Source organism: Echeneis naucrates, chromosome 9 (assembly GCF_900963305.1).
Source record: "Echeneis naucrates chromosome 9, fEcheNa1.1, whole genome shotgun sequence".
Classification (NCBI taxonomy): Eukaryota; Metazoa; Chordata; class Actinopteri; order Carangiformes; family Echeneidae; genus Echeneis; species Echeneis naucrates.
The window spans coordinates 21,306,666-21,450,844 of NC_042519.1; the positions used below are offsets into that span (position 1 = coordinate 21,306,666).

The following is a 144,179-nucleotide window of genomic DNA, read 5'->3' on the forward strand; positions in this document are numbered from 1 at the left end:
GTTTAATTGGGATGCAGTTTCATCTTGGGGACTATCAACACCAAGGGGCCTGGCCTGCTTGGGAGCCGATGTGCGCCTTGTTCTGCAGAGGTAATTTCATTGGGATCGTCTACAATTGGCTGTCCTGCCCGTTTCCATTACCCTCAGACGAGGTGGAAAAATAAACAAGGTGAGATGAATGAGAATGTGAAGTGTAAAACGAAAAAAAGCCGAAAGGTGTGCTACAAGGAGAGTTCATGCTGTCCGGCTTGTACGAGAGCTGCTGTTTTTTTTTTTTTTAAGGATGCAATGTTAGCGCTCTCTCAGATGACCTCTAAATAACCTTGAGAAAAGATTGAGAATGCATTTATTAAAATCATGTTACAGTAAAGAAAACATCCTCTAGTGAGTCTTCCCTCAATGCCATCGATCAAACGCGGTTATTCCCATCGGGGAGATTTACATAAGTTCTCTCTCTCTCTTTCTCTCTCTCTCTCTCCGCTGCCTCCAACCGAACGTGCAGCCTCACGCTTTCGAAGATCCCTCACTTCAAAGACTTTCCAGGGGAGGACTCCTCCGGGCCTGTGGTGTCCTTTTGCGTCTCGCTGTCAAAACAACTGTTGGACGTGGCAGGCCACATGTCGACCTTCAAAAGCGAGTGGGGGGAAAAAAGAAACAACAACAAAAAGAAGAAGAAAAAAAAAAAAAACAACGCGCTCGTGTGAAGAAGCTATTCTGCATGCAGACAAAAAGCAAAACACAGTTGATCGTATCAGAAGGGGGATTAGGACGCGCTCGGGTCCATTTCACACTGCAGCTGTTGGCTCATCTTGAGGATGCAAGGCTAATTAATTCAGCACCATCGTAATGTACTTTTCACATCAGAAACGCGGTTCTCCGTTGTTATTATTTATTGTCTTCACATTTCCAGTTGGGAGTTATTTGGTTTGGTTTCACAAGCTCGTATCTGAATCATTGCTCTGACAATATTCAGAAGAGGTAATTAGTCTCCTTGAAAAAAATTCAATTATCAGACCCTCTCTAAACTGATAAGAACATTTAAAAACACCTCTCAGCAGTTATTCCAGTAAACATTTATCTGACCAATGTTTTTCCATCATGTGAGTGGGCTCCTCGAGTCTTTTCTGCTCCTCGAGTGCAGAAACATCCAAATGAGCTCGGATCATTAAAAAAAAAAAACCCAACATGCTGAGAGCTTTTTATTATTATTTTTTTTTAAAGCATCTAAAGCTGTGTGGAAGAAGTGCAATGATGCCTTTTGAAGCCGGTGAAGTGTCGATATCGGTGAGACAGATGTGGCCTTGAGGCGGCTTTAGCGTTTCATTTACTGTTAACATGAGTCCAGCGGAGATCATTTTCATTTCTCACAGTGATGTATGTGTCCAGATAAAGAAAATCACTTGTGCTGTAATTTGGCGAAGGACTCGCTCCTCTGCGGCCGTTTGTCATGTGTTCTCCGCGAGCGGCCACAAGCATGATTAACTGTTTGTGTAATTGGTTTTATGTTGAAGGTCACCTGGCGTACAACAAGCGTCCTTGAAGGGATCATTATCTAAAAGCTTTAGCTCCTGATTACCTGCTCAATGTACCAGTGATGGATGGATCGCTAATGAGGTCCCGTGCTGATTGTATTGTTTTACCTGAGAGGAATATTTTAGCTCAAGAGCTAAAAGGGCCTCTGTTTATTTTCCTCCCTCTGGAGTGCTGATGTCGCATGAATAAAGCGCGTCATTTTGCAACACTGCCTTAGAAATTGAGTTTAGTGTGATCGTCATCGACAGTCACACAGCCGGGGACGTGCTAAACTGTGATGTAATGCTGATTCTCCAACGCCAAAAGGGCAATAAACAGGAAATAAACTCCACAGCCAGAAAAGTAGCTGCGCTGGAGCATATGAACGCGGTCTGACACATAAACACGACAACGTTCTTACTCTTCTGCAGCACTCAACATCCGTAGAAAAGTCAACAATCCTCTGCTTGTATGGCTGCTGTTTGAGCGAGATACTCAGCCACCGTTGAACTGCTTCCTTCTCCATGAAATCCATGTAGCGTGGAGGAAATAAAGAAGGGAGGTTTTTATTTGGGTCCAGCGGGATATGATTGGCTCATACGAGACCTCTTTTTCAGCCAAGTCGTGGTCCCCTGCTCTCAGTCTGCAGCTGTACATGTCAGCAATACAGCCACTGCTGAGAAGAATAACTTTGATATGCAGTTAGGACTTTTGTCCCCATCTTCCCACCCAACCTTCGCCAAAGCGCTTTTGTTCCCTTTGAACATTCATGTTTATAATGCAAAGTCACCCGTTACAACCAAAATAAATGAGTTCTCATTTAAAATTCGCATCAAATCAGAAAACATGAGTTATTTTGAGAAAGACTATGAAAATCCACCAATTTTATAGTTAAATTTGGAGTAATAAACAAACAACTGGTACCATCCTCTACCTAAAGTCACATCATTATAACACCCCATTAGCTGCTCCTGTTTATTTATCCAAACTACTAGAGCTTATTTATACCCAAAAGTGGAAATATTCAGACATTGGACCCCCGACTTCGGCACCTCAGCACACAGTGACAAAATTATCCTAAACGATTACCCACCAGCTCCAATTACGGGCCCCCTGGAGTGCTCCATCTTCCCTTTTTTAATGCTATAAATATTTCTCTTCAAGCAACTTCAGGCAGCAAGGGCAGAGGCGCCACTTGAAAAATACATATCAAAAAGGAACGCGCCCCTGAGAATGGCAAGGTGTCGTCACCGTCTGGGAGGTAAAATCCTCTGATGGAGACTCTGCTTCTCACAAAGTCTGGATAAGACGAGTGTGAGACTATCTCGACACACAGGACGCCGAGAGTTCACTTTTCTCGTGAAAAGAAACGGGAAAATATCAGACGATACTGCAGCTACATAAACATTCAACACAATAATTGACAAGTATAAAAGATCGATGATTTTGGCCAAAAAGGAGAGCCAGATATCAATAAATTTGTGCCGGTTGTTGTGCAAGCACAAGTCTGTGATGGGTATTTCTCTGTGAGATTCAGATTTGGTCTTTAAAGCTATGTAACAGCAGGATGAGAGGAGAGTGTGACTGAAAAAAAAAAAAAAAAAAAAAAGCCCATTGTCTGATATTCTATCTGTGAATACGTTGGGATAAAACAAAAACCTGAAAACCTGCAATTTCGTTTTTACAGCCTTTGCATGTTAAGTATCCATCTAATTACTCCGCTGTTTAGAAATTGATTGCTGCTGGTTTTGCAACCGGTTGTCTCTTCACTCATCAGGTTTAGAAAATACTAAGATGGACATGGCGAAATGGAAAAGTCTGGGCTTTATAGCAGCAGTCACGCCACGTTTTCTTCTCTGATGCCCGTTATAGTGCACTTTGGGATGACGCCGAAATGAGGAGCTCTGGATTGTTATAGTTCATACCAACTTTCAGTCTGTAGGATTAATTGTTAGCTCTGTCTGTCGGGGCTGATTGATCCCGTCGCTCTTGCTCGGCCCCTGCGGTCTTCGGCAGGGTTGTGCCATTTAAGAAGTGGTGCTTTCCAGCTGCGTTAGAGGAACGTCACTCGTGTCGTGCCGCACCACAAACAGCCATCAAGTCGCTGCCCTCTCGTACTGAGAAAACGAGCCGAGCCTGATCTGATGAGTGAGCTCTCTGTCGGGAGCTCACAGAGGAAAGCTGCTGCTGCTGCGTCGACCACGGGCCACTTCCAGGTAATATCATCACGCAAAGGTTGGACTGAAGCCGTTCACTGTCCAAAAGTAAAAACTTCAAGTTACGGACACTGAATAAGACAAATAATTTCTTCTCTATTCTGTCAAAGTATATTCTTACCAAATCTACTTTGTTCTGTTCAATGTCAGATTTCTTTTTTCTTGGGGGGGTGCCCTCTCTGAGTGGACTGAGCTTTTCAAAGCGAACTGTACCGCAGTAACATTGCAGCTCAGCTGACAGTCTGGAAAGAAGTATGTTGCATAGAGAGAGAGAGAGAGAGCGAGAAAGCTGGAGTGAAGCACGGCAAAGGTGCAGCAGAGCGACGAAAAGATGACTGCTGTGTGTGTGTGTGTGTGTGTGTGTGTGTGTGCGTGCAGAACTGAATATGTGCCACACACAAGGCAGCAAAGCAGAGGGTGAAGACAGAGAGAGGGCGAGAGACAGAGAGAGAGAGAGAGAGGGAGCACAGCAAGTGAAACCTGGATCAGCGCGTTGTGCTGAATCTTAAATGGACTCCACTGTCAAATATGGGGACTTTCCATCCAAATCCCCAGACACACACACACGAGGCAGTCGGGGAGGGAAAGTAGCCTGAGCAGATGAAGTATATAATGTCTTCCCCAAGCTGTGTCTTTATGTGTACAGAAAATATGAGTGGAAATTTAAAGACAACCATTTTTAAATCAGTCTATATCCCATCATCCACTGCGCTCGCTGCGCCGGCACACACAGACGAGGCCTTGATGTGCCAATCAGTGGAGAAAATGAATTCTACTTCCTGTTGTTTACATACACAAACCTGCACACGTGTCTTGAGTATTTCAGTACGGGGAATTGGAAGCTATTCATCTCTGAAGCGCTTTTCCAATATTTGCAGGAGCCAAAGTGGGGAACGGTGGGGAAATATGCCGCCGTCTCCATTCCACCTGTTCATCTCTTCATACCTTCTCTGTCAAATTTGCTGCAAAGCTACGGAGGATTTAGCTGCATAACTATATTTGGTTTCAAGACTCGACGCCCTCTTTGTGCCACGTTATTGTTTGACAATTCATTTGGTTTTGGATTTATTTATTAAAATTCACTCAGTTATTTGGTTTGACTTGTCTGCAGTCAGAATCAGTTGTTCACAGATAATCAGGAGCAAATAGTTTCTACAAAAGGATGTAATGATGTCAGGGCAGACTCCTGGTACATTAAAGATTACCAAACAGAAATCAGAACAACTCAAAGTCACTCTCCAACAGTCTGGATGGAATACATGATCCTTTCTGTATATTATAATTAATTTAGCTACATATATAAGTCAACTTGTACTCGGCCACGACAAAAGAAACAGTAGAAAGACATCTGAATTACAAAATAAAGTCCCTATTCTTTAAAGCACACTCAAGGAAATTTTCCTTGACACGGTCATCGCTTCATCATTTTATTCTGAAGAGTCCCTCGACCAGTGAGGTCATTAGTTCCATCCCATCTGAAACGGCCGATAGCAGGTGTACCCGTCCTCCTCCGTCGTCATGGTTACGATAATAGGAGGTGTGGTGGAGCGTCACCATTTTGCAGTAAAAACGACTGAAGGTAATCGTCTCCGTTTGGGTTAAAGTAAACTTACAGGATCTCTGTCATTGATTGTTATTAGCTATAATAACAATAATAATAAACTTGTAATATCTGAGACATTAAAATTTCCGCCGCACGGCTGGCATTTTTTTGCTCGCAGCGTCTCCATCATTTGCCACAATGAGCCCAGACCAGACGAACCATTTGCTGCCCACCAACCCCCCACCTCCCATTTTCTCTCTTAATATTTCCTGTCTCTATCCAATAGAGGCATAAATGACCCACAAAAAAAAAAAAAAAAAAAAAAAAAAGGCACAAACTTATATCAGAACGCCGGCTGGCATCATGTCCCTGCACTTCTATTCCGCAGCAGCACATCGTTTTCAGATGTTTCTTAATGTATGCATTTGGAAAGTTGCAAACACATGAGCAAGTTGTGAAATAAATAAATGTAACATTTCAGGCACTGAAAACAACAACAACACAATGTTTCCTGTGCACACACACCAGCCAAAAAGAGCAGCTCCAGAGAAACCCGTTCGTTGTTGCTGTTCAGATTCAGAGATGTAATCTTTCGCGGAGGCGGTGTGGCACAAATTATATAGTTCAGACAACAAAAGACAGCTTTGAATAACAAGGAAATACAAAGTGTGGGGCTGAAATGGTGTGCGAACTGTGAGAGGAAGCACACATCATTCAGAGGGTGTCTTGACATGTTTCCTAAAATGTCAAATTGAACACAGATGGATATGTTTACTATCAGAAAAGAAACATACTTTCTGGTCTTTAGCCTGGAAATCTGGATTTTACTTTTGGGGAATTCAACCTTAACGACTTTCAGAACTGTTTATGTATGATCACCTGCTATAGGACAAGCCTCTTATTTATATTGATCGTAGCAATTGGCAAAGGTTAATACAGGCGCTGTGTGTTTACGTTGAAAATGTTCATTTAAACGCCCCCCCCACAAAAAAAAAACAAAAAAAAAAACATACAAGCTTTGTGAGGGAACGTTTTGTAATCTCAGGCAAATTCTCCTCATAAAAAAATTAAACTTGACATGGTGTAGTTTGTGAAGGAGCCCTGAGCAATTGAGCTTTTTTTTTTTTTTTTTTTTTTTTTGTGCGTTTCTGGGAAACACGCGTCTCAATAGTTGCAAAACTTCCCAACTGTGCCCTCATTAAAGCTACAGCCAGAGATTTTGCTTCCTGTAAATAAGGCAGAACTGCGAGTGGAGCAACACTCTGAAGTTATTGAACGCTCGATCTGTGTGTTGATGAATTTGCTGGCATTTCCTTCTTGACTGCTGGAATTCAGCGGCCCCTGACACTGTTGCAGGGCAAACACATTCATAAGTGCACATTTGCATAATGACATATTATGTTGTTTACATCGGAAAGGGAAACGATAATTAGTGATGGGTGGCTGAGTTGGGGGGGGGGGGTACCTGTTGAGATGATATTGCTGACAAACAGACAGGATTTTCAGGTACGACCCTTTCCTCAGTGGTGTAATATAAATGAGCCAAAGCCTGTTTGCAAAGCTTTATCGAAGGAACTGCTGCTCTTGTTCACACGTCGCCTCAAGCTAAGAAGCCGCACACGATCAGACTGCACAAAAAAAACAAAACAGCAATATTTGTCTACTCTTGGGCAAAAAACACCTGCCACACACACACACAAATCTCAAGATAACTGTTCATTAACACAAAAAAAAAAAAAAAAAAAAAACTCATCATAAAACCAATCTTTCTTTTGCCCCACTCATGACCTATATTCATTTGTCCTGATGTAGTTGTTTCCATTTGAATCGTGTTCAGGAGCCAAAATTTGAACAGCCATCTATTTTTGTCGTCACTGCTTTGGTCTCAGCCTTCATAACTTCTTTGTTTTGATGTGTTCATACCAACGAAGCACCGACGAGACAGCAATTGAAAATGAGCACAAAAATGAAAAAACTGCCTCTGAGTTTGTCCTTTCTCTGAGTGGTTGACGCAGCCATTGGGTTTGTTTTGGTTGTCGTTCTTTTTTTAACGGTACCATTCCGTAATTCCTCAGTTGTCTCTCAAATTAAAATTGTAGCAACCTGGGAAGCACCGGACACAACCGCTGTTATAATACAACTCGATCAATTTGGAAGGTGAAATCAGGTGACTGATTGGCTACAAAAAGTACAGCCGTGCCCTTCCAGCCCGCAGCCTCGCTGACTCATTGCAAAGCTTTGCTGAAAATAAATGGGCTCTTGGTGACGTGCGTGTGAGCAGAACCAAAATGAGCGCGTGCAAACTTGAGCAGCACAGGAACGCTGATGATGTGGTGGAGTTTCAGGATGTCTGCCCCGACGTCCATTCCGCTCCCTCTGTCGCTGCAAATCAACACAAATGGCAGCTGGACATTGACCTCACACTCCCCATATGTGCGTGCATTGACACCCAGTCCTGCCACCTGGGCATTACCCATAAGGCTGTGTGGCGGTTGGCCCAGACAACTGAGATAGTGAACATCTGCCGGAAAGAAACTTCCTCCTCTTCTCACTTTCTCATCTTTCTCCAGACCAGTAGACTGCACACAGGACACACACTCGCACGCAAACAAATATGCCCCTAATGAGATTTACTTGTCAAGGAAGGGTAGTTGATTCATGACATGCCACAGCAATGCGATAGAATAAACATGAGGCTGCTAACTCTCAGCAGAATACAGCAGGCGCCATGTGATGTGCCTTAATTTCAGCACAGGTGGCCCCTGGGAACGCCATTCTAACCGTGATGCACTTTCCAAGCCCATAAATTGAGATCCTCATCGCTTCAAGTTTACTGTAAAGACTTTCTTCCCCGACCATCACTGCCGCTAAACATCAATAAGATCTTGAAGCACCAGCTCTGGCAGGTGCCACCATTGAAATGTTGTGCGCAGAGGCGAGAGGCCGCCGCCACCAGATCCCAGCGTCGAGCCGCCAGCGGCTGCCCGGCAAGTAATTGACGATTTTTGGAGAGCCACCCCAAAAGAACAGCTGTCCAAACGTAATGAGTTTGGAAGTGGTGTCTTTTTCGTTTGCCTGACTGAAAGTGGACATGAGCCAGCTGGCAAATACCCCTGTGGAAAGAAAGAGTTGATTTAATGTAATGAAGGGCTGTATCCAGGCTTGCTGGTTGGGGGGGGGGGGGGGGGGGGGGGGGTACACTGCAACTTGATTAAACAAAAAGTAAAAAAAAAAAAAAAAAAAAAAAAAAAAAGGAAAAAGAGGGCTTCATTTTCCAATGTTTTGAAAGCTGCAGTTTTTTTATTTTTATGGGCTGCGGATCACTCTTACGTCTCATTGACAGCTGCTGCCTTGTCCGTTCATCACAAATGATCTCATCTGATAACCTTCAAAACAACAGAAGAAGAAGAAGAAGAAGATCAGTGCGTCTTATCTCGTTTAGACCGCCTCCTCTCCCTGGTGTCTTCACGTTCATGAAAATCTCTGCAAGTCTCGCTGCCGCAGCGGCTTCAGCAGCAGTTCAGAGCTCCCCCCGCTGCGTTTAGACTTCCTCCAGTTGGAGGTACATTTAGCCGTAACAGTTTACAGCTCACATTATAGTTAGCCGAGTTACACTGCAACGGCAATACAAGGGGCGTTTTGGCTAATAATTTGGCGGTTCCATAACTTACTTTATGTATATTGTAATTAAAAACTGGTTCTAATCAGCCACTTCAGAGGCGTTTGATTAGAGAAGCCAGCGCTGCAAATGAGAGGTTGACAGTCATGCTTTTCAAAGTTGCTTCGAAAAGAAAAATGGTAACATCCTCTTCCAAATATGCAAATGCAGACAGAGACCCACGGCCCCATTTCACTGCGCTGACATCGAACATCTGCTCCCTTTTTCATTAGCCCTCAGATTTTTCTGAAACTTGCGACAAATACCTGCACTCATGCATATTTTGCATTTGTTGGTCGAAAATATGAAACCTAATGGAGGTCCCTTTTTAAACTGGGAGAACCTCGTAACATCTCTTCATTTGCATTTGTTTCAGAGCAGCGAGCGTGAGGTACAAATAGGAAAACAGTAAAGTAATGAAAAACCGGCCCGTCTCTAACCTGTAGTGAGTGACTCTACAGGAAAATAAATTAAAGCGTCTTTCTTGTAGGTAAATTCCTCAGTTTTGCTTTTTGTAGATTTTGTTTTATCCGCTCTTTACAGTGCTGTTTTTTCTTCTTTTGTTTTTTGAGACAGAAAAAACACTTTATAAACTTTTAATTGGCTCGTGAGAGGCTGATATCTCTCACTGCACCGATCCTTAACGGTTTGCGTGGGAGGACACATTTACTTGATTTCAAATGCAATACTTGAGAAGTACGAGTTATGGATTCATTGTCATAATGGAGTTCACCACATATACACCCAGCAGCTTGCACATACTGATTAGATTTCTGTCTGATGGGGCTCTATAATCCGCAGCTCAGACCGCCGACATTCACACTCCCAGCCGTAAGCAGCTCAATCATTTCTGCTGCCATTCATTCTGCCGATCAATACACAAGGTTTAAGGTGAACGAAATCAAAGGCGTGACAGCGAACGTGAGCACGATGACATTACATGTCCCATGTGTGTACTGAGGTTAACAAATTATGAATTCAAGTTACTGGCACAGTTCTGAATGATTTTCTTTGTCGATGTTCCATCTTTGCTGAAGCCGGGGACATTTCCTCCGATATATAAATACGTGTATTTTGCCTCTTCCAATGTGTCAACATCATCACTGTCGACTATAGACAGAATGATATCAACGCAAAGATTTTCCCCCTCCGCCTTGCTCACATATTAACAAAGGCTTCATTTACCCTATGATAGCAGTCAGTGATTTTTTTTTTATTGATTGGCGACACCAAAGTCAGCAAAGGCCTTGTCTTGGGCTGTGATTGACAACGTGACCTCTGGGTGCGCCGGCACCATAAGTGAAACATTGACTGTGGGCCAGAAACAAAAATCAATCAAGATCACTTAGGCATGACCAACTCGGCTGGACTTGCTGTAACCACAGCTGTCAGGTAGAGAATTGATTTGACTTGCATGATAAGGGCCAATTTTAACATTGCGAGGGGCCCAATGTGCATTTCCTGGCCAGACGACTGATGTGGCTTTATCAGCGTAACTTCAGCTCCCGCTGTTGACATTAATAGCAGCTCAGCGCCGCAGCCAGAGAGAGAATTGTCAAACGTACAAAAAGGCGGAGGGGGTTTGTTCAGTCAAACTGTGTTTTTCTATTTTCTTTGACCTCATTAAAGGCCACCTGTAAAAACAGATAAAGACCATAAAGTAAGGACAAAAGAAGGAGTCAGGGAATAGAAATGTACTGAATAATATTCTCTTAGAAACACATTCCTCGGCGTTTTGTCCTTGAATTGGATACACAACAGCATGAACACTCATTTGGAATCGGTCATTCTCTGATACGTCGCACGATATTCACCTTTCGCTGGTTTTCACCTCTACTTGGTGCTATAGGTTGGCGGGATACTGTCTGTCTGAGTGTTGCTGATCAAACAATAATAATAATAAAAAAAAAAAAAAGTTCAAGGGGACTCAACCGCACCGTATATCTGTGGAATGAGCCAAAGCAGGCTAAGAGTCAGGAAATGCTCTCATGGTTGATTGTACTTGTTTGCGCTCTGCAACATTTACAACACCACTTACACACACGGGTGAAATGATGCTGCTGTCAAGTTGTTGATTTTGGATGGAGCCACTGAAATTACTATGTGGGTGGTGGTGGGGACACCACTGACTAGTGTGCAAGTCTTTCTCTGAAACCTGAAAACCTTTTAACGCTTTTTTTTTTTCATATTGAAATTCTGCTAATGTGAAAGTCAGGAGATACGGCAGAGTTCATTGTGTTTGGAGGTAAGTCCTTTCTTCTCTCATTTACAGTTTTCTTTTTGGGGGGTGGGGGGTTAAAAGCGTTTTTAAAAGCGAATTTCAGGTTTCTGTCTTTAATATGTAATGTTGAAGCTTATCGGTTACCTGACTCCCTCAGACACAGAATCCTTAATCTCTCCCGAGGGACAGAAAGGGCAGCCCATTACAGACTGTGTGTGGGGGGGGGGGCTTTCTTTAACACTCAAATGAGGTTTGATATCCGACAGGGAGAACTACATTAGCCCCTCGCTGTCACAACCAGGCAAACACAAAGCTCTGACTAACTCCGCCGTCAGTAAATGCAAATAACAAAAAAAAATATTGCATGCAGATGAACATCAAATGCGCCGAATCCCTAAATAGCAAAAGTATCACATTACAAGTGACCCTCTCTTCGTGTAAACATACTCAACAACTTATTTGATCAGCTGTGGATAAAGGACCACTTATGATTCATTTTATGCTCACCATGCAGCGAAGCCGGCACGCAGCATATTGGTATGCAGACCAAGTAATGTTTTTGGTTCACTGGTTACAATAAAAGCTGCGGTTATTATAGCAGCAGCTCCAACAGGAGAGAGAGGGAGGGTGTGTGCGCGTGCAGGCGTGTGTATGTATCTGCCGTATAGTTATGGTATTGTGTGTTCGTGTAGTCAAGCTGGAGCTTATCTGGCGCTAATGCATCTACAAGAGCGGGTCACCTCTTCTAGCACTCTATTGTGCGTCTGACCTGCTCTCTTTCACAGTTCACAACTTTCTGCAGCAGAGACAGGACTGTATGAAATTACCCGCAGCTACCCACAGCTCCATTACACACATACAATATAGTGTAAATAAAGAAGAAAGAAAAATTATTTTATCTGTACAGTACCTCAAAGATAAAAAGGAACATTTCTCAAAAGGTAGGTTTGCTCTGATGCCCAGCTGACTGTCAGTCAGTGTTTTCCTGACCTTGCTCAAGCCGTTATCGTTCTGGCTCATCGAGGCTGCTGCTAAGCTGCTTCAGATACGGCTCTGTGGTCATGAGGACCCTTCAACCCCCCCCGCACCGTCCACACACACACACACACACACACACACACACACACACACACACACACACACACACACACCCTTATGGCCATCCTTCAAAGAGACAAGCTCCTGTACTGATGCTGTGTGTGGTTGTGCGCGCAGAATATAAACATTGGCTGCTTTTATTCTGTGACAAACTGTGAATATCCATATTTTAACATTTGTGAATGAATAGATCCCTTCAGCAGAAATTCAATCAAATAAACCTGGACTTAATAAGGAAACAAAACTCTCGCTGATCCAGCAGACGTCAGAGTCCTTAATATATGATGGCAGTTTGTCGCTATCAATGTTCCTGAACTCTCTGGTGTCAGAAGTATTTATGAAAGTCTGCGCTTCATTATAAATAGCTGACACAGCTCCCTCAAGCATTAGGGACTATACTTATTGGATAAAAATAGATAAATAAAATGCTGGAGCTCCGGTGAGCTCTGTCCTTCGTGTTCTCTCTGTATCCTCATTTCCTTCCGCAGAAAAGTTACCTCTGGGTTTCAATATGTCAAAATAAGGTTTTGCTCTGACAGAACAATGCAGCTTTCAATTTAATTAGGTGTTTCTTTGGAGAAATGAAATGCTACTTCCACTGAATAGAAACAACGCTGGAGCCAGTTTAACCTCCATCCCAATCCTTTGTTGTTGTTGTTTTTTTTTTGACATCTGAAGGAAAGGCCATGTTTTTGCTCCTTAGCCCTTTAACGCTCCGTAACAGCAGAAACATTTTCTTCCTGGTAAAAGCCCAAAGAAATCATTTTCTTTCAAGTCTTGACACTGATGCAATGAATCATTTGCAGAGTTTTTTTTTTTTTTTTTTTTTTGGTGCCCAGTGTGTCAGTTACACAACATGTTGCTAACCAACACAGATTGAGAGGACTGCGAGCGGTGGAAGAGGAAATAAAGACCCGGTCCATCTGCGTCGATTCCTGGCTACAAACGCGCAGTCATAGTGTCAGAAGGGAAATGGAGTCTTTCATGATGGGGGAGTATATCGACCACAGACTTAACGTGGGGAAATACTGTTGTGATGGGAAGTCTGGGATAAGGGGGGGGGGGGGGGCAGATTGATTGACAGGGCCCATTGAGCGGCTCCATTGAAGTGGATTCTTCAATTTTTTTCCATCAAGGCAGCATATCTACACGTGAGACATATAAAAAGGACTCCAACGCACCACAACAACCCGTCTGTAACGTCTGCTGGTCTCCAGTTTGCCCACCAAGACCCCCCCCCCCGCCCTCCCTTATTGACGTCGGGCTGTAGGAATATAATCAGGAACATTACTCATGCCTTTCTGGATGGGAAAGATGTTAAATGAGGTATGTTTCTCATTTCCATTTTAAAGAGTCCTTTTGGAATGTATGCATGAAGTAATATCAGACTCTGCGGGACTCCAGCTACAGATTTGCCGTTTTTAAACTGCAGAGTTACGTCGCTGCATAACCTACTCAGTGGCTAACAGCAAACTAGATAAATAAAAAGGCAACGAGTGTAAGAATTCCCCCTGTTCAGTTGAATTTATGCCAACGTTTCCCTTTCCTCAGAGCTACAAAAATTCATTAATCATACAGGGAGGATGAATCTGCCATTTAAATGACAGATGTTTAAATGAAATAAGTTATTACTTCCATTATGAATCTCATTGAGGACAAAATGAGCTGAGTGTGACGTTTAATCAGGATAAAAACACATATTTGAATAAAAATGAATGATGTGATGAGGTATGAAGTTTAGTAATGAGAAATGTGGAAAGACTGGATGCAAATAGAGAGAGAACGAGAGCCTTTGGCTTCAGAGGCTGCACTTCTTTTCCGTTTCTTCTCTCATAGTCTGGCCATTCTACCTCAGAGGGCACACACACCCAAAGTAAGTGCTGTCACACAGCAGCGTGGAAATGTACACTGGTAATCAAGAGGAAAGAGAAGAAGAGGCGCTGTTGACAGCTGACCTGACACAAGTGAAAGCACACGGCTCTCGGCCCTCCGACTGCTGTGATTGGCCTCAGGCTAATGCTGTATGTGGGGGGCAAAAAGCCGAGGGGGCTTCTGATTGAAAGACCACTTCAGGAAAGAGACAAAGACGCCCACGTTGGATGAAGTGCTCTCTCAGCTTGAAGCATTTGGCATCATAGCAAAATACGTGCGACTTTATCGCCACTGAAATAAGTCAAAAGGATAATCACACTTCATCATTAACCTTCAGTCCTGAAGATGACTGTCAGCATTTACCACCTGCAGGAATTCAGCAACAGCGTTCAAAACAGCTACACCTGCTGCCAATGTGGGACTTGACATCAGCGCTTCTCTTTTATGCGTAACACAGCAGAGACGATGATGGAGATTATTAGCATGCTGTTAAGCAGCTAATGTCACTTTGGTTGCTTTAGATATTACCTGGAGTCCGCAGAGTCAAATAACAATGCACAAGCAATTTATTCTTATAGACACTGCAGTTATTAGCACGGAGCATCAGGAGGCAACCAAAGCCCTGATCGGAGTCTGCAGAGGCAAACGACAATTTGCAACCATTTTATTCAGAGTTGCCATAGATGTAAGCCTGCCGCTTCGGAGCCAACAGAGCCTCAATAGGATTTTGCAGATATATCTCACTTTAAAAAGGGAGTTATTTGTTCGCCAGCTGCCTAGAGGCTAACATAACCTTGAGTTTTGAGTCAAAAGAAATCTCACAGTCTGTCTCGTTCTGGATTTGGCGTTAGATGGTTTTCTTTTTTTTTGTGCTTTGGTTGCTGATTGTGCCAAAGTAGGGCAAACCATTACATCAGAGCATCTGCTGGAGGCTGATAAAAATTAAACTCAGAGGTATATTGCAGGTGTATTGAAATGGGTGTCGGTAGGACCAAATTGCGTAGTCACAGATTTACTTGGTAATGATCTGTATTGCTTGAAGCAGCAGAGAAAGCAACACACACGCACACACACACACACACAACAACAACAACAACAACATGAGAGAGTCTGTTCAGCGTACCAAGCGGGGACAGGAGGCCCCCACAACAGCAGACTTTCCAACACATGTGTCAAAAACACTCACTGGGAAGTGCTGAGGCGATACTCATGGCCAGCAGGTTTACCTGGGATCAGGAAGAGGCCAGGTCAGCAGCAGGCATCAGCCAAACAAAGTTGGAGAGTTGTGCATGATGCAGCGTGTTACACAATAAGTGTGGGTCACAACCACAGAGAAACAACCTGGCAACAAGTGTCTGCAGTGAGGGACTTATATACCGGGCTGAAAGACAGGTGGGTGGTGAGAGGGGGGCGTGGCTATTCTCCAGGTGGGCGGGGAAACCAGGTGAGTGGAAAACTACTGAGAGTGAGACTGCAGCCGGGGCAGGTGAGGCGGAGAACCTGGACATGGATTCACACAGAAGGATCGGGATCCAATGACCTCCGCCCTTTCTTACACACTTTTTTTTTTGACTAGACAACTCATCAACTCATCAATGTGGGCGACAAGCCAGCGAGAAGGGCCTGACAGGCAAGTTCAACGGTCTGTCTCTGAAAGTGAGGCCGCTGAATATTTAAAATCAATATGCTTGAAATAAATGTACAAGTTTAAAGGTGGCACGTTGTGTACATCAGCGTCCTCTCGCTAATAACAATGTGATTCTTTTTCAAAGGTTTCATCTTTCTTCCAGCTATTACTTGAGATGGATTGCAAGGAAAAATATAATCAGTGAAGAATCTGCAGGGAAGTTCGTTTCAGTGTGTTATTTAATGAGATTCTAATGCTCTCTGGGGCGAAAGTAAAAATAGTTTCAAAACTTTTGGTTCAGTAGTGTTGAGGGTGTATTCTACTTTATTCTGTATTCTGTAAGAAAGTTCACACTTGTGGCTGCACAACAGAGTACTGGACCAATACTGGATTATCTGAAGGTAGCCCACATTAGAGTGACAGAGAATCACCTGGCTTAGAATTAATGTCTTCAGATTAAGGTTTTAATCTGAATGTATTCATTCTAAACCATATGGGCAGGTGATGAAATACTGAGCAGGCTCTTTCATCATTTTATATTCTGGACTACAGAAAACGTTTGATTTATTATATTACACAAGTCATAAACTTCTCTACTCACAGCCACAAACTGACAGCAAAGGTGGACCCAAACCACAGCTGGGGGGAAAAAACAGAAATGGGAAATACAAAGGTAAGGCACTGATGAGCGCACGTACACCAGTTCCAGGAACAGTGCGCACCTCGCCTTTCTAAAACGTTCACCAGTCCTCAGCAGCAGGACGGCTGGTGAAGAGGCGCCACACATGTTCCCTATCTGCTGCTGCAGAGGAACCGTTTCTCAGCGGGGTTCAGTCATGGAGGGGATGACTGGATACAGTCTTATTCCTGAACGTTACCCTTATTATGCTAAAGGGTTTAGCCTGAACATACTAAAACACACACACACACACACACACACACACACACACACTTTGAATCATCTCAGAAACTGCAAGAGCCTGCACATCCTTGGAGATGACTGTGAATAATTGATTTTAACCGGAGAGACAGTTGCATTTTTCCTGCCATTTCCATATAGAGGAGGTGATTCAATAGTTGACTGATCCTTGCAACACTTTGGAAAAGTTTGAAAAGGTATAATGTGGAGGTCTCGCATGTGTCTCTGAGGACATCAGGAAATAATGTGGAGTTTTATTCAGAAATCCGAGCAAAACTCCGTCGATTTCTCTCCACGGGTCGACTCAGACGTGTAAAATTACACTACAGCTAAAACTACGCACGCAATATGCTAAGCAGATGACACACAGCAGAGTCTTTGTGAAACGTCAGTATTTTCATGTTTAAGGTCCTCCACCGGGACATTTATCGCCCTCAGGAACGTTGACAAAAAAAAAAAAGACAACAAAGAACCTTTCCACCAGTATCCCTGTTATCTAATCTGATTTCACCTCACTCTTACTGAACTTGGAGTTTGCTTAACTTTTTTCAAAAGGCTAAATTCCCCTGTGGTTTCTCTTTTTGCTGCCTTCGGTGTCGTCTTTCATTTCTGGGTCATACGGGGGAAAACAGACTCGGGTGGTTTTGATGTGTCGAAAGGGTTCCTGTAGAAAAAGGTGTGTAAACGCTCGGCAGCTCGCTCAGGAGGTAAACATGATGCGGCTCTCTTACCCCAGTTTTCTACATCTTTGATGTTTGGGAGATGGCAGTAACACTCTGGACGGTTATGTTCATCTTATATCCTTCAAAGTAGAAGCTGAATTTTGGAAAATCTACCGGGAATTTTTCTGATGCAAGTCCGGTACACTTCCCAGATTTTACCGCCGCTTTCAGACGCCCCTGGTTGTTGATAACACTGTTTGTTGGACGTGGGAGGCGTTTATGGAGGAATCCGGGGTTGGAAGGGTTCAGTTCAGTTCACACAATTTTGTTTATGTTTAAAAAGGCAATTCAGTTTCGCGGGCTGTCCGGCATCCAGCACAAACACACTCACAAACAGCGGACAACATCGTTTCAGGGTGACTGATGACGGCGTCTCCGGTGCCTCTTTAATATCACCTGGAAGTGATCTCAGTACTGTGGCTCTGTGAGAGCTAATGGGCGTCCAAATCATTTAAAATCTGATTGATGCACTCTTAATGGAACATTAAGTTTCACCAAATGGCTGGGGGATAACCCGGCACTGACCGGCAGCTCGAGGTCCCCATCGTTAATGAGTGGTGGCCTGGGTGATATATGCGCGGTATCATCATTACTTTCACCGCCTGGAAATGAAATGAAATTATTTGGCCCCCTTGAGTCACACTTTATACATTATATATAGCACCAGCGATTATTGCTTGCCCAGCATTTCTTGTTCCCAACCTTCCTTCCAACAACTTCAGTATTGGACGATTCTACGAGGCTGGATGATGTTCAGCAAAGATTTTCCCACATCCAGTGCCAGTAATTTTTAACCATGCATATCTGTGCGTGACTAATAGAATGTGTGATTATTAAGGTTAGATTTTGTTTTTTGATTTTTTTGGTTTTGGTTTGATTGTAGTCTTGGAATCACGGATATATGAACTACAGTTCTTGTAAGACCAACACTAAGACCAAAAAATTCACAAAGCTGGTTGCAGGTCTGTGTTTGAGACGTGGATGTTGGTCTCCGATTTGTCGGGTCTATCAACTTTCATCTGACACGCATTAATAATTCTCCAATGAATACTGGGCTTGTTTTGCTGCTCTATTTTGCTCTTTTCATTTTATTGTTTGTGAAATTCTTTGCGATTTTAATGATTTCCACACGCCAGATTTGCATTTTGTAATCTTTCCCGTCTGTCAGGAACAGACAGGTCTCTCACTCTTTCTGCCTCGCGTTGTCCTCCATCACAAGTGAGATCTTTCAAACGAAGAGTGCTCATAACGCTGCAGATGGAAAATAAGTGCCAATAAGTCGAACCGCATGCAAAATGGAACATACAGCGTCACAGTGAGGAAGCCTCGGTGCTTTTATTTGTAAAAATATGTGTTTTTCATTAGTAAGAGGAAAGTCATCCTTTGGGCATACATACCCATGCATGAATTACTGCAGTTCTACATTATATCCCCGACTCCAAACACAAAGACGAACTCTCAAAACTGCAAACTCCCCCTTTTTTCCCCCCTCCTCACAACAATACCTCATACGCCCTCAAAGTTCCATCTGCTACAAAGGCTTCCATGACTTTCATAAGATTGCGAGCGTGCCACTACAGGGAGGAACCAGTCTGTGTCTGAATGCCACCAGGGGTTGCTATTTTGTTTCTTCCCCAAATAAAGAGGTTTTCTTTGGTTCCAAATCCTTTTTTTTTTTCCTTTTTTCCCCCCTCCTACACCTCTTCCCAGCGGAAGCTCCCCAAATAGCAAAGCAGCACTTCTAACAGGCGCCGACATCCTCTGAAAACCCATTGATGGGGTCCAGCTTGAGGCTGCCCAGCAAGGAAAGGAGGAAGGAAATAGAGAGGGGGCGTATCATGGAGATAAACACAAGCCAAAACACCTTGGGAATACATGTTTGGGCCTGCAGTGCAGCTTATGTTGATCCTGCAGCTTCATTCACAGGCAGATTCACTGCGGGCCCACTGGCATATCCACAATTCCCTCACAGAGTGGAACGCCTCTTCACACAGCCAGAAACTTTTCAGAATGGCAGCACCAGACCAACCATTTTTGGTAGAGAAGGCGGGGGTCGCAATCAGAAAAGAGGGATGATGCCAGTTTCCCCGGCAGAGGATTCTGGATGTGTTCTGGGACTCGGGGATGTTGGAGCGATCCAAGTTAGAGCCAGCACGTCTGAATTTTGTCAGCCTCTCTGTCTCCCAAACCCCATTCCTCTCGTCGTGCTCGCATTTTGCAAATGGACCACCTAACGACATTTACTCGTTGTAATGCAGAGCTCAAATGGCCAAAGTCTGTTCAGGGGGTTTGTCAAATGACCACATCTGTCTCTGTTTCTCCCAAACGGACAGGAAACCTTTTTCCGTCTGTCTGGTTCCCTGCTTATAATCCTGGAGCAGCTCAGCGGCTTCACTGTATGAGACATTATTTACTCCACTTTTTCTGTGTGCTGGTCAATAGCCAAGGTTGTAGTCAGAATTGGTTATTTGTTCCACAAGGGCAGACAGATCTGACCACAGGTGCAGCATCACAACGAGCCTCGTCTCTAGTACGAATGATATGTTTGCATATTTATGAAGTATGGCATTGTATGATTTTTTTTTAATCCTCATCCTTATTTTAAAATGTGGTGAATCCTCAGAAGTAAGAACTTCTGGCAGCTTGCCTGACTTGAAATTGTGGTCTTTCACTCCCTTTTCCTTTAATCTGCGACATTTCAAACAGGCCGTTTGTGCAAATGCCCGAGCTCTTCTTCGCACTTTGTCCTCGTTAAAATGTCTTGACTTTGGAGGAGCCGGGAGAGGAAGAGCGGCAAGGGGCTGAGGATTACGTGCTTTTTTCTGTTTACTGCAAGATTAGCTGAGAATGATGTGTTAAGCCGTGTTGTCACTAGAAACAAAAGAGTCTTTAGTGCTAATTTAATGCAGACCATAAGATACAGCATTCGTCTTCCAGGTAATGAAATAGAACTCGAATCACTTTAGTGGTGGTACAAGCGAGATGTGCAGCAACTTTGAAATATATAAGCAGCAAGATGAAAACACTTGATAGATGCAGATTCCCAATTTTAACATAGTGATACATAGGCAGGTCAATTTTTTTAAAGAATGAAATCAATAATATCAAAATCTTTCACTTCCTGTTAGCTGTATGGAGTATTTAAGCGCCTTTCAAATAAAATCAAAGCAGATTTTAGCAGCCATGTCAGTGGAGACTGAAACAAAGCAAACAGAACGTGCACTTGGTTGTTTTCCAGCGTTAGAAGGTGATAAAATGGCAGTGAGTAAATCGTGCTACACTTTCCACGTACGGTATATTTGTGGTCTCAGTGTTTTTTTCTCTCTCAGGCTTTTTCCTGGAAGTCACAACAACAACAACGGTCGATTTTGAAGGGATTCAAAGTGAATAAAAGCAAAAAAACAAACAATGCGAGGTAAGACGGGGAGTCCAAGTGGGCTTGACGTGGGGCGTGGTTAGTTGTGACATCGTTTTAAGGCTCAGCTTTCACTGTGTTAATATGACCTAAACTGCACCAACCACACGGATATCTCGCTTAATGGGACCTGTAAGCTCATCACGTTCCTTGGATGACAGACATTTTCTCAGGAAAGACAGTTGTGATCTTTTCTTATCAGTAAATGCACTCTCTTATTGAAATCACTCACATAATGGCTCAAATGATTCATTCTGGGGCACAAGTGCCAGTCAATAATAAACGACACAGAAGAAGAAGCAGCAGAAGCAGCAGGAGCTTTTTAGTGATTATTCGGAGACTAAAAGCACTTGAATAGACAATGAGTTTTAGAGTCGTAGTCACAACTTTCAGTCTTGGAAAGAGGAACTCATGAGCAGATGAGGACAGAATCTGTTCCGCCAAGCTGCTGCAGGGTGCCGAATGGTAAATGAAGGAAATGTAGGCTTTAATGAGGGAAATATTGGGCCTTTGAATCCGCAGTGCGATCATTTGGCTCCCCAGCTCTTGGATTATTTTGATGAACTGGTAATTTGCTACTCTTTTTTTTTTTTTTTCTGTGTGAGAGCGTTATTTTTTGTTCAATTTACAAATTCACATGAAGATGATTAGAAAATGTAATTTCTGGTTTTGTTTTGTTTTTTTTTAATACAACTCAGCATTATTTATAACACACGTTTTTGTTTTTGAGAGATATCTTTAAAACCTAATTTGTCTTACACTTTCAGCAGCCCGACGGAGCGAGAACGCACTGCCACGGGCGAAGGTGTATCGCCAGAACCTGAGAGGCCTAAAAGCCAACGGGGGCGTAATCATTAAACACTTACAATGACAAAAGAGCCCTGTGATGCATTGGAGTCAAAACTGGGTGACTATTGGATTCAGAAAGTGGTCTGACCTTCAAAGTTTGCTCCTGCTGAGAGAGCTTTCGCCAGACTGTTTTCGCAGGAAATAAAAGGTGCCGCGTGTCACCTGAGGATACGAAGTTTGTGGTGCCCTTTTGCCAGCGGCTGGAGGACGCTCCTGTCAGACTGAATGATGGTCTGTTGAGCATTAGAAAATGCCAGCCGGGATGTTTCCTATATGTGAATGCGGTGACCATGTAAAGGGGGGATTTGGGAGTTTAAGGTTTTCCTTCCTCAAAACATTCAGTCATTTAAGAACTTACCGTGGCCAGCTTTTGACTTTAGTAAAGTCTTGACGTTTCATGACTTTTTATGAAAATTGCCTATGAACATGATTTTGAAGCGATGGCTTGTGTCAGAAGTATTATTTCTGTTCGGGGTCTCAGCGAGCACGGCTATAAATACAAACGGCTGTCCATGTGGACTTGATCTGTGATTGATGGTTGACAGTGTCTTTTAGGCAGCATCACCCTCCCAAGTCTCAAATAAGCCTATTTATATTTCTGTTGTTGGAGGTTTATGTCGGTTTAGTGATGTTAGACCTCTCTTGGTCTGTTGAACTGAGGTAACAGATTAACAGACTATATTTCTGACTGTGACGTTTTTGGCAATTGATAGCAATCCATGTTTTATTCCTGCACGGCCAATACAAGATGTAGAAGAGAAACACATATTTTAACTTTATAATTATAGATTCATGGTCAGATTTACTACTTGGTGCTTTAATGAAATGTGCAAACCTTGTTTGAGGCAATGAGTAGGGTTAGCACTTTATACCACATCTTCACATCATGAAGGAAAGGCAATCTTAAAAAGCTTTAAAGGTGAGTGTGGAGCCACTAAATGGACTTCATGAATATTTCCACAGCCACTTTGAGTAATAATAAATCATTTTTATTGCTCTGTTCCCCCAAAACAGCTCTGCTGATGTATCAAACAACACATTTTGCAAATATATGGGGCAAACATCACTAATTTGCACTTAACTAATTTCCATCCATTATCTGTACTGCTTATCTGTCAGGGTTGTGGAGGCGAGGGGGTCGGGGGGCTGCAGCCAATCACAGCTGACTCTGACCACAGGTGCCGCTCAGGGTTTCAAACCCTGAACCTGCTTGCTTTCAAGAGACAAGTAAGCCGCCAGCTCAGCCGTAGTTTCATTGTAGGAACCACAGCGGATGGAGGCCACAAAAGCATCTGCCCCCACCAACACCTCAGAGCGGACAGCTGTTCCCTTTGATGACTGACATGAAACAGAAGATGGAGAGAAGTGCCCGACATGGAGACAGAGAGTGATACATTTCAAGGGATCGCTAAGAAGACGGCTCATAAGAAATTCAAGTGGCTCCGTTCAACATCTCCCGACTCCATCTGGGCCTGAGCTGCCCGGCCAGCCATGCCAATTGAAAGAGTGTAGCAGTTAATTTCAAAGGGTCGCTCTGCAGCGATAGGGCAGCTAAGCATACAATTGGAAATGATGAGACAGAAAAGCTACAGAGAATTTAAACTCGATGCCCCCCCACCGCCGACACACTCCCACTTCTCTCACTCACAAACTATAAAATGCTTCCCACTGTTATCCCCCTGAGGCCTCGTTTCTCCAAAGCCAAACCGGCTATATCTTAACTTAACATGCATAATAAGTGCCCGGTCAGCAGATTTATGTGGATTATAATTTAAGCAAAAAGGCATCAGGTTGTTTTTTTTTTTTTTTTCTTTCTTTCTTTTTTCTTTTTTCTTACAGCTTTGGCAGGAGAGGAGGAAACCAACCATAGACACCTTCCACACACACTCATCCATCACACTTTGTGCTTGGAGTGTAATGTCGGCAAGAGCAACTGAACAAAAAGAAAGAGACACAGAGAGAAGGAGCGTGGTCGTGTTTGTGCGTTATGCAGGGAAGCAGGGAGGAGGGGGGTGTTTTTGCAGATGCATGTATGAGAGGGAGACAGAGTGAGGGAGGTGAGAGAAAGTGAGAGGGAGAGAGTGGGAGAGAGAGAGTGGGAGAGAAAGAGAGAGAGAGAGAGAGAGAGAGAGAGAAGGAAATGGTGGGGGGGGGTGACTATATATCTGATCCACGTAGAGGAGCTTCCTTTCACAAAAAACACTCCTCCACTGAAGATGGAACAAACTGGGATCCCCCCCCCCTCCCCTCCCAAACGTTAGCCATTGTCCCTGAGGATCCGGATACGCGCTGACCCGTCATCTTCACGTGATTTTTCCACCACAGACACACCTTTAGACGGGTTTGGCGCCCTTCCTCGGTCCCGTGGATTATGTGGAAGCCGGCTGGATGCTGAGGACGGAGTGCGTCAAGTGAGCGCACGTATCCAACAAGTGGATGCGCGAATTTTGTTCGCAGCAGAAAAGAAAACACCCGACCTGAGACTAACAGATACAAAGTGGCAGTGGATTCTCTCCTTTTTTTTTTTTTTTTCTTGTGTTGATCGGTGTAGTGGCCAGCAGCTCTCCGGATCTGCCTCACGTGTGGAGCTCGACTGGGTTCGGTGATGTACATATGTGCGCATCGTCTCGCTCTGAGGTAGTTTTTTTTTCCTCTCTCTCTCTCTCTCTCTCTCTCTCTCTCTCTCTCTCTCTCTCTCTCTCTCGAGACTTTGTCTTTTCTTGTTTTCCAAGCAAAAGTCCAAAACTGCAATGAGGTGAGGCACCCCTTCCAACATTTCTTCTTATTCTTCCTTCCCCTGATCTTCGTTCATTGACCCCCCCTCCTCCACCAACCACCACAAAAAAAAAAAAAAAAAAAAAAAAAAAAGAAAGATTTAGGCTGAGACGCTGCGGAATCCGCCGTTGGCCACTTCTCCCCCCTCCACCCATCCATGGACTGTCTTTCCCCGTTCCCTCGGTGACCGTGGTGGGGGGGCTGGGTAAGTTGGGCTCCTCTCCGTAGACGTTCCTGTGGCAGCCAAAGGTCGCAGTCATGCCGATGCATCCGGTCACCTCCACGTTGATGTACCGGGGGATCTGCACCATCCCAGACATCCTCTCCTACAGCGCCCCGGTGAACCTGCCAGAAGACGAAGTTGAAGGTGAGCTGGTTCAGTGTAGACCTGAAGGACTTTTTTTTTTGTTTGTTTTTTTTTTTTTGTTTTTTTGGGTTTTATCTCCAAAAAGAGCTTTTTGGTTTCTGAGGCTGCCGTCAGCACCTTGGACAGCGCTCACTGAGCTGTGATGTGGCAGGAAGATTTTTATGATTTTTGTTTTGAAATATTTGTCTTTGAAGCTTAAAAAGAATCTGTTTTAGTGGTTTTGGATTGATAGCCAAACCCCCACCAACTCCCCTCAATCTCCCTTTCTCGAATAGCTTGATATATGAAACATTATGTGCAAAATAATCACCTACTTTGTTGTCGTTGCTACTCAAATATTAAATATCTTGTTTCAATTTTCTTGTACTGATTGAAAATATAGATTTTCAGCTCAGCCAGGGGGAACAAATTGAGCTGTTTTGGTTAAATATAAATATGTATCACCCCAGAAGGCATCTGTCTGTGTCATAAAGTGTTGCTACTGGAGGTCAGCAATGATGCATCAGCTTTAAGTAGAAGCCAATTTTGGCTCCACGCACTTCAGAGGATGTTTGTTATTTGCTCGCCCCCCCCCCAATTTTTTGTCAATCCAGGGATGACTTACATCTTAATTTAGAAATAAAGTTATCAGAAAAACCTCTGCAACTCTGCAGTGGCACCTACCAAGTGACACCCCCCCACACACACACACACACACACACACACACACACACACACACACCACTCTGCACGAGCATGCAGAGAAACTGTTCTGAGCAATTTGCTTTTTAGTATCCTGAGAATATTCATGCCATGCCCCGGAGCACTTTGTGATGCGAACCTGCGACATCTGCACATTATCATGCAGCAGCCCCTGGGACATTGTTCCAAGTCCCAAGTGTGTATGATGACATTAAGATCCGGCATTGCTGCCATGTTTTGCAGTGCGGTGGCGCTGTAAGGTGGCAGCCGTATCGCTGCTGAACGCTTCTCCTCGCTGCACCTCTGAAATGTATATGTGCGAGGCGCAGCCAACCTCGGTCTTGATGGGTGATTTTTGTCAGCGGCTGCTGGTGCAGAATCTCCCAGGGACATATCAGGTACGAGCTGTTAATTGAGCCTGAAGTTGCACACATTTAAGATTTACGCAGCCACCGTTCAGTCCTCTCTCTCTCACACATGCACATACACATAAAGGGATTGTAACTGCACTCAAAATCGCATAAAAAAGTTGGCATTGAAATGATTTTTCATTGCTGAGGTTGACGTTAATTAGAAAAGCTGAATAGAGAAGGTCAGATATGAATTGGCTGACTCCCAAAAGGTTTAATGAACAGAAGAATACAGAAAATACAATAATGGGTATGAAGAGGGCAGAAAAAGCTGTTCCCGGATGTCAGTATACCGACAGAGTTGTTTATTTTTTTTAAAAAAGCACAAAAAACTGAAAGACTGAGTGTGTGATAAAAGGGAACTTTCAACATCGCATTGCCAAAAGTGATCCTTGCTTGATGTCATGCCCCTGATTATCAGTCATTATCTGCCCAGATAGCGCAAGAACACCTCCAGAAGAAGCTTTTGGCCGATTCCCTTTCAGCTTCTCGCTCTGATTCGCAGTCAGCTTTGGAATAACCAGACGACACTTCATTTTGACTGTAATTACTGAAATCCGGCTGCAGTCACTCTGTCGCAAGACAAAGTGAGCCGTTCTGTATTTCCCCAGCTCAAAGTTGGCAGTGTGACCGGCGAGGCGATGGGATGCTTTGTTGGGAGAATGGGAAAGCCCGAGCTAAAGCGCAGTACACAGTGTCGATGGAGCCTTTTTCAGCCTTAGCAGAGCATTAGTGATCCCATGTGAGAGATGTCTTGCAGGTTGTGAATGAGGCTGGACTTTAACAGGACGTGTCACTCAGCAGATTGAATGTAGACATCCAGAGTACAACCGACAGTCACAGCTTTTTCCTGCCAGAGAGCACGAAGTGGGAATAATATAAATGTGACATGGCTGATTGGTTTGTTGGAAGGCTCAGAGATATATTCTTGGCTATGTGGCAAGATGTGGGCATTTAAAACTCGGCTTTTATTTCCCTGAAATAGTCCTGCTTGGTCGTATTCTCAGCTGCTCAAAGATGGACAACGGTGCTCCAAAATGAGTAGCTGAGGCAATTTCCCTTTTTATTGAATTCTTTTGGATTTTTACCCTGATTTTCTTTTTTTGCGTGTTTTTATTTTCAGGTAATTTTGTCCGGTGATTCAGAAGGGAGGGAATTTCCATTTGCTATTATTTCTGTTGTGGGTCTGCGGAGCTCAGCTGGCATTGAAAATACCTTTTTATATAACACAATATCTTCTGAACCCCCCACCCCAACCATGACAAAAAACCCCAAACGTGATATGATTTCTGTTGTTGCAGTTTTATAATGGAGTTCTAACAAGAGATCAGATCTCACTGAGCTGACCAAACAGTGGTGCATTTCTTTGCACTGCAGCCATAAATCATATAACATATGAGGTACGAGCCATGTGAAGAATCACCGCTTCACATTTTTCAACAGCTCTTTATGAACACAGGCCAGTTGAAACAAAACAAAACACAACAGCTGCTGCTGGAGTACGGAGAACATAAACGTCCAGAAGCTCCAAATTATAATATGCAGTCAACAATCTGCAGGACTTGTCAGTTAGACAATGACAGCTGTGACGTTTTTTTCAGAGACCAGCAGTTCAGAGACGCTCTGCTCAAGGATGGGAGGGGGGTTGTTGGGGAGGGGTACAGTCTCAGAGTCTCATCCACTGCTCTCATCTCTAGGGACGTTGGACGACAATTGGCTGGAAGTCTGAGGTGTCACATGCATCAGCTCAATCTGTCAGGGTGATGGGCCTTTGTCACAAAAACGAAATTGCGCATTGTTGAATGTGTGTGTGTGTGTGTGTGTGAATGCATGCATGAAGACGGGCGGCTAAAAGCTCTGTTGGCATGCATAACCAAGGACTTGATTTTCAATTACTGGTTTGGACCCCCCTGGGAATGAACCAATGGCACCACACTTTGTGAACGAGAAGGCTATCAGAGCTATAATTGGCACAAAATGCTATTCTTCCAATATTCGATAAGCCCTGTGTGTGTGTGTGTGTGTGTGTGTGTGTCTGTGTGTGTGGTGTAGTAGGTGGGTGAGGGGGGGTTATGAAGTGCCTTAATGTACAATGATGTGAGCATAAATTGAATTGGACTCTTTATGCTCCATTCCCCCTCCTACACAAGCGGTAGGAAAAAAAAACTGTTGGTCATATTACAGGAGCTCAATATAGTTTAGACCTCCTCCATTACTAAAGCACACACACACACACACACACACACACACACACACACACACACACAAACACACTCAGTGTCAATATCACTGCAGGTGGAATTAAGTGGGCAGCCCATTTCCAAACTGCCTAACAACAGCCCTACAGGAAGCAGATCCAGAATAGCCCCAAGACTGAGCTTAAAGCATGCGTAACGGGCCCCAGAGTGAGACCCGTGTAAACACACACCGGTGGTTTTCTGCAGAGACACAAACATGAACACAACATTGCATCTGTGCATCGAGATGTTTGATCAGTGTGGCTGATCGATCTGTTCTCCATTTCTTCTCCTATGTTTAGACTTCAGGAAGTCAAGGCATAATGATACCTATTTTCATTTCTACCTTCAGCTCATTGCTCTTGTAAACATTATTTGAGGAAAGTAATTTTATTTGAAGACGCTTTCCTCACAATGTTGTCGCTGTGAGATTTGCAAATAAGTTTCCCACCCAAAGCCTCTCAAAGCGTCTTTGTTTGTTTGAAACCAAGTGTGAAAACAGAGTTTACTCTTAAGTGGCCAGTAATCTCTAACGTTAAGATAAGGTGACATACATGAGCAAGCTGCTGGAAACAGGCGAACACGAGGACAACTCACCTGTTGTCCACTTTTCTGCCCAACAATTGAAACGAAGAGATAAATAAATAATGCATTACTACATGTTAGTGTAACGAGCGAGTGTCTCTGTCTGCGAAGGCAGGGTGAATAAATAGAGGTAGTGAAAGGGAGACGAGAGAATCGACTTTATTTATATGGTTGTTACGTTTGATGGATATCGTATTTTAAACCCTTTTATTGCAAATGAGACCAGGAAATCAAATATTCCTCTGATTAAAACGCCACAAAAATTGAGGATAGGATATACACAGCCATAAACGTATTTGATGACGCTGCTTTTTTATCCGTCCCTTTCACTCTGCCTTTCCCGGTATGTTTGGTTTGGCCATGAAAAGCTTTATTGTCGCCGAAACATGAAAGGAGATCTGTGTACTTGTCGCGGAGAGGGACAGATCTCTCAAGGAGGATTTTAAATGCACAGACTTTCTTTGGGCAGTAATCGAAATCAATGCAGCCATCAAAGTTATCGCAACATTTCAAGGGTGAGTGGGTGGGTGGCGGAGGGGGTGGGGGTCCTTGTCTCGAGATCAAACACACAGATTGGCCCTACACAGATGAAATGGGGATTTTGCAAACAGGAAGTGATAGAAACAATGGGACCCAAAGTGAGCAATTATTCACCTCATAAATAAAAACGCCTAATCTGATCACTCCCCGTCTCTCAGGCTCTCCTTCTCTGTATGCAAACTCGATAAAAGAAAGGAAACAATCATCGGGCATCTCGCTTTCACCAAAAGGGGCGGGGTGGGGGTTGGGGGGGGGGTCCCCTCTGTGGGTCCAGATCAGAATAGCTCAAAAACCAACAGATTGCATCTTAGGCTTTCTACATCTGCCACCAGAGGACGAACTCTTCCGCTCGTTCCTGTCGGGAAGATTTGAGATTTTTTTAAGCGTCTCAACAAAGACTGAATCACAGGCCGTGAAATTAAGGCGGTTTAACCTTTTAACTCCTACGCATGGGTCTTATTTATTAACAACATAACGGATGCAGGCAGAAATTAATTAAGTCAGTCCACCGAAGGGAGCGCTGAGTGTGTTCGGTGAGGTCACTTATTGCAAGCTGCATGCAAATCTGTTTAACATATGAATTTCACAAAAATGAGTTTGCTTTGTTCCGTCAGCAGCTCGGGATTCATTAGAAATTCGGTGAGGCCAGAGATATTGTCACAGTAAAATTCATATTAAAATCCCTGATGGTGCTGCTTGCTCCAAGACAGGACTAATTGGGGAAGTTTTGCTTCCTTCTGTGTATCCTTGAGTTGTTTTTTCTGAAGATACTCAGACTTCCACTCCATATTTAGTTTTTAAGAGTATTTTGATTCCAGTGATAAAAATTTAAACAAATGTGACGGGGGATCCTTCTTCAACATTTTTAGTCGTTCCCTTGGCAGAGTTTGGAGAATTTGCAAAATCACTCTGACTGACAACTGTTACGAAAACACAAAAAAAAGAAAACACTGACACCAGCGCGTTCTTAATGGCACAAACTGCCTGTGAAGCGATCTTGATGTTTCTGCCTGACTCCTACTGTAGCTGCAGCAGAAAACATTGACTCATTTCTTATTTTTCATTTTTTTTTTAGCCCTGAGGTGGAGGGTTGACTTCCATTCCTTTGGAAATACTTACATGAATACAAATGAAGACATTTAAAGATATCGGCATCTGCTCGGCAAGACGGAAATTATGCACATAACGCACTGCTGGTGCAGAATCCGTGGGCTTCGTGTGGAGGGTGGGGGAGCGTACATCCAAAGGGGTCAGCTGAGACCATTATCAAACATATGCTGCTCGGAAGATTTGGACAAAAAAAAAACACAGAAGAAAATGACAGCAGATCTGCTGGCCCACTTTCAGGAGGACAATGTGCGGAAACAAAACGATCCAGATGTATTTACCAACGCCAAACACTCGTTCTCCTCCAATGTTTACTTCAGCTATTGACTACTATTAGCTAAGCTCTCCCCACGGGAACCAAGAATGAGTTCAATCGCTGTTCTCCAACATTACAAAAAAAAAAAAAAAAGCTTGTTTTGTTGGATCTCGCTGAAACAGTATTAAAATCAAAAAGGGAATTCAGCTCATTCATGAAGGTGACACATTTCCACTTCTACTTTGAAATGGAAATCTTTTTGACGTTGTGACAAACGTGGGAAATATCAGTTTATAAATCTGGCAGCTTTTGTTCATGATTAACAAAGAACAAAGATGTTAACAGAACAGAACTGACTGCTGCAGTTTTACAGCAAAGTAAAATGTCGATAGAAGCTGAAACATGCTCATTGTCAGAATTTTACTTTGATGTTTTGTTTTGTTTTTTTTCTTATTAATGAAAGTCTTCATCACAATATGCTGAAGTAAATTACCAAGCGATAATGATGCCTATTTTCATTTCTACCTTCAGCTCACTTGCTTCTGTAAATATAGAGACATTATTTGAGGAAAGTAATTTTTATTTTAAGACGCTTTCCTCACAATGTTGTCGCTGTGAGATTTGCAAATAAGTTTCCCACCCAAAGCCTCTCAAAGCGTCTTTGTTTGTTTGAAACCAAGTGTGAAAATGGAGTTTACTCTTAAGTGGCCAGTAATCTCTAACATTAAGATAAGGTGACATACATGAGCAAGCTGCTGGAAACAGGCGAACACGAAGACAACTCACCTGTTGTCCACTTTTCTGCCCAACAATGGAAACGAAACGGCTGCAATTCATTAGAGAAACAGCAGCAGCAAAGAATATGAATGAAATGTGAACAAAAAGAGATAAATAAATAATGCACTACCATCCCAATCTACATGTTAGTGTGTTATTCTGAAAGGAAAACGTCAAAACGAGCGAGCGTCTCTGTCCTTTCATACGCTCACAGACGTAGATATGCTTCATTTACAACCACAGTTACACACCCTAGTATAGAAAACAGACACAAACAAGACAAGAATAACTGAATTCATTCTGAGGAAGGATGGTGTTTGTGACATTACGGCTCTGTAGGACTCAAGACTGATAAAAGTATCCTTCTTCTCGTGTACAATCAGGCTGGGAATGATAAATCACACTTTATTGTGCGTCGCGTCGTTCTGCTCAGTCCTGCAGCTCTAAGTGAATGATGGAGAGTCACCTTACACAATCTGCCAGACAGACAGACGGATAGGACAGGCAGGCAGAAATGGATTTCGAAATGGCTTTCTCGGTTGTACCGTCAGCCTGGATGAGACAAGCGGCATATGAAAAAGCTCTACTTGATACAGATGGTGATAAAGCTGCGTGCAGACCTGAGCCGTTTCTCAGAGGGTGACGTGACCCAGCATCGCGGCTGGTGCTGGTGAGCCACAGGTTATATCAGGGAAAAAAGAAGCCATTCATAACCACATTCAGTATAATTTAATGGAAAACGATGGAGAATCAATCCAAAGAAAATATCAACGTCAAGTTTACTTATGTGGTACGTTTAAAATAACCAAAGTGATTTACAAATAGGGGTTCAAAAATAATCATCAAAACAGACCTAAAAATCCACAGAACATAACACGCAGGCAAAAAACGCAAATAGCTAATAGCACAGCGTGCTAAAAATAATAATAAGAAACAGTAAATAGTATAATTGAGTGTCTTCGCTCAGTTAAACTTCATCGTGTTCAAGCTAGATAAGATTATTGATACCGCCTACAGTGTTCACAGTTTAAGTGGTGAACACGTGAAATACAAATGTTTAAATCTGAGCAGGCGTTGTCATTGTAATCATGTTAGCATGCTGCCGTTAGCATTTAGCTGCAGCCCACAGAGCTGCCAGCATGATTGCTCTCCTAGCGCCTTTCTAGCACACCAACAGTTGATGATTGGATAGACGGAAAAGCGAGAAGAGGTTACGGCGAAAGAATCTCTCACACAACTGCCTGAATTCACAGCTAGGCTAGCTCTTTCCCCCTTGTGTCCAGTCTTCGTGCTAAGCTAGGCTAACTGACTTGCTGTGCTAGCTTTATATTTACAGTACAGACGTGAGAGCGGTGTGAAAGTTCACATGGGTATGTTATTCATTTTCTATTTAAGGGCATTTTTGTGTTGATAGTCACATCGAAATTTAGACAGGAAAGTGGAGAGAGAGTACGACATGAAGCCGAGGGTTCGATTCCAGTCCAGGTTCCTGCTGCGTCTCAACTACCTGCTCATTTCTCTGCACTTGTTTTTGAAGCGTGAAGTGAACATTAAGAATCCAGAGAATTACGCAGCGGGCACACGTCACTTCCATCACGTTTAAAAACCACAGCCTCGAAGAAACTCCCAGTTAATCAGCCGCTGTAATCTGGTACGGCGTCCCCTCCTTGCCAAATTGGATTCTGTTGGGAAACATGTGGCGCAGATTAGCAGGGAACGTCATGAATTTCTATGATTACGGCTGTCAGGACCAGTCATTTATTTCCATTTTGATCGATCACCATGAAGAACTGGATCCAGCAGACTTTATTACCTGTGAAATGAACTGTGATGAGTTCTGGAAGGTGAAGGGCTTTTGTTTTGTTTAGTTTTTTTTTTTCCCCCCCTCCCCCCTCCTGGGTAATATTTCCTCCCTTTGATGAACAATACTGCAAAGTCTACACCAGATAATAACAAAACCAAGCGATAGAAAAAGGCAGCGGTGGTTAACGTGGTGGAACTGATGAAAAAGCGTTGGATTATAGTCGTAATGTATAGCGGAGGTTTCTGATTGTTTGCATCCAACCTCAGTTTGAAGGAATTCTCCGGTTGCCTCCGGTGTCTGCCGTGGGGACGAAAAGTTGCAGCTTTTGAAAAAAAAAACATAAAACCGAGGTGGTGGGGGGTAAAATGGAAATGGATCAATGGTTCCCCTTCCCCGCTGGAAGGGAAAATCAAAGAAATTTTACAGCCTTTCACGGACATCCATCATTGAAGGTTAAGTGAGATTGAAGTAGTTTGCTTAAGGATTTTTTTTGTGTGTGTGTTGTGTTCCTCCATGGAGTATAAAGCACTGCGACCTTTCCAGCTCTTTCTCCCGTTTCTCCCTGTGGTCTATTCAGCGGTTAAAGCGCTTCAAATTTCTTCAAGTGAGGAGCATTTTGTATCCAAATGCAGAGATGGCGGTTTTTCCTTAAGACACAGACGACTGAGACTCTGCCATATTCCCCTTCTGAATACTCCAGAGTCTTGTTAAAAACCAGTTATGGTTATATTCAAATCTTCTGGGTGCCCACATTGGCCCATATCCAGCTAAAGATGGATTAAGGTTGCTATGGGTGTTTAAAAATAGTCGCCCATGGTTCATACACACACACACACACACAACAAACACACTGTGTTTTTCCTCGCACTGATAAGGTCTTACATAAAGAGTGGGTGTGCTGCAATTACCAATCCAAAGCAGCCCTGAGCAGACACAGGTCTGACTGAGGTGAAGATGATTCTCTGGCTCAGGAAAAACAGGTCGCTGGATTAAAATCACGGACTCGTCGGCATTAGTGCGAGCTGCTCAAAGTAAACCGCCTGTAATGAGCAAAAGTTTTTTCGCGATGCTAAATTTAACCTGAAAAGGGATAAAGCTTTGCTCCAGGCGTGGTTGGAATAAATTCCAAGTAAATATTTCCCATGTGATGCGTTTCTGTTCTGTGCAGATGAGGTGAGTTCACCTCACCCAGAATTTTTTTATTAGCTCGCTTGTATCTTTATTGTATCAGTATCCCGTGGAGTCTGGTAGAAAACATGATCCTCGCCACCTCTGTCATGCATTCAACCGCTCTCTACTTGTCTGTATGAATCAGCTCCGTTTACGACCGAGTCCCGTCTTTGTCTTGCTGCAGTAAAGATTCGGTGCGCCTCATTGATATACAGCACCGTACGGGAGCGCACTGCACCTTTCTCTTGTGGGAGTTCAGCTTTAGATGCTTAGCTCTCGCAGCTCACGATCTTAACTCGGTCTTTTCATCCTCTGTCGGATCAAGGCACAGGGGACGGCGTGGCACCACATCTTTGAAGGCCAACAAGCAACTCTCTACATCAAAGCTAATACCGCACGCTTTCAACAGAAACGCTCGCACCTCCCCGGCGGAGCTGCCGCCCCGCAGACTCAGTGGAAGATTCAGCAACAGCAACTTCTCAGCCTAAACAAACAACATATGTAAATATTGGAAGTGAAGCTGGCACTGAAGTGAGTTCGGTTGGGGTTTAAAGTATTAGCAAAATCCGCTGCGATCAAAGAGTTTTTCTTCATTTAAGTTTAGGGTCATCGTATAATTCCTTTAAGTTCAAGAGCAGCTCTGTCTCCTTGAAATGATCTTTATTGCCTTCTCTTCATGAGGAACTGAGGAAATGACCTTCATGTTTGCTGCCAAAATATCTGATCTTGCAATAAGATAAAAATTTGATGAAGATATTATTAAAGCATTTATACAACTGAACAATAGATAGCACTTGGTGTGTTAGTCGTGTGTCCACCTGCTCCAACGCCACCCACGGCCTGGTGCTCCACCGCTGTGTATAAACTACCACAATTTAATTGATGGAAGACTTTAGTTATGTAGAAAATATTTTGGAGGTTTAAAGCAAAAGTTAACGCCACCAAATGTGGACTTTCCTAATACATCTGGCAATTCATTTCCTCATTTGTTTCATTTCCAGCCTTCAGGTTTTAGATGATTTGAAACAAACAACGTATGATGACGTTTTCAGTGACAGATGACTTCCACTCTGCGCTTCCAAAGATACAAAGCTTCACAAATTGCTCTAATCAATATTTTATCTCAACGAGGGATCAGAGGACAGTGCGCAGCGAGAGGACGTTTGCTTGTAGTGACTAACCCACAGAGATTTATAACCCAGCTCTAAAGTCGTCCTAAATCTGCTCTGCCTGACACTCAGCAGAACGTCAGACACGGCTAGCAGGTAGCTGCGTTTAGTCAAAGAGAGACTAAACAGAGCCAACACGCTCCCCGCAGACTTTATAAAGGGGATAACATGTCAGTGTTGTGTTTACAGCTCGCTGCACGGCAGGTTCAATGCAGCTTTTAAGATGAAAACTGAAAACAAACAACCAAACTCAGTCAATTTAATGTGCGATAAATGAAGATCATCAATGAGTAATGCCGCAGCCTCTTGTCTCGGGACCTGTTTGTTTGTTAGTCCAGGCGGGCTTCCCTCCCTGCCTGGGCTCAGCCTTAGAGACACCGGCCCCGGACCCTGCTGACCCAGTGCTGCGTGATCTGCAGGGCTACACATGCTTTTTGCCAGCAGCCTCTTTTAGATTCGGCGGGTTAATTCAGGTCCAACATCACAGCTATTCCATTTTTGTTTCCCGTGTTACATCTCTCTGGGGGCACACATACCATTTTGGCTCATTTTAAGTTCAAAGATTAAAAAACGAAAATGGCAGAGCCTCATCATCTCTTCTGAAGACAATTAAAATGATAACCCTTCGAACAGATGGGGCTCTATCTGGATGACACGCAGTCAAAGAGAGAAATTAATTCTTTTTCAAGGATGATTTATCAGCCTCTTGTGCTGAGTTTTGGCTGTTTTACTTTACAGATTCATTTCTTCACTCCAGAAGCGCTCTGTCCTTATTTCAAGCAGAGCCCGGTAGTTTTGATAAAATATTTGCAACGGCTGTACAGATTTAAGCGTCACGGGTACACATCTCTCAGGACTCGATAAGCCAGTCATTATGTTTCTGGGCCCATGCAGAACTGAGGCATTTGTTTTCTGTAAATGGTTTGTGACAGAGGATGAAATTCTCCCACAACAAACTGTGCCGCTATTTCTTTTTACACAAAACCAACTTTTTCTTTAAAAAAAACAAAAAAAAAAAACCAAACGTATATCAAATGTGCCCTGCTCTCCTCACCAGGCGGGATATTCAGCTCACCTTGGCCTTTCATCAATAAATAAAGCTTTCAGGGGGGAGACAGAGTATTTGCCAAAACTGTTTTGGCACCTTATTTAAGGAGGTGTTTCTCTCCTGCGTGGTGGAAACATGTTTGTTTGTTTTTTCGGGTTTTACCATGAAGTGTCTACTGGAAAGCTCCTCTTTTATGAAGTAAACAGATGGAATAGAGGACCTCAGGTGGATACTGAGGTATTATTAGTCTTTAAACAAGAAGATCACACACGCAGCTGGAGACTCTCAATGATTCAAAGTATACAGCAAGACATTTTGGAGGGAAAAGCAATGGCTGGTTTTGAAAAATGGCATGCCCAGATGTAATCCATTGTAATACATGATTGCCCAAAAACCCTTGTCCCTGTGGCAGAGTTTCTGATCTGTCACTGTGCATGTAAACAACAAACCATTTCCTGAAGGCCGTGCTGCCACATTATACACACACGGACTGACACACAAAATTTCTGGCAATCATTGATATTTAATGTTTTGTTCTCTGGCTGAAATATTTGTCACAGACTGTCACGGCATGGATTTTTTGGCCTGGGGCTCAGCCGTTCGTTGCAGTTTTGACACCTGCTGTAAATCACCGGAGCAGCAATTCTCATTTACAAGACTTTGCACCTCTTTTGCAAGAGGTTTGATAAAGTTTGTTTCGGATTACACTTCGGTAACTTAACAGCAGCTAATGTGCTGTAAAACTGTGGAGGGAATGTCATTTCGATTCAGATTTAAGTTTTTATTTGGTCTTCCTAGAGGGCTGTTATTGTCAGTCAGTAATAGAGACAAGTTATTCATTATTCAGCAAGAGCAGCCGCTTCTTGTTTGATTTTCTTCATTCATTTGAAATCCAGTAAAGATATTTTTTTTATCTTTTCTCCACCACAATTTATTACTCTGTCAGTCTTCTGGAAACCTTATTTCCCTAATCCTTATTTGTATAAAAAAAAAAAGGGGGCACTTAGATTAATGTTTACTGATGTATTTTAAGGTTCCTGATTTCGTCAAGAAGAAGATTGCGAGAAGATTTAAGCTGTGCATCATCTGTATCTTAAGATTCATCTCCTGCTCCGCTGTCCTCTTATGCCCTTTAATCAGAGCAAGTGACAAGTCCAAAAAAATTCGAGGTGACCCGGTTGCGGATGTTATTGCATGTAAATGAAAAGAGTCGGTCCCTAATGAAGCGTACATGGGGAATACGCAGCGTGGCTTAATGGAGGGATCGCTTAAAGATTTCCTGGTTTGATGGTGGCTCTCACAGCAGGAGGCAGCTTTTACACTTTTAAAATAATCCTTTATATATATATTTATATTTATATAAATATATATATATATATAAAGAGAGAGAGAGAGAGTTTCTTTCTGTTTGGTAATGGCAGCTCTCTAGTTTTTTCTCTATTTGTTCCAAACTAACTAACTCCTGTTGTTGCTGCTAATTGCATCAGTCCCATTAGTCCAGTTTTTCATTATTAACTTTATATCGAAAGGGAACTATTTTCAGACTTATAATGAACGGTCACAATCTTCTTCAGTTCCAGCTCTAAGTGTGGGAGAATCAGGGTGGATGCATGGACTGAACATTGGAGAGCAAACGTAGAAAAACGTAATTAGAAAGTGGGACCTCTTTTATTTTTATTTCTGAAGTTTGGCATTTTAACCAAGGACCGCTTGTGAAATGCTAAATATCTAATGACCCAGAGTGGAGATGTTTATGGCCATTGTTTGGACACCATGCTCCTGATTCTCACTTGAATCAGTAAACGTTTTGCAGTTTGCTGACTTGAACTGTATACCCCTCAGTGTTGCTTTTTCCTAATGCAAACATTGTGGAAAACAGTGTTTGCATTAGGATGTGCCTGCCAGAGAAGCGGAGCAGATTAAAGCTGCCTCCATTCCTCCTCAGCACCACCTTCTTATTCACATTTAGAAAAATAATCCATCGACTTTACAGCCTTGAGGCTTCAAGACGTCAGCTCACAGACCTACGTACACCTGAGACTGATGGGAAACTGTATGTTTTCCCTTTAACTGGCAACGAAATACACCGAAAGTGGCTTCTAAATACGTGGAAATGCTACAGGTTGTTTCCTGGAAATGCTTTATTTTCTAGGGCAAGAGCCAAGACAGACGCCCAAACAGTTTTCCAGCAAACGAGCCAGCATGCAGCAGCCTGTTCAGCTCGTACGCGTCCAACTGATAAAGAACAACACAAGCACCCAGGAGTCTTTCTCAACACCACTAAAAGCAAGTCCAATAATCGCTGTTACTTCTGATTTGGTCCACCAAATCTTGAGACAAACATTTGTTTCGCTCCTTCTCAGTAAATATTCTTCACCGTCTCGCAACGAGGTTTTGTGCGGTGTGGGGAAACTTCGAAAAGAATCTACCAATACCTTAAAATTATGGGGAGTTTTTATCTGATTTTACGTCAGCTCTCACACGCGGGACGTTCAACAGTCCTCCTGAGCTGAGTGGGCATCTTAAACGCACATTTTTGTCATTCACACGACTTTCTTTCTAGGAACTTAAGCTCTACACACTCCACATCCTGCGTGACAGCCGAATATCTCTTTTGCTCGGTTATTTCGGGCATTTAAGCTTTCCAGAGAGAATGAGACTTCACAGATATAATCCAGGCCCATACATTAAAAAAAATTAAAAAAATAAATAAGCAAAGCAGAGAGTACTGCCCTTTTTAAATATGTTGAAAATCTCAATTCCTTTTAATTTGGCTTTTTGTTTATTTATTTATTTTGTCATTTCACCGGTAGGAATGTGTTCTCCTAAGCTGCCAGCCCACATATAACGATGACTCAAGCACTGATGCGGCAGAACAAATGTGTCTTGGTGTATGGAACATTTCCCAGTTTCATATCCTGCCCTGCCGAAGACTCAAGTTTCTGTGTGTGTGTGTGTGTGTGTGTCTTCTCTGCAGAGATCCGTGAGGCCTTCAAAGTATTCGACCGCGATGGGAATGGATTCATCTCCAAGCAGGAGTTGGGAATGGCCATGCGATCCCTGGGCTACATGCCAAACGAGGTGGAACTGGAAGTCATCATTCAGAGACTGGACATGGACGGTAGCTCTGGGTTTTTATTATCTGAAGTCCCAAAGCATGGAAGCTCTGCTCGCCCATTTGTCCACGAAACCGGCTCTGGCAAAAACAATAAACACCAAGTTTCTCCTCTTCCCCCCGCAGGCGACGGCCAGGTGGACTTCGAGGAGTTTGTCACTCTCCTGGGCCCGAAGCTGACAGCAGCTGGGATGCCTGATAAGTTCAACGGCACCGACTTCGACTCCGTTTTCTGGAAGGTGCTCGTTATTCCGTCAGTCATTTCCTTCCCATTAGCGGGAAATAGACAGTCACAACCGTCGCAAAGCCTCAAAGCGCAGAAACATTTTGGCGCTGCCACAGTACAACGTTAAAAGGAAAGTAAATTTTAATTGCCATGTCCGCCGTGTCTTGGAAAGATTTGGATTCTCCAAGGAACCGCATCCTTCATCAAGACCTTCATCTCGGCCTCTGTGGGCATTCGTGATCTTATTATCGAGAACATTTAAGTCAATTTCCATGTAAAATATATGAATTTATTTACAGGCACCTCATTAGACAATCAACAGCTCACTTTGACTTTGGGATGGAAATTAATGGGATGGCGCTCGTGTCAAAGCTGCCTTTGTGGCAGTTATGTAGTGGCAGAAGGAGCTGTCAGAAAGCGAGGCTCATAAACTTAGCATGCAACAGAGGGGATTTGTGGGAATTATTGGTGCAACGAATGCACGAAAAGAGAATCCCAACCAGAGACACCGCCTGGGAGAGCCAGGAAACCCGAGGGACTGCTGCCGCATAGCTTCACACAACATTACATAACTAAAAGCAGCAGTAAGCGTGTGCTAATGCATCGATCACACGGAGCCCGCGGCTCAGGCTGAGCCGAAAATGAGGGCGATACAGACACAGAGCCTGGATGGTGTTTATAGATTTTTATCTCAGTCCTGCTTTTATTTCATTTCACTCAAGTTTTCCATGACGGCCGGCAACTTTATGTCCATTTACCCTGAAAGACAGCTTTAGCACAGTATCATTCATGTCATCAGGACTGTTTTACACTCTAATGAATTACTCTGACGGCCGCAGTCACACGATAGAACACAGTTTTTATAAATGCTCAGGAGACGTAACTCTGGTATGTGTGCTGTTTACTGCGTGGTGTCGTTTTTACTTTTACTGAAAGCAAGTGATCTCACTCCGTCTTCCACCGCTGCAAACGGCATTAGTGTTTATAACTTATTTAGTTTCAGTCATAGGATTTTTAAAGGCCAACATTACAGTTGAAGCAGCGAACTAATGATATGACTTAAGCCATATTTTCCACCGTGCTGCAGGTTTGACCTCACTTCTGTTTGTAAGAAAAGCCACACACTCTTAAATTTACTGTTTGGTCGCCTCCTTGTTAAATGTCCTGTGTGTGTGTGTGTGTGTGTTTTTCTGTGTATAAATGTGTTTGTGGTTTTGTGCCCAGCAGCCTGTGTCCATGTTAATGTTGAGATGTTTGTGTGTGTGTGTGTGTCTCCAGTGCGACATGCAGAAGTTGACGGTGGAGGAGCTGAAGAGGCTTCTGTACGACACGTTCTGCGATCACCTTTCCATGAAAGACATCGAGAACATCATCATGACCGAGGAGAACCACATAGAGAACCCTGAGGACTGCCAGGTGGATATAGACAGTAAGGAAGAACCTCCTTATACTTAACAAACCGCTGTGGTTGTGTTGTTCTGCGTCACTCACCCACAGAAGTGTCCAACATTTTTTATTTGATTTTTAGATATAAAAAAAAAAAACTTATCTTAAACCAAATCAAACCAACATTCTCAGTTTTATATGCCATCATTTTTCCATATTTTTTATTTAAAAACAGGCCTTACATTGTGTTGCATACATCTTAACTACAGCGCTAGCAGTTATATATTTTCCTCAACAAATGCTTTTCTCTTGGCTTCAAACACCACAAAGACATGAGGTTTAATTACTTGCAGTTGTTAGGTCTCTGTAAACAAAATGTGATTTGAATTTGCTTTTCTTCTATTCAGATCGTAGAGGTGGATATCTTGAGGAAATGTTTGCATGGTTTGGTATTATCAGTGGTAAGAAAGGGGGTTATAATGGTGTTAATACAAACTATATGATAAATCATCATGTATGGAAGTGACCAACATGCCTCAGTTGAATAGAGCGTTTCGGATCAGAGTAAAAACATTTATTCATCATTTGTTCTCGCGCAAAATGATGATTAATTATAATGCTTTTCACCAATTAACAAAAACAAAATAAGGCTTCTCTCGTTTTAGTGTTTTGCCCCAGCATCCCAGCAGTCGCACAGAAATCCCACAAACGTTGCTGTTTTAGCAGCAGAAAAAAAAGGGAGGAGGTGAAATGCAGCAAATCCCAAACAGAGGGCGAAGTGGCAGATTGGGGGAAGGCAGCCACACAGCAATAACCTCTTTATTATGAAATGAGTGAAATTGGCTGGAGAAAAAAAAGGTAAATTGCTGTCTGAAAGATTGGAATTTTCCCTCCCGTGTTTCATTTGGAGTGATTTTTTTTTTTTTTTTTTTTACCCGACATGTAGATTTCCTAAAAACATTTCATGATTAAAAGCAAGCAAACGTTAACGTTTAATGTTTAAAAAAAAAAAAAAACGACCACAAGATTGAAGGTGTTTTAATCAGACAGCAGCTATGTGGCCTCTGTCGGAACATTTCTATTTGAGCGTTTCGATGATGATAATATTTAATATTTTAGTCAGGAGTCAATCCATTTGTCTCTCTGAAACTCCAATCAACAGTTCACTCTAGCTGCAGGTACTCAGCGTGCAGGTGAGGAAACAAACTTCCTTGGCTGTGTTTATCCTTTATGTATTCATGTAATTGTAAAGTTTTGTGGTGAGCTCCTTCTTTCGGAAACAGCCATCCTGCCAATTTCAACTTTCAGCTGTTTTCTTTTTTTTTCTTTTTTTTTTTGACTGTTTGTTTTCTTCTACAGGTTCCAGTCCAACGCAGCAGGTCAAGCAGACTTGCGTGCGCAAAAGCCTGATATGCGCCTTCGCCATCGCTTTCATCATCAGCGTCATGCTCATTGCGGCCAATCAGGTGCTGCGGAGCGGCATGAAATAGGAGTGATGGCATCTTCAGCCTTGAAATCGCCACCTGAAGGCTGCCTTACAGATAAATGACTGAAGCGTCGCGCTTAACGATAAAAAACAAATAAATAAATAAAGAAAAAGTTACAAAAATAAATACAGACAATCACGTGGCTGCAAAACAGACAGCAGAACAACTGGAGGCACCGAGGACACTCCATGTGTGGGAATCTGTCTCCGCTGACTGAACATCAAGGACAACATTCAGCTCACACACGGAGACGACGGTGTGTTCAAAGTGGACGGCCGACTATACATATCACTCTTCGTAGTACGCCATTTAATATTCATTAGCTATGTGCATTTGAGAGGTGTCGCATTAAGTATGGTGGCAGCTACAGAGGGAAGTGTAGTGACAGTCCAGTTTTGTGTTTGTCCAGTGTGCAATTGCGGTCTGTTGGGCACGAGAAGAGAGAAATACCTGTGAAATACTGTTGGGTTGTGGTGGAGAAAATGTATTCCTGAAGCTTGGGAGTTTTTTTGTGCAACAAAAAAAGACCATCTGAGATTAAAAATCACTTGGTAAGAAACAGATAATAGGGAGGTTAGCAAGACGTTTGCTGAAGCAGGTTGGACGGGAAACTGGCTGCAGACACTCGACTCTCTTCACCATCATCTATGCATGAAGTGCATGGATTTAAAAACAGTCGTCTTGAACTCATTTGTAAAAGTTCTTATCAGTGTATTAGTCATAATGGCTGTGTAAACGGAGCTGTTTTCAATTACTTAATGACAACTGTGAGCAATTGTTTGTGCTGCGGGGTTCCAGCAATCACAACGGAAGTTTAAAGCATCCAACTGCATGAAAAAGAAAGGGCTGCTTTAGTACATGCTTGTGAAAATCATTTTCGGGACTGATCTTTTTCGTGCTTGGCTCCTCTGCAGCAGTGGGAGATGATCATGAACCGCTCAGAGAATATGCATCAAAACCGATCTAGCTGGTAATGGGGATGCAAATGTGTAGGAATGTATTTTCTTCTTTTTAAATTGTGTTTGAGTTGTGGTTTTTTTTTTTTTTAGACTGGGTGTTGCTAGAGAGCAATAACTGTTTGTAAAATAGACACCTCACAATGCTTCAGAAACCTTAGCGCCAACGGACCTACCAACTGTTGAGGTCAGGAAACTCTCAAATCGAAGCCGACACTGGCTCTGGTGTTCGAAACGAGGATCATCCCTCCCATTCAGTGAGACACAAAGATCAGAACGATGAGCTGGACGGGGGCCAAATGACAAAACCTGTTGCAATAAAACATTCATATTTGTGAAGCACCACCGGAACTTTAGATTACGGCGCATGCATCTGGGTCGGGTCTGTCTCTATAAATGTGTGTTGTACATATGAAACCAACTTCAACCAAAGCTTTGAGGAATCCGTCAAGACACAACTGGGCCACATTAGATGAACAAGCTTAGTAGGAATTATTAAAAGCTGCGGCTCCCACAGTTACTCGTATTAGTAGGTACGTGTTCGGAAAGCGAAATTAACAAAAGCCCTTCAAAATGCCCTCGAAAACAAAAGACTGTGACACGGAGACGCAGACAATTCACATCTAACAAATTTACCCCATTTTAGGATCGCTTTTGGCGTCTCCCCAAACTTGGATCCCACACAAGAGCCAGAAGCTCCGAGGCAACAAAATTAGACTACCCTATCGCCCCGAGCCAGGCTGGATAATGATTATCTGATGTGCCCGGGCAATTTGTCAAAAGTGTCGAGTCTTTGGGGGAGAAAACATTCAGAAAGGAGACGAAGATGAAAAAAAAAAAAAAAAAAAAAAGCAAAACGTTTTTATTTCCAAACACCTTTGTTTCCATTTCGCACTTTAAGATGTGCTGCAGAGCACATCAACTGCAACTCACTGCCATGATTGTCCTGCCATCTCCAGATACGCTTTAGGCTTAAAGAATTACTTTACTGTAGATTTATTTTCTTTTTTGATGAGAATGTGATGGAACAGAATATGAACTGGCTGAAAAATTACACTGTCTCATTCATTTTCTCTTACATCACCGGGGGGGGGGGGGGGGGGGGGGGGTGTTTCACGGGGAATAAAGTTCTAGTAATCATGAGATTTTTTTGCCTTATTCTTTGAGACACCTTGGCATAAAACTACACTAACGATGGGGTTATTATTTATCACAGAGCAAAACATTTAAAGCCGATATTTATTTTCTCTATACAGACCAAAAATAAAAAACTAGATGAGTCTCCTGAATGTTCTATTTCCATTGAAGTGTACTTTGATACTTGTCTTTGGATCTTGCAAAAATGTTTGACCATGTGATATCTGTTCATTGCCTCCCCCTGATGTTCTTCTTCTCTGTCTGTGGAATGGTATTTCACATGAATAAAATCATGTACCAACCAACGCTTGTGTCTGTATCGGAATACTTTTTCCTGTTTGTCGAACGCTCAACGACAGAGCATCAACACGGGAACTATGAAACGCTATCGGAAAGACATTTCCGATTGAAATCCATACACAGAAACGGTTTTCTTAAGGTTTGACTGATCCCATGGATTGCTTTATTCCATTTGGAGACACCCCTTTGGCTTCGCAGCATCTCGGGTCCTTTCTGTCACATTTATTCCATCAAAGTCATCCACTCGTGCTCCGATTCTGGCACTCTCAAGCCCAGTGGGATCCATTACATGCAACAAACTGCTTTTTTATTAGTAAATTGGATGTAACCAGGTACCAAAGTTCCCTAAAGTCACAATCAACACTTAAATTGCGCATTAACGGTCTGATGTGTTCATTTTCTTTGGTTGAAAGCGGGCCGCTCTTAAAATACTGAGCTTTAAAGCGAGCGATGAGGATTTCTTTAACTTTATGATGTCATCATGGAGCAGTCACCAATCCCAGCTTAGCTCCAAACCCAGCCCTCTGCGGGACCCACGATCCAACCTTGCCAAGTTTTATTTCCTGTAATTCGCTTCATTTTTGTGTTGACACTCAGGAAAGGAGTGAGCCAATCAGATGAGAGAATGCAGAGTGTGTTTCATCGCATGTTGTTGCCTGGTTTTGCTTTGGACGCCTCTTCTTAGGAAGGGTTAGTGTTAATTCAGGACCTTTTCAAATATCTCCTGGTGCAGCAACTATGATGCAGGACTGAAGACTTCCCTCACACCGCACCGCTCTGTACACTGGAGTGAAAAATCTCACAGGCTTATTTGTGTTCTTGACTTGAAAAAGGAAACATCACAGCCCTTTTTGGTTGTAAATGTTTTCTGTATGTTTTGAAGCCGGTCTCTTGCTCACAGCAACATTTTCCCGTCCTTGAGCTGATGAAAACATTAGTGGGTGGTGAGAGGAGATTAGGGGTGTCTCCATTTGCCAGGAGGTAGATGGCTTTGCGTCCCAGAGCTGAGTCTGAGCCAAACAACAAGCTCTGGAAACACATTTTCTCTTTGATATAATAGTTTAATCATTGATGCATAAGAGTTTTGGGCCATTTAGTGTCTATATTACTGATGCCTCAAACGAAAATCACAAAGGGACTAGCCCTCCATCTGAACTCCTTCTGTTGAGTTATACACAGTAGAAATCTATTAAAAAAGCAGCAAATGGAATAAATATACTAGTCTGGATGTATTCACTCATATTCACTCATACAGATATATAAAAACCCTGAACAAAATATTTGCAAAAAATGGAAAGATGGGAACTCGTGTGGCAGCTTCTCGAGAGTTTTTAACATCGAAGGCACGTCACTGTCAGACTGCATCGCTCAAAATGATTGTTTTCCGTCTTTAAACACAATTTTTTCCATCGTGATATGCTCTACAAGGTTCCGAGCGGCAGTACAAGCCATTGCCAAAATGGGTCTGTCATTCCCAGAGGGAGCGGAACTGAGAAAAAATATTTCATTTCTGCATTTCTGGCATCTCGATATTAATCAGTTGCTGAACGCCTCAAGGTGAACAGTGATAATCAAAAGGAAAATAGCTGGCATGACATCTATCTTTTGTAAAACATTGGAGATACAAAGAAAAAAAAAAAGTCACAACGTTGACTGGTGGGGTGACCCGATCAGAACGGAGATACATATTGGTGGGATGTCAAAATAAAGTGTGTGGGTTTTTTTTTTTTTTGTTCAGGATAAAAGCCTGATGTATCCCAGACTCCTCTGTGGGATCGGTGACTCGCAGGAACTTTATTAATGAACTGCACACTTCAGAAAGAGCGCCGTTGCATCATTCTGAGGGCTTTCACTGAAACGTTGCATATTGCCAGAGTCTTTGTGCATCCAGGGACAATCTGCCTCTTTGGTCAAGCTTAAGGGCTTTTCATGACATAAAATAAACATTCAAAAAAACAAGCACAGGTTTAACATCGATCTTAAGCGGCGACTTTAAGCCCAGAGATGGCATGAGTCTGATCGGTGGCAGCGGGGGAGAGAACGTACTCAAGATAATGCCCAAGAGCTGTGCAAACCCTCAGAGGAACGTTTGTTGATCTCATCAGAGCTTCACAAACAAAATGGGCAATTTAGCATGTTTCCCTCTTCACTGTAGAGCTAAGTCGTTTCGGTGGAGCACTAGTGCTAATCAAATTTATTTATGGAGGGGAGCAAATAAAAAGTTAGTTCAGGGTAAGTCTGAATCTATAAAAGACATATTCAGGTGGATTAGCAAAGGCACACACGGGAGGACGACAATCTTCAGGGAGAAAAACACTAAATATGTTAAACTAACGTCAGTCAGGTGCATAATGCTTTGTCTTTCTTTTTCTTTTTTTTTGTGCAAGTGGTGAATGTGCATGCAAATGTGTGCTAAGTAGGTTTGCAGTGAAGACTCAGAATTAGAAGGCAGCACATTCTTGTTTTACTCATCCTCCAGGGCATCTGAGCAAAACCAGATCATTAACATTTCCCAAATAAGAGGCTGAATACATTTACTATGTTAATCGGCCGGCGACCATCTGAAGTGGTTGCCAGTCAGTAAATTTGGACCGTCCGGGCTGCATGAAGATTACTTGTTTGTGATCTAAACATGCTGCAAAGCTTTTGTCGAAATGGCAGTACTGTAATTTGTACCGGTGCATATTACAGAATGAGATCACATTGTTTTCAACATCGACATTAGCAGTCAGATCAGGCCAGACGATGATTTCCCACGGAGTGCGAGGGATTAAAAAGGACCAGTTCTCACAGCAGAGGCAGAAAAATAGAGACATCTATTACAGATGAGCCTGTTTAGCCTCCGTAGATGAACCCAGGGATCTCATTAATGATTTATTCCTTCAATCCCAATTTTCAGTGGGGGAGGAGGTAGAGCTGTTTAAAGTTAAAAAAAAAATGATTGAAACAAAAGGTGCCGCACATTAAAGTCATTTAGGGAAGTTCTGGTTGATCCACTGAACTGATCCAACTTATTTAAATTTAACACACTTTTTTCTCACCTTCTGTCTCAAAATATATTTATGTTTCCTAACACACAAACTGTCCAAATTCAGCCTTTAAATTCACCGCCCCGAGCGAACGTTTTCAGTGTGGAGGTTTTCCTATTTATCCTTGAAAGAATTATTTGAAAAGTGACTGACGCAGAAAGATATTTGGGATACTTTGGGCCATGAAAGATCCAGCGTACTGTAGACGTGTTGTGGAAAATGGGGCCAATCTGTCTGCAGATTCAACCCCTGAATTTGAACGCATCAACAGTCTGCGTGTTTGGAGAAAATAAACGTGCTTTTGGGCCAACTGAGAAAAAAAAAAAAAATAGAAAAAAGATTCAGTTTATATTGAAGGTTCATCATAATGGTGAAGCAATGTGTGCCGATGGACTGCAGTGGTGTTAACCTGGATTCAAACATAATTCAATGAAAAAAAGGCTGCACAGCCCAGACGGCCGACCACCTTCCCCCCTCCCATCCTGTGTCCTCTCCAGCACGTTCACAGCTCAAAAGATAGATCGATATCAACAGATTTCCAGGAAATCAAATTGTGTTATATTTCCTGCCAAGAAGAGATGTCATTCAGATGGACCTGGGGGTCAAGGCCGGCGTGCTTACAGTATGAGTGAGGATCTGGGGACCAGTTTGATGTCATTAGCGCCGGAGCAGATGGAGCACACATTGGTGATGTAGTGCTCGATACAGCTGCCAAAGGTTTGCAGTTCATGTCTTAGTTTATTTTATGCTTTGTTCTTTTTTTTTTTTTGTCAGAAAGATTGAGCCTTGCTGTTGGATCTTATAAAAAAAAAAGTCCAATTTGGCTGCAAACCAAATGACTGAATGGCACCGACGTTTATTGGGTGAACGTCAACTTAACTCAACGTCGGCCACTTATGGAGAAAATTGAATAAAGACCCTATAAAAGAGCCATATCGTTATTTCGACATATGCCACACACATTTTATTTTGAATTTTTCAACGTGCGATAGTTTTTATTTATTCCATCCACATTCAGATGATTCCTACGCCCGTGGAAACAGAAATTCAAATACAAAAAAAAAAAAAAAAAAAAAAAGAGAGACAAACTAACTGCACAATATAAATCAAGAGCAGCCTGTACAAGGACACACAGTGCCCAGAATCAGTGTTACCAGCCAAAATAAATGAGAACACCAGCAACACTGCTTGTGCACGAGGCGTTATAACTATCCATTCAAACAAAAGGCTGAAGAGGCCTTGTACCTAATGAGAGCCAATTGGAAAAATGTGTAATCACGTCATCTTTACGAAGCTCCTAATTCAAAGAGTCGAAGGTCGATTTCATGAGCAGTCAGTAATGCCTCAAATGTAGAGAAAGCCAGAGACGTGACCCTCCGCCTGCCCGCGGCCATCCGCCCAGTCAGGAGGCACTGCAGGGATGGATAATATCCCGCCACTGCAGACTCAGAGGTCAGGCCGCGCTGCTGCAGCAGGCGCTCACAAAAGCTACCGAGGGATTAAAGAACGGCTAAAGACGCAACGTTTTGCGTTCTGCCTCCTGCGCACATTCAACATGTACATCAACACGTACAGTCCACCACCATTTCCATCTCCTGCAGCAAACACGGCAGGAAGGAGCCCAAGATGATTTCCTCTGCGGACAGAACGTTCAGTTTTATAAAAGAGTCTGTGAGAGAAATTTGGACTTTGACTTCTTTGCTCCAGTTGTTGTTTGCCAGCGTTAGCATTTCTTTCACACCGGCTGTATGCCAGATAGTCACAGAACATATGTTGTCGGTTTTAAAGTTCCAGCTGATGTGTATCTTCTCTAAAAGCCTCTCGTGTATCATTTGGAAGCTCAGGTTTGTATAGTTGTGTTGTGATTCTGAACTGGGAGAGCGGATGGGTTGGTGAAAATGATCATGAACATGTGCAGTTAAAAGTTCTGCCAAAAAATGTGTGGTTGTCCAAACTTTAATATACTTTATCAAAGCTGTGCTACAATGATGACTGAACTAAACCTGATCCAGGCTAGATGGTGAGATAACCTTGTTACTGTGACAGTGAACAGCACTCTTTATTGCAGTTTGAATTAAATTTAGTTGTCACCACAGCAGACTATAAAAGCTCCCCAAACCACCTCCCCCAATAAGAACAACAGTCTGATGACCAATGACAGAGTCAGTCAGTCGGTTAACTTCAGCGCTGCCCCTGCTCCATCAAATATCTTCTTACTTTATTGAAAGTGTTTCTCTTATTACAGCTTTACTCTTTCTCTGCTCGGTCCCCGACACGGGATCACTTTTTATTTCAGCGCAGATATTTCACATTTTATTAACCTCTTCTAGACGCTTCCTAGTCCTCGCACGTTCAGACCTAATCTGAGGGGTAGCCCTCGGGCCGTAAAAGAATCACGTCTACGACGGAAATAAAACAAACCTTTTTGCAACAGTCATCGTGGCTCTGAGCATAAACTGGGAGAAAATTACTTGAAGGTTAAAAGACGCTCTGAGGATTTGCTAGCGAAGTAAAGATGTCAACCCTTTTGTGGCGGATGTTGATTTATTTGGAGCATCATTTAATCGAGACAACGCTGCTGCTCTTCCTTTAACTAGGCCTGACCTGAACAATAACTAAAACACCCAGCGGCGCGAGGTCTTAGAGGATCACACCGACACCGTGCTGATCAGGAAGTATTATTTGTATTTCTGTAACCGTCACTGAGACTTTCTGTTTACATAAGTACCATTCAAACTAAACGTCATTAGAGGCTGCAGACATTTGGCCAACATGCTGCAGTGACTTACAGACATATGCTGGGTAACTCATTCGTTTGTCCCAGTGCTATAAATTTCAATCACGGCCCCTCTCTGTCTATCTCTGCGATTGTCTTCGGTGACATTATTATTCATGTCATGGTCGTGGACTGAGGCCAGGAGCTTGATTGGATCAGGAGTCAGTGAACTTCCAATTTTAATTGAATTGAAGCCGTTCTCTCCCCAGGAGTCTCCCAGTAGCCTGTGGGTAGAAAACACTGAGCGGAGCACCGAGAATATGCATGAGATGGTTAGGGAGCATTAACTGGAGGCTTTAAGGAGGTTAATAGCCAGCGAATATCAATACATCAGCTCTTTTTTTCTTCGACGGCTTGGCAGCCTGAATGCCTGTGGATGGATTTCAGACAGTAAGAAGAAACAAACAAACCATTAGTCTGGAATTTATACAGCCTGAATACATATTTTATGAAAAATGTGATTAGAAATGCGAGATACGAGATGGAAGTTAAAGTTTAATCTCTGTATCGTGATTGTTCATCTCTTTGATGTGCCGGGCTTCGTTATTGAAGACTGCACTGAAAAGGAGTAAGCAAGTTTTTCCTCCCAAAGCCTGGCATCACCTTCCAACGTGTTTTGTCAGCTTGGAGGCAGGCAGCCCGATCATTTGACCAGCTATCACAGTTAAAACATGTTTTCCCATCAGCGCCTGTGGAGAATTCTCAGAAGCTCAGTGGCTTCCACTCCTGCTGTCACCGCCACCCGAAAAAACACAAACAAGCCAGGACGTGCGTTCACATGAGAGTACTTTTTTTTTTTACGAGTAATGATTCCCTTTTTTCCTGAATAAATTATTATTCCAAAAATAATTAGCATTTTCTTGTTTTTGCATGCACACAAACTGCGTGCTTAGATCTCAGAGATAAATTTGTGTAACTGCTCTTATCCTCCTGGAATCAGAGACCCGGCTGAGTCCAACGCTGGCAGGCCCAGCGACTGCTTCATCCCGGGTTTGGATGTGAAGCTCTGCTGCCGCTTCACAGAAAGGCCCCCGTGAGGCTTCATATTTATATTCAGAGTTGTATAATTAAAATTTCTTTCAAGAACAAATAATGCAATAAATAAAAGCCACCAACAAGAAAGAGAAGATTTCAAAACGTAACAACAAATGTAGAATATAAAATTCAAGTTGAAGCACTTGAAGGGGGAGGGGAATGCTGAGGGGAAGAATCGAAAAATCCAAATAGTTTGACCTTTTCGTATAAACTTATGCAGATGATAGAGCGCAAAATACAAATACTGCTTTCCTGAAGTGTCTGCGAAATGCATAACTGGCAATGTGATCAGAGGTGAGAGATGTTATATAGCAATGTCAACCTGCAAAACCTTCTGTTCATCCTACTTGTTCTAACCTACTAATATCAACAAAGCTCTGTGGCATTTTCTCATGTTTCACAAAACCCCACCATGAGAAACTTCAGTGATACGATACACACCCCCCCCCCCCCTTAAATTCCCAAGATTCTTGCATCGTTTGGTTTATAAAAAAAAAAAAAAAGCATGAGGCAACGTGGGAATAAGCGAGACAGATTTCTGGTAGCTTTGCTTTTCTGTTTTGACTGCACAGGTAAAGATAAATCCTCGATCAAATTTCGATGAAGCAGAATCCCATCGCTGTCATTTCACGGCAATCGATGCATAAAATTAGGAGAAAATAAATGTTTCTATTTGCTAACACAGTTCAGCGGCGTAATGAAAGTAATCTGTTTCCGCTTAAATGTGTTTGTCTATTAAAAGATAAAGCTTGAAGCGAAGCCAGCGGTTATTCATTGGAGCCTGTATTTTGTTTCTGAAAGGCCTCAGTTTGTACGGGGCGGTCACCACCCATCACCCACGACTGTGTCGTATGTATGCCGATGACACGACGGCGGTGGGGCTGATCCGGAAATGGGTGGAAAGTGGAGCAGCAGGTAACAACCTTCCAGACAAAAGAGCTCATCGTCAGCAGCCCAGCAGCCCTCCACTCAGCAGCGGAGGTGGAGGGGAGCACACACAGGATCTCTAACTTCCCCCATCCCATCCTCAGCGCCTTTTACAGGAGCACTAGAGTTGATTCGGACTAGCTGCATCTCTGTGTGGAGCGGCAGCTGCACAGCTGCGGACTGGAAGTGTTTTCTGAGAAAATCCTCGGGCCTTCTCGTCCCTTCGTCCGGGACGTCGGAGGGAGGGATAAAAACACCATCGGGGACCCCACACGTTTACGTCACGGACTGTTCTCCGGCAGGAGGTTTTCCAGTGTGAAGAGCAGAACAGCCAGATTCTCCAACAGTTTCATCCCTCGGGCCGTCAGACTGCTGAACTCTCAATAACAGCAATCCAAAAGCCACACAGGCAAATGAAATGACTCTGAAATATTTTATACATGTTTATTAAGAATCATTTAAACAAATGCACACAAAGCACTTTATGCTTGGAGATTTTTTTTTTTTTTTTACTGCTACTTTTGGGCCAGAGGCAACAAAAGGCAACACAATTTCATTTCAGTGCAGCGTATTTCATGTGTCCTTGAAATGACGATAGAATTCTGCATCTATCTATCTGAATGCTTTATTAACACACTACCCCACTTTGTAGGTCGCAGCATCATCAGGGGAAATATACAAATAGAAAACATCACACACGTCTGCAGTGATACGACCACTGAAATGTGTCCAGAAATCTTTAGCTGCCTCCTAATCTGATAAACTCTGAATCAAATTCAGACTTTACAGACTGAAACTACAGTTAGTGACTTTTTTTTTTTTTTTTTTAAGAGAGAAGGAAAGTCATTTCTAAACCTCACTATCACACCTCAGTTTTTGAAAAAGCAATGATGATATTTCTGAGGTGAAAAAAAAAAAAAAGCTCTGAGGTGTCACAATGAAAAGTCCCTGAAAGGTGATAAACCCGGACGCTGATCGGCCTTTGGTTGGATTAAAAAAAAAAAAAAAAAAAATCAACACTATAATTCACACCAGCTCAAACACAAAGCTCTCGTCCTCTTTAAACAAACCAACAAAGTAGCAACAAACGATTTCAGCTTTGAAATGGCAGCAAAATTTAAGTTTAATGACGAGAGATCACGTTTAAGGCAGAACAGAGGACTGTGGTCATTTTGTCGACTTCCCCTGCACATTAAGTGTCACAGTGTTAACAGTTACGTGTAGAATTCACCAAGGACAAGGGATTTGACAGACAGATGGGCGACTTTTGTGGTGTCGTTAAATTTTATCTGTGATGGAGCGGCATTTACGACTTCTGTTGGTTTATAGGCGGATCGTTGGGTGGACTGCGTTTGCTGGAAAAAACGTCTGGCTATATTTTCTGAGCAGAGACGGAGAAAGCTGTGGCCAAACATGGAGGGATATGCTTTTCTGTTGTGCCTAAAAAAAAAAAAATGTTTCATTTTCAAGGAAACGGCGTATCGTATCTGAGCGTGTGCTGGCACTTTACTCGCTCACACATGAATATCTAAAAAGGTTTACACACAAAGACGTAGTTCAATAACACGACAGAAGCCAGTTGCTCATTTATTTCCAACAACGACAGCCAAAGCGTTTTGGAAACAGACATAGTCCTTCTCCTCAATGTGTAAAATAACCTTCCTTATTGATACCCACAAGACAATTTCAGAAGCACCATGAAACATGAGAAGATTGGCCTTTTGAAAAACAGCAGAGGAAAAGTGTCACACCCCAGCGTCTCATGAAAAACTCAGATTTAAATGGCCACATTCAGATAAATAAACTTTCAATAAAAAACAAAAAAAGGGGGGTGAAACGATTGTGGACCATTCAGACAAACTCCTGTCGCCAGAAATACGCCGTTCAAGAGCAAGCTGCCCTGTGGTCTGGAAACGAGAACCTGCAGGAAAAGGCAACCAGAGAAGAAGCCGATCTGCAGGATTTCTGAAGGAGAATTGCTCGAAAAAGAGCGTGAGCACGGAGTTGTTAAAAGCTGGCAAACAAGTCCACAATATTACACTGAAATCCTTAAGGACAGAATATTAAATGTCCATTTAAATGTACTTTCACTTTCTTGCAACAGTAAAAAGAACAGTAAACTCGGTCTGCGTTTCAGTGAAACGCTCGGCTGCTCCACCTCCCAGAGGGAAACAAACCTCCCTCCAATGTGAGGAGCGGATTTGGGTAACATGAAACAGTAAAATAAAACTAAACAGAGCCATCTTTATGCAGTTTGCTCTGAAGGCAGTACATTCTGCAGCGTTACCAGGTCCTGCACATTTAATACGTTGCTGCTGATAAAATATTCATCTGTATATTATGGTGAGTGGCCACTCAAGCAACCAGGAGAAGTGATTTTCCCCGCTTGCAACCCCCCCGCTGGCCTGCTCACCCAGGTAATCAGACCGAATTGAAAATATCCAGCTACCAATTTCAGCATGAGTTTCAATATCCCTGCCTGCCAGTAGGATGTCACATTTCCAGCCAATGTAGAAAGCTTATGAATGAGATCACAATTTCGGGATCCAATATCATTTAGAATCAGTAAGTAACTGGGGCAATACACAGCTTGCACCACCCCCCCCCCCCCCCCCACCCAAAAACAGGCGCTGCTCATTCTGCTCTGAGTGAGGAACCAGTTGGGTGGCAGGAATGGCATCAGATAATGGAGTCGTAGATGCGTTCCCATCAACAATGGCCATTTCTTTCTGATTCTATCTGGGTGAGATTGAACGCCGTCTCGAGGGATTACAGCAGGCCTGCACTGCTCATTCTCCGTATGTTCTTAATATTTCCTCTCAGTTGCTAATGGAAACAGGTTACAGAGGAACAGCAGGGGGGCTGCAGGGGCGGGCCAGTTGTGGATGTGTCACTGGCTTAATGAGTTTCATTACGAGTTTCAGAGTACCGATTCACTAAAAATTGCAAGAACATTTTCTTGATGTTGCTCGTTTATTTCCTTTCTTCTGCAAGGTAAATGGGGTGCAATCAAAATTTTAGATTTACTGAGTTTAGATTTCTTTTTTGGGCTTTTGACTGTACATTGTACTGAGATTTAGCCCTCCACATTGGAAGGAGATGACGTTTGTGGGGAAATGTGGGCAGAATGCGAAACCACTGAAGGGTACCCGAACAGATCTCAGGAGATTACCGCCGACAGGGATCCTAAAGTGAAGGAAGTTCTCCTGGACTGGTGAAAGAAACAGCTGGTAAGGCAAACAACTCACTAAGTGGAACATTTACTCGACTAGTTTTAGATTTGGATTCATACACACATATTTTGTGTTGGATTCAAAAATAACCTCTCAGGAGAAATCAGAGAGGAAGAAGCTGTGTCACGCTTCACCAACAGATGATAGTCGTTAGCGTTTTGTCGACACAATGAAAAGTGCAGAACCAGAGGAAACGTAGCTTTTGCGCTATTTGAGTCACCTCACGCTCATTTTATTATCACCGTCTGCATCAGCCATTGGTCATCACTCCTCATGAATGGAGCTGCACAACTGCAGTTTGCGGTGGTTCAGTACAATTGTGTAACCACCTGGGACTGAGAGGAGGGGAACATTTCCAGGCGTCGTGCCATGTCTGGTGAGTTCCCCACCGCGAGGGATTACTGAAATAAGGGGGATGAGGATGCCGCTGTGATGTGCTGGCTATTACTTCCCGTCAGTCCCCCTTTCGGAAAGCTGCACCCAGTCATAATTAAGGTGACGACTGACTCACCAAAGCCCAGCTGACAATGCTTCGGCGTTGCATTGCTCGGTGGGGGAGGGCAGAGGCACAGAAGAAAGGTGAGGCAGAAGTTGTAGGTTTAGACTTTTAAAAAGATGCTAGAAAGAATGAGGGACAAAATATGTTTAGCGAGAGAGCACAATGTCCCCAGATTATCCGAGGCTATTATTCACCCCTCTCCACCGCAGAAAGGCAATTTGATAAGGCGGAAAAGGTGCGAGAAGCCGCTTCAGATGTAACCGCTGCATCTCCAGGGGGAATTTCCGTTTCTTATTCCACCACCGGCTGGTTAATCTTCTTCCTCTTCAGGACCTAATAGAGTTCAGACTTATTAAAAGCAGATACAGGAGAAGCAGAACGGGTCACAGCGTCGCGGTGAACATGCAGTACCCTCTGCAGAGTGGGCAGTGTGAAGCCAAAACCAATGCCAGCACACAAAAACACATCATGGAGAAACCAGAGGAAGGAAGAAGACACAAAATGTGAAACACGCGCTCCGAGAAGCATCTTTAACAAATCCAAACACCACAATAAAACTGTAAACGCACTGTAATTACAGCCAACAACTGAGTGGATCAGAGCTCCACCTGATCCCTGCAGGTTTAGCAGAGCGGCCGTCTCTCCTTCTGTTTACTCTCTCCATCTGTTTGTTCTCTCTTTGCTTTTTGCCGAAGAGGACAAACATATTGAAAGTCTATTTTCCACAAGGCACCTCTCTTGTTTTGACATCTGCCATTATGAGACAGCTTTACCTCCATTCACACCGAAAGACAAAACGGTCAGCAGGTACTCTTTCCTGTTGCCGAGTGTTATGTGATAAGGGAGATTTGTCGGATTGCAGAGGTGCCAGGATTAACTCCTACACGGCAATGGTTTGATTTTAAGGTGGTAATGATTAAAGGAACGGAGCATTTCCTCAATGCTGAAGAAAACAGACGTCCATTCAAAAAAAGAAGAGTTTGGTCTGCATTTATTTCGTGATGTTGGTTGTTGTTGTGTGAAAACTCCGGCCTCACGCCTTCAACAAGCAGAAACTGAAAACCTCCCACTTTATAAAACCTCTGAGGAGCTGACGAGTGACGAGGTGCAGCTTGGAAAGCAGGTGAACAACATCAGGTCATTAACTAATGAGGAGACGCAGGAGGGAGCGATCACACGCTGACCTCAAGTCTTATTTCCTGTCAAATGAACACATTACGGCTCTCAAACTTCCCTCACTGAGCGCTATTATTCATTATTATGAGAATATATAAATATGTAAATGCGTGTGCCATTTATATGTCTGAATTACGTGCAGGCTGTGGAGATACATTTCCTCCTGGGACAATACAGACTAATTAAAGTTCCACATTTTAATATGGAATGATAGGTTGCTCCCATGGCTGACACACCAAACACAGAACGAAACGCTCCTTTTTACCCTGCTGGAGCTGCTTTTTGTGTAAATTTATATTGTGCATGAGGCACTAAACCGATCCACTTCATCCTAACTCCTAAGTTTCTTCTGCTCTGTGTGGAGTGAAAGTGTTTGGTGCTTCCTTCCACGTTCAGTGAAAGTAAGCTTGCTTTATTTGTTCTTCCTCGGATAATAAAGACAAACACCAGATAATGGAGACTGGGGATGCTTGCCACGGTGGGCGGGGTCAACAAATCAAATCTCTTCACAACTTGTGTTGAAAGTTATGGAAGTACACATTCTTTTCCTTTTTTTTTTTTTTTTTTGTTTTAGCCTTACTTCTGTCAATCCGTTGTGACCTTTTGGCTGAATTGTTGTTTTGTTGACTGATAATGATTTCCACGTGTCCAGCTTTCACGATGCTCTCCTCAGAGCTGTTAGGGTGGGGACTGTAACTGTCCCAAAGCTCTGCTGCCATATCAAAACAGGCCGCACCACGACGTGCCCTCGTGCATCACAGGCAACATGTGCAGCACAACAGATGAAACAAGAGAGTGCAAACAAGTTATCTTGAATTCTTTTCATCACAAGCAAATAAGCGAGCTCTGCCTAAAACCGAGGCGACTTGTCTTTGAGTGTCTCTGCTCCTTTTAAATAGCCAGATGTTTCTTTCCTACGCAAACTCTTTGTCTGCGGCCACAATTTCTACATAAAGACGTAAATAACCATTACCCTCTACACTCTTTTCCCTTTTTTTTCCACTGACAGTGCAGCAGCCACTGCAGCTTGTTGTTTTCTGAATGGAAATCAGAAACCATGCCGCTCACAAAACCGGCTCGTTGACAACTTAGTGCCACGCGCTTTAAATAATTTCTCACCAGGAAAGAAATAATAGAACACCCAATACTGGCTGCAGGCTTCTTGTTAAAAGATAATATGAGACTTTATTGAAGCCACTTGGGGAAATTTGCTCATCGCCGCAGCTCTGTACGGACAGAATAGAAACAGATTCAAATTAAATATAATGACAAAGAACAGAGAAAAACTGAAAGATCCGACATACTATAGACGGAGACAAACAAAGAGAGGTGTAAAAGATAAATAATGAAATCGAATTCCATGTAGACGTGACCTGGAGTCACAGATTATCAAATGATACATGGTTTTTTTCGAGGGTGGACAGGTCTAACCTTTATTCCTCAGCCAGAGGGTTTCCTGATGAGGACATGTGCTGCATGATAATCTGCTCTCGTTTGGACTTTGCAGCACTGTCAGATGCTCCACATGCGCCTCCTTTGGTCGCTGACTGCCACTGTGTGGTCGTAAATATTTAACACAGTTGTGCTGCAGCGACAGAAGTAAAGACTCTTGGACTCCACACGCTCTCGGAAATTTGATTTCTGCAGTGATATTTTACACTGTAGGAGTAGGCTGGAGTTAAATCTGGAAAATTTAATGCGAGAAGAATAGATTGCTTTCTGCCTTTTGAAACACTAATCTCATCTCACGGGCAAAAAATTTAATCTGCCTATGCAAAAACAATTCTGTGCTCCCGACGCCCCGGCCTACATCATCCATCATCATTAAAGAAGAAGAGAGCAATGAAACCCTTTAACGTCGTTTGATAAAAAGCATCTACTGCCTTGTATTTCTGAACTCATCTGGTTGTTTAACAGTAGCTCCTCTTCTTCTCTCCTGTAAAAGTCACCCTGCCCCACGAAGGGCAGGGTGACACAGCGTTTATAGTGGAGCTACTTTTTTTTTTAAACAACAATCTGGGTCTGTCACTTAAATCAGAAGTCAAACAGGAAGGATTTGGCCCACATTTATTATACCAACAGAGGCCTCAGAAGGCCAGAAGACAAAGGAGTCACAACACAAAGAGTGAAAGAATCCAGTTTGGGAAAGTAGCTGATTTGCGTACTGACAAGTCAGCGTTGGCAGTCAGTTGTTGTTGAGTTTTAACGCTCAAATGAGGATGTTTAATGGTACATGTCTTGTGTGGGTGTGACGGGCAGTACGCTTCGATGGTAGGTCAGTCCGTAGACGGGGCTCATCCCGGCGTGGCGGAAGCGTTCCACCTTGCCAAACTGGCGCAGATGGAAGAGGAGGGTGAGCTTTCGGGTCATGGCCCTCAGCGCCAGAAAGGAGGCCAGGATCTGGCCGAGGAGGAAGATGAGGTAGAGCGAGTGGACGGCTCTCTCCAGGGGCAGAATGATAATTCCTTCATCAGTCAAGAAAAACAGCAGCACAGGCAGCTGGAACAGGAAAGACAGGAGCCAGAAGGCTGCCAGCTCCGGCACCTGGAGACAGGGAGGGACGGGGAGAGACTTTGAGTCAGTGCGATGCAAACGGAGAATATTACATAGGAGGTGTCCCACCTTTTCTTCAAGGTTCCCAATGTAGCCCAGATAAAGTCGGACCACTTCGATGACTGTGAGGAGGATCATCCCTGTTATGAGCAGGGCCTGGTAGTACCCGGGCAGATAATAGAACTGCAGATGAAACACAGACGTGATATCACTGTGTTCACAACATATTTTCTCATTTACAAAAACTGATAGAAAAAAAATATTGATTGATGCATTGATATGCATTGATATGGATCCGTTTTTCATAAAAAAAAGCTCAGTTGGACTTCCAGGTTGGATTTTTTGTGGCCATTAGATGGCACTAAAGTCAAAGGTTTTGACTTGCACTGACTTCAAGCAAATACACTTTATTTTTCCCCCCAAGTGAGCTGCTCTGACTCAGTTTGCGTAAATACTTTCTCAGCACACGACCGACCTTAACTTCCAGCATGAACACAGCTGAGAACCACCAGCAAGGAAAATAAAACAGGTTGAAGTACAGCAGCATCTGCAGGGGAAGGTGGGACACGAGCTCGTTGGCCTCTGCAAGACAAACACTGAATTACTTCCACAGATTGGTGTCACAAACCTTTCCTCTCATGAAATATGACACAATGTTTGAATTTTTGATTTCAGGTATTTGCACGGTCTCTGCATTGCCTTAAAGGTTTGCAGCAAATGTCCGTGAAGGTTCTCAGTCATCAAAGTCTTCTTAGTCTTGAAGTGTTTAATGGGAAGCAACTGGACTTCTGATCTTGTTTGAAGACGTTTCGCCTCTCATCCAAAAGGCTTCTTTAGCTCTGAAGAAGACTTTTGGATGAGAGGCGAAACGTCTTCAAACAAGATCAGAAGATCAGAAGTCCAGTTCCTTCCCACTAAGCACTCCAAGAGTTTGCAGCAAATAAAGCAGCATTCATCTCTGATGTGACTTCATCACAATGCAAGCAAAAGGATCGATCGCAGGTTTCGTTGGCACCAGGCAGCGTTTGTGAAGCTGCTGGTGAGTTCAGGGAATCAGACGTGCGACTCTTTAAAGCAGCAACAGGTGACGTGAGAACAGTTGCAGGAAGATTGTTCAGTGAAGATGCAAAGAGAGGGTCCGTCAGATGGACGACATCAGAATTTGTTCGAGTTACACATAATGACTTGTGTTATCATTATTGTGCTCTGCTATAGCTAACCACGGTTAACTAACCAAACGTGTCCTCCTGCTCCCTGGTGAAGTCGCTGTCAGCTGTCCTGTTGTTGGTGAACACCGAACCCCCCATGTAGGCCAGACCCACGTGCAGGTTCTCGGGAACGGGCGAATAAAACACAGGCATTGTGGGTAGAGCTACTGACCATAGCTGTGCCAAACTAACGGTCCAAAACTGTTTGTGTCTTGGCGTCCACTGCCCTAATCCCTGTTGTCTTAAGTCTCACAAATGCACAGTGGCAGGCACACAGAGACACAAATGGACACACACACAGATGCATGTTGGCAGACACAACTGCTAATCAGATTATTGTGAAGGAGGCGGGCTGAGGATTAGACTCAAACTGCGGCACGGCACTTTGTTAGTCAATTAGTGGCCATTTATGATGCTCGTTTAATTTGTTTATCTAATTTAACAGTCATTGAGAATCGCAGGAGACGGAATGTGGACCAAAATGAATACCAGAACAATGAATCTTCATTTTAGAAAATCGTTTCTAATTTTACACGGGCGCATTATTTCCCCACCCACTCACTTCAGTTGTCTGTTTGTCTGCACCATGATACTCAGCTCCAGGTGATTATAGCGACACAAAGATTCAAAGATATGCTCTATTTTTTTTTTTTTAATCCAAATTCAGCATATTAACAGGATGACACAGCACTGCTTGCAGCACCCAGCAGCAGGTCATCAGAGTGGTGCCTGGCCTTGTAGGATTTCTCCGGCCTTGAGGCGCCACACGTCATTAATGCAGCTGGGGGGGTGCAGCGCAGAGCTCGGCCACCAGGGGTCGTCACAGCTCGTCCCTCGGGGCGCGCAGGGGGAAATGCTGGAACTCCTCTGGCACCTCTTCCCCTTTCTGGGACCTCTTGTAGAAACCCAGTGAGTCTAACAGGCTGCTGATCTCTTCGGCCTTCATTTTCTTCACGGGAACAGTCTGACGTGTCGGGAGGCGCGCACACCCACACACACACACACACGCATGCATTTGGACATATGGTTAAATGCTTCCAAGCTGTTATGCAGCGTAGAGTGTATGTCTGCAGACAGATGACATGCTCTGGTTCACATTTGGTGCATTGTGATATATTAATTTGATCCTCCCTAATTTGGATTTTTGTGAAACCTCGTTTACTCATAGCTGGCATGAACTATCCTCCTGCACATTTGTTTTCATTTATTATATTCGATAGCCTAGCCCCTCGAAAAATTCTTTATTTAAAATCAAATTACAGCTTTTAAGAAGCACCCACATTATGAAGCAATAAATGAAAACATTAGACCCTGAAGGAGAGCAAAAAAAAACAAACTCCCACATAAACTTATGAAGGGAAAATAAAAGGTAAACAAAACAAAACAGCAAAAATTGAACTGAGAGAAGAAGCAAAGTGCGGGAACAGTTGACTTTTTCAAGCTGTTTGCACATTTAGAGGAAGATAGAAAAATTCATTAGTGTTGGTTTGAGAGCAGCCGCTTATTGTCCCTCACTTTCCACCTACACTGACGGAAAAGAAAAGTCTCTGGGAAACACAGAGCTGTAATTTCAGAGCATAAAATGTTCAAATTCATACCAAGTATCCTGTTTTTCTGTATAAAATATTACTCAGCTGTCAGAAACCATCATTTATACACTTCCTTACCCTCCTTCTTTCTTGCCAGTTTCATTTTTTATTTATTTTTTTGGTAACCCTGTCTCGCTCTTTCAAGCACTCTGTCTGTGTGACGCGCTGCTATCTGACAGAGGATCTGCTATCAGATACAGCAGTCTTAAAACTTCCCCACATGAATCTGCCTTGACACGCTTGTACTCCCGAGATAAGCCCCATCATGAGGCCGACGATGCCTGACCTCAGCATCTCACCTTTACAACCTCGTCCTTGTCGTTATAGAGTATCAGCCGTGGGTTTTTCTCCTCCGATGAATCATACTCCAAGTTGTGGCTACGCGGAGGGAAAGAATGGATCAAGGGGGAAACAACAGGTAGAGGCGGTGCGTCCATCTGCCTGGCTATTTTTAGACTCAGTCAACATCACACAACTCAAAGCCCGCAGAGCTGGCACTGCACTTGGCAATTTGCTAGGAACATTGTTTTTGTCTATAAAGGAGGTCATGAGAAAATCAGTGGCGGGTTTTTGTTTTTGTTTTTTTGGGAAAGGACACGTCTCACCAAAAACCCTGAGGAACATGAAACGAGCACAAGGATACTACAGAGCCCACCGCTCCATGAGGAAATGATGAAGCTCGGGCATTTTCTTTATGCCTCATCCAACCACACTGGGGGCCTGTGGGGACAACAACACAGAGTTGTTAAAACAGCACTACAAAAAGCATTGTGCACACTTTGTTCCGTGTGTGAGTCATCGAAATTGCCAAGAATAGGTTTCATATCTCTGCAGAGTACATGCTGACATGACAGCACGTGGCTCGGCCCTCATCTTACCCATTTCCCAATCGGTTGGCTGCGTGCATCTACGCTTTCCTGCTGTTCTAAGTTTGTACACTGAAAGTGCATTTGAAAGTTCTTCTTTGCAACAGTGTCACAAACTCCCGAACATTTTATAGGCATGGCAAGAAATCCTGATGAAGATGTACAGTTGGTTAGAGTCGGTACTCACCACCAGTTTTCCTCTGGCTATGACGAGGTTTTGTTCATCTGCCGTGCCGTCGGTCGTCTCTGACGCTCTGACAGCGACGCTGAGAGTCAGCACCAAGAAAGTCCACATTTTATGACTGATTAGTACGTTTGAGTGCTTTTTGTCAAAGTTAAAGCCAACAATAATGTGACCCTGTGGTCCACTGGGATAGCTTCTCAGGATGGACAAGACCATGAGATATTCACAGAGGGGGGCAGCGTCCACCTGGTTCAGACTTTTCCTAAAGTTTCTTTTATGAAATCACTTTTTAATCTCCATTGTTGCTGAGCAAATAATCCACTGCGGCAGGCAGACGGCTGATTCTGTCTCTGTTGTCTTTGCTGTTCCGCTGTTTTTTTGCTTTTTTAATTCAGGGGCCCCCGACTTTATGGTATATAGTTTCTTCCAACATCAGATGTCATTGACGGTTCACAGAAACCACTGAACATCTGTGCTCTTATCACTTTTTCTCATGCACTAAGCTTGCAGGTGGTTGATGGCCACTCAGAGCCAGACGCACTCTCATAGCTGCTGATGGCCAAAACTCAGCTGATCCTGAATTGATTTGCAAACCTGCTGGACTAGCTGTGTGTGAAAACAGTATTTAAAAACCGTTTTCAGTCTCGGGGATGGTTTCTGATCTGTGCTTCGGCTAACAAAGGGCATCATTTCTATCAGCATCAACATGTCATGGGGACAAATCAACATCTCGCTAGACGTCACATTCGGAGCTTAGCCAAAGTTAGGACAGGAAGACAAAATCCACAGCTCGCTTGTGAAGTCTCCCACCATCCTTAAGCTTCGGCAGTTCATTCCCATCCAGTCCAATCACAAGTGGACACAGAGGCCTCTAGCCAATCACGTGTGAGCTTTGTAATTTACCAGCCATCCAACTACCTCAATCAAATGATCCAATCAGAAATTTTAGCACACATTTTATACAAACTGTAACAGGTGGACGAGCCAGTCAGAGCAGAGCCTTTGAGTCTCTGCATGATGATGCAGATTTAAACTCAGCACTACGAGGAGCCAAACCACGTAAGCTTTGGATGGTAGGTCTTGGTAGGCCGGGGTTCGAGACATGGCTTCGTTGTGACGTGAAAAAGTTTCTTAATGCAGGCTCTGCGGACTGGCCTGATTTATATTCAGCTGACTCTCACTTCACTCAACAGTTTTCACCGCTGTCTTCTTTACATCCTGCAGAAGTTGCACAGACCAGTCGACAGTCAAACTACACGAAAAGCCTCCAGTGTATTTTCTTCTCACTTTATTGTTTTCTATGCTGTGTTTATTTATCACATTGCTGTAGTTGCATGGGAGGCAAAGTTTAATTTCATTGTGTCGCTGTATATGAAATCAGACCTTGTGACAGCACAGCACATTTGTACTGTGTTAACACCCTGCGAGAGAGAGCGAGAAACGTCTCTCCCCTCCAAGTTTACCCAACTCCAATGTGTCATGTACATTAGGTCACCACGAGGGGGCGGTGACGCCCACATGTACACTTCCTGGCAGTTTGGCGGGTAAGATGTACTTCCAAATCCTAGCCACAGACAATTATGTTTCCAACAAAAATAAACCATTCTTGCCTGGAATGCTGCAGCAAAAAACCATCTCCTCATCTCTATCTTTTCCAGACACAGGACTCTGCAGCTCCGGGCCCGGCGCTCCACCGTTTCAGATTGTGTGTCAAATGGCAGTTAAACCGTCCCCCTGTTTTAACAGGGTTTCCTCCCCCTCCGCGGCCGTCGTAAATCTGCGGGGCCTGTACGTTTCTGTCGTTGGAGTTTTAAAGTTTGCATCTTTTAGTTCTTTTTTTTTTTTGTTGCTGTTGTTGTTGTTGTTTTGTGTGACTTGCATTGCTGGGCCACGCTAGATCTGAAAATAAACCAAAAACAACTTTTATAGCTGAGTTAAAGAAAGAGGAGAGTTGATGGGATGAAACCATAATGAGCAGTGGGGGTGGGGCGACTCCTCAGTCTATATGTGTGGATGCATACCATATGTGTTCACAATCAGCATGTTTCAGCTTACATCACATGGTGGCTGCCAAAAAAGGGGAACGCTGTTATTATTATTCTGCTGACAAAGGGGAAAATGCTATCATTTATAACCAGAAGGCTACGGAGCAGACGAGCAGATGATGAAAACACTAAATTTGTACTGAGGAAGTTTTTCCATTTGAGTTTCTTGCTTTCTTTTTAATTAATTAATTAATTTTTTTAAGCAAATTACAACACTTTCAGCTGGCAAATGATCAAACGCTGAAACGCCTCACCGTTATCTTACCTCCTTCGGACAGACGGTTATAAAGACACACACACACGTGTGTGTGAACGTGTACACATCCTATCTCACCAAAACACCGGATGCTGCCCTTACCAGTCAGCAGTGTATTGGTTTGTGTATCTGCTCTTTGCTGATGCGCCCGGTCAAGTTTACTTCTCTGCGCCTTATAATGTGGATATGTGTAGATTTATGGAGTAGCAGGAGTGATGAATAAAAATATGCGTTTTAGAAGGAGCAGTTGTCTTTATGTGTGTGTTTTTCTGTCTGGAGCCTCGGGGCACCTAGGGGTGGGGGAGCCTGTTGCCTCTCTGCCTGCTGTGCTCCTGTCTGCTCATAAAGCAGAGAGGCAGCGCTGAGGGAGGTGAAGGCCACGCAGAGGGCTTCATTCATTAACAGCTAAATGCTAATGAGCGCGCTTCACTGTACACTGTACCGTGTGCGGACGTGGCCTTGTGTGGGTTCAGCTTCGAGGTGCAAATATTATTTCCTCCAGAAAGAAAAAGCTGATTCTGGTGCTTTTATTTGCATTTAAATAATTGTCCGCGAACACGTATCTAAATTAACTTCAAATTAGTCACCCATTGATTTAGCAGAATTTATTCCTCGTGATGCTGTTTTGTCAAAAATAAAACAGCTTTTGGACAAACAGGGGAGCTGGACTGAGACGGATCTTTGACTTAATGTGACTGTATTTGGGAGCATTTTTCTGTGCATGGGGTAAACCAGACCATCACTGAGTTTGATTGAGATTGCGGTGAGCTTGAACCTTCGACCTAAAATGAGCGGCTCCAATTTTCCCCACATAAGGAGGCCACAGGATGCCGTGCGACGCTGCTGGCTTCGGCAGAGGATCTGTGTTGCACAGGCACAGATGATGACGCTGCCTTGTTTACGGTGGCTTTGTTGTGTTAGTGGTGAAGGTGATAGGGGACTGCTGGGACGACAACCTGCTGAGGCAGAATTTGCTGTACAATCTATCTGTTTGTGTAGTTTATATGTAACTCTTTCTGGAGGTGGATACATTTTTTTGACGTTCGTGGCTGTTGTCATTTACTTTACAGATTCAGAGCCAGATAACTATTAAAAGTCAGATTTGAGTGAAATAGGCTGCATTTCAATCAGCTGACTCAGATACTTTCATCACGATTTGCAGATAATCTAGCAAAGGGGCCACAGGTCAAACTAAAACCAGGGCCCTTGTGGTCTGGACTAAACGTTAATGGCGGCTCAGGACTCATTTTAAAACTCTTAAAACCAAAGTAAAAGTTTGACTGCTCTCTGTGGTATATTATGCAACTCCTGCTAAATTTGAGAAGTTGATGAGACACTCATCATGAGACTGAGAGTCAGTTACATAAATGTGGAGTAAAAGTCCTGCCAATTTGACTTTGTTCGCTTTATTTCATCTGCTTGTGTTAGTCACACAGTGCCTGTGCTAAGAAAACTGGCTGTTGGCTGAAACTGGTAGCAATCTTCTAACCCTCAGCACAAGAGCTATTCCTTTAAGCATTTAAACGTTTCTTCCAGCTCTTCATGCCTTAGTGAATTTCACACCATGGCATCAGTTTGTACTTACTCACTATCGCAGTAATCCAACCTGAAATGGTGATAAACTTCATTCTGCGAGGGATTGAAATAAGAAAAAAGAGACTATAGTGGCTCAGCCTGAACTGAACTTGTTGGATCTCAGACCAGATGAGTTTTTTCTGCTCCTCTCTGACTCTCCCTGTTAGGTTCGGGGACATGTGAGCATTCTCTTCATGAAAGATTAGTTTTGATGCAATTTGCATCCGCAGGGTTGAAGGGACAAAGCTTTTACAGTGTTGTTGCTAAACGCCATCTGGCTCATTAGAAAGGATAATGAAAAGCTGGCTGCATTAGCGATGATAGCGACCACCTGAAAAAAGATCAAAACAAGCAACAAAACATTCATCTGCTGTCGGTCAAACTCGAAATTCTCTGTCCCGGACTTTTGATGGCTTTCATTTTAAAGTCACATATTTTAACTTTTAGCAACCCTTCAGGCTAACAGTCTGAGCTTCGGGCTTGCGGAGGTCGAACATCCCACTGAAGCCGCCGTGATCCGATCACTGATTCTTCACGCCCTTTGGGATGCTGCGGTGTAGCTGACCCTGACCTCTGACCTCTCTTGAGGAGGCAAATCAAAAGAGAATTTCCCCACGGAGGTCAAATAAATATCATATGTCTGAAGCAACAACAAACAACACACTCGTCTTTTGCAGTCTCACATACATACAGACCACAATTTTACAATTTAGCCATGAGGGTGCATATCTAGGTCAAGCAGGAATAATCTCAGAGCCAAAGATTTCAGTGTTTACATATTTAAATGGAAAGCAGGACAAGGTGATGGACGGGCCAGGTGGTGACATCATGGTGGGGTTAGGGTTAGGCATGGAGGTGGGAGAAGGTGGGTGGGTAGGGGGGGGGTTGGACCGGTGTAAGGATTAGGGCTGATGGATGTCCAGTTTCTGGCCACATCAGAAGAGCTGAGATTGGGGGGAGGGGGGTGCCGGGGTGGAGTGCAGGCAGGCAGCAACCACCGCTGCTCCCCTCCCTCTAATCTGCGCCTGGGTAATCAGAAACACATGGCTCCCCATAATGGCTCCAGTGTTGTCCCGTGCAGGAGAACAGGGCTGTGAGGGTCATGTACACACCAGCACACGGCCGCAGTGACGGTAAATATACAGCCAACACATCACTTCACATGCAGCTGCACTGCACCGCACACGCAGTTAGCATATCCTGCCATCCATACACAAATCAATGCCACTTCTCTGCCCCAAACCGCATTTTATTTTTCTTGGTTGTTATCAAAGTGTGTCTAACCAAATAAGAAAAAGGGTGTGAATAACCCTGACCCAGCCTGAGTCACAAAGATGTGGTAAAGGAAATCTGATTTAGTCTGAAAAACAAGGAAATGTTCCTTCAGGCGGATTCTGCATCAACATGTGTTTCTGTAACTTTGGCAATAAAAAAAATATTATAATAATAAAAATGTGTAAGTTTACATCTCAAGCAGCAAAGTCGCCCCGAAGCTACAGTATCTGGATCACAGACACATCTGATTGTGGGAACAGTCGGTGTTCAGCACACGAAAAATATAAACCATCTCCTCATTTTCCTCGGGCAGACACATTCAGGTCTTGTGATCATTTTCCGTCCTAATATTTGGAGTAATGCAGCAGCTCGCCGTTTCTCTGCTGCTCCAGGTTACAGAGTGAGCAGCAAGTAAAGGAGGAAGACCAAGAAGAAGAAGAAGAAGAAGAAGAAGAAAAAAAAAAAGACTCTCGGTCAGCCTGTGGAATTATGTGAAAGCTGAAACCTCGAGCCACATTACGAAGTCTGAAGTCCCACTTTCCTGCACAGATAGCGGATGGATGGGCGTGTGAGGGAATAAAGGACGGAAGAGAGGGATGAAGGAGGGAGAAGGAAAAATAGGCTCGAAAAAGGAAAAAACACAAGTGTTAAAAAGAAAGAAGAGGGGAGAAAGAGAGAGAGAGAGAGAGAGGGAGGAGGAGAATGAGCATCTGAGTAATCTGCTTCCTATTAACCATCCGAATCTTCTCCTCTAATACACTCGTTCCATTGATTTATGCTGACAAAGGGGGAAAAATTCAGGGCAATTTGAAGTCCCAGACAACTGTTTGCACACCCGTCCATGTGAGAGAAAGGGAGGAGGAGGGGGGTTAAAAAAAATCCCCATCTGGATAGAGAGAGCGACTGTGGTGTAATTACATTTTCTTGGCTATTCCCACATTTATTATTATTATTATTTTTTTTTTTTAGGGGGGGGGGTCAAAATGACAGCCGAGGCGCAGTGAGGCTCTGCGTCCCAAACCCGCAGCGGAGGTGCAGTAAAGTGGGATCAAATGAAGTAAACAGCTGACTGAAGTGCGACACTGATAAGTTTATCCGTGTCTTCCCCTCCAGCTCCTCGGTTCTGACCTACTTTCAGCGCTTTGCCAGCTTGTCTGAGCATCTATTTGGGAGGTCGGCTTGTTGTGCCGCTGCGCTTAATTTGCGCATTAGGAGCGGCCCGTTTTTAGTCCCAGTGCCTTTGCGAGGGAATTTTTGGGTCTCTCTCATAATGACAGTCTTAAATCGCGGAGTGCGTAGATGTCACTGGAAATCTATAAACACACATTTGATGCTGGCACCCCCCGCCTCTCCCCCTTTCTTCTGGTTTGCGCACTGACCTCAGTTCTTGGTGGTTTTGGCTCGAGAAAAGCACCAGCTCCATTTCCAGTAAATCTCATTTCATAGTTACTGCATTTCCACAGGGCTGAGAAACAACATTTAACGTGTAAGGAGGACTGCAATTAGACGGCGTTTCTCGCAGACAGCGCGTCGACGCGGATAACAGATGAAAACAGCATTGTCAAAATCTCCCCCGGCCGCGTCTGATGCAACCAATCGGCCTGGGAAATAACTGCATTTTAGGAAATCGTGCTGCGACGAGCTGCGGATCTGTTTGAGCACCAGAGCAAAAAGAAAGAAAACATCATACACTGTCACTTTGAGGCGTTTCGGGAAGTTCGTTTCATCAACAGTCATGAAAAAGTTACAGAAAGTTTTTTTTTTTTTTTTTGACCACATGTTTAACGTCGTCCTGAAAACATGCAGATAGAAGCTGATTTGCACTGAATGCTTCTTTCATCGGAACAACTCATATGGAGGGAAGTTTAATCCGTTATCCTGAACCCAACATGGGCATTGAAAAGGCTGCTCTCCACTCTGTCCGTGGTAGAATTAATATTTTCTCCCCCTTTTAAGTGAAACCTGACTCCACTTTCTTTCTGCTTTGCATTGCAGAAAATATTTGTCTTTTTCCCCCACTCATAAATTTCTTTCTTCCTCTCCTTGCAGGGACTGAAATGGCTACCAGATGTGGTTCCAATCTGTTCCCGTTGCCGTGGAAACACATGGACTGGAATAGATTTTCTGAGTCCAGGGCTTTTGGCTGACTCATTGGGCCCGAGTTTTAAAGCCTTGCTGTTTCTATGGATTTGGCAGACCGACCGGGTCCCAGCTCCAAGTCGTGTTTAGACTGGCAGCCGACATGTCACTGAACCCCCCTTCCCACACTCCTAACCCTGACTGTTTGACCACACTTCATACGCTATCCTGATAGTCACCCCTTTGTGCTTCTTTGGTGCTGCAACGCCAGATAGAATTTATATTTCACACGTCAGCCTTCGACGGCCAAGTCAATAAAATGAGCAAAACATTATTCTACGCTAACTGCGGAGGGGGGATGTGAAAAAGGCCAAGTCCCATAATCATGCACAATCATCTTCCAAATCCGATTCACATCCATTCAAGAGCAGCAGAAATCCAGAGCAAGTCGCACACAGTTCACGTCCAAATGCTAGGCCGCGGTGACACGTAACACGCATTTCTGAGTTCTGACTTTCCCACAACATGTCAAGGATGAAAAGCCAGAGAACATGTGTCGGTGTGCTCGGCTGAGAATCCGCTCCATCTGCGAGCAGAGGACGGGCAGACGGAGGCACTTGTGTCAACATTCCTCTCCATCCTGCCAATGAATCATCACTTCAAGCCATTGTCACGGTAAAAAAAAAAAAAAAAAGGGGGTGGGGAATGATTGGAGCCTAAAAAAGCAAAAAAAAAAGTCAGGTCAAAATCTTTTAGGCTTCATCAAAGTAGGTTTTGAGTCTGTAAAGTGGAATCCAAACCAGACTGAAGCTTTTAGACGCACAACAAGGCCCAACTCAACAGTTTATCAGACATGTATGCATTCATTATACACATACAACACCGTGGCCAAAGAGAAGAATCCCAAATGATGCTGCTTCGTCTCCTGGTTCCAACCCATCACATGACCCGTCCGTCCATCCATTCGTCCTCCCTCTTTGCCTTGTGGCCCAGTCCGGCTTACATCCCCGGCAGAAAGGACGCATATACGGCGCGTGATTAGCTCCTTAGCACAAAGTTTCCAATGTTTCTCCTCTATGAAAGGAGCTCTTGTCCCCCCCCCCCCACCTCTCCCTGTCCTGAAGGAGCCAAATCAACAGTCCCCTGGTTCCCCTGGGCTCTTTGAAGAGCCGCTGCCACTGAAGCGCTCTGTAGGACTCCCAGTAGCTCCAAGTCACAGGAAAAGGGTCAAATATCAATCAACAGTTGAATGAATTTAGCTGCAGATTTATACGGTATGGTGTCTTACTCAACGTTCCCCCTTTCACCTTATTGTTTTTCCAGTTGATGGCACACTGCGGTCCGGCCCGGGGGGAAGTTACGACCACCAGAGATCGGATGGCATCTCCGTGAACTAGTCGACTGATTTTTACATTATAATTTGACTAGAGCTACTTGCATTGCTTTTTTTTTATTTATTCCAAAGAAGTAAATGAGGAAACACGGATTTAATGACCATACAAAAGTTGCGACAAATAAACCACAGAAGACAAAATATACCTTACGCCTACGATTGATAAAGTTTTTGTAGCTTTTCAGGCCCCTCTTTACAAAAATATGCACTGTAAGCCAATAAAAATAAGGCACGGGCCAGTCAGATAAAAATTGCCACTTCGTAATTACACAATTTTAGGATTTTAAGTATATGCAACTGTTTCAACAGTGGTATCATGGTAGTATTGTACAATCCTTTCTGAATGAGCTATGGGAGGCAACAAAAACAACTGGAAGGAACATGAAAAGAAGATTACAGATTTCCTGTGCAGCTATTAATGCCATATAATTACACTCTGCGTCATGCAGTTAAGTGTTACACAAACAATAACATCAACAGAGGACAATTACAAAGCCAATGTAAACTTTACAGGCGGAAAGTACTCATACTGTTGGTTTGTTTCAGCGCCAAACAAAAAAACCAAAACACACACACACATACACACACAAAAAAAGCAAATTAAACATGAGAGCCAGTTCACTGACACCAAAGAAAACAGAAAACTAAAAAGGTCATATAAGCACAGCTTACAAAGATAATAAAAAGTACACAATGTATACAAGTAGAAATAATGGTGAAAAAAAAACAAAACAAAACGTGGTGTACCTTGATGAAAACACAGAAAAACTAGACAAGTGTCCAAATTTGCGGTTCAGCCCAAAGCATACCAATAACTCTGCGTACGCCTTCACCTGTTATCATCAGATCGCTAAGTGCTACTTTCAAAATAGCTACTGAGAGAAAAGCTTTGTCGTCTCGACGAAATAAATTTGCCCAGTTCCCGTATCCTGGCCGCCCCGCCCACTACCGCCATCCCCACCTTCTTCTTTGGTCAACGTATTTTTGGGCAAACACTTGAAATAAAAGTTGACGACAACATTTAGGCGAATATATAGCTCCTTTGGCTTAAACTGATCCACAGTTGAGGCACATTGTGAGACTCCAGGCACGGTCATATGAATAGCAATGAAACGGAAGCACCTTGTTCAGCATGGATCTACTAGCTTAGGATAATACGTTCCTTAGGGGGTAAAACATCTTTCACAAGAAAACTTTTTTTTTTTTCTTCTCATGCCATACCCCCCATGGCATAAACAAATTCATGTGAAATGATATTGGCCTGGTTTCTCTGCTAAACTAAAAGAGCAAATAAAGACACATGGCAGCATCGTCCTGTAATCTGATCTGCGGAGCGCTCTCCTAATGGTCAAAACCATCTTTAGCGTTGGATTTACAGGATGATTTTGTCCCGCTGTATGTTCTTTTAAAATGCAGCAGAGGCAAACTGAAGATGTTGCTGTAATGCGGAGGAACAGAGCGAGTTTAAAGTGATTTATAAGCGTGACATAAATTCAGGACATTGAATAGCTTGGAGTTTCATTTTGGGTTTAGTGGTTTAGCTGACTGAATAAAACGTACAGTAAGAGCACATTCTGGTGATTTGGTGTTAGCAGAGGTATGAAAGAGTTTTTTTTTTTTTTTTTTTCGCGGAAACACCAAAGAAAGATTGTTCGGGCTTCAACAAACCGTGTCATGACAGAGTTGACCGAAAGAGGACTGAGACTTTCACTCCATGGAAGAGCTCAGGAGGGGACGCTGTTGTATGTATGTAATGTAGCATAGCATGTATACTTCTGGGGGATCAAATTCAGCTGCATAGAGAAGACCTTATTAATTACTAACATCAGGCTACAACCTGAAACCTGAAATCTGGTAGCAACAAGTGCAACCTCATCTGCGAAGAATAGCTTTGAAATTAAAAATGAAGATCTCGCTTAAATCCAACTGTGTCTGCGCCAGTTGGTCGACTGAAGCGTGAAAAACAAACCAACAAACAAACGAAAAAAAAACCCAAAACAAAACAAATAGCTTGCAATCCTCAAAGGATCTGAATTTGGTTGATTTTTTTTTTTTTTAGTACCTTCAGTGCCTGTGGAGAGCGTACGGAAAAAAAAAAACGCTATTATTTCCCTTGACACCTGTTTAGCAAATTGCAGTTATGCTAACTCGAAAGCAACCCATATATAAATATAGTGGTGGACGTGCTGCAGAGGAAGAGAGATGAATCAACTACAGATTATGTCTACGAGCGCCACTGTTCTCACAGCTGTGTCCGGCTTCGCCACAGGGTGTGGTGTGTGATTGATACATAGGGTTAGTTGTTACACAAAAAAACAAAAAGAATTCTTGAAATGTAATACAATGATGTATAGAGGTCATTATCATACAACTCACCAATATGCCCTTGATTTAAAAGGCATTTCTCACTCTTGGCTGGTCCTGGAGTCACAGCAAACTCACACTGGGAAATGTTTCAATTCCTTGATTGAAAAGCTATGTGGTTCACAAACAAATCCATATTGGTCTTTTTGAAATGCATCGGAACATTTGTCTTTTAAAACCACTTATTTCACTACCTGCGGTGGCATGATGGCCGTCTTTGGTTGGGGGGTTTTACTTTCAGATGTATCCAAAGTACCCTCCTTGCCTTTCTTCCTCGGTGGCTTTTTTATTGGAGTCTTCTTTGGCGTTGGATCCAGCGTTGGGTTCCCTGACCTTGAGCCGTTCAAGTCCTGCTTCTCCGGGCTCTTGCCTTCGGGGGTCCCGAGGTCGGTAGTGATGGGCACCATCATTTTTTGGAGGGTGCTTGAGGTGGGCAGCAGGGGCTTGGTGGAGCCCTGCCCGCTCAACCCACTGGATGGGGTCCTCTTGGCCTTTTGCGGAGGTGTGGGCTTCTCCCGGTTCCCCTTGGGCGTGGAGAGACCGTTGGTCTTCGTCAGGCCTGTCCCTTCGTTTCGGTTGATGCTCTGGGTTTTCTCCTTCAGCTGAGCAGCGAGCAGCGTGGCAGCCTCAGAGTTCATATGAGGATGGATGACCTTAGGGCTCTTAGGCGGTTCCTTGGGGGTCTCCTTTGGACTATCAGCGTTCTTCTTCTCGGAGCTGTGGAAGTTACTAATCTTCTTCAGGGCGTTCTGAACAACGCCGTTAATGTGCTCCATGTGACTGGGACTGGAAGCGTCCCCAGACTTCTTACCTCGCAGAGGTTTGTGTTTGCTGGGAGAGCCATTGGCGTCCGCCTCCTTAGCCTCCTGCTTCTTCTGCTTCTCGTGGTACCTCTCCTTCATCTTCTGCCGCTCCTCACTCTTGGCTGAGCCATCGCTTGAACTCCTCTTTTTCTCCTTTGGCACCGTCAGCGCCTTCATCCCCCCCTGGCCTTGCTGCTCTGGCTGTGGAGCCCCCGTGGTGTTTCCATGTATCCACGATATCTTGGGCTTGGTGGATGGGTCCGGTGGGCGTGGTTTGGGTTTGCCAGGCGAAGGCGGTGGTTTACCATTGCGCTTGGCCTCCGGTGTCGGAGTGCTGTCGCCATCCTTGCCGCTACTGTCGTCGTCCTTGGACTGTTTGGAGAGGCGGGCGATGCGGGCATACAGAGCTGCAGTGGTGGACTCTGAGCCGCTGGTGGAGCCTTCGCTGTCTGAAGTCTTGAGCACGGGCTGCTCGCTACCTTCTGATTTTGAGACGCTGGTGTCTTTCAGGGAGGTGTACTCCCCTGCATCCTCCTCATTGAGGACAGCTTCTGGCTTCTCTGTCGCTGGGCTCGGGCTGCGCTCTTTACTTTCGTTCACAGATTCTGTGGGTGATGGGCAGATCAACAGGCGTTAGTCAAGGGTTGTTTCTCCCGTCGCCAAAATTAGTTCATTTCAACGTATAAAAAAGAATACATCAAAATTTCCAGTGAAGTTATGACAGCAGAGGTAACATGTCTCTGCTGACAATGTAAACTTTAATCCACAAATCAGTTCTGTGCTATAGCCTATACAGGTGTGGCAAGCTCAGTTTTTTGGTGATCCATCAGGTGGAGGACCAGAACAACATAATGCAGACATAATTAGCTTTTTTTCCCCCTGTTCACATGCTGCTGTGGCTCAAGGACAAATCAATTTGACTGATTTGCTCTACTTGTATCTCCTTCTTTTTTCATGTCAAACCAGCAACAGAACCTTTGGAACTAAAGCATTGGTGCAAAAAAAACAAAAAACAAAACAACAACACAAAAAATACAAGTGGTACTGTGTTAAAATAGTCTGGCGGAGCAGTTTTGGCCTGCGGGCAGCCATTTGCCAACCACTGGTAGTACGACCACTAGCTCATGATGACTTTCAAAACAATTGCCACCGCTTGTGTTGCTGACGTTCAATGACTCACAAATATTACACAATGTAATACAAAAAAAAAAAGAATAGTTTAATTATTTCTACCTTCATATTTCCTACTTTTCTCAGGATATCGAGTGTTGCGTTCTACACAGGTTGTATTGCTCAGATTTGTTATTTCTGAATTTGAGCAATTATATTATTGAAAACTGACCGCATCAAATTCTAACAAATGTGTTACATCTGTGACTTTCAAATGGGAACATTTCATCGGTTTCTATGCAAGGCAACACTATTTTCTTCTCGCCACAAAAAGCACTCACACCAAGAGTGATATCTGTACCGCTTCATTTGTCGGTTTGTGTATGCATACTTGAGAACTGGAGCAACTCCACTGCAAACGATCCTATCAGCACAACTCTAATTCAAGACCCCTTCATGATGTTTACTGTAATCATTTTGTGCCTGAGGCTTTTTAGCCAGAACCAATTGTTTCAAATCCCTTCAAACATTCATGGGGAGAATGAGAACTAAATCAAGCTACTAAGAGATCACTAAAAATACATCAGTCAGACACAAATGAAAAAAAAAAAAAAAAAAAAAAAAAAACTGAAAGAAAGAAAAAGCCCTAAAAACAAATCTTGACTTGCTCTGTCAGACCTACAAGTTTGGGTTCTATCAAGCTTGAAACTCTTAGTCACTGTTTGGATTTGTGCCACATGCTGACTGGACTTTTCCATTTCCTGTTTATACTCCCCTTGTTCTTGGGGCAAAACCTGGATCTAGATGGTAAGTGATAAGGACCACCTATCTCCGTAATGAGGTTTACAGAAGTGAGCGAGTCACTGGAGTGTACAGAGGAGATCTTGACTCCTTCAAAAACCTCTCCATCAGTGTGTGTGTGTGTGTGTGTGTGTGTGTGTGTGCGTGTGAAGGCTGCCAAATGGCAAAACCAAATTATGGATTTATGTGCGTCATTCTAGATAACCAAACAGTTTATTTATTCTCACAATGACTCACCTTCATGGGGCACACAGTATACTGGTCCCTCGTCTCCGCTCTCAAAGGAAGAGAAGGACTCCTGGGACGACCAGGAAGAAGGGGAGGGCTCCTCGGCCACCGATGGGGGCTCGATGAAGCTGCAGTTGAAGGTGTTCTCTGGGTCGTGGTGGGCTACTGAGAACAGAAAACAAACGCAGAAGCCTAAAGGTCAGCCAGAGGATATTGTACCATGTTACAAGAACAACAGTCTGTTCTCACTCACTCTCACAACTGCAGCAGAGTCATAGAAAGCGTTGATTTAAGTGAGTCTGCAGAAAAAAAAAAAAAAGATCTGGCTTTTATTGGTTTTGCATGCAGGATAGACACCAAAACATTCTTGGAGGTTTTTTTTTTTTTTTTTTTTAAATGAGCTATTCAGTATTTTCTATGCTAATGCTAAAAAGTAACGCAACGCGGAGAGTAAACGTGAGTTGTTCATTGCGGGTCAACAGCTCCACGTGACCCGGGGAACTAAGACCAAGTAGTAACAACAGAAAGATCCCGAGGCATAAATACTCACTCATTAAATCATTCATCATTTATGAATGAAGAGATAAATGACTGAGCATGGGAGCTATAATTTATCATTCTGAAGCAAAAGTGTGTAAAAGAAAATCTCAGTCTCTGAGATTTTTCTCTTTTCTTTTTTTTTTTATCCATATTTTTGGGAGTTTTATTCAAACTGTCAGAGTACCAAACTGCTCGCTTTATAAACAGCGATGAGATTAACCTGGTTTAGCACAACGACTGGGAGAAGTCTATAAAATCAGGATTGCTTTGTTAATGACATGCCGTGTTGTGGATTTTTCTTGTGTATTTCCATGTTAGCCACAGTTGGATTCTTTCATCATCTTCCACAGTGATATGTAGGTCAAATCATGTTTCTCTCTGTCCTTCCTTCCCTTCAGACGCTGCAGCTTTCTGCTGACCCTTCAGTCTGAAGACAGCTGTGGTTTCTGAGGGATACTTGCGGCCGATCTTCCCATCTGGCATGAACTGTTTTGGCGTAAACTGTGCTGGGCGTTGACTCGACATGATCGACCACATCAGATGCTCCTGTTTACATGCCCGATGACACATGGGCCCATCCGTTTGTTTAGACCTCAGATAAACCCTCCGTGCAAGGAATCCCTGAACTGTACCCCGGCCAGGAACAAATCCTGGCTCCTACGTTGTTGTTAAAAGGACGAGACACTTTAAAGGATATACTGCAGGGTTTTTCCAGACCTGATGACATGTAGAGCCCCTCTCTTATGAAAAACTGTGCTTTCTCTGTGTCTTCGCGGTTATATCCGATTTCATGCAGCTTCGCTTGGATCCTTGCTGCACCTAGCTGTTATATAAATGCACTTTTAAAATGTCACGAAACAAGAGAATCTTGAGCTCATTAACAACCAAACACAAATAGCTTCAGCGGATGATTTGTTCAGACGGTCTTCGCACCACAGCGTGTGAACTGCATGGATCTGATTTATTTCTCATTCTCAAACCAACCTGGTGTTCACTCTCTTTCTTCCCTCGTCCGTCCTTCGTGCGACTTTCCGTCGGGATTTAGTCATGGTCAAATCAGAAGGGGGTTAGCGATCCTCCATGTGAAGCGTATTTGTGCGAAGTAATTTTCAAGGACCCGATCTTTTTTCTTTCTTTTTCAGTTTTTCATGCTGCAGAGTATTATCCAGTTTTCTAGATCACACATTTAGCTGGAGGCTACTACGTCATATGGAGGGTCTGCTCCAAAGTCTCGCTGACATACTGAGAAATAATTATGAGGTTAATTAGGTCCATCTGTATTACTACACTGATCTAAAACACTGTGCCTTAAATTGATTTATCCCCAACAAATAATGTCAACCTCTGACCTACAACTTTGGGTAAGTGCTGAGTTTGATGTCTCTGTAAAAAGTCTGAAATAACAAGAGTGTGGGATATGTCTGCAGGGGATATTTCCATCCGAGTTCAGCCGTCTACGTGATTATTTAAGGATGTCCTGTTTGCCATACAGCTATAAACCTGCTCTCCTTAGATTTGTTGATGTTAGCTAATGTTAGATTTTCTGACTAATACACAATAGCTACACAAAGTAGTCATTATCGCTGTTCTCATGTAATTCAAATCAACCCTGAAGATTTATAACACTGTAGATGACAACAACATACGTTATATAACATTTGACAGTAAAATATTTATCAGGAGGTGCGGCTGACCGGAGTGAAGTAGAGTATGTGCTCTATCTGCACTTCTGCCCTTGCAGGGTCACTGCTGTGCAGCAGCAGGCAGACACGCAGAGACTGAGGAATGTAGAGCAGCCAACTTATGCAGAGACTTCAGTGAAGTTAGTCAACAGGCAAACACATGGGCATTTTGCAGCTTTAGTTGTATGCTGTGATGAACAACTGCTGCCCTTGAAGGCTGCTCCCTCCAGACTGCGGGCCTAGCGGGGCAGATTGTTCTGCAGACTGGATGCCACTGTGATCCCTCCCCGCGTGAGGGCCGACGCACAACAGAGCATTATTGACACGTCCCAGCTGCAGAGCTCCACCACCGCCACAGTTGCTCGACGGGGGGAGGAGGCCGGTTCGGTGTACAGACCTGGGGCAGTGGATGTCTGGAGGCTTGAGAGCTGAGGCTGGAATCAGAAATCTGCTAGTTTGTCTGGCCCAGCTGTGGAAATCTGGGCACAGAATGGGAATATTATCTGCCAGTAATAATAAGAATCAATATGTTTCAGCCTGAAATAGCCCACGTTGGAGTGTGGATCGCATGTCTAAACAAGTCTAAACAGTTTAGACGAATCCACTGCACATCCAACATGACCTCCTCTGAGCCTTCGAGACCAGACGCTGATCATAAACATCTTTTTTTGCTGCCCTTTTTCATTAGTCAGCTCACAAATGCATGAAAGTGAGGCTGACTGTGCTCCTGCAAACGCATTTACAACTCAGAATAAATGAAGATGAAAAAAATCAGGTGGTGCTGCACTCAGCACTCACTCATGGGGAAGCATTTGGACCCAGAGGATGCGAGGAATGATCTGCAGGGCGTGGAGTAAATATCCTCGGATGGAATGCCAAACTACAAGCAAACAGCTGTGGTTTTGCCAAGAGGGGAATAGGTGACAGTGTGCTCGTGTGGCTGGCTTCTCTGAAGCTAGCAATGCTAACGGCGTAGCAAATGTTGTCTTCCTGCCCTCCTTCCCCCACCTTCCTCTTTCATTTTGTCTTGCCACATCTGTTGCCACTGACCCTGGTGTGGATAAATCACAGTTCTGACACGGGCTGGGGTAAATTGACCACTTCCTGTTTCCAGCCCTTCTGGGCCCCCTCAGGAATGTGTGTGTGTGTGTGTAAGAGTTAAACTGTCTTGGTGTTGGTACAAAAAGCTTGTGTGGGAAGCCCAACAGAAAGCAGAGTAGCAAGAATTTGGACAGGACAAATGAGATAGGAGAAGACAGACGTTGAACGACCATAATGGATTAAAGGGAATAGAGTCCTGTTCTTCAGTCTAACTGGTCAACATCTTTGTTTCCTGAAACTTAAGTAAGTAAGATGGTAAACGGTGTGAATGCCTCTGACACAGATGATGCTGCGCCTCTGGCACACTGCTTCACGTGGTCAGGCTTTTTAGAAACAAACACACTGCCGTGACAAAGGCAACTCTGTCCCAGTGCTGCATTTTGGACTGAGAAAAACTGGAGACAGATTCTTGGTTAAATAATCAGCTGGAACACTGAGGAGACACGTGCTGCTCACACAAAGACAAGAAACCGGGTCATCATGTTTTAACTGCTTCCACACCACCAACGCAGACAACAAACCGCTTTTAAAGGTTCACGTTGCAATGTTTTGTACTGACGCACATTAAAACCAGCAAGCTCTGCAGCACCAACCGATCAATTAGTCTAGAAGTGCAGTTCAGTCCTTTTGGACTTCATGTGTTGTCTGATCAGTCGGAGGATTCTCCGTTTAAAATGATACAATAACAAAAGCAGCAAATTAATTGGAAAGCTGACTTTGGTGAGAAAATACCTGTAACAATTAACCAACAGTAAATGTCCTCCCTATATTCTGTCAGTGTTTCTTAAATAACAAAAAATACTTTGCACAATAACGGCTCTTAGACTGGAACACAAATAATTCCATGTCTTTAAAATATTGGAAATGAAATCTGCACAGTATGGAAACAGATTTTACTGTTCATAACGTTGGATGTAGTGTCACCATACGAACCCTGAACCAAAGCAATCATCTTTTAAAAGATCAGCATATCTCCTCCGTCTGAAGGGGGGTCACAGACAGATCTGTCTCACACCACGAGACGTCCGCACGGAGAGAGCAGAACCGAAGCGTCCACCCAAACAGAGCGGCCTTTGATAGCGCGTCACTCAACCCCCTCTCCCCCCGACAGCCACCGGCCGTCTTTTAATAACACAGCCTCCGCGTCAGCCCGAGAAAAGTCGATGGAAATGAGCAAAGAAAATGGGAAGAAAAAAACCCAGTATAGGGTTGTAATAATATGAACACATGGCATTTGAGGGTGCCAAGAATAATAAGGGGCTCCAAAACCAGCGCATTCCTCTCAAATGAAACCCCACACTCGCCTGGCAGCCACCATACACTTTTCAACCCTATTCATCATAGAAGAGGCAGACTGAGGTAGGGCTGAAGTAAAAAGCTCCCTCTGACTGCCACTCATTGCTGTCACTGTGTCTGCTGTGTTTTTAGTGAAGACATTTAAAAGAACCAATCGAAATCAGTTCTTCACTGTTTTATCAAAATGTGAAAAGCTTAATCAATTTTTAAGCTGGAAACGATGTGGCCTTCCTAACTCCACTCCGCTCCGCCACTTTGGCAGGCCGTGTTGTACAAGAACTGGAGAAACAGATTACGTAAACTCTACCAGCTTCCTGCAGCAGTGTGGTGGGATATGAGAGAAGAGTTCTGGGGCTTACCGACTACTTTGGGCAGTTTCTGTCGCCTCAGTGGAATACGTGGAAGTTTAGTGCTGATTCTGCTGAATCGTCCACACAGGATCCGCTTGGCTTTTTTGCTGTTGGTAGAGTTGTCTTGGTTAGGATTGAAAAGGGATGACGCCATGGAAATCCAAATGAATCATTCAAAAGAGGCATATTAAACCTGGCCGTGTGCCTCCTTTGAGGGCTCTCTGGCTGCTCACATTGCTACTTGCACAGCAATGTCAATACATAAAAGTACTTAAAATACATCTACCCATTTAAACAAACTGGTACCTGAGAGGGAAAAGCAGAAAAAAAAATATTTTCCGTTACTTTTTATAACCTGTCCAAAGCTTCAACAAGGATCCCGAGCTCCCGACCCGGGTCAAGGAGGCCTACGGAGCCAAAGATACCTATCTGTCACTCACTTGTGGTCGTCTTTGTGGCGACACAGGCAGCAGCAGCACAGCAGTGAGAGGAGGACAATCAGTAAAAAGGACACCAGGGTTCCAGCCGCAATCACACCCATCCGCTGGTTGGGCTCTGAAAGACGAGATGCAGAAAGTTCTGGGTGTGCCACATGGACGCGGGGGAAGCTCTGAGTGCCAGTTTCAACAAACCTCTCTCTCCGTCATCACTAACACCCAAAACCCCGGCATGTATAAAATCATGATGATTTACTACAAATCCACATTCACAATGACTTGACTATGGGGTTAAACTCACTGTGCATAATTTTTATTGATGTGATCGTTAGCTCGGGTAATAAAGACAGAGCGTGGTGCTGCGTTAATAATTGATTTTCATCAGCTGAACTGACGTGAAGCATCTCGGAGCAAATGAGATTGCAACCGACTGAAATTCACCACAAATAATTCACTATTAATCTTATCTCCCTCAAGACGTAGGCCCACTTACCCTTTCATTGCTGATTTCCTGCAAGCAACTTCCCTGTCACCCCACCCCACCCCCTCTTAACTACCCAACCCTCACCGAAACACCATGATTTATTAACTCCCCTCCCTCTTCAAGTGGGATACACCCCAAAGATGATAAGTGCCGTATTGCATAAGTAAGAACAACATTCGGCACTCGCGAGGAGAAACGACGCCGATGGAGAGGCAAGCCATCAGTTAAGGTGTGAGGGGGATGCTATCACGTGAGGCTGAGATGGATTGCGGGGGCAGGCTGGGCAGGGCATGTTGTTATTGCTGGTTTAAGGTGAAAGTGACAAGGTCAGATAATATCCCTGCCCATCAAGTTCCGGGCCAGAATCCCTGCTACATTGATATTCCCTCTGCCTGCCTCCAACCTTCACGTCTTCCTCTTTTCTCTGTCTTCGTTCCAAGTTTTCTTTTGCTCTTGCCTTTTCTCCACCCCCCTTCTCTTTTTTCTTCTTCCTTCCTCTCTCGCTCTAGCTGGACAGGAACAAAGCCAACAAACACAGCCATAAAAAGGACACTGGTCTGGGTCTGGAAACACTATCAAGAGCCCCGCTACGTTATAACTCTCCCACTTCAGACACACACTGACCTGAATAGATGTGCTTGTTGGCACTCAAGTGTACACAGCCAACTATTAGACATTTCATACACGGCCAGTACAAGTAGCGTTGGGCTTTTAGGACAAACTGTTGAAAAGCGTTCAAACTATTTCTGTTTGTGCCGTATGGGAGTAAAAAAATAAATAAATAAATAAATAAAAAAAAAATCTTCTTTGCTTTGGAAAAGTTAAACTGCTGAGAAAGACACTCATGTTCACAGAAACCCCCCTAAAAACATCACAACCACACAGCTTCGGGTTACTCATGACAGGAAACAAAGATTTTTCTTACGAAGATAGCAGGCACCAGACACAGGATCACAGTTCTTGTCATGGCAAGAGCAGGTTTGGTTGCAGTTCACTCCGTACTGGCCAGGTTGACAGGTCATATTGCAGCTTGAGTACAGAGAGGAGACAAAAACAACATCTGTTTAATGTCCATTCCAAGTGACAGATGTGCAAAATGGGACACGGAGCGAGGGGGGGGGGGAAACCCAAGCATTTTTTATTACGTGATAGAGGTTTATAGGAATTTAACTTTTCTATTCCCAGACTGTGCTTTATCACTATCTGTAAAAACATGCCTCGAAGAAACACAAACTCACTCCTGCATTTCCCAAGAGATGTAAGTGTGTGACAAATTCAATATGAAAGGCATCAATTCTTTCCACTATTTAGTTTTTTTGCTATGAGGCGTCTCATGACTTACTAGGTGCCATAAAAGCCCGGGTCACACAGACACTCTCCGGTGACAACGTGACAGATGCCGTTAAAACAGTGACTGCAGTTGTTCTCACAGTTTTCGCCATACGTTCCGTTGGGGCAGCGCACCTCGCACCTGTGACGCACAACACGGGGAATGCAATGATTACAGACTTTTACAAAGTAACACAAATGACTCACGGTCATTATCACAATGTGAGAAATGCTACTAGTTAAAGGCACTCCCATTATCTTTTTTGATGTTCGAAATGATAAACTACAAAGGGACAAACCAAAAGGGGGGGGGGGGTGACCAAACAGAAAAATGCCACTGCTTTATAGAAATTCCTTTTACAGTTTTTTTCCTACCTGTCCCCAATCCAGCCGGGGTTGCAGTGCGAGCACTTGCCATGGATGGGGTCGCAGTGGTGACCGTCCTTACAGGTGGGACAGACTTCCTGGCAGTTTTCGCCGAAGAAGCCCTTGGAGCAAAGCTGATCGCACCGTGTCCCGTTCCAGCCTCTGTCACAGGTGATGCAGCGCCCCTCTGTTACCTTACAGGGCTGCTGGCCTTTGCAGTGCCCACATCTGCCACCAAAGAAAGAAGAAGAAGTGAAAAAAAAAAACAAACTCTCACTTATCTTCCTCCCGCAAATCTCGTCCAAATGTGCTGAACCTGTTAGAGGATCTGATACATGATGAAAGCCATCTGTATTTGCATGCCTTAAATTTTTGTTCTAATGATCATTTAAAGAGGAAGATAAACAAATCTGAGCCCTTTTTTTTTTTTTTCTTTTTCTCCATATCAACTACATGTGAAAGCGGGTCAGTCCACGGAAGGTAAAGCACTCAGCCTGAATTGCTTTTACATGTTGGCTGATGATTACGGGATAATGTGAATACCAAATCCTATAACTTGCTTTTTTCTTGCTCCATTAAGTAACATGTTCAAATATTTTTAGGGTTATCTGCTGCAGCATATATCAAATCTTATTTCCTATCAAAACCACAAAGCCGCACCATAATATGGATCAGAGAAGGGAACTGAACATTAGGCATCTGTAAAACTGCATGTTTCCTGTGTTTTTGAAATGGTACATTTGCTGTGCCAAGTCCCCCGTCCCGCCCCCACCTGTTCCTGCAGTTCTGTCCATAGAATCCAGCAGGACACGGTTCCCTGCAGAACTTCCCACGGTAGCCTGGCGTGCAGGTACACGAGCCGTCGGCCTGGTTGCATTTCCCGTGGATGCACTGGCAGTATCGCTCACACCGCGGGCCCCACAGCCTCTCTCGGCACTGACAGCGCCCCGTGAACTGGTCGCATGGTGAATTGTTGCAGTTGCACTGGATAGCGCAGTTCCTTCCCGTCCAGCCAGGGTTGCACTGGCAACGGCCCGTCATGGCATCGCAGACGGAGTTGATGCTGCAGTAGCAGTTGTTGTTGCACTGGGGACCCCAGGCGCCGGGATGGCATGTGCATTTGCCCGTCTCTTGATCACATTTTCCCTTTTGGCACAAGCATGCGTTCTCGCAGTTCGGCCCCCAGCGGTTGTGGTTGCAGGTGCACTCGCCGGTCAGGTCATCGCACTGGCCGTTGGGGTAACAGTTACATTTCCCCTTGCAGTCAGGGCCCCAGAACTGGGCAGGGCACTCTGTCAAAACAGTAACGTAGTCAGGAAAAGACTTCTAACTTGTTCGATACCCTTTAAAAGAGGAAGAAGACAGAATGACAATGTCTGTAAGACGCAGACTAGGAGACAAGCTGGTTCCAGAAGACAAAATCCCAATCAATGTGTTTACCACATTTGAACTGACATCTACTGAAGAAGTGTGAGTTTGAGTTAGTCACACAAAACCCGAAGCTGCTGGTGGTGCTAGAAAAAGTACAGGATCACCAAATTCATCAGACTGATCCTCTAGGCACCGTGAATATTAATGGAAAGTTTCATGTTCTCCTTCAACTTCCTGCTCCAGGCAGTTTCATTACCAACATTACCACCCTGCAAACGCCACTTATACTTTGGTTCAGTGAAATTTCCAGAAGCTAAAAGAATTTGACCTTTTAACACGATAGTTAAGAGGGAAACGAAAAAAAGAATAATAATTGCGAAAAGTATTTCTTACTAGTGTCACAGCTAGCTCCAAAGTATCCATGGCGACAGCGACATTCATTCGGCCTGACACACACCTCGTTCTCCTTGCAGGTGAAGTTGCCTTCACAGAGAGCTTGGGCGAACAAGAATAAGCCACATTATTCAACTGCATTGTACAGCGAGCTGTGTGACTGTCGGGGCTGTTTGTGATACATACGCGTCAGGCATTCATCCCCTAGCTGCCCCCATCCACCGCAGCACACCGATCCCGATGACCTGGAACAGAAGTCGAGAGTGGAAATGAGAGGGGAAAGAAAAGGCACCAAACTGAAAAACAAGTGGAAACAACGTCCCCTTTGATCTGGAACTTTCTTTTTGATGTGGCTGATGTTGAAATCTGCCAATGTATGCTTTGGACCGAACACGACGCATATGCTGAGCACATGGTTGCATGACTTCCTGAATATGGGTCATTCCCATCCAACTCTATATAGTACTCAGAAGGCCCCTTAACCCCTGAATGTGTAGTTTATTGGATTCTGTAGGTTTCCCCAACCTTCAGGGAATACAAAGGGAGAGGTATGAATATTCAGAAGAAAAAAAAAAAAAAATTGCAGCCACGTTTTCAGCCTGTCAGGAAAGGACGGATGCGTCTCTTCTTCCTCCCACGCCTGTGACCTCTGCGGGGCCCCTGCAACACGTCAGCTTCCCCTAGAGCGTTTGAAGACGGCAGTTTACTTTCAGCCCGTGAGCGAGGAGCAGTGCTGCTTTTCATCCTAAAATAGACGTGTGGTAGATAAAACAGGCCGAACCCCGGCATGCTGTCACTCATGAAGGAATGAATAAGCCCCTTACCACATATTTAACTTTTGGTAGCTGTGGCGGTGCTGCTAACTTTGACAGAGTCCAGATAAAATGTATGGAATTGACCCTTGTTGACCTTTAGCACGCAGCCAATCCGTGACGGAGACAGATTACATTCACTTTTTTCTGGCTTTAATGTAACGTTGAGGAGCGAAAGCTGCAAACCTGTTTGCCTTCCATTATTACATAAAGAATGTGCCTAAAAACTCGCCGGCCTTTCACTGATTTTTCTGCACATTTGGCTGAGAGCTTCTTTTTATTTTTTGTTCCCGGACAGTTTTTACAAAAAACACAACTCTGGAAAACAATTGGCGTTGAAGGCATCATCAGTATGTTTGTAAAGCCATTCCTGCTACACCAGCTGATTTTGCAATGCTCTAGACACGCACTGGAAAAACTGACGAGCGATGATAAATGCTGAATTACTTCCCTCGATTCATTTCAGTTCCAGCTAGAAAAAATAAAAACATAAAAGGGATAATGGGGAAAACAAGTGAGCGGTGAGTGGAGAGTTCACTGCAATGAATGTTGAATACTGGAAGGAGGGCAAAGTGTCAAACTTGTTGAGCAATGGGCACCAGGACTATATATATATATATATCTCACTCTGAAAACTTGACAAAGCAAAAAAAACGAAGTGCTTTTTTTGGGGGGGGGGTAAACAGCAATATGTTGCCTTATGAAGCACAGAAAAATTTATGAGCTGACAACACAACTTGCAACCTTTGAGCAGCAGCTCTTGATTACTTTGCATTTCATTCTGACTGTGTGAAAATGTGTGGCTTTTGTGATAAGCTATTTTGGGTTTTTGCTCCAGAACTTTTCACTGCACAGGATTTATTTTTTTTTTTTTTTAATTGTCATGCTCATCTGTCCCAAAATCTGCAAAGAAGGCCCAGTTGTGTTACAGAAAACAAGAAGAACTTCAACAAACTGTAAGCAGGTGATTTCTTATCACACGTATCTGTTACAGCTCACTGAAAGAGGATCTCTACTGTACATTTGCTGCTTCTTGCCTACCACAGTTTCTGTCGAGCGAGCTTGGATGCTGCAGTCAGCAATTGTGGACTTGGATGTTGTTCGCAGAAGCTCAGCCATTTTCCTAGAGGTCACTGAGAAATGCTTTGAAACACTATGATTATTTTTCCCACGCCTGATTTTTTTTTTTTTTTTTTTTTTTTTTTTTACACTATCAGCCGATAGCTGAAATTTTGTTCCCTTTCTAAACTTCAGCCACAGTGTGGTTACCAAACTGTGCCACGAATGCTGTGAAGGTCAACAAGAGCGCCCCCTAAAGAGCAACAAACCAGCCATCTGCTCCAGATGTACACATCTGTATGGCTGCTTTCTTCAATGGACTCCTCCTCCTGCTATACAATGAACATGTTATATTCAGGAGGGAATGAGGTCAAAGTGAAAGTATATATATATATATCGGAGATATATACCAAGAGTATGTGGAAAAATGAGAAAAATAAAAATAAAGAGTTGGTTGACTTCACTACAAGTTTTTTGACCCACTTCAAAGAAACCTTATTCCTGCACAGTCAACACTGCAGAAAAAAAGTCTGTTTTATGATGCTGTATATTTCTTTGTCAGCTTTAAAAAAAATAATAAAATAAAATAAAAAATAAAAACAATTCCCCCCCCCAAACAAATTGAAAAGCACTTTGAGGAGAGAGGTGATACTTATTTTCAGTGCACTTCCAACTCTCCTCTCTTTATTTTGCAGACAGAAATGAGACAGAGAGAGGTCGAAATGGTTCAAGGAAACTTTAAAAAGTAGAAAAACAAAAAACAAACTGCCTTTGCAGACAGTAAAATCCAGCCCAACAGCCCTCTGCAGCGATGCTTACCCAGGTGTTTTGCATACATTCCTGCCTTTGGGATTGAGATCTTGGCTGAAAGCGGAGCAGAAGAAGAGACAAACCACCGCAACGACAGCAAAAGAGTTCTTCACTTCCATTGTGGAAGCAGCAGCATCCTTCTGGACGCCGTTTTCACTCCGCGTTTCGCTCCTCCACGACTTCTGACGGAGGCTCTTCTCTTTAGGTTTCCTCTTCCACACATTCACATAATCCAGATTGTATTTAGAAAATCCTTTCTGGTGTTTGAGGTGTTTAAGAATAATAACAACAACAAAGATGATAAAAGAAACAGAAAAGTCTCGCCACCTCCTACGCCATGGAGAGAGACTCAGCAGCCAGCGACAGAAATCCCGCAATCACAAAAACAAAAAGTCAGCAATGGCACTTTTCTTCATCAGCCTTGTTCTCCGTTTAATCCATCAAAGTTTGTGAAAGAAGACATCCCGCAAAACGCGATGGATCCGGACTCATAATGACTCTTCTGTTTTCCACTGCAATGTCCTCAACGCGTCCGGAAACCTGTGGATTGATGAGAATCTCGAACTAACCCCCCCTCCAAAAAAACAAAAAAAAAAAACAACAACTCAAAACGGTATTGAGGTGAATGAAGTGCCTTTGGCTTTGTCCTCTCTGACAGAGTGGCGCTTAATCCCCAACTTTGAGTCCTGTGTTTCGCTCTCAGGAGTGGCAGGAGGGAAATTCCTGATTTGTTACTCTATCTTTGGCTTTGCGCGCCATGTGTGCGCCACCAAATTTACATACGGCTGTGCGCAACGGGGTCTGCTTCAATGGCCTTGGTTTGAAGGGGGAAAAAAAGTATGTGTGTGGCCTATTTTTCATTTTAACAAACAGGAAGTTAATGGAGACAAATAAGATATTTAATTAAGAATTAAGAATTAAGAATTGCACTCATGTGGAATAAAAATGACCAAAATGAAGTGTCTGAATTATTATGGATTTGTGGAGAGGTCGTGATTTGAAGAAGAGTAACCAATTCATAAACACTAATTTAACATAATCTTCATTTAATGGATGACCAAAGTGAGTGCTTTTTCTTGTGTGTGTGTGTGTGTGTGTGTGTGTGTGTGTGTGTGTGTGTGTGTGTGTGTGTGTGTGTGTGTGTGTGAGTGTTTTGGAAAGGGGGCAAGGGTGCAACAACTAGATATGAAACAATGGCTCCCCCATCTGTTAACAGGAACAAAGTGATTTTGGCAAATGGCGCCTCCTGGATTAAATTATTTAAATGCAGCTCCAAGGCCTCCTCATTACTGACAGCTGCAGGAGAGAGCCAGGAGAAAAATCTGGATCTTCTTTATTGGCAGTCGACAGTACCAGAGACATATTACATCTGCACTATAATTGTTATTACTACACCACTTCACCCCAAAAATCAGGAAGCGCATCAGTACTGCGTGACATTTAAATATTATATAGGTTGCGGAAATGACATCAAAAAATGGCTCAATGACGCCATCTTAAAAAAAAAAAAAAAAAACAACCTCAAGAAAATTGAGCCGCCTCGATCAAAATATATGCAGACAAACGAAAACTGTTGTGTATCATTGCTAGATGCACATCTTCAGCGGGGAGTCGGGAGTTTTCATCAAGATGATCAAAATCAGTTTCCGCCATTGTACCTGCTGCTGAGTAGCAGTCAGAGCGCCACCTAGTGGACAGAGGAAGTCAGCCGGATAACGCAGACGTCATCCGATTTACACAATATTTATCTCTGTGCTCTCCACTTTGTACACTACAACTTGACATATAACTGGTGGATGCTCGGCGGCGCCGCGTAGTGGGCAGGGTAAGCTGGCACCCCCAGAGAAACTTTAAAGATTTAATGCGAGTGGATTTGGGAAAGCCCAGGTGGAGGTCTGAGTTGCACTCAGGTGAGGGGGCCCATTCATTGCAGCTTGAGGCTTTAAATTTTGATTTTAGGACTAATTACGACCAATGCAACACCCTTTTCAGCAAGTTGTTGCACAGCCGTGCCCAAACTCCATTCCAGTGGTTGGTTTTGTTTGGGCACTGCTGAGATTTGGGTCCAAAATAAAGTCATTCATTACTCCACTACAACTACACTACTTTTTTTTTTTTTTTTTGGTTTTTGTGATACACAGTGGCAACGAAGCGCACAATTCAAGCCAGCAGAGAAGAGTGCAAATGCTCCTGGTTGATGGATCTTTTCAGAAATTGCAACTGGAGAGAAAAAGGGGGAGAGAATTTATTATTTCTGACATGTGTTTAAGTTGTCTAAACCTTCTGCACGGGTGAATTGTGAGTCCTCGATGTATGAGAGCATTTGTATTGAAACACTGACACTGAAAGTGCTCAGTCATTTTCCTCACTAATGTGGCCGTGTTAGGACTAATAGGAGGCTGACTTACATGGGTGGTGTATCATCAGGTGTCATTTTCAAAGCCTTCCATGGCGGTGAGGTATATTTTTTCTTGCGAGATTTGAAATTGTGGACCTGAGGCAAAGAATTCAAGTATTTGGCCGTAGCTATTTCCTAATAGACAGAAATTAAACTCCTCCAAGTAAAAACAAGGATTGAAATGTTATTATATGCTCACATAAGATAATATAATTGGAATTATGAGGATACTTTGCATAGAAGAGTGTGCTCTTATGAGGCACATTGTAAAGGTGTAAATTAAATCCAGACTCTAATTTCATACCTATCAGTCTATCTGGACAGACTGTTACTGAGTACCCAATCAGTCTCTTATCCTCTTGAGACTCTGCAATTCTTTTTTGTCCGATGAAGAGGACATCAGTTTTTGCCTGATTCCTCTAATACTTCTGGACACGGTGATAAAACATTCAAACATGCAGATTTCCTCTCTGCATGTTTAAATGTTTTATGTTTGACATCAGTGACGTCCTGTTGCGTTTGTTATAAAATTTTATTAAAGTTTAACATTTTTTTTGGTTTTTTTTACCACTTAGTTTATCCCCAAAAAGTCAAAATAAAAAGTTTTTTTTTTCCCCCTCTGAGTCTCAGAAGGACACGACAGCCGAAGTAAGTAAAAAAAAAAAAGTTAATAATTTGTTGTTGTTTTTTAATTGAACAGTTAAAAAAAACAAAAGAACAAAAAAAAAAACAACCTGTCAGTCTAAAAGTGGGCGTGTACCTGTACAGGTGAGACGGGGGGGGGATAGTGACGTTAACAGACGTCACAGCGGATCCGCCAATCAGAGCGTGGGAAATGAGCCCGTTTGGCTCTCCGGGAGTATTTTCACGGTGACCCCACCGAGGCAGCACCGACAGCCGGCCGTGTTACTGCCTGACCCCCCCCCCTCCCCCTCCCACTCCTCCTCCAGCCCGGTATGTTTTGCGTCAAAAGCTCGCCGGTCCTGAAGCGTACCGGGCCGGAACGGATCCCCTTTAAATGGCTGCTCTCCAGCCGAAGACTGCGGTCCACTTCCGCCGGAGCTCACCGAACCTCCGTAGACTTTGAGGAGACCCGGGAGGTTTATAAAAGCAAAGACTCATTAGAGCTGCTCAGAAGTTTGGTGGTTTTCAAACTCTGCTCCTTTGACATCCTGGTTGATAAGAATAAAGAGGTAAAAATATATATATATATATATATATATTGTGCAGCAGCATCAGAACAGATTGTGTGTCTGTGTGTGTTTACATGTGGACCTGACCAGGAGCATTTTTTTTTGTAATACATTTAGAATAATTGTGACTGAAAGTGAAAACTCCCATCTGGAGATGCAGTCAAAACATTTACGCAATTGTCTTCCAAACACCAACAAAGGCTGAACCGGAGACACAATACTTTGTCAAACACTGTGAACAGCCTGCAGTTGTGTGTTTGTGCCTCGGGCTGAAGTGAAACAACCTCCTCTCAGGTTACACTCTGTTTTTCCAAGTTGCCTCAGCTGTACAATAGTACTTACCCAACTTTTACTGTGGGGCAATGCTAATGTGGCGATCACGCACAAGACACTTTTAAGTGAATTATAGTCGACTTTGGCCTTGCTGAACTGAAGGTTTACGTCTCTGAGGCCTTCGTGGAGTTGATGAAAAACTTGGCAAGCGGGAGACAGCAGATGCAAAACAGAAGGTTAATCGACATGATTTAAATTCCTTTCCTCATGAAAGATCAACTTGTCTGTCTGTCTGTCGTCTTTTTCAATAACTGTCCGGAAGATGTGTTGCTTTGAAAACACGCCTAGAGAAGAACCCCCCCCCCAGAAATATCCGAAGAATTGATCCAGATTATTAGGCGCATAATAAGTCTGTCTAAAGTGGTTATGTGGTTATGTCCTCTCTCTGTCTCTCTGTCTAGATAATGGACCTCGGTAAGACGATCCTGGGCCAGAGAGCCTTCAGCCAGTTCATGAAGATGACATTTTATGGTCAGTTTGTAGCCGGCGAAGACCACGAGGCCATCAGGCCGTTGATCCAGAAGAATCGGGCCTTTGGCGTCGGCTCGGTTCTTGACTACAGCGTGGAGGAGGACATCAGCCAGGAGGACTCAGAACATGAGTAAGAAAAACTGGCTTACTATCGTATTACAGCCAAAAAAAAAAGAGAAGCTTTTGACTCCATGTTGTCAGTGTTTCAGACATATACGAAGGAATTACAGTACGCATGCCACAGTTCAACAATACCCTCTTGTTTGTTGCTGAAAATAGATTCATTATTTATGACAGCCTGGAAGTTAACAGCAGCATCGACGACACGATTTGCTGGCTCGGTCTTGGCCCCCTTGTCCTGGATTGGCTGGCTGGAGAGAATTTCTGACTTGTTAGGAATCCTGTCACATGGAGAGCACAAGGCAGCGACTATCTGATCTGTCAGCTGATATAAACTTGGATGACAGTGCAGACTTTATGGACAGCAGCAGCAGCAGTGCTGCTTTATGCTGGCCGGGGGAATTAATGCATTATGAGTGATTAGGGCATTTCATAACCCAAAATATTACAATTTTTTATTTTTATTTTTATTTTTTTTAAGAAAAAAGGACATTTTTGCCCATTTAGGAGTTGGCTCCCAGTAAAATCAGTGAAAATAATTTCCAACAATAATTCATCTGATGCCCGTTTCATTGGGTGAAAAAAAGAAAAATGCACTTGTCAGGTTTATTTCACATAAGGATAACAGTCATCCGGAGAAGACTGACCTTATACATCACGCTCAACAGCTCTGTTTCTACAAAGGCCAGATGCAGCGAATAAACAAAGCCGCGAGGCAGTATATTTAAGTATCCGTCTGTTGACAGAGTGGCAGCCAACTGCAATGTCACCTTATGCCAGACAGAACATCCTCTATTACTGTGGTGTTATCAAATTCTGCAATGTGATAAAACTCCCAGCCAAGGCCTTCGCTGACTTTTTTGACCCTTGTTGTACTTTAAATCTGTGTAGGTATTTTTCCCCGACATCGTATCACAACAGCTTGGCTTATATACTTTGTCTGAGTTGCCCGCTTGGAAAGATCAAAAGCGGTATCACACCTCAGCCTAAAAAGCTTTTGTTTGGCGAACGTGCACTCTTCCAACCGTAAGGGTGGAGGACAAGGTATATTAAGTCAGCTTGATCTCAGACGGCAGGATTTGATGGGCACTCGAACGATCTGTCAACAACATTAGTCAGTCAGAAGATGAGAAACAGAAGTGATTCCTGGCTTCATAATGAGGGCATTAAACTAAGCCACATTCTCTTCACTACATCTGTGAATTTTAAAGTTTGGATTTGACAAATTTTTATGCTGTTTCTGGCATTTTGAAACACAACCAATATTTTCCTCTGAGATTTTAGTTGCCTTTTTTTATTTTACATATAACTTCAATCATTGTTTAAATATCTGAATGGTTAATGAATAATTGTGAAGAACAGCACTGGTAGAGGGGCCTGGGCCGCTCAATAAAATGTGACTGATAGTAGATTTTATTTTCAGTCAGTTTCACCCCCTTTTCTCCAATAAGAGTTTCTTACAAATGCCAACAAGGCAACTCTCCCTCCCCGGCCTCGAAAACCTGCTGACGTCTCTGATGTCCCGCGTGCTTACTGTTCAGTCATCTGCACATTGAGCCGCTACGTCTAGCATGAGTCCCCCAGTGCCTTATGATGAGGGAGGCGGGGGGTACACGAAGTGTGGAATGAAGCGACATCTGCCCCCTCCGTAGGGTCAGCAGGCTGACAGCGGGACAGTTCACTAAACACAGTGTCAGCCTCTGGCATGCCACTGCCACAAGGCCAAGATGTTCACAGAAAGAATGCTAGGTCCCAAACTGAGCTCTAAAAAAACGTCTTGAAAATGTTTTGCTGAAGTTATTTGAAGTATTTCCCAAAGTCAGGGCGCATGAACTTTTATTATCACTTTGCATTCTTTCCCTTCTGCCGTAGCTCACGTCTATCCGCTGCAGACAAAGTGAGCGAAGGTAAGCTATATTCCTTTTGTTCTTGTTTGCGGGTATAGTAGATGATGTAATTAGAAGTAATAGAGATGCAAATTTTGTTTTCACCTTCAGGCAGTGACCGCATGGAGGAAAAATACGGAGCGCACAAACAGTTCGAGGACTGCGCTGGGGGAGTGACCGGAGCCCGTACGTACTTTGATGCTGATGAGGCCAAATGTGACCAGCATATGGAAACCTTCATCAAATGCATCAAAGCGTCGGGTAGGAAAATGGAAATTAAATCACATCAATAATACAACTGAAAAATATGTCTGTTTTAGTTGCAGCTCAGTGCAGGCTCATATGCTTTGATATTTGGAAATAACATCATGCTTCTAATCATCTACTAATGAAGATGGTCTGGCTCTGTAATCCAATCCAGGATTTAGCATTTCTGTGTGTTTGCCTCTGCAGGTGGGAGTTCAATGGACGGCTTCTCTGCCATCAAAATGACTGCTCTAGGACGACCTCAGTTTCTGGTAAGGCATTAAGTGTGTGAATAAATTCTATGTGAAACAGGTCAGGTGATGGTCTTACAGCCGTGCTTTAATTTTTGCTTTAAAAAAAAAAAGCTCAAATTCTCAGAGATCCTGGTGAAATGGCAGCGATTTTTCACCTTCCTGGCATCACAGCAGGGGAAAGATGGCCTGGAAGCCTTAGAGCAGAGGCTGGAGCTGAGGCAACTGCAGGTATGTTTTTATTTTTTTAAGCTGATGTGTAATTATAGTGATACATCACAGACACAGTACGTGGCTGCAGCTACAGGCGTTACTACACTGCGAGCAGTGCAGTCCTTCACATGTTTTTATCTGAAGGATTTCCTGACCAAACTGGGTGCAAGAGGCGACTTTCACGGCTGGTTTGCTAGCAGGAACCAAGAAACTTCAGGGTAAGAAAGAATGCAGACATTAAAATATACACAAACAATATTGAATAACCATTAACTATCTTTAAGGCGTTGTCGATGTTGCACTTGGGTAAATATTTAAATATATTAAAAGCAATTTGGAAGAGAATTCACCCAATGGAAAGTTATGAAAATAAAAATGTATCATGTCCAAACGGATTGTAATGTGTAATGCAATGGTCACGCTTCACAAACTGGATTAATTACAACATGAAACGATGTCAGAAGCATCACTATTCGTCCAATATGCAGAAAATAAAAAATCCATATTTCATTGCATTTGTTCTTCGTTTATTCAATGTCACAGTTCATTGTACAGTGCCTGCACAACATTGCTGCTTGAAGACAAATCATTTATTGAAAATAAGATTACTTGTGATTTTTAAATGTGTTTGTGGTGATGTTAGAATCGTATCAGATAAATACAAAAATGTTAAAAGATCGAATTAACAATACTTTTAAGTCACGATATCTTTAACTATTATGACAGTTCTAAGATTTTATCTCTCTGTTTCAGCTTTATTTCAGTCCATCATTCAATGATGTGTATTGCTAGAGAGTGACAAGGGGAAAAAAATATTACACTAAATGGTGGGTAATATTTTAGATTCACTGAAGTGGTGTAAAACCTGCCTGTCCTCTGCCCTGACAGATGCATTGACATGCTCGACTGGAGAAGCCTCATAGACGGCAGAACAAAGACGTCAGACCTCCTGGTTGTCCCGAATGTAAAGGTTAATAGCATAACACACTGACAGAGAGTGACAATAACTGAGATGAAAAATGCAGTTTGCAAAACAGCCCTAATCTTTGAATATGATTCAAGACCCGAACTCGCTGGGAGACCGCGGACGACTTGCTATTTGCTCTTTCCAAATTTCATACGTACAATTTACAGCAGGCCGGAGACTCAAAGTGTCAGCAGCACCAGATTTCTACCGGAATGATGGATAGGAGTGCAGTCGCATGAATATAGATATTGGTTAATGTCGGCTCTGGGTTGACGAAAGGCGCAGGTTAATTTCACTTCCACAAAAATCTGATCACGTTAGCTTCCAACGTTTCTGTTGACCTTGGACCAAAGACAGCTGAGGGCTGGATATAATAAGAAACACTGACAGGCTTTGTGCTGTGTGATAGCAGCTTCATTAGCATCTCATGGCGTGTGCTCTCCTGGGTTGTGTGCTCAGCAAGGTGAGCTGGAGCCTCTGCTGCTGAGGTTCACTGAAGAGGAGGAGAAACAACTGGCCAGGGTGCTACAGCGTATGGACATCTTAGCCAAGGTAATCAGTAGAACATATCTATTGTTAACTATGGATTTACATCAGAGGCCTCTAGATATCACAGGGCTGCTAGCCAGGATGTTATCTGTAATATAAAAGAAAGACAGAACCGCTTTTTACATTTATTTAGTGAAGCAGAGCTTCATTAAGTGAACTTTTGAATGAAGATTTAGAATAACGAGCACTGCTGGGTGATATTATGCCGAACTAACGAGCTCTCTCATATCCCAGCATGCCCTGGAGAACGGCGTCCGTCTGATGGTGGATGCAGAGCAAACCTACTTCCAGCCAGCCATCAGCCGGCTGACGTTAGAAATGCAAAGGATCTACAACAGAGAGACGCCTGTCATCTTCAACACGTACCAGTGCTACCTAAAGGTACGACCCCACAGCTGGAAGAAAAAAGGACCAGATGTTCTGGGCTGCCTACGAAGCTCCCGCTGTGACATTTTGCAAAACGTTGGTGATCAGATTCCGTGATTATTACAGCAACAACTTTGCTTTATTTTTATCTCTCTCTCTCTCTCTCTTTTTTTTTTTTTTTTTTTTTCCCAAGTAGCGCATATTAAGTAATAAAATAACACAACACACATTCAACATTTTGTCACAATGAATTGTCGTAGTTCATGATAACAGGGTCGCTCACACCAGAACAAGGCAAGTTCTCCTTATTGTGTTACTTTTTTTCTCCCCATGAGAGTAATTTATGTAGAAACACAAGCACAAAGTGATGTCAGCACAATCCTGTTTGACTAATTGACACTCACCAAGTTATGGGCTCGTTCTGACTTTGTCTCTGTTGGCTTGCAGCCAATGGAAAGCCTGATACATGATGAGAATGAGAATAATGTGAACCGTCATTAGGCTCTGTAAGAGCTACAGTAGTTAGTCTGAATGGAAATGCGATCCCTCGCTCAGCCCTCTATGAAGCATTTTGTGCCACCTTTGTGTGTCTCTGCTCTGCAGGAGGCTTACGACAACGTGACCGTGGACGTGGAGCAGTCGCGGCGCGAAGGCTGGCATTTCGCTGCCAAGCTAGTGCGCGGGGCGTACATGTATCAGGAGCGAGAGAGGGCTGCTGAGCGCGGCTACGAGGACCCTATTAACCCCGATTATGAGTCCACCAACAGGATGTACCACAGGTAGGAGAAAAGTCTGCCCTCTGCCTTGTTAAGTTCCTACAACTGTCCAAATCCACACCTGATGTTTCTTCCTTTTTTCCTTTTTTGCCAAGTTGACTGCTAATTTCTTCAGTAATTGATTCATGAGGCTGGAAAAGTGACAGTAAATTCTGGTGTTGGAAATAACATTTTGACTTTGAAAACACATATCCTGACCTGAAACATGAAACAATGCCAATGGAAAACTTATCTTGGCACTGAAAAAAAAAGTGTCAGTTGCATTTTTCAGCTCTGGCTTTGTTTTTTGCTGTCACATTCCCCCCCTTTTTTTTCAGTGCCAAAATTTTATATTCTTGTTGTCAGCTCATATTAATATAACTGCATGCTACAACAGTTTCTTGCACAAACACACCACAGGAAAAGAACCCCCCCCCCACCTTCCTCTTCTCCAAATTTTTCCATTTGTTTGTCAAGTTTAAACCGGCTGCCTCTTAGGTACAGCAGGGGGATTTAAATTTAGAGGAGTGGTCCTTCAGTTGGAGTTTGTGGGGTTATCATGTTGTGCCAGCAGGCTTCCGCCCTGTTGTGTTCTTCCAGTGTCTCTTACGGAAACCATCTCGCTCGGGGGGTGAACTGACATTACTAGACAACGGCAAGCTAAAAAAAAAAATCAAACTGGGGAGATCAATATGCACTGCACACACACACTAAACAAACAGAAAGGCCGTACATCAACATAGGAAAGGCACGAGGTTTGGCTGATACAGCACAGCATGAAGTGGGATTCAAAACTTTGCAGATGGTAGAAATTTACATGCATCCAAACACAGCAGAGCAGAATGGTTGAGTTAGATTTATGGAAAATAGCTTTAGTCTTAATTGTGTGAAGGCATATTTACACCACACAATGACTCTCACATGCTAATGAGAAATATTTGTGTAATGAGAAGAATCTAAGCTGCATTTTGAATGCAATGCGCGGCATCATATGCAGTTTAAATTTGATTATTAGCAGTTCAGTCGAGATCAGTTGCTGTATTTTCTACTTAAAGGACAAAAATGTGTGTGCTTTTATTTGTCTGTCTTTGACTGTGTAGGTGTTTGGATCATGTGCTGGATGAGATTGCGCTCAACAGAAAAGCCAACGTGATGGTTGCTTCTCATAATGAAGACACAGTGAAACACACCTTACAGAGGTAGTTTCGAACAAAGCGGACCGTTGAAAACACAATTGATTTTTTTTTTCCCGTCTGCAGCTTTGGATCTGGACAAACTGAGTTATTTTCTTTCTCTCTCCCTCTCATTCAGAATGAATGAGCTGGGTCTCTCTCCCACAGACAACAAGGTGTTCTTTGGCCAGTTACTGGGCATGTGCGACCAGATCAGCTTCCCATTGGGTGAGGAAACGCCACGCTTACATTCACAGACACACAAAGCACACAGTGACCCTACAAAAGGCCGTTGATATAACTGCAGAGGTCACGGTGTTTTCCTGCCTAATGCCTCTGAACGACACAGGCACCCCGCAGACCACGCGGACCGAATGCAGTTCACGTCAGTCTGAGGCCGATAGCGTGACGCAGGAGCCGAGACGCCTCGGTTATCAACGAGCTGTCTGACTGAACTGCTGCAGCCGGCTCCGGCCACTTTGTCATTCAAAGACAGACGGCGCAGCAGCAGCAGCAGGCGGTTATCTGTCAATACGAGGCTGAAGTTGAAACAGCCTTGACCGGTATTGAAGTGAGCAGACACGTGTGCTTCTTTGTTGTCCTCTCAAAGGGCTGGAGCAGTCAGAGCGTGAAACGATGAAGCCGACGGGGCTGCGGATCCTCATTGTTTTGTCTGTTGGCTATTATGCCTGACTTTTCGGCGGCACCAGTGGTAGATGCCACCATTGCAATGCGAGTCACGATTTAGCGTTGGAGTTTCTTCATGGGAGTAAATTCTTGTTTGGCTGTATTTTCATGTCGAGAGACAGGAAATGAGACAAAGACACATAGTGTGCAACCTAACTGCTTGTTGGAGCAGAACATTTCAATTGGATTAAAAAATTGTTCCAACGGTTTGTACCAAACAAGCATGACTGGAGAATATGATTTGAAGCAGGAACAACGCATGCTGCGACAACGCTCCCCGTCAATGTTGTGACACATTTAACGTTTTCAAAATAAATAAATAAATGAATTGATTTCTATTGTACTTGGATTAATCGTGCAGCCGGTTCAGTTTTCATTATTTAGTTTTTTCGATTTGCTGGGATTTGGGGTCTTGTTTCTCATTTCGTTGTCATGTTTTGATGCCTTAGTAAAGTAATTGTGAATTTGTTTAAAAAAAAAGAAAAAGAAAGGGCAAAGAATAAACACTAGCAGAGCAATCACATAGTATGAGACAACAGCAGCTCTTCTAATCCAAACACATAAAACTGAAGGAGTCCGTGCTTATGCCGAAACCTGCCTCATTTGTGTGTCTCACTCAGCGAGGAAAGCTGAGGAAATGGAAATGACGTCCAGTTGCTCTCTGAAGTCTTACCTAGGCTTTTCGAAAACAATGTTTTTCTTTGATATTAGAGGACCTGATATCACAAGCAGGCAATCATAAATTCCATTTTACCGTCTTCAGTGAAAGCCTTGGGAAGGATATTCGCAGATGAATAGACAAATAAACTGATTTATCTTTGTTTATACTCCTCACCAGTTGTGCTCAACAGAGGCCTTTTTGTCTTTTGTTTCACTCCATCCCAATCCTCCTCCTCTCCAGGTCAGGCGGGCTTCCCTGTCTATAAGTATGTCCCCTATGGGCCGGTTGATGAGGTGATGCCCTACCTGTCCCGGAGAGCCCAGGAGAACAGAGGCTTCATGAAGGGTGCCCAGAAGGAGAGGGAGCTGCTCTGGAAGGAGCTGAAGCGCAGACTTGCCTCTGGGGAACTTCTGCACAGACCCGTGTACTGAAAACACAGAAGAACAAGAGCCAGCGAGGAGAGTGTGTCAGCGTGCTGAGTTTTTATGTCTTCTCCGGTTGACGGCTGCTGCTGTGACTGTCTATTCTACCGCTCCCTGGATGTATATCTCCTGTTCTAGCCTGTCCCGGGCTTTTCTCGCTGACGGACCGTTTCTGCATGTCACTCTCTTTTTCTGTCATCGCGCTCTTGTTTTTCTCCATTTCCTGTTCCCCCGTCTGCTCCTGACTGATGTTGCCCACCTTCGCCCCCTTCCCTCACTCACATATGCATTAACCATGTTCTCTCTATTCCTTGCCTTATCTGCCTCTACATCCATAAGCATTCTTCACTTGCATGTCCTGCCATTGTCTACGGAGCTCCGACATCCATCACGCAGGCATCTTTACTACTCCAAAAGGACTCCCTAAAATGTCAGCGAGACTGGGGCGGACATCTGTTTTTATTACCCTATTTATCTTGAGGTGGGACAACAATAATAAAAATAACAGGCTTGATTTAAAAGGTAGTTAAAGAAGCATCAATATTCCCCTCCTATAGTATGATTTTTTTTTTTTTTTTTTTTTTAGACTCTCACTATCCCGCAGAGGCCTCTCTGCATCGTACGCGAGTGTAGGGGGTTGCAGGGTTGGATTGCTGGTTTGAAAATGGTGCCTGTGTATGAATCGATGGCAAAGTATAAATGGTCCCTCACAGCACCTCCCTAGTCTCCTAGAGGGTTTTATTGTATTTACCGGAGAAGCTATATTCCAGGTCACAGAGACGTTACGTGAGAACACTGTGTTGAATCTTCAGGGAGTAATTCTCTTTTATATACACAATGCAGGTGCACGCAAGTGTGACAGGTTGTTTTTGTTTTTTTTTTTTTCCTTTTTCTGTTATGACAGATAATATGCAGCATGATACTAAGCTAGACGGATGCCTTCTGGCATAATTTTATCTTTTTGGTTAATTAAATCTCTTATTTTTGATGATGTAAATATGTTTGAAGACAGTGTCTCCATTTGTTGCTTTTGCATGTCTCACTTTATGGACCTGTGAAATTTCTCACATAAATTAGTAGATTAGAGCAAAGAATCTTGGTGAAGCTTTAATTACAGACTTGATCTTATTGACCGCAATATTATTGCTGCAAGGTGTTTGTACAGCTTCCCTTGTTTTGGGGTTTAATTCTGTTACGTATTCATCTCGGTTATTGATACATAATTAGTATCTGAGTCAGAGGGTAACCAGGCTTCAGGATAATTATGGCCTTGTCACTTTATGAGAGCAGTCAGTGCTCTGTAGACCATCGTTTAATTACCCATGATGCTACGCTCAGTACAGATCACAGAAATTGGATGCATTAATCATTACTCAGAAAAAAGTTTAGTGGCTGTTAAGTTTTAGTGAGCCAACGCGCCACAGAGCTGTCACTGCTGCTGTATTCTATCGGTTTAATTAAGAATCCGGTCTCCTTTTGATGTAAGATGTGCCTTTGGATATACATTTGGCAACAAATCCTTTCCAACACCGCACTGGACTTTCTCAGGTTAGCTTCAGCTGCAAAGACGATTCAGAGGAGTTCTAGTGTGTGGGGGGAAAAAAAAAAAAAAAGACGCACAACTTCTGAGAAATCGAGGCGAAACTTCTGCCTGTGTTAAAACTCAGGCATATATACGAGTCAGCTTAGGCAAATTTATTTTATGGATGAATGTTGACATTGTATTGGGAGAGATTGGAGCATGGCATAGATGCACCGGATTTCTCTACCTACCTTCACTGTTGGCTCCATGCAGTTCGAGTATTTGTTTAACCATACTCTTGACTTTGTGCTCAAAGCACAAATACACGACAATACACGACAGATTTGTTGTAAGGTTTTTTTTTGTTTGTTTTTTTTTTGCTGATGGCCATTTAGTCTCTAATTAAGACGATAGCCTTACAACAAGAAAAACGATGAATTAATGAATATTTTCACAAAGAATTGAGACAGCCGCAGAAAAAAAAAATCCCAGAATGTCTGTAATCATACGCACAGTATGAGATGATGCTGGGAAAATTTATTTCACTCCAGGAGGGCTGAGAAAGTTCAGAGCTATCGTTTTCCGTTATGGAGGAGGCTGATTCGTAAATGATGTTTTTCATGTAACCACACCTAAATATTCGTTTAAGTGATTTGATCTCCTCAACGTTTTAGTTGGAAGTAGGGAATAAATCAGCATACTCCCACGTGCTGCTGTAACAACATCAGTAGTACGCACTCACTAACCACCTACTGATCGACCTTTGGCTGCCGTTTGACTTCAACCGCTGCAGGAAAATCCCGTTTTGTCAGTTTCTAGTGAAACAAGCTGTATTGTGTGTGATGCCAGGTGGCTTCTTTGTTTAAGTCGTTTAATCCATATAACTCTAACTTCAATAGACTGGAGATAAGATTAAAACACAGAGGAGACCTTCAACAATAGACAGCTGACTGTGTTTTTTTTTTTTTTTTTTGTGAGCATCATTTTTTTCATGGCCGGCTAGAATGACAAGCAGCGTATAGATCAGTCTGTTGGCGTCGGGCAAAAAGCTGCAAGACGTGTCAAAATTTTTCAACCAAGGCTCAGTAGGCTCAGATGTCTAACTAACAAGGAGCGAACGGGGTATTAACCTTCTGCGAGATGCACAACATTTCCACAGGAAACTAATTGGACACACAGCAGTAAAGGTACAAAAGCAACCGAGGCCTCAACCAGAGCGCTTCATAATTTATATCTACTGATGCTCGATGATGATCTAAATTCTAGAATGTACAAACATGTTGGCAAGCACAAACAAACAAATAAAACTTAACAGAGCAAAATGCTGATGGCTGACGTCTTCAACACTTCAGACAAAAATGAAACAGTCATCGGAAGGCTTTTATGGGCACTTGTTTCTTTCTGTCTCTGGCGTGATGTTCATTCGTGGATTCGTTTGTTTTCACACCATTGCTTGTATGTAGAAGGAGGCCGTGCTGTGGCCTGAAGCTGAAATAACTCAAAGACTGGGAGAACCAGTTCCTCGCTTATTATTTCCATTTTTTTTTTTTAACATGTAAAACTTCTGAAAGCGACCTTGTGTGGAGTATCTCAATATTCATGTCATCCAGAATCAGATCACGCTGGCAGAAAACCTGGAATATCATGATGATGAGATAGAAAGCAACATCCGCAAAGGCCAGTTGGGCCGCGTTTAAACATCAGAGTGGACAACTTTGGCTTTCTTTTTTTTTTTTTGACCTAGAATGTCTCCAGCTGTATCTGTACTGCTCACCCACATACTGTAAAACTACTGTAGGGGTGCGTTAAATCCCCACCTGTCCTGTCAAACCACATTGATGTTTGCAGTTATTTTCCCTCGCGGACAGCTTACTGTTTGACTTGTCAGACCGCCTCAAGTAAATTAGCACTTGTTAGTGCTGTTTAGCAACACAGCAGACTCACAGCTATTCATATCGTTGGCCGAACCGACCAAACAGCTTTGTAAAAATGTAGATTTCATCTGCGCCTCTCACGTTGACTCTCACCTGGCATTTATCCACAGAAATCAAGGAAATCTGTGTTGTTCATCAATGCTGCTTAGTGAGAAATGTAACGAATCGTTGGGCTGAGTTGAGCCTGGCCGCAGTGAGATGTGAACCAGCGAGTAAACAAATGAGTCGTAAACACAACAGATGGTAGAGACGATGATGGTTCTCATCTCTCCGAAAAGAGCAACGGAACAAAGCACAAAGGCTCAAAAGTGGAGGGAAGGAACGTTTTTTTTTTTTTTTTCCGGTTTCCATCTCGCACGTTGTCAAGTGGGCGTGATGGAAAACACTTTGAATTCACACGCCGAATGCCTCGCATCACGCCGTCTCCACTGTGCCATCAAACACAAATCACTGAAATCTGCCGCTGGCAATCCTGAGTTGATGAGTCCAGCTGAGCATTGTCACTCAGCGCAGGTTGTGTGGCAGGTAGGTGAAAAAATTTAAGTGCAAATAGCCTATCACACCTCTGCCAAAGTAATTATCGTTATTATTTTCCTCCAGTCAACCTGCTGTGGCTACTGATGGATTTGTGTTTTTGGTAATCTCATTTGGAGGTGAGTAAAGACGTTTCAGAAGTCTAAGGAAAAAAAAAAAACAAAAAACCCAAAGGCCAGGACAGCCGGCTGCCAATCTGCTCCCCCTCAAAGTCACCAGTTAAAGTGGATGAGCCGATTTCTTCTGCCCCCACCACCACCACCACCACCACCACCACCCACCAACCCTAACACAAACCTTTTGTTCTGTGCCAGTGAATAGCGCCCATGTATTATAGATCATTAAACCGCTTTCATCTCCTCTCTTTGAGATGCATGCTGTTTTCCCTTTGAAAGTGATAAGCGTTGGTGCAGAACGACTGAGTAAAAGAAAGAAAGTAGAAGAAGGATTTTGATGTGTGTGTGTGTGTGTGTGTGTGTGTTTGTGGACTGAAGAGGAACCTGCTTGGAAAATACCACCCGTCTGTAAAAGAGCAGCGCGAGCAACTCGTCACAGCTACCAGACAAACAGCCTGGTTGAAACAGTCGACCCCAAGGCTTAAATTTCCCACCTTTGGCCCAAGACGCGCTCGCACAAATGTATCATGGTGCTCGAGCATTAGCGTGCACACAGTGTGCACATGCAAGTGTGGAGAAATGGACAATATGTGAAAGCAGCATGTATGCACAGCCATGCAGATTCATGCACCACCACTATAAACTCACACACACACACACATCAGTTCCCATATCTATCAGTCTGGGGTGAGAGATGATTTGAAGCGCCTCACAATGTTTTGATCATTAGTTTGGACTCGTGGAGTGCAGCAGCAGTGAAAAATGAGAGTGCTATCTCATGGCCACCTGTTCTTTTAATAAGAAAAAGAACAATTCCTCATCACAGGATGGATACCTGATGCCTGGGGAGGAAAACCACGTGTGTGTGTCTGTGTGTGTGCAGTTGGCCGAAGGTCTATTTGTGCCTGGATTGCGTGTATATCTGAATCCAATTGTGCCTATATATGTCTGTAGATATATTGTATATACACAATAGAGCCGGGATAGAAGTAACAAATAAATCCTCCTGGAGCACAAAGATAATACAGTAGATATCTGGCACCGGAGTGCAGGTTACTGTGTTCACTCCCAAGGTTTGACTATATTTCAGATTTACAGCTGTGGACACACTTTTGTTGCTTTGTGAGAAGTTTTTCATAAAAAGAGAGAATACACTGGGTTTTTAGTGCAATGTCAAAAGCAGTCTGCAGGGAAAAAGGACTTTTACCAATTTTACCTTTTGGTTCAAAAAGGATGATAATATTCTGTGTTAGCTAATGTAGTCTTGGAAAAATGTGTGTGACGTGAATGTGGATTTTGTGTCATTATTTTTCAGGCTATTAACTTACTCCGAAATCTGCATATTGAAAATAGTTCAGAAGGAAGTCTACCTGAAAAAACATTAGGAATAATGCTTTTTCCATGTTTGAATCAAATGTGGGACACCCGACTGTGTCTGAACTGTGTGAAGGCAATTTTGAAATCACAATCTAACTCTAAAATGAACAAAATGTTTTTAAGTGTGCTGTTTTCAGATTTTGCATTTCAATTTTAAACCTCCCTTGCATTGAACAGTGTCACTGAACATCGTGACAACAGCAAATCGTTTACACTGATATTCTATAAAAGAATAAATCCCCAGTGCTGTTGGTTTGCCTGCATGTGGCATTCTGGCTGTTTGCCCATTTCTTTGCATGCATTATTGGCTGTGTTGTGTTTACCTATGGAAAATAGCATGATAACTAGCAAATGTGACGGGGTGCTCTGGGATTTTGCAGATCAAATTGGCTTGCCCGAACGGTAGAAGGAACATTTACCCAACCGGTGATTCTGAGATGAAAGCAGAGAGAGAAGATTTCTGAGCAGACAAATAGTGAGCGACCAGATAGATGTTTGGATTTTTGGAGTTAAACTGAATCACTTCCAGAATTCACCATTATTCCCTTAAATCTCTCTTTGTCCAACCTTTAAGATATAATCCCCGTTGCCTTTGTCCACCAAAGGAAAATGGAGATGAGACCTTAAAAACTGGACAAAAACACACATGGACAGATATGACTGCACACATACACACATTATGATGAGGCGATGTAAACAAACCTCCCTCACACACTTACAGCCCAAGTTTAAAAAACCTGCTATGGAGCTGAAATTACAGTACAGTCCAACCAAACGAGGAAAGTTGTGTAAGCCGTGAGCTGTAAGACACTAAAATGCCCTTTAGAGCTGAGTGGAAGCCAGCAAGTCGCTTTTTGGAAGAAAATTTTTGGAGAAAATTCCAATTCATGTGGTTTTCCATCCACCGCCATTCAAACAGGTTTGTTGCAGTAAACAGCTGGAGGCACTAAATTAAAGGCACCTGATTTTACTAGAGTGTTTTTTTTCTTTTTTTTTTGATGCAGAAGAAAAATGCTGCCAAGAAGGAGCAGCAGTCAGATAATGTTGGAAAAAAAGGCAAATATTTGACATTCATGACTGTCTGAGTATTTTTTTTTTGTGTGGCCATTTCAGAGGCCTGTTTCGTGAAGATCATGATTTAAATCTGGTTCCTTTGCATTTTATTGTATTGAAGCTGCAAATCAACTTTCCCACCTTTTTTTTTTTTTTTTTTGTAACTGAACTGTCAACTTTTTCAGTGTTCTGTTTTTTCATTAGAAACTGAGTCATGCAGTTTATTGTTCATCTAGAAATATGGACTACAGCTGCTTTTAGCTCACATCGTTAACTTGTACAACACGCTATTCGATAGCGATCACACAATACGAGCCACATCATTGACTTCACAATTCAATTGCACCCAATTTTGATGAAGTTAAATTTTCACTCATTCTCTCTCGTTATTGCTCCTCCAGTGAAATATGAAAGATGAATTGCACGGACCTATTCAATAAAGTTAAAAAAAAAAAAAAAAAAAAACAACAGCTGAAGTTAAAATACATTTGGCTGTTCAGCAGAACACAATGAACAAATGATTGAATCAAATGGGCCTCCAGAGTGAACACTAAGTCATTTGACCCTGGAGGCTTAAATTACACTTCCTCTTACCCATTATGAGCCAATTTTGGCACAATATAGAGAGCACATACATACATAATACACAACATATAACACAACACAGCATACACAACATGCATACAGTGGGCACGTTGAACAGACTTGAAGAGAAGAGCAGTAGAGGTGAGCTGTCAGCACTAGAGGATTATCTGATCCTTCTCCAAACAGGATGAGAGAAATGTCTTGTTTTATTTCCGGCTGATGAGTCAAAAAAAAAAAAAACAAAAAAACAAAAAACGCCTCTCCCTTCTTACACAACCGCAGGCTGAACGTGATTTTTGTGGATAAGAGAACCAAGTCACATCTTCATTGATTTCTCCAACTCATGGAGGGCATTTGAAAGGGAATAAAATGGACATCTCATCTGTTCTCATTCAGCGTTTCGGACACCCACGGCCTCTCCGAAGCCACGATCATGACGCCTATATGAGGAGAATGAACTCACAGAGCTCAGCTGAGGTGAGCTTCCTGCGAGGAAAAGAGAAGGAGAGGAAGAAACCACCAAACAAACAAACAAACAAACAAACAAACGTGTTATTCCCGCAACCAACACCAGGGGGCAATAGTAATCTACACGCCCTACGTATGAACCTCAGCACAGCTGTGTGTGTGAGAAAAGGGATCCTCAGCAGCATCTTCTCCTCCACAATCCTCACTCCTAAAAAGCCCCTTTTAAAAAGGCTGTATGAAAATTCATCGCACTTTCAACCTATCCTCGACCTATTTTTGGGAAATCGGCTGCTTGGCTTCCTTTGATTCCCCCCACCCCCACCATAATCTGTCTTTTCGTGATGAGGATTTTGAAAAGACAAAGAAAATATTGGCAAGTTGGTGGGGCAAACACAAAAATAAAAAAACAAAAATCTAAACACGGAGGCAAACGCAAGCGATGGCTTGAGACGTCTGTGTTAAAAATAGAACCATAATACCCAACGTGTCTGTAATTTTTCCATAAATTACCTAAAGAACATATGGCAGCTACACACCCACACACAGAGAAACACAGCACTTTCTTCCTCCTTCTTCATCTTTTTTTCTGCCATTTCAAACGGCTTCCCGGCAGCCCAAACGCGCCACCGTCAGCGGGTGAGAGCACTCCATTTCCAGAGACATGCACCGTAGTAAACACAGTAATCCCCTCCTCCATGTTTTAAGGATTAATATCATCTTTATTCATATGCATGGCAGGGAAAAACTGCTGCTCGCACACACACAAGCATGTGCAAATAACCGCCAAGTATCATGCGGACCGGCTCTGAAGCACGTGTCCTTGTCTTCTTTCCGTGGTGACATGATCCGTGGGTGGCAGATTGATTTGGTCCAGCGAGAGGGAGACACAATCAGATCAAAGAGGACGCCGTGGTGAGAGAGAGAATAAGAGAGAGGGCTGGGAGGGGGAGAGAAAGAGAGAGCTCTTCCACTTTGACTTGATGGATTTAACTCTCATTCAAAGGGACAGACTTATGACACATAGGAGAGAGACTTGCCTTTCCTTTGTTTCATCTGAGGAAGTGCTAGTGCTGGCTCCTCTACACACACACACACACACAAACACACGATAGTAACAACACCCCCCACGCTCTACTGTCCCCTCTCTCTCTCTTTACACAAACACACAAACACACACCCCTCCAGCACTAATTTTTCCTCTCCTTCCCTCTCCTTCTCCTCCCCCCCCCCCCCCCCCCCCCCCCTCACCTTCTTCTCTCTCAGAGGTGGCTCCAGCTAACAAGCCCGGGGCTCGGAGGTTGCATTAAGCGAGGTCCTCGGTCTGAGCTGGAGGAAAGAGTTTCAGAGCACCACTATCTGTCTGTTTGTCGCTGTGATAAAAGAATAAAGCTGTTAGGAGAGGACGAGGAGGAGGACCGTCATGATAGCCTTTGAGGGGGGCACAGATTTGGCTCCTGGGGGCAAGATTGTGCGTCTCTGATTTCCCTGCATGCTCAGTACTGAGGCTGATAACACACAGGCAGAGTGTAGGTGGGGGATGTGATTTTTTGAGGCACCAGGGTGGCGTGTTTCCCCGTCAGTTTGTGTGCACCGGTCCCAGACGAGGATTACCTTAGCGCTCATTATCACTCACAGTGAAGATCATCATTATTGTCTCGCCTGCTTCCCTGCCTCGCCACAGTAACTCACTGCTAATACACACACTGCTCTGAGACACACACTGTAGGCTGCAGCAAAGCAGTAAAGGGAATACGCTCTACATAAAACAAAGCTGGTTAGCAGGGAGGCTTTGCTCCCGTCAGGAAAATGGGAAAAATAAATTAATAACAACGAGGCAGCAACATATTAGCTGAGAGTGAAACACGTTCATCCATAGAGAGCAGGCAGGCGTGTGCCACTGTTAGTTTTGTTTTGTCAGAGCGAAAGCTGCTTACAAGCTGCTCCAGCCCTTTAAATCTTTAAATCTTTCACTTTCACAGACCTCGCTCACGCCCATTGTTTTCAGTCTTCTGTGCCCCATTCAAACATTACAGCCAGTTCACTGCTTGATCCGACTTTCTGCATTGAACGCGTTGTTCCCCACGTGGAAGCTTAAACGTTGACGCAGATGCTGAACGTGCTACGCCGGATGAATCTAATGGTGATGGAAAGGCGAGTTAAACTGCTTTATTTTCATTTTATCCCATTTTAGAGATGACCTGTGAGCCAAAGGCCGTGATCTGTTTCCTGCTTCGGCTTTTCACCCCCTCCACGAGCTCGATCGGAAGCACGAAGGGGGAGAAGTACCACAAAGTCGTGAAATGCATGCAAACAAGAAGATTTTCTCGCAGAAGCAGAGTAAACCTTTCACCCTCTTTTTTTCCGCTATTTGTCAAAAAGTAATCTTAAACGCTGAAAGCTGCCATCGCGTGTTGAAATATAGCCTCTATAAGAACAACTGTATTATTATTCATGAGTGACACCAAATCACATTTCACCTACATTTTAATGTTGACTGAGGATAGGTGGCGGGTTGTGAATAATGTCAAATCAAACTGTTGAAGTTCTGATTATCTCGCTTGCATGCCCGGAGAACAATAGGCCTCAGCGACTCTCATAAAGTGAGGCGGAGAGACGCCACTAATTCTTTTCATTTGCTTTTAGAACGGCATAATGACAGCCGGAGCTGTTCAACATGGTGTTTATGCGGTGAAACTTTTCCACCTCCTCGTGGTGTTTTGAATCTGATGGATGAACTTCAATCAGTCATTCAGTAACATCAGTGTAGAAAACACGTCCCCCGAGGGACGCTTTCTTGGAGCTAATCCTGCTTTCCTTTTTGAAAACAGAAAAACAAAAAGAAGGAAGCGAAAAAAAAAACAACAACAACAAAAAACTAAACAAAACAAAAAACATAAAGCGTCTGGGGGGCTTTAAAACCTGGTTTCGCTGTGTTGTGTTGAATATGAGAGGAGGAACGAACCCAAAGAGCATGGAGGGCCTTCATTAGCGCAGCTATCTGCGTTCATTTGACAGTGAAACAGAGACAGTCCCTTACGCTGCGTCTAGGTGCTTTTCCGCTTGTTTGTAGTTCTCCCTGACAGAGGACCCGTGCTCCACATTTCCCTCCACAGTGACACAGCTCCGGTGGAGTGGTGAAGGAGAAATGAGGTGTGGCCTGACGGTGTGCGAGACCATTTCTGAATGTAAACAGAGGCATTCAACGACCGCTGAGTCGCATCTGTCTCTGTCTGCAGATCAGCCGCTCTCCTCCCAACCCCCCCCCCCGAAAATATTCACCAACACGCACGCTCACGCATAAATTCATCTCTTTCTCTATCCCATCATCCCAATTCACGCTCCCTTTCAGTTGTTTAATCACTGCAGAGAATTGTGGGACACAGCGCTGTTAGGAAAAAACAAAAAAAAACAAAAAGCCCCTCAGAAAGAAGAGCAGATTTTGGCTGGGCGGCAGTCGATGCAGATTCCAGTCTCAGCAGTCCTGAACTCAGCCAACCTTGAGTTGGCGTTAAAGGAAGGTATTGAAAGATGTCTGGCTCAGTGAGGATCTCGCTGTCTCTTTTTTTATTTAACCAACTCGTGCAACCGCACACACACACACGCAAACGTCCTCTCACCTGTTTGTTTTTCTATTTCTCTCAGTTAGATTAAAGCTATTCAGAGTTTTCTCTAATCCCCCTCCCCCGTGCATCAGATTAATCTCATCATTGCTAACACCTAGAGGAAATGAGTCCCCGTCATTACCAGCTGCCGCGCTCACTGAGATATATTCTATCCGTATGTATGTGAACAGTTTTTTTTTTTTTTTTTTGCTTCTCTCTATTGCTGGGTGATATACGTGGAGATGAAACGGATACGTGCGGCTCGGAAGAAAAGCCTTTATGTTTTCTGTATAGTTCATCTGTAAGAAGAAACCACTTAAGGTCTGGCAAATGGACCGCACTTATAGAGTTTTTCTAGTTTTATCTACGACTCAAAATTACAAGCCATTCAAGTTCCCAGCTCCAAATATTCTACATGTCGCTTTGCTGCGTAGACACTCACGGTGATGGTAGTGGCGCCTGTCCTGGGCTCAGCATCTGGTCCAAGGACGCACTGCAGCCTTAGCAAAATGTCTTGACTGGTTGACTTTGCTCAATGAAACTCAAATCTGGAGCGCAGACTGCTGTTCGTCAAAGTTTTCAGGATCTTAGCAATAAAATTGATTCACACAATCAACCTGGTTCCTTGACACAGGCCCTGGCACCTCGGTAGGTCTGCCAAAAGGACTGGACTCCAGTCTGGGGTGTGCCCGATGTGTTTCTCTCCCCCCCGACCTGAGTTATCCCTCAGCCCCATCAGCGGCTCCAAAGGAAAGTTCCACTTATTTAACCATTTGGCTTTAAAGGCTCTTCGGCTGCAGATGATACATTTGTTTTGGACACAAATTAGTATCATGACTCGTTTCCTGTCATGCAATCAGCATCTCTGTCTGTTTATGCACCTCGCAGAGTAAGTGAAACCGTCTGTGGCTCAAGAGGAAGCTGAGCGAAGCTGATAAGCTGCGAAGTTTTGTCTGACGACTGCAAATTGGGAGCGTGGAGTTAGAAAGAAGCTAGCCTCTGTAATGAACGCCCAAGCAGCAAAGCCCGGGGCCGAAAAACGAGGCCAACACCGAAGGGCGGTTCCTTGAATGGCCACTTGGAGACGACTCGAAAAGAGTCAGTCATATTTAAATATGTCCAACTTTACTGCAGAGATAAACATGTTTACATAGAATCATTTAAAATTATTTGTCCCTCCATGGCCGACATTTGAAGGCAAGTTTTTGCATAATCCAGCCATTTTATGTTTGGGAACCATTAAAGAATCGAATTCTTGAAGAAATTAATGAATTTGGCCATGTTGGATTAGCTGGGAGTTCGGCTGTGATGTGTGAACTCATCCAGTTTTGTTTTTTTCAGCCATATTTGAGGCTACTCCTCTTTGGAGGAGGGGCAGATCTGCTCTGAGACTACGTCCATTTTTATGAGCAGTCTATGGATTTACGTCACATTGTAGGAGAACGTGTGGGAACGGTTTGCTTGCTATGACTCACTGGCTGCTCTTTTAATAAATGTTAAGTACAGAAGTGACACATCTGCTGTTTCGAAATGAGTTTCCTTTCTTCGCTAGTTATTTGGGTCTTGCTAGTACGAAATGAGAAACATGTCTTGCAAATTCCACACACATGATTTCAATTCACACATTTGCTCTCTCCTTATCTTCAGGTCGCTTCCAGTCCATAAAAGCACGTTGACTGGATATTGATCCATATTCTGAGTGAGGCATACTTTGCCTTTTCAGTTTTCTTTCTTTTCATGGAGGATTGTGAATTAGTCCTCAAAATGACAAAAAAAAAAAAAAAAAAAAAGAAGATGGAGGAAACATCTAATTTACCCATTATAGATTATTCCCTGCTGAATGAGATGAGATTTGAACAAACCCCAAAAAGAAACTTCGACTCCCTAATGAATCAGCTCACTAATTAAAAACCGGAGTCCTTGCAAATACAACAAGCTGCCTGGATTGTTTATGAAATCCAGCATCGGTGGATAACTAAGCTGCATGCATAACCTGAGTGAAAATATTAGAAGGATTAGAAGGTCATCTATTGCCTCGACTTCAGTGAAGTAGAAACAGCTGAGCTGAAGAACAGCGTGTGGCAAGGGGATTAACCCATCACCTCCAGGGCCGTATGATACGGTACGTGCCTGTGTGTGTGCTTAGAGATGGCATATTTGTATTCCTCTCACTGACTCTGTGCATGTGAGATGCAGCTGGTAGGTGGAAGGTGGTCTGGTATTTAAGCGTTTGACACTATCAGTGGTAAGGGAGTGAGTGTCAGGAATGTGTGGGCGTGCAAATGTGGGCGAGAGCGGGATGGAGAGCATGTGTGTGTGTGTGTGTGTGTGTGTGTGTGTGTGGGCCAGCGGTGGTGGTGGGAGGGATTTCCATCGAACAACAAAGCAGATGGTGCAGATGTGAGTGGGTGTTCTGAGTCTCAGCAAGGCCAGGTTTATCCAGCAGCCGTGTGGAAGTCCGGGGGATTCATCTCTCTCCAGTGAGGATTCCGCTGCTTACTAGCTCATTACCGGCCTCGGGCTAAACTGTGAACATTTGTATGTATACAGCACAACTGGCCCACTGCCATGCCACATATTGTGGCAAATTTTTGAGCTTGGTGAAAGTACAGAGTTCTTAAATTCTCCAAGGCGTCAGGGCCATGCATCATCGTCCTCCATTGCTCATCACGCAGAGGTGGAGACGGGTTAGGTGTGGGATGAAGAGAAGGTTCGCCACGCTGCAGCTATTTCTAAGAGAGGCGTGACTGCCGAGGTGCAATGTTGCCAACGGCACGAAATCTCGCCTCCCCCGTTTCATACAACAAAAATCGCACATATGAATGATGTCAGTAAACATCCCAAATCTTTTTCTTGTGCTGTTTTTGGCTAAAATCCTCAACATCCTGCTGGAGAATGGTGGAAAAAAAAACAAAACAAAACCCCATCATTAATAAATGTATGAACCAATTACTCCACAAATCAATTATTCAATTTTCCCATGAATTAACCATTCAAGCAATCAGCCACACATGAGTCAGTCAATCAGTGTTGATCCAACAGAAGCGTCTGACTGCTTTCTCTGGGCATCCTTCTGCCCTTTTCCCATCTCAACAGATAAACGCGATGAGAGGAATACAGTAGATGCAGCGTCTGATGTTCCCGCTCGCAAGGTAGCCCGGGGCCAATTTTCATCATTACTTCCACATCCTTAAGTATTCTGCTGTGGCCTGTTCTTGACACACCGGTGGCATTTTCAGTATGTCAACTACGCGCCTGTAATCAGCAATAACAGTCAGACGTAATGTAGCAAAGAAATCCTGTGTTTGCACAGCACTTGCCCGCCGGTTTGGAGTCTGGATTGAACTGCAGCAACCTCACCAGACCTCACTTCAAATTACGGCCGGCATGCATTCATTTATTTCAGGTGGCATTCACTGATATGAAACATTTAACCTTTTGCCCGGCAGACCATGTTGTATTTTTTATTTTTTTTTTCTTTAAATGAAATCTGCTACACACGCATGCAGTTGATGTGATGGACGTTCATGCTGAGAACTTCACATTACTGCGAAATAGTGAACATTAGTGTTTTAGTGTTCCAGTCACCAAAAGCAATAACAACCAATTTAAGGCAAAATAGCACACGCACACCAGTAGGTGGGAGGTTAACCGATGTGAACGTAGATGTTAACGTTGATGTAAACGTAGATGTAAACGTAGATGTAAACGTAGATGTGAACGTAGATGTAAACGTAGATGTAAACAATGTGGACTAGAAGGTTTGAAAATGTTTTATGGAGGGAAATGCATTCAATTCAATGACAACAATGTGTCAATAATTACATTTTAAAATGAATCATTTCATCATTTAAAGACAACATAAGGACGTTGACTCATTCATTTGCAAATATTTATTTTCTATTACCTAGTGCCTTTTCAGAGAATCATTCAGATGAAAATATAATTAAGCGATTCCAATTAAAACATCTAATACGTCTATAATTAATACAGTCTCACTCTCCTAGCTTCATAGATTTTATCGCTTAACAAAAACTGAAGTGATTTTAATAATCCTGTAATGGGCACATTCAGAATCATCCAAGGCAAGAGAGGTTTCACGAATGAGTCAGCTGCCTAACTGGGCCAGAGATCGAACAAAAACATGTCCTCAAAGAGATAATGAATTGTTTTTGGGTTGTGTTTTTATGATTTTCAGGGAAAGGCAGTGAAGGTGGAGGCAATGCTGGATCTGACAGGATGGATGTATCGCAGACAGCCACAACTGTCTCGTGTCTCTGGAGCATCGGCTCGGGGATTCCAACAGTTTGGCTCCTTCCACAGCTGGAACAGCACGTCCCAGCTGGACACACTTATGGACCCGTGTTTCCGAAATACACTCGGCACATATGTGACCCACCCAGCATGTCAGATTGTGATTTAATATCCCTGCTTTCAAAATACGGACTAAATTCAAACACCATCCAGGTTTGGGCTAATTAAGGGGGGTGCGGTGAGCTCACTTACTGAGAAATGCTCTTCCAGTGAAACAGCCCGCTAAACAGGTCACACGCTCGCACGAATAACGAGCCCTGGGTCGCCAGAGAGCTGAAAAAACCACGACCTTCACAACCTTGACATTTTTAGAGGAAGACATTTTTACAGGGAGAGAGAGAAAAAAAAAAAAAAAACGTGTCAGTGTACTGAAAAGGAAGCTGAAATACAAAAACCAAGCTGGCCGTGCAGGCGTGGCAGCGTCTCTGCGCTATGAACTGGTTTCTGAGCTCGGCCAATCAGATGAAGACACGAAGCCCAACGCGGTAACGCCAGCGGCGCCCGTTCATTCCTGTGGGGGAGCCGAAGGTCGTCTCCATCCAGGGAAAGTTCTGATGGTCTGGTGGCACATCACTTCCAGCTTCAACCGTTCGTGTTCCAAAGCTATGGAAGGTTTCAGGCCCATGGCGCTGACCCAAGAGCCTGCATGTTGGGACTCGAGGACGCCAGCCTTCTGGATTCTCCAAACCCGTATGTAAGAATTTATTAACATTTACACCTACTTTTAATACAGCGAACAGAACCTTAGGTCAAGACAACATGGGGTTATGGATTCATTTTTAAAGGACAGACGACTGCACGTCTACCGGCCTCCTGCTGAGCTGTCTCATCACCTCTCCTCGATTCTGAATCTAAATCCCCTGCGATCACAACAGGCTGTCACTTATATATGCTGATGACTTGGCCTCTGTGGCCCTTCTGACAGCGGCGTGCCCTCTCCCACCCAACAGGCAGTATGTGCACGACACCAGCTCTGGGAGATCTTCCTGTAACTGAGGCCGCCCTGCGACCTCTCTCTGAACGATTCAGGCTGAAGGGGCAGGTGGTAGAACAGGAGATTTTTAAGTACCGGCCCACTGAGGTCGTCCGGCGACTGTCCTTGTCACAAAGAGGCCCGAAACAAAAGACGATTCTCCCGAGAAGGCCGAAAGGTTTTCATGTCAAACACTTTGTTCTAACGGCGGCGCACTCATTGAATCGGCCCTCATGTTGCACATTTGTGTTTAGCGGAACTACCTCAGGGAGAAAAATCTCATGCGAGTCATCAAAGTCCCAGACACCATTTCAGGCCAGCACTCAGACATTTACAGTGATGCAGCAGAAAAAGAGACAGACTCCATCAGTAAGGACTCTTCTGTCCCACTTCACCTCATCCAGTTACATCTGGAAGATCCTTCTTAGCACCCAAAGGCATTAAAAAAAAAAACAAAACTGAATTTGTCTTTTTTTCAAAGGTAGACATTGCAACGGGACTGAAATAAATCTGAAACGAGAGCTTGAAATGTTAAATTTAATTTGATGAGGTCATCAAGACGTTGCTATTGATCAACAATCTACTGCCCGCCTGCTCATTAACTGTTCATTTCCTGTGATTTGAAAAAAAAAAAAAAAAGCCACTGCCTATTTAACTGACCCAGTAAAAAGTGATCAAATCTATCTACATTACAGACACATTACAACATAATAACCGAGCTGATTAACCCGCTAAATTGCACTTTTACCACCATCTGATATGCATCAGCGTGTGTCGGCATACGTGCGACTGCGGCTGCAATATTTCTCCGCTCTATCAAAACTTCGCCCCATGGTCATTCCTCGCTTTCCTTCCTTTCATCATCTCAGTCTCATTATAATTACCGTCCTCCTTCCTCCATTTCTGTTCTGCATTTCTCAACTCTCTCTCTTTTTTCATATACATCTCCTCCCCTTCCTCCCCCTGAAACCCTCGGCATGCAACTCCATGTCCTTCCCCTCCCTTTCTAATCCTGCTCCCACAATCCATCTCTCTGTGTCTAATGAGAGTCGGTACACTGAGGCAGACAGAGGCATGAGCCTGACAGCAGAGATTCACTTATTCTGGATTAACTCACAGCACAGCATCACACAGCTGACACCAATGAAACATATGACTGACAAATGAAATGGTCAGTCTCTGCACGCCTTCTCTGGTGTTTCATTATAAACGTTCAACCTTTTTCTCTTCTGTATCCTCAGAAGAACAGTTTCTTCCTTCCTTATATATGTTGCTTACTTGCTGTGCCAAATACATTTTTTCTTTTTTATAAACCCTCTTCAGGAAGCACAGCATCTTTTTGAACCCATGGGATTTACATTGTGCCAGATGAAAGCTGCCTGAATGTATACTGTTTCATAAAGCTTATCCGTTTCCGGGTCGCGGGGGTTGTTGGAGCTGATCCCAGGTCACTCTGGGTGAGGTGGCGGGGTCACCAGTCCAACACAGGGCCAACACACAGAGACAGACAGAGACCAACAACCACTCACACTCACACTCAGGCCTACGGACAGTTTAAAGGCCCCAGGCATGGGAACCGCACCCACGACCTTCTTGTGACTTAACAGCCTACGGATTTACTGCCGCTCTCACATTTCTCTCCGACCTTGTTTCCAGCTGCTGTAGACAGATGTTTTCAGCCATAAAGCTCAGATCAACTCGCTGTACATTGTCCGTTTTGATTCATTGTACTGGACAGGAAACTTTTATTGACTGTCGTGGTGAGGCATTTGTAACAGCTCAACTTTCATGAGTTGGTGGAGACCAAAGTAGAGCTTGGGTAGTTTTGCATTTGCATCAGCTCTGAATTTGAAATAGGACTCAACTGAAAAATATTATGCAATTTATGCATAACGAGGCCCTCTATGACTCTTGTCTACCTATTTTAGTTAGACGTTAATACAAAATATATGTCTTTTGCTCCCATCTTCCTTTATTTATGTCCTACTCTGCTCCTTTCTGCTTCACTCTCTGTGCCTGTGCCTGTATCACTTGTCAAAGGGACCACTAAGAGCATCTGCAGAAAGTACAGGACAAGTGTGTCATGCATGAGGCTTTAATGGTGTGATTAAGAAGGGAAGTCTTAGTCATCCGGTGCTTCTCTTCCCTTGTTTTATTTAGAACAATGCAAAGTCAAAGTCAGACCTGCAGCTTACACTGAACAAGGACCTGAAGAGTATTTTTACTTTTGTTATTCAGAGGTTAATTCATCACAAAAACAAACATCTGACTCTTTCCCATGTTGGATTGTGGGAGCTTCGTTGGCATCTATGCTGGACCCGAGACAACTACTCAGGTCGTGTTTCAGGCTTTCTGGTTGCCATTTTAACGGCCCAAGGCTGGTCCTGTTGCTAAACATACAACTTGACCCTCTCTCTGAGCGGAACTGACCTCACGCTTCATTACTGAACTCTTTCTGACCGGGAACTGTTTATTTCTCTATCGATGCATCAAATCAATTTCTGCTTCTCCAGCTTGTTAGTGTGCTTTCATTCAACATCCCGTTGTGACCGTATCTGATTAGCAATCGGGGCCTTTCGTAAAAACTGTTCCCTTGATGGCATCGACAGCCTGGTGATTACTGGATACAAGTTAAATGCATTATAAAAGCAAGTAGATGGTTTCTTCGGGATGCAGCAAATGGAACAAGCCGCACGCTTGTTTGGCGTTAAGAGACGAGCGGATCTGCTGCCACGACGAGCCGCTTCGGCTCACATTCATCAAGCACATTGTCTGGCAACCTCATTCTTTTACCTATTCATTACACAGCCATTGAATCACTTCTTTATTGTATGCCATAAACTCTGCACTGACAGTGTCTCTTGTGGCTGTAACATCTCATATGCTCTGCATTCCCACCAATCTTTAAAGTCGACAATAAAATGTCATTTTGAGATCAAGTTGCTGCGTTTGAGCAATATTGCCTTCCTGCCTGGATATCAGAGTGAACCAATGACAGAGTCAGCGGCAGCCTTACTCCTGACAGAGAATAAAAGGACATTCTTTTTAGTTTCAAAGAGGTAAAATGAACAAGAGTGTAATAAACGCAAAATAAAATGTGTTTCAGCCTGGTAAGCAAGGTCGCAATTCGCTCTTCACTGAATAGATCACATTCTTGCAGAAGCATATACTGTACAACAATATAAAACAAACCGTGAAAACAGTCACATGTGACATCTGTGTCTGAGGTGAGAGAAGAAGCTCTTCATGGTTGGTTTCTTATACAGCACACTGAAGTGCTGCTATATTGAATTTACCGCTTTCATGACTAAGCCCATAACCTACCGCAGTTCATTTAGCAATCTAATGTTTCTATATCGAAAAGTGGAAGAAATCGATGACACACTAATTGCTGGTCCCTTTTTTTTTTTTTTTTTTTTGGATGCTTACCCCATTTTCATTTTTGAAAGAGAAATCTTCTATTTTTTTCCCCACCACACAAATCTCTTTGCTGCACTCTTCTGACAAATAATTACCCAAGAATTGTAATTGACCAACTCATCTGCAAGAACGTTACGTCAAATTAACCAAATCCACGCTTGCATGCTATAAAACGTCACGGCACATTTGCGAGCATTTAACACTTTAGCCGATTGCAGGCTCATTGCGTCTCTGTCAATAATAGCAGGTGGTGGCTTCTGGCCTCGTAATGAGCTTTCATTCTGTCCGGATGGCTGGAAGCTATTAGTACTGTACCATGTTAGAGCCGTGCAGCCTCGCAGGGGAGCTATGACACGCCAACACACATAATCTCGCCTGTTGTGCATTGTACATGTAACATGTCGCTGTGTGTGATTGCGCGGGGTAGCCGAGGACATGGACCGCACGAGCGCGAGGCCACGGCGACAGAGTGGACAGCTAGCCAGAGATGAACAATGAAGGCGCAACAGTTCCATCTGTTCAGTGTAGAAGTAGGGAATTTAAATTAAAATTTTCTTCTCTGTTTTTGGCCCCCGTGATTGTAATTCATTACTCGGACATCTCATAATCGTGGTTTTTGTTTTTCTTCACTTGATAGCTCAAGCGTAACACGTGTTGGACGCTCAGACGGCTCAGTTGATGTGGGAAATTCTTCTCTAGGATGTTTAAGCACATTGTTGTCAGGTAGATAGAAGGACAGATACTGTTTGCGTACGTACGTGTGTGATGAGCAGACCGATGATTAATGCCCAGTTGTTCCCACTCGCTCCTAAACAGACAGGGGTTAGTGCAATTTAACCTCTGCCAATCCTTTCCCCGCCCCCGGACCAAATCTGGCCATGGCAAGACTGATTGCTCTAAGAAACATGCATAAATCATACTTTGTCAATTGTTTGGGGCCAATTCATTATATTCCACACCCCGCTTTTCTTTGTATTGATTCAAAAGGCAGAGTACAATGCACAATGGGCCTGTTTACCCTCAATTTTGTCCAAGCAGGTGCCAATTACTGCACCAGGTAATTTTAACACTTTGTCTGCTATGGCTACGTTACAGCATGTTCACCTGCAAATTGCGGTTCTTACACACGTGGGGTCATTTTTGTGTGGAAGTCTTTACACTTGTATTTTTGTGTTTCCAGCCTTAAACACCACTTTGCAGCACCAGCGTCACACTAATGTCACAATACACCTCCGCACTTTCCCTCCTCCACAGCACCCCCCCCCCCCTCCTCCTCCTCATCCTCCGGAGAGGACCAACAAGGGCTGAGATTCCACATCGAGCCAATTAAGCTGATGGGTAGCTGCTGCGCTGGCATGAGCATATGTTTACGATCTCATTATGAACACACTTCCCTGTCCTGATAGGGGCCGCCTCATCATTATTCCACGCCGAGAGTAATTCCCTGGTCCTTAATTTGGCAATGCACTGAAAACAGCCAGCCTGCCAGGAGTGGAAAAGGTAAATTGAGATTGTTGGTACCTGTGACTCAGAGGTATTGGTAGCAGCTACTGTAGGTCGTGCTTTGTGGCGGCATTGGCGGCGGGGAGGGTTGCAACACTGCAGCATTGTGTGGGATGCCCGTCGACTTGCCATCGCTAATTAAAGACACTTGAAGTTGTGAAAAGCGCTGTTAAGTAGCACTACATCATAATACACTTCCTCTCTGTCAAGTATGGCTAAAGACCCACCGCTGCAGTAGCTTTCTGAAGTAATGAGCTTCACCGAGAAGTGTGGCCTCACACCAAAGCATGAGGAATGAAACTAAATTAGTGTTTGGAACAGGAAGGAGAATAACGGACTGGCTTGGGAGGTTTCCATGGATACTGCCTTTCAATTCCACTGTACAACATAAACCCAGATGACCACAGCCGCTCTGGTCTGCATAATCTAAAACTTTTAGCAGCCACATTTAAAGACTTCAGGAAGCCAGAGTGCAGATCTGTCTTTGCTCGGGAGATCGAGGGGGTGGACTCTAAGAGTTCATGTTAATGGATTTGTCGTGTCTCAAAGGAGTCACGTAACCTGCGACAATGATCGCTCTTCCCACGTGTGACAGCTATGGCTGCCACCTGGGTGGAACAGCAAGGAAGCAAATGAACGAAAACCAATTCATTTTCAGCAGAGAATAGGCGAGGATGGGAAAAAGTGATACTTTTTCATATTTTGTGCCATCCAGTGTTAAGATTAGTTTAGTCCCACAGCGTGGAAATCTAAAAATAGACCATTACACACTGCATATTAAAAAATGATAAGATATCCAAATGATGGTATAAAGAGTACAAGTCAGATATGCAACATTGCCGACTTTGTATTTTAATAATTGACAGTGATGAGCGTTAATTTGTGTGTCTGTGTCGTCTTCTGAGTGCAGAGTTGTACAGAAAGTTGAGTATACAGTAAAGTATAAAAATACAATAGTGTATTTGTTTTTTTCTTTTCGTGTTTAAAACATGTGTTGACAGTCTTTATTTTAATTACTGATATCAATGTGTTGTATTTATTAAATAGCATAATTGCCATTTGTGGTTTAGTAAAGCAGTATGTGTTGAAAAGAATCTATAATTTAAACTCCAGCAAATAAAAGATGCCTCGATGGAAGCTCGGCGTTTCTCTTTTTCTGTCTCACATTAAACATGCTGACTCCGGGTTGATTATCATGCAACTGCGGAAAGATTCCACAACTGCGTGTGAAGCGCTCGCGTGCAGAAAGCCGGAGGAGGATTTTCAGTTTACAGTCATTTGCATCTGCCATGGTGTCCCACCCTTACCCCCCCCTCACCTGCGTGGACAGATCACAGGCCTGGTACATGTTTTCATGCTCCAGAGCACAGCAGCACACACACACACACACACAACGACATTATGGTCATAAAGCATGCATTCTGCTCATCACACCTTTAGTGAACAAGTTGTGTCAGGGAGTCGAGAATGAATGCATAACATGACGGGAGCTCATGTGCATGCAAATAAACAAGTGTTGAGAGTAATGTATGGACAATACAGTTTGTGATGAAGGCAGGGGGGGGAGTGAAGCCTCCAACACTGTACATACAACTAACAGGGTTAATAAGGATCAAATATAGAACGAGACATGAATATTCATGAGTGTGCAGCCCACCGTAATCCGGCGAAGCATGAACATAACACAAGCAGGAGGGTTAGACACATCATTGTGTATACACCGGCATGATTAATGCACGGGCTTCTCCTCGTGACGACAAGGAGAGAGAGAAATTCTAAGAACTTGGAAACATTGTAAAGACTGGGATGTTTTGAAGTTAAAAGTTTTTTTCAGCACGATAAAAACGCCTTTAAGTGAACGTGAGAATGAGCCATGTCGGTGGCTGCGACAGTCGGTCAGTCCAACCCTGGAGTGGTTTAATTCTGAGTTAAATCTTTAGTGAGGCTCTTCACTTTGAAGTTGGGGGGGGGCCAACTGGACCAAATTTCACCCAAAACTTCACAAGAAAGGTAGCAGCGGGCCCCGACTGCAGGCTTTAACACTTTCACCTTGATTGGCTCAATAGGCCGTGAAAACCAGCCGGTGGCAGTTCACGCGGCGGACCGCCCCCTTTTTCTGAGCATCAGCAGTCAGCCAGCCATCCGGTTGCTAAGTGAAAGTGAATCTCCATCAATAATGATTAGCTGGTGCCACGCACTCTGTCTCCCCCTTTCTCCCCAGCTGTATGGATATAGATGGTTGTTTCTTTTCCACCAGTATACAGCATAATTACTTTCACCGAACTGTCATGTGGGGAAAAGAAAGTTTTGCATTGGCCAACTTCACTGGAGCCGTGGGTGCCCGTTTATGTGAGTTGCAGGATGCTGAATTGAGCTTGTGTAGTCTCAGAAATGAGAACAATAGCAGCTAATTAGTTGTAGCTGTGTTTTCTATTACCCTCTGCTCTTCATGCAAAATGCAGCTTTACGTGCCCCCCCCCCACCTCCCCTTCTTACACACTTGCTGGCCAAATTTTTGCACAGCTCCTGAGAATACAAATGTTGTTGCCGCAAATCTTTTGTCAGAATTAAATCTCACCTTTGCCAGCGTCCGAGTGATGCAATTCCCTGACGGGCTGCTGGCAGGCGAGCAGATATCAGCCTGTGTGCTCTCAGCCCGTCGCCCGCCAGTATCTGAGCTGGCTATGCATACATGCTTCACAGCGTGGGAGCAGCAAATAACATGCCAGTATGCTGAGCCCATTGACTGTCATTGTCAAGGTGAACGGACCAAAGAAAATGAGGTTTTCCCCTCCCACTGCGTTGGTTCTATACCTCCCATTACGAAAGCAGAATGCTTAAGTCCGAACACCAAAAGTGACAAACAAACATTACACAGCTTCAAAAGAGCCATCCCAGTTAAGTTGGTGGAAAAGAAGCGGGGCAATTTCCAAGCCAACAGCCTCATCGACGCATATTAGACGTCTGATTGCCACTTTCATTTTTCTCATTTAGCCTAAGATATGGTGCAGAAGCACTTTTTTCATCCACTTAAGTTTGCACAAATCATATTTACGCCACCTCATGTTATACATATCCACATACGGTCGACGATTCAGCTGGAAGGGGAAACCAATTTTCCTGCTGCACCGTAACTAAAAGTGTTCAGAAAAAATAGAAAATGGATTGCATTAACGTGCAGTGCACACTGCGTGGTGGAATGGATATTCAATCATTCCCGTTTCCCCCCATGAGCACAGAGAGGGAGAAATGTAAGCAGTCAAGTAGCGATCGTAATGGCGCCCATGAGAACTACCTCCGCAAAGCCCATATCTATAACCCCCCCCTCACCTCGGTCCTCCGACACAATACAGTGGTCAGTGATGGGGAATCAAATGTGATGATCATTCCAAAGAGATGGCTTATCAGTTTTTTTCCTCCATGTGGGTTCATCTCTGTCTATCTACCTCTGATTGTGTGCGTGTTTACCGAGCGCCATCGCCTATGCGGGCCCCTTCTGGTGACTCAGAGGCCAGGGAGTCCCCGGAGAGACGGCACTCTGTAATTCCTCTGAACAAATAGATATCGGGTTAGCCAAAGCGCCTCTGCGGTGGCACAAAACCAACAACACACAGCTGCCTGGCCGGCTACAGCCAATCCGCCTCCAAGAGACGCTCAAGAGGATAGAGATCAGAGAGAGAAATGGAAAGAGACAGACAGAAAAGAGAGAGAGAACATGATGGGGGTGGGGGTGGGGGGGTGAGTGGACAGAGAAATGTTTCAAGGTGGCGACGTGTTTGTGTGTGAAAGAGACAGAGATAGAGAGAGAGAGAGAGAGAGAGATGTATACCTGCTTCTAAAATTTTTATTCATTCAGGGCTGAATATAAGATCCATTCTATTCCTGCTGGCTGCAAACAGACAGATTTAGATAAAGCTACATTTGCCTCATGTGAAAAAGTCTGGCCACATTTAATTCCCAGTCCGCTCCGTGATCACTGCGTCATTCATCCTCATGCATAATTCAAATTTAAGTTCAAACCAGTCTACACAACTACTTTTTAAGAAGAGAAATATATATATGGACATATTATGAGTTCCCATTCATGCAACTGTTCATAGTGTGAGTGGTTCAAAGTTCTGCGGCGGTGGAAGGGATTTTCCAATCCTTTCACTGTAGTTAAAATGACCTATATCACAATGACCGAAAGACTTTATTTCCATATGTTTGTGAAAACGTGTCAGCTGTGAGTGCGAACAATTGTAATATTACCTCAGAATAGTTTTTAATGCTGTTGCATTGCTGTGTGCGGGTGACACGGAGCTGTTGTCTTTCCAAATTCACAAGATCGATCTGGGGGTTGGAGGAGGCTTCATGAAGCAGGAGAGAAGAAAAAAAAAAACACAAATGACTAAGAATTTGGATTTCAGAGCATGGCTTTTTTTTACTGAAATGCCAAATGTTATCTCTATGGCATTGAATTATTTCTTGATTAAATCTTCCTCTGATGGAACTGCTAACTCATCTGAAAAATGACAAGAAGCCTCAACCAGATGCTGTTTTTTTGGTACAAGGTCACCAGCCAAAAGAACCTTAATGTGAAAATAAATTTTCAAAAATCTAATGACGTACAAGTGAAGGAGCACAAAATGGAAATACAGCACATGTAGCTCAAAACCGCTGAACTTCATGTACGTGTCTAAAAATAATATATTCCAGCTTCGAGAGTCATTGTGCATAATTCAGCTCTGGAGTACATTTATATCTCTACACATAAAATGGGACTCTAACCCGCCTGTCCGTGTTACAAACACTCCAATTGCTGGTGTCATCCTGATCACACTATGCTCGGGTAAAGCCCCGCTACAGGATGCAAAGCCGTTGCCAAAACATTCGACTCCAGCCTGTATTTACTGTAGGCTGATGCACTGAGCTGAGCCATTGACTGTGAACGCAGCTTTATCGTTGCTTAAACAGATGGAGCAGGCGTCTCTTCGCTTCTTGCTGGGTGGGTCATCGAGCTCACCAAAACAATTTTAATTAACCCAGATCTCTGTAGGGTGAGTTTCTCCTAATCCTTATATGCTCACTGCTGGGCACCACCACCTGCTAGCGTTGGTGTTACGCAACTGTTCCTGCCAACCAAAACACACACTCAGACACACTCAGAGCATTAAGCTTGTGTGGGCATTAGAGCTTGACCTGAAGGACCTCAGAGTTTAGCATTTGCATGGTCAGGAGCTGGTCTTTGGTTCTCAGGAAGACTACTGGTCCAAAAGAGGGAACACTCCCTAACACAGGATTTGAAAAAGCTTCGAGGATGCGGCCTAAAAAGCCCAGAATGCAATGCAAGATGTGTGTCCTTTAAGTAAAACGCACTGTGTGGATGTCGGAGGTAAAGAAGCGAGAATGAACAAAAACCTGATGCCATCGTTAATGTGGGAACAATGAGAGAGACGTGAGAGGGTCTGTTTTTAGGACTCACGTTATAGGCTGAGGCGGTTCAAGGCAGAATATAAAACTTCATGGAAATGACACCAAGGTAAGAAACATGCATATATATTTTTTATGACTGGATGGCCACCTGCTGTCTCTCTGCGCGAGTAGCTGAGAGAAGACTTGAAACAAAATGCTGTTCAGATGTGAAACTACTTGAGGTGAGAAGTTTATGAGCTGAGCGCAATTAGAGCCACAGCTACTGTGCGAGATGGGTGCAATTCAGCCGACTCCATTAAGATCTGATTTTCATACAGATTAGTTCAAAGTGCCTCCAGGATGATAAGGAAAAATAATAGCAACATCAAACAAGAAAGCAGACAGTGATGTACAATAAGATGGCACTAAAAGGTCTAACAGCATTAACGGACAAAAAGGTAACGGACTGTGATCTTCTGGACAAGGACAGGTGCGACCTGCATGGGTTACAATTCAGCCTGCGGTCCCGAGTGAAAGCTAATGTCGACTGTCGAGGGAATCACATGACTGCGATATTTAAAGTTGAATTTCTTCACAGTTTAGTTTTTTTTTTTAAAGCTGGAGACTTTGATGTATTATTGTAGGAAAAGCACAGACAGCTAATATTAATCATGGCTCCGTTTCATCAGGTGGTGCTTGTAAACACCACCAGAGTCTCTCCTGTGGTGTTAGTCTGGTTAAATGAAACCAACCATGTTTAAGTGTCTTATCTAACTCCTGTGGGATGCATCAAAAAAGGGAAAACCAGATGGACGTCACCCATAGGAGCAGTTTTCAAGGTTGCTTGAATCAAAAAAAAAAAAAAAAGACTTCGGCCTCTTACCTCATAATGCCTGTCACTCAAAAGTCAACTCAAGACTTTTTCGGCCCCAGAAGATGCAGCGTGGTAAAAAAAAAAAAACGTCACACAATGCAACACTATCAACTTGTCTTGACACGTTCGAGGTTTTGTGTCTCAAGTGCAGGTTGTAGGTCAGGGCATGATGTAGCTACTTCCAGAGACCTGCAAGTATCTTCATTTACTGAAGGTGACGGATCAGGAGTCACAGAGAACGGGGTCAAACGAAACATGACAGCTGGTTTAAAAAAACTGAGAAAGAAAGAAAACTGCAGCAGCAGCAGCCGCCGCTTGGTGTGACGGCGAGGAGACAGGGCAGGTTGTAGCTCAGATAGATGGGAGATATTATCTTGTGAAAGATGATGAATGTAATAACAACTGTGGATAATCTCACTATTAATTTTATGGAGACGGATTTCCAGCAGTGAAATTGGAAGACATCCTTTTCTGTAATGACACGTGGACTGAGGCACAATGTGGGCAAAAGTGCCAATTAAGATTCAGGATGCATTTTCTCACTTTATTGCAGCAAGGCATTACATTGAAGTGGCTCTGGTTTCTGCTCTCCTACTCTGCAGGCACATTTAAGCGGCCATTTTCTGCGCTTGGCTCGGGTTCGGTGCTCATCCACAGGCGCAGACGACCGTGTTTGCAGCTTTGAGGAAGCCCTCCAAATGACACAGCAGCTTAGTTCACCCAAGTTTGTGAGCCATATTCATTATGTCTCCATGTGTGCAAGCACAACACAGTGATGTGCAAAAAAAAAAATAAGAATAAAGCCCAATGAGCGTTTAACGGTGACAACCGCTGCACACATTTATGGGCTTAGCACAAGCTGCAAACAAACCGGAGGAAGGAGGAACCAAGGAAGCCATTTTAGTTCATTCGAGTGCCTTAGACGTTGGTGAGGGGGTATCCAACAAACTTAAGTTAACCTCATTAAAGCCGCTGTTGCTAAAACACCTAATCCCCCCTTTTAACCCCAAATCTTCTGTAAACCATTCATCTTTGCATCCTGCATATCTGACAGCAGGTCGAAACATATTACCGTCTTTCTTCTGTCACATTTTATTCATCGGACCTTGGCTGCAGCCAGGACAGCAGTCTTTTAATCTGCTGCTTTGGTTACTGTAATCTCCCTCACATATGCTCTTCTGGATAAATCAAGATCCGCTCTGGCCTGCACAGCGCTGCCCCACCGGAGCCGTCAGCGTCCCCGTACAGCTGCGGCTGCAATAAGCCAAAGTCAACACTCCTCTACACTGCTGTCATTCCCGTCTGACGCCGTCACACTAAGACAGTCTGTCGCCTGTGGCACTCTTTTTTTTTTTTTTTTTTTTTTGCATTATTTGGATGAGGTTATATGGTTCTATATATGTGCATGTGGTCTGAGAGAAATTTGAAATGGAAAATGACATCCACTCCTCGACACTGTCAGAATAATTTAGCGGTGCTAGCCTCAATTTTCTGGTTCTGCGTTCATCTTTCTTTTCTTTTTTTTTTGCAAAATTCGCACGCCTCCAACTTCCAACTTCAAGTTGAGCAATCTAAGCTGTCATCAGGATTTAGTGAGCTTTTCATCGCCTCAAGTGACATTTAGTCTAACCTTCCGTGAGTTCCAGAGCAATAAATAAACAAACGAATAAATAAAGATACCACACAAGTGTGTTTCTTACAAAATATATTTATTATAACTAAAATAATAATGTGAGTGTGATTTCTGGACAAGTTTGGATATGTTTGTGGTAACTGATCAGTCATCGTGTTTGAGTGTGCCCGGGCAGCGTTTATAAACTCTGAATGGAAAATGGAGCTTCTTGACTTCATGTTGTCCAACTATTGATGTTTTCTCTGCAGATTATGTTGCTTCTCTTTAATGTTGATTGAAATTTGGATGTGCTGATGTGACACCTGTCCGACAGGCGCATCATTAATTTCACGGCTATGTTTAACCCCGATATGCTGTCAAACTGTGATCATGTGAAGACCTCGGCCCAATTATTTAATGAACAGCGCTCCTCTGTATTGGATATCGTGGCTCCTCTTAAAATCAGACAAGTCTCCTCTGTCAAATCCTCACCCTCAACCCAGATTAATGAGTCAATCCATAGCTTTAAAGCAACAATGTGGGAAGACAGAGCACTTTGGAAAAGCCACAAAAAGCTTTTAATTAGTGTGAAATGAAACGATGAGCTCTACTAGGACTGCTTATTTTGTCTACCTGGTTTTAATCAGAGAGAAGAAGAAAAATTCAAAAATTTAAGGGATTGTTTTAAAGAAACATTGTTGTCCCAACCACAAACACAGCGCCACAAGCGGCAGCCTTCTCCAACACTGATTATTACAGCAGCCCTCTCAAAGGTTTGGTTGTCAAAGTTAGATATTCCACCCATGCCCTCGCTCAGCCCCTTTGACATTTGCCCATCAACCTCAGTTTTAATACTTTTAGATGGCTGACATCTGCCCTTTGTCCAATTCAACGAGAATGTTACTGACGCTAAACTGCTCAAACTTCAGAGCCTCACATGGTTCAACACCCCACTATGTTGTTGACCTTCTCCCCACATTTCACAGCCAATTGGGCTCCCGGGCCCGCTGACCAGAAAATCACTAGCTGTGACTCAATCCCAATATAAAATGTGAAGTAATTGTGTTTTTCAAGCCTATTCCCAAAATATTGAATGCTCTCCCCTTATCATTGTAAACTCCTGTGAAATCTTCATGAAGCAGCGAATGAAAATGTTTTCAGCTAAGTCTGTCTGAATAGCTGCTCCCTTTTATGTCATTGCTTTTTATTTGCTTTCTTTCCTGGAACTTTTGTAATTTTCTATTGATGCCAAAGCACTTTGTCATTTTGTACCTTTGAGGTGCTCCACAAATAAACATTACTTTCCAAAGTAAGAAAATCTCATACCTCAGCTCAACATTACAAACAAAGTGCACAACCACACTCAAAGGTGCAGCGTGTTAAATTCCATATGCCGAGACTGGGACATTACATTGAGCATCGTGTATTAATATTCCTCTTGTTGCTTTCCTGTACGGAAGTATGAGCCCAACAGCAAGTCTGCACGTCTGGAATAGCAGCGTTCAAAGAGGATCAAATAGTGTACATGTTTTAGACAGCAGAGCTAGCCATCATTTACAGCTAAAATGATGGCAAAAATAACTCTCAAGGAAGCAATCGTTTCCTTTTTTGTAATATAATTACAGTGTGTAAAGCTTAAAGACCAATGGAGAAAAAAAAAACATCTTATCGAAGCAGCTTCACTGGACACATCGTTCTTTAGAAAGTTCTCAACATTAGCTCATAATGCTTAATGCCACTGAAGCATTGGTGTTATCTCATATTAATCTAGTTCTAGTTCTATTCCATTATGTGCTAGGAAGAGATTAGATCCCATCAGAATCCATCTCTCTTACCAAACCCTCAAAGACTTTTAACATTTACGATGCTACGATGATAAGCTGTTAATTCCGTGATGCGTCTGAAGGGAACTCGGCTCAAGAGTCCATTACATTTCTGTAATCAGCAGCAGAGTAGTGTGGAAAAAAAAAAAATAAAATCCAACCTTGTCCAAAGATCGCAGCAGTGAAACATTTGAATCTTCGTCTAAGATGTGCTGCTTCGGCTCAATCTAAATCCTGACGTGATGGACTCCATATGCTGTGAGTCAGTACGGTTACTTCAGATATTCCCCCCCTGAAGAGTTTTTCATTTCCCAAGTGAGTGCAAGGAAACCACCTCATCAATCATGCAATCCTGTTGAGCTCTCCTCATTTGAAATGCCTTATTGTTCATTGGCACACTAATTTAAAAGCTCCCCTGTGAGATGATTATGGCATGGTCTCCACTGGCGTCCTCAGTAATTTATTCAGCTTTACAAACACATTGTAATTATGCCAGCACACTCTTCATACAAATCTAGAGATAATTAAAATATTCATCTAATATTGAAATGGCTGGGTGTGGCAAAGTTGTTTGATTAACTTAACGTAATAGTCCGGTTAAGAATAATGAGTATGAGAGGGCCAACAACGGGTCCATTTGGGTCATGATGGCGCATTTTTAGTAGTTCAATTATGCAACGACGATTCCGAGCCAAAGAAGTTCCAATAAATTCGTCCTTGCTCTCATTGCAATCAGCAGGAAGTGATTCGTTTCGACATGCAGACTGATGTCTCTAACTGGATGTTGTCTGGATTAAGCAGCAATAATGTGGGTTCGCAGTTAAAAGGTGGGCTAGAGATCCTCTCTGATGGCATATATTCACAGACGTGATAGCTGTAGAAGGTACACGGAGGGAGAATGCTGTGGATTTTTTTTTTCTTTTTTTTAATTTCTCTTTTTTAAAGCAGGGATTAACCTCCGTCGGTTTAATTAGACGGAGCAGTCGCTGCCACTCCACTACAATGGATTTGTGTGCCAGTGACTTTAACGTGCTGGCGCTCCATTTTCTCTGTGATTTATTTGTCTGCCTTCAGCACCCGCCTTGGACAAAGAGCTCAAGCAGGTAAAAGAGGGAGCTATTTGCCGGGGAGTTCAGGATTTGGCACTGATCTGCCATTAAGGCCCAGACTCTGCGTGACAAAGCACACACACACACACAAATAACCCCTCTTAGGAAAGGTCGCTATAAAAAATGATGTTCCCTGCCATTTCAATTTATGTTTATGTAAATTACACTTTAATTACTTTCAATCGAAATGTTCCTCGCAGATAAAGAGCCAAATATAATCAGACATAAAGGTGCTGATCTCCACAAGCTCTGCAACTCCTTATCGTTGTTCCCTTTGATTAAATTTTCCAGACACTTGTTCTCGTGCATACGCCGGTGTGCAGCCCGTTAAAGAGAGAAACATCTTTCCGCATGAGCAAACGCAAACCTTTTTATTCGACAAGATTTTAGTTGTGGGTGGTGGCCCAGACAGCTGGATAGACTAGACTAGACGAGACTGGCCTGCAGCAGGTTGGCCGGCGGCTGCCATGGTTAACTTTACTCCAACCATCTGTTTTCGCGTTCCTCTTCAAACCCCGTTACGTGTTGTTTTGCTTGTAAAATTATTGCATGAATATATTCACATGTACATTTCTAAAACAGTGAAGCTTTGCTTTCTGCTGTATAAGGCCGAATTCCCAACTCTGCCTCAGAAGGAAAAAAGATAAGAAATGTCTGATGTGTTTTTAGTTAGTTAGTTTTCTCACTGGACTCAGATGGCAACAACAACCATGCTGGATGTGATTCTGATATAGTCATGACTGTTGGATGTGTAAAAAGTTAAATTAGATGATCGCCCTCTGCCAGAATAGGACATTTATTCTCAAATGGATGTTTTTTTTCCATGGCTCTCTGCATTTAGGTGTGTGTCTGTGTGAGTGCGAGAGCTGCGAGGTAATGTCATAAACAGCTGTATTCACTACTAATGCTTCTCAGAAATATAGCACTGCAAGATATTGTCAATTTATAGGTCTAACCACCTTCTGCTTCTTTGCCTCCGCTCCTCTTGTTGTTATGATATCCACTCACAGAGAAGCCACTCTTGTTTAATGTGCAACACGGTTCTTAACGTTTGGTTAAATTTTTTGGCTTGATGATAGAACGGGGTCAGAGCCGGGGGTACGGTAGGAGCAAAAAAAGAGATTAACCTCCACAGGCTGCAATTATACGGAGCAGCAACTTACACTCACGCTGTAAAATGGATTTATTTACCACCAAGGTTGCCGTGTCGGTGTGCTGTTATTTGTCTAATGTTTGCATTGAGCACTCAGCTTGGACAAGGAGGGCTTTAGGAGCAAACCTGCAGCAGAGTGTTTGGTAGTGAGACGCCTGCTCCGCGACATGCATTTACTTTTTATCTCGTCTTAGAAAGCAAGTAAATCATTATGCACGCCATCAAATTGAATTTTTTTTCTAACTCCTTCACGGTGGAATGGCCCATTATCATGCACAGTTGCTTTATAAGCTGCAGTATCGATGTATATTGGAAATCATTGCAGATCAAACCAGGTTAAAGCCGTTAGGTCTTACAAAAGAAAGAAAGAAAAAAAAAAAAAAAACAGCACCCAGGAACAATAAGGTTTGGATGGTTTGATTAATTAATCTCATGGATCCAACGAAGCATTAAGGTCAGAATCTATAATCTCTCTGCTGTGACAAAAGGCCAAGCTCTGAACAACACCTCTGCCGGCACCACCACGGCGGTCTCATTTACCAACCCGTAAATAAAAAGCAGCTGCTAAATGAATCGGCACATCTCCACAGCGTCAGCCGTTTCATTGAGTTTCTCCACAGCATCAGTAACTCCACAGCATCAAAATCCATAGTTCTATCAGAGACAAAAACCCAACGTGTAGGATTATCCGCTCAGCGAATTAGGCCAAAGAAAAACAGCTAATGTGTTAAAATGGGAGAGAAAAGGGGGAAGAAGAAAAATCTTTATGGGTGTAACAAGATACAAACAGGCTGATAATCCGCTTTTAACAAGATGAGTGATCATGGCCTTTTGTCAGTGAGCTGAAGCTGCACAATCAATGGTGGTGATTTAGCCCCCCGTGAGCTGCAGGGCCTCCTCGGCAGCAGAAGTCTGGATCTTCATTTATCAGGCACACGTCGTGCACAAGACAGCGCCCTCGCCTGTGGTGCGGCTGATCAGTCGTAGTGGCAGAAGGGTGGAGAGGAAAGACGGAGAAGGAGAAGGTGGGGGCAATTAGTGCAGACAGGAAAGGGAAGACAAAGAGGACAAGGAGGAGAGGGGGGATTCAAAGGGAGGAGAAGGCTCCACACTCATCCTGCCCTGCTGTCAGGTAAATGCCATCTGGGTGTTTTACAGATGAGACTGTAGCTCTTGGCATTTTGAATGCAGCTCCTGCACTTTATCCTTCCCCTGTCCTCACTCACCGATCCTCCACACTGTGTCTCATCTCACAAAGCTCCGCAGAGAACATCTGAGATTATCTAAAGCGGGTATACTCTCAGAAATACCAACGAATGAATATTCATGCGTGAAATCAGAAGTGGTAAAGTGAAGAAGAAGAGGATCACATTCACCAACTGTTGGACCGTCATGCACCATCACGCAGGTTGCAGCTACTCCTGTTTTATGGTATCCCCCTTCTCCTGCCACACCTGCCTCCTGCCTCCTAAAGACAAAAGGACATCTGCTGCATCTGCTTGCTACTGCAACGAAGTATTGTTCATTTTTGTTCTGTATCGATCGATATCGATGAATCTGACACCATTTTGCAAGAAGGTTAGCTTCATCTGCGCTAAGATGAGATAAGTACTTATTCGTCAGGTAGCACTAACTGCAGCGCGGCAGGGCTCCGCTGGAAACGAACTTCAACAGTGGCATCGTTTTGATTGCAGGCATCAATCATTCTGCTAGATTATAAGAAATGTGCTCATGGATCATCATCATCAGCGACAGACTCCATACACACCACAACCATCACGTGCAGCTTGCATGAAGTGGCGCAACTAGCAGATAACACTGTTCATTAATAATATAGCAGGTCAGTTCAATAATCTGCTGCATGTCAATAAAGCTTAATTTTGGCCTTTGATCAAACTCAACCACAATGTAATTCCCAAAGCCTCCGAATGGACCTACATTGTTCCCATATCTGGACAAAGAACTCTATTTGGGGGAAACCCCGTTGTGATTTATGGCAGTCATTTGGTTTTCTTTGTTGGCAGCTATTGATCATTGTTGCTGATTAAAATATTTCCTTATTAGATTTTGCTGGTAGCGCTGCTCTCGTGTGAGTTATTGTAGCGATTGCGTTTTCAAACTGCAGTGGATTATAGAGAGTCACTGGAATTGTCCAAGCAAATGCCCCATCTTCCTTCAGATAGATTTAACCACAAATGGATGAATAAAGGTTTCCTTTCTGAGGAAAATCATAGCGTCCAGTCTCAGATTTTCTCCACGGTGATAGAAACATTGTGCTGACTTTATAAGCTATCGTTCTGGTTCTTTTTTTACTTCATGTGCAATTTGATTTTATCCTAAGGCTTCCAAAATATTTTGAACATTTGTGTGCTACTAAAATGAACACTACCTCTATAGCAGTTTTCTCTGAAGGCCATGTAGCTCATGGAAAATTGAATTTGAAAGCCTTGAAATATTTTTACTCTGCCTCCAAACCTCTCCGCTCAAAGAATAACAAAACTAACAATAGATGTATTATCAAGACAGGAAATGCCTGACAAAAATCATCCTCTGCCTCCAGTAATATGAACGATTGTCACTGGAGATTTGAAAGAACCGTGAACGTACCAACAGCCGGGGCGTCCTGATAAAATTGCCCTGCTTGCTCTTAATTCCACAATATTCTGTCTGCTGTTATTGTTGGCGTCTGACAATGTAGGTCAGAGGGAAGCTGCTGACGTTGCGCTGAAAGGTAGATTTACACCGCCGCCCAACCTGTCACAGCTCCCGGCGCGCTAACTGGATGTCGAGTTCATGCCCGTCCTCAGAGGCAAAGCCTGAAATTTCATTCCTCCCCTGCATTCTGCTCAGTGTTTGCCCCGAAAGGGCAAAAGCAGGTGAGCCCTCCGCTACGGCTTCAGCCGTTAGTATTCCATTTCAAAGATAACAGGGCACACTTCCTGCCGGCCACGGTGATTTTACACGCAGAGTAACCCAGAGACAGTCACATTTTCCCTCCATGAAATGACGTTCATCTGACGGAATACGTATTCCAACGCGAACACCCATCTACACGGTGTTAACTGCTTCCGTTTGTTCCCTGCTTTCATGCACAGTTACGTGATTATACAGGCACGACGCTCAGACTGTTAACGCAGGAACACCAGGATTATCCCATTCGACATGACTAAAACTATTCTCATACTTGCTAATGAGAAAAGTAGCTTTTCAGGTGCCCTTCAGCTGTCACAGTTTTTTTAATTACAGACCGAAATTACAAAAAGATCAAATGTTGTTGACAACACGGCTGCACAGGAAGGAACAGAGAGCCAAAGGCTGATGGTGGTGCAGTGCCTGTGTGTCAAGTGACATACGAGCAAAGTCAATGCAGATGGTGTTGATTTAAGCATGACTCATTTCAAGATGAGAGCAAATCCATAAAATGGCAGCTAAAACAAATTAGTCAGTTAATGATGATTATATTTGAAATGTTAAGGAGAAAAATGTTTGCACAACAGGTCTGTTTGAGGCCGATATTGAAACATACGTCTCTGTAATTCCCAGATACTCTATTTTAATGTGAATTATACTTTTGTAAACCACAGGAGAACGAGAATACTTGAAATGCATCATAATCACCAGTAATGCTTGTTGTGCAGCAAGCTATCTCAAGTGAAGTGGTGATCATTGAACCACAGTCGATGTTTCTAATGCTGAATGGCCTCCATCATGCTGATGATTTGAAAGATTAAGACTGTGGCTGTCAAACTGACACAGCATGGGGGGCATTTTAATTTCCCACGATGTATAAACTGATTTCATTTTATTGCTCAAAATGATGAGACGAAATCTGCTCAAGAACACTGAAAAGATAAAGATTTAAGATTATTGATGCAAAAAAAAAAAAAAAAAAGGTATTGCTCCATCACACTAGCCTCACCTTAAGTGTGCTATTAGCCTGGTTCCAGCAGCAATTCAATCAAATAGCCGTTCAGTCTGAAGATACGGCTACTATTTCATTGGTACAACGGCCAAAAAAGTCAATGGCTAATTACTAATGGTTGCCTTACTGTGGTTCCCAAGGTCTGAGCTAATTGGCTATTTAGACCGAGGAAAATGGCACTGCCTGAAGGCCAGTCACTCACGGATACCAGGGAATGAACAACCTGGCTTTTGTGAGCGGGGAGACTGAGGAGAATTAATCGGTCAAGAGCGAGCAGACGACGGGATAATGGGTTGGAAGACTTGGCGCGACATCTCTTAAGGTTAGGGTGCAAACCTAACGACCCATGTGAGAAGGTAAAAAGGGTTAATGGAGCCTGCTCTCCTGATATTCGGTGGAATTAGCACAAAGGGCCGAAAAAGCAAATAACATGATCCCTGCTTGTAATTTGAGAGACGAACGTGTTCAAAGAGGAAGTATCGAGATGGAACTACAAATGGGCCGCAGCCTGATGTGAGGCGACTGGAGGGAGAGAGATTTATTTCCGGCAGCCTGGTTAATGCAAATAGCTCCTTTTTAACCGAGCCCACTGACTACCAACCTTAATAGCATGACATTAAACCTAATTTAGCCTCAGAGTTGCTCTCATGTGCCAGCAGAGGCAAAAGAAATAATCCCTAATCTCAGTGAAATTACGTTGCTGTCAGATCCTTCCTCTTTTTTTTTTTTTCTTTTTTTTTTGGCTATTTCACAGACAATAAAATCAGCTTTTCAAGGGCAATACATAACATAACATCAGTTTTCACAGCAAGCAGCATGTGATGTAATCACTTCCTGCTCCACGGTGAGGATTATGGGTCACTCTCCCGACAAGAAAAGTGAAGCACCGGCAAGACGGATTCACCGATCAGATGCCATGAAATGAGCAGAACAGATTCAAGCTCAGTTTCTTTTCTCCGTGTCACAGAAAAAAGACCGTTCAGTAAACGTCTGATGTTGTGCTTCTTCCTCACACGCTTGACTTCGCTTCGGAAGGTTTGCATGACGATGCCGAATCATCCTTCTCTGATAATCCCAAATCCTCAGTGGATATGATTGAGTTCCAAGATATTAAGGCCAAATTTAGAGGAGGAGACTTGTTTATAAATATATATATAAGAAAGAGCTCGTATTGAAATGTACGTGTGTGACTTTACACACATGAAGTCACGGCTCATGGTTGCCTGCAGACGGAAGCAACGTCATTAAAATTTACTTGTGATGTTAAAGATTGTATTCAGTAAATCACATTTGTCAGAATTGCTCATGTCAGGAGTCCAAACTAACATGCAAAGGAATTTACAGAATTTCAATGTTTACAGAGCAGATCACACAAGCTGACATGAGCCAGTGCACACAGATCTTTACATAACGAAAGAGCTGACAAAAAAAGGCTCAGGCTGCAGCTTAAGAAAAACTTATCCTGTTTTTTCTCCTCACCTTCTCGTATCACACATGATCTTTCTATCTTCTCTCTGCAATTTTCTTCCCTCGCACACAAAAACGCTCACTTCTGGGAATTGCTCAGTGTAAACTAGAGCTGTGGTCACGAAAACACTTTAAAATAGATCACACGGTTTGGTGGAATGACACTGCACTTGCTTATATAAGCAACGCCGTGCTCTGGGGCGCTTAAACGCAATCTAGAGTTCTAAATAGCCGCCGTGTGTGACCATCCAAAGCACAGGCCACTACTGTGCACTGCCAGGCAGCAGAATTTAAGGCAGGTCAGTGTAAAATGGGACGCTCAGTGGCTGTTGGTGTGAATTATGACTGAATCGCAGCTATTGGTACGAATGACAAAAGCGTACAGGTATGTTTTATAAAAGCGGTGATGTTTCAGTTTAATAAACAAACAAACAGGTTTTCAAATCCTGCTCCTGACTCAAACCCTCTGTTGGAAGCCCTCACTTCCTTTTACGTTGCATAACAAAATAAACCAAGAAATTTCATTAATAATTCATTTTCCGTACTCAAAATTATTTTTTTTTTTCCTCTCGCGTTAGAGAGTGAGAGAGAGAGAGAGAGAGAGAGAGAGAGAGAGAGAGAGAGAGAGAGAGAGAGATGGCATCAGTCAGCACCATGGGCTCCAGCACTGAGGGCACAGAGCACACAGACAGTTCTATTTCCAGACACATCAACTCTTTGCACTCTCCTGAGAGATGTAGACCAAGTTTTATCCCGTTGCAACAGAAAAAAAAAAAAAAAAAAAAAAAAAAAAGCGTGCATCCTTCTTTGTAACAATAAAAAGGAAATGAAATGGAGAAAAGAGTCACACAGTTTTTTTTTTTTTATTGGGAACAATGACCTCACCTGCCCACTGCAGCTTCCTAAAACAAGAGATTACACACTGCTCAATGGTTAATCAGACTGTTGAATAAATTCATGCCTCAGAGCGCAAATGTGTGTGTGTGTGTGTGTGTGTGACGTGCACTATTGGGTTTAGTACAACAGGGTTTAGCACAAACCCCAAAACTATTTGCAGTCTGGACAGAGATGACAAATCTTTTGGACGAATTCTACCAAGGAGAGGTCAAACTGCCGACAAAAGCAATTTCCCCCTCGGAAATGCACTCCACACACACACACACACACACACACACACACGCGCACACACACACACACACACGCACACACACAACCTGGTGCTTCAACAGCTAAAATCCACCCAGTCTAAGCACATGAATTAATGTGTTTGCATCTTTCTTTGACAGGTTTAAAAATTCTTCGCTGGAAGACTTCTTACTCAGGTTTCACAAACTTAACGCCACCAAAGCCGCCATCATTTAACAATTAGTGCTCAGCGTAATGTTTTTGTCTCTTTCAAAGTCACAAGTCGCCTCAAAATGCGTGAGCATTAATGCAATGGACAAAAAAAAAGAGCAAGTCCATCAGCGATCGTCTGTTAAAGCCTAAATATTTATGGGTTTTTCTCAAATGCGATTTTTTTTTTGATACATTTATCCACGAATTCCACAATATTTTCCCCTTTTAGCAATCAACCTTTCACACCAGAAGATCGCCATTCACGACGCCACAGCGTGAGTTTTGTCAGGTGGTAACAGCACCACCCATTTCTGTTTCATTTTTAGAGTAATATTTTGGAAGTTGCAGCTTGACTTCAGCAGCTGAAACCGTTTGAAGGGTCTGAGCTTGTAAAACTTTGTGAACATCTATAGGCTGTGCTTTTGGGGGTGACGAAGCACTTTCAGTTCATTTTTTTCCAGGAACAAAAGAAAATGTTTCAAATGAGCGGCTTTACAAACTGAGCCTGGCCCGCTCAAAGCCACGCCGGCGGTCTGAGTTTGTTTTACCTCCAGCCACAGATGAGCAAATCAGCTGCACCTGCTTGAAATTTAGCCTTTGAGTGAAAACTCCCTGTCGGAAAATCAGCCGTCAGAAGCTCCATTTCAACTAAGGGCAAAGAAAAGAGGGCATGCTGAAGGAATGAGAAGACAGAAGATGGTGAACCATGACCATGAAGCAAGAACAAGTTTTGACATCCAAACCATGACTGATTGGTCCTAAGGGGGCCCCACACCGTTACACCAGCAGCAGCAGGTTGGGTCCATGGATTCATGCAGTTGATGCCAAATTCTGACCCGACCATCTGCTGCCTCGATAAAAAAAAAAAAAAAAAAAACAACAACAAAACAAAAAACTCCACATTCATCAGACCGGGTGACATTTTTCCATTCGGTGTTGGTGAGTTTGTGTCCGCTGCAGCCTCAGATTTGTGTTCCTGGCTGACAGGAAAAGAAGCCTGACATACTTTTCTGCTGTTGTACACGCTGACAAGCTTTTCTCTTAAGGGTGGTTATCTGAATTACAGTTGGCTTTCTGTCAGCTCCAACCTGTCTGGTTATTTTCCTCCGAGCTCTCTCATCAGCGAGGTGTTATTGTGGGCAGAGCTGCCACTCACTTTTTCTTTTTTTTTTTTTTT

General features: G+C 43.4%; 5 protein-coding genes across 6 annotated transcripts; 2 read left to right on the forward strand and 3 right to left on the reverse strand.

The window, feature by feature from the left end:
* The first annotated feature begins 24,685 nt into the window (after window positions 1–24,685).
* Window positions 24,686–42,795, forward strand: cabp7a (calcium binding protein 7a). The gene is made up of 5 exons (XM_029511323.1): window positions 24,686–24,794; window positions 39,556–39,699; window positions 39,820–39,932; window positions 41,198–41,348; window positions 42,665–42,795. The coding sequence occupies exons 1-5, from the start codon at window positions 24,686–24,688 to the stop codon at window positions 42,793–42,795; spliced, it is 648 nt and encodes a 215-aa protein (XP_029367183.1).
* Window positions 42,796–59,942: 17,147 nt separating this feature from the next.
* Window positions 59,943–61,774, reverse strand: LOC115049327 (transmembrane protein 17A). Its single transcript, XM_029511430.1, has 4 exons — window positions 61,648–61,774; window positions 60,889–60,995; window positions 60,483–60,596; window positions 59,943–60,404 (listed from the first exon to the last, which is right to left on the reverse strand). Exons 1-4 carry the CDS (start codon window positions 61,772–61,774, stop codon window positions 60,084–60,086), a joined length of 669 nt encoding a protein of 222 aa, XP_029367290.1. The 3' UTR covers window positions 59,943–60,083.
* Window positions 61,775–62,299: 525 nt separating this feature from the next.
* selenoe (selenoprotein e) lies at window positions 62,300–64,569 on the reverse strand. Its single transcript, XM_029511399.1, has 4 exons — window positions 64,264–64,569; window positions 63,854–63,930; window positions 63,510–63,588; window positions 62,300–62,585 (listed from the first exon to the last, which is right to left on the reverse strand). Exons 1-4 carry the CDS (start codon window positions 64,474–64,476, stop codon window positions 62,442–62,444), a joined length of 513 nt encoding a protein of 170 aa, XP_029367259.1. The 5' UTR covers window positions 64,477–64,569; the 3' UTR covers window positions 62,300–62,441.
* A 9,860-nt stretch (window positions 64,570–74,429) lies between these two features.
* Window positions 74,430–90,905, reverse strand: scarf2 (scavenger receptor class F, member 2). The gene is made up of 11 exons (XM_029511356.1): window positions 90,229–90,905; window positions 87,725–87,783; window positions 87,539–87,640; window positions 86,547–87,066; window positions 85,784–86,002; window positions 85,422–85,550; window positions 85,005–85,108; window positions 83,599–83,713; window positions 83,168–83,265; window positions 78,199–78,354; window positions 74,430–76,655 (listed from the first exon to the last, which is right to left on the reverse strand). Exons 1-11 carry the CDS (start codon window positions 90,336–90,338, stop codon window positions 75,430–75,432), a joined length of 2,838 nt encoding a protein of 945 aa, XP_029367216.1. The 5' UTR covers window positions 90,339–90,905; the 3' UTR covers window positions 74,430–75,429.
* Window positions 90,906–93,534: 2,629 nt separating this feature from the next.
* Window positions 93,535–103,767, forward strand: prodhb (proline dehydrogenase (oxidase) 1b). Of its 2 annotated transcripts, none has more exons than XM_029510492.1 (14): window positions 93,535–93,810; window positions 94,545–94,744; window positions 96,607–96,641; window positions 96,732–96,881; window positions 97,074–97,138; window positions 97,232–97,348; window positions 97,475–97,548; window positions 98,219–98,300; window positions 98,757–98,849; window positions 99,081–99,227; window positions 99,816–99,991; window positions 101,068–101,166; window positions 101,279–101,367; window positions 102,728–103,767. In XM_029510492.1, the coding sequence occupies exons 1-14, from the start codon at window positions 93,574–93,576 to the stop codon at window positions 102,916–102,918; spliced, it is 1,755 nt and encodes a 584-aa protein (XP_029366352.1). In that variant the 5' UTR covers window positions 93,535–93,573; the 3' UTR covers window positions 102,919–103,767. The 2 variants fall into 2 exon arrangements, with proteins under 2 accessions (XP_029366352.1, XP_029366353.1); XM_029510493.1 differs by lacking the exon at window positions 93,535–93,810 and adding an exon at window positions 94,210–94,319.
* Window positions 103,768–144,179: the final 40,412 nt, after the last annotated feature.

What these genes read in the sequence shown, in the direction of transcription:
- cabp7a (XM_029511323.1), top strand. Translation starts at nt 24,686, where the DNA reads ATGCCGATGCATCCGGTCACCTCCACGTTGATGTACCGGGGGATCTGC. An exon ending in TCAGAGACTGGACATGGACG is followed by an intron (nt 39,700 to 39,819) that starts GTAGCTCTGGGT and finishes TTCCCCCCGCAG; the next exon opens with GCGACGGCCAGGTGGACTTC. An exon ending in CTGCCAGGTGGATATAGACA is followed by an intron (nt 41,349 to 42,664) that starts GTAAGGAAGAAC and finishes TTTCTTCTACAG; the next exon opens with GTTCCAGTCCAACGCAGCAG.
- LOC115049327 (XM_029511430.1), bottom strand. Translation starts at nt 61,774, where the DNA reads ATGCCTGTGTTTTATTCGCCCGTTCCCGAGAACCTGCACGTGGGTCTG. An exon ending in GGAGCAGGAGGACACGTTTG is followed by an intron (nt 60,996 to 61,647) that starts GTTAGTTAACCG and finishes TTTGTCTTGCAG; the next exon opens with AGGCCAACGAGCTCGTGTCC. An exon ending in TTGGGAACCTTGAAGAAAAG is followed by an intron (nt 60,405 to 60,482) that starts GTGGGACACCTC and finishes CCCTGTCTCCAG; the next exon opens with GTGCCGGAGCTGGCAGCCTT.
- scarf2 (XM_029511356.1), bottom strand. Translation starts at nt 90,338, where the DNA reads ATGGAAGTGAAGAACTCTTTTGCTGTCGTTGCGGTGGTTTGTCTCTTC. An exon ending in CCGGGCTTTTATGGCACCTA is followed by an intron (nt 85,109 to 85,421) that starts GTAAGTCATGAG and finishes TCTGTACTCAAG; the next exon opens with CTGCAATATGACCTGTCAAC. An exon ending in GAAACTGCCCAAAGTAGTCG is followed by an intron (nt 78,355 to 83,167) that starts GTAAGCCCCAGA and finishes TTCTGTTCTCAG; the next exon opens with TAGCCCACCACGACCCAGAG.
- prodhb (XM_029510492.1), top strand. Translation starts at nt 93,574, where the DNA reads ATGTTTTGCGTCAAAAGCTCGCCGGTCCTGAAGCGTACCGGGCCGGAA. An exon ending in CAAATGCATCAAAGCGTCGG is followed by an intron (nt 96,882 to 97,073) that starts GTAGGAAAATGG and finishes TTGCCTCTGCAG; the next exon opens with GTGGGAGTTCAATGGACGGC. An exon ending in TGGTTGTCCCGAATGTAAAG is followed by an intron (nt 98,301 to 98,756) that starts GTTAATAGCATA and finishes TTGTGTGCTCAG; the next exon opens with CAAGGTGAGCTGGAGCCTCT.